The sequence below is a fragment of the Symphalangus syndactylus genome, chromosome 5, assembly GCF_028878055.3.
Source record: "Symphalangus syndactylus isolate Jambi chromosome 5, NHGRI_mSymSyn1-v2.1_pri, whole genome shotgun sequence".
In the NCBI taxonomy this organism is placed as follows: Eukaryota; Metazoa; Chordata; class Mammalia; order Primates; family Hylobatidae; genus Symphalangus; species Symphalangus syndactylus.
Window position 1 is genome coordinate 13,989,979 of NC_072427.2, and position 144,179 is coordinate 14,134,157.

General features: G+C 46.0%; 1 protein-coding gene, 1 long non-coding RNA gene, 1 other non-coding gene and 1 pseudogene across 4 annotated transcripts; 1 reads left to right on the forward strand and 3 right to left on the reverse strand.

Moving 5' to 3' along the window:
• Positions 1 to 15,984: 15,984 nt before the first annotated feature.
• On the reverse strand, positions 15,985 to 18,158 carry LOC129481738 (uncharacterized protein C15orf32-like; annotated as a pseudogene).
• A 596-nt stretch (positions 18,159 to 18,754) lies between these two features.
• Positions 18,755 to 20,072, forward strand: LOC129481951 (uncharacterized). Its single transcript, XR_008657556.2, has 2 exons — positions 18,755 to 19,060; positions 19,899 to 20,072. It is a non-coding gene; the product is annotated as an uncharacterized lncRNA (long non-coding RNA).
• Positions 20,073 to 21,579: 1,507 nt separating this feature from the next.
• ST8SIA2 (ST8 alpha-N-acetyl-neuraminide alpha-2,8-sialyltransferase 2) lies at positions 21,580 to 97,487 on the reverse strand. Of its 2 annotated transcripts, XM_055277133.2 has the most exons (6): positions 97,206 to 97,487; positions 60,861 to 60,923; positions 56,289 to 56,417; positions 51,773 to 52,030; positions 45,449 to 45,742; positions 21,580 to 26,231 (listed from the first exon to the last, which is right to left on the reverse strand). In XM_055277133.2, the coding sequence occupies exons 1-6, from the start codon at positions 97,301 to 97,303 to the stop codon at positions 25,946 to 25,948; spliced, it is 1,128 nt and encodes a 375-aa protein (XP_055133108.1). In that variant the 5' UTR covers positions 97,304 to 97,487; the 3' UTR covers positions 21,580 to 25,945. The 2 variants fall into 2 exon arrangements, with proteins under 2 accessions (XP_055133108.1, XP_055133109.1); XM_055277134.2 differs by lacking the exon at positions 60,861 to 60,923.
• On the reverse strand, positions 73,335 to 73,469 carry LOC129483816 (small nucleolar RNA U109). The gene has a single exon (XR_008658304.1). It is a non-coding gene; the product is annotated as a small nucleolar RNA U109 (small nucleolar RNA).
• Positions 97,488 to 144,179: the final 46,692 nt, after the last annotated feature.

A 144,179-nucleotide genomic window follows, 5' to 3' on the forward strand; every position in this document is an offset into this window, starting at 1 on the left:
TCCTGTGTCCGTGTGTTCTCATTGTTCAATTCCCACCTATGAGTGAGAACATGCAGTGTTTGGTTTTTTGTCCTTGTGATAGTTTGCTGAGAATGATGGTTTCCAGCTTCATCCATGTCCCTACAAAGGACATGAACTCATCATTTTTTATGGCTGCATAGTATTCCATGGTATATATGTGCCACATTTTCTTAATCCAGTCTATCATTGTTGGACATTTGGCTTGGTTCCAAGTCTTTGCTGTTGTGAATAGTGCCCCAGTAAACATACGTGTTCATGTGTCTTTATAGCAACATAATTTATAATCCTTTGGGTATATACCCAATAATGGGATGGCTGGGTCAAATGGTATTTCTAGTTCTAGATCCCTGAGGAATTGCCACACTGACTTCCACAATGGTTGAACTAGTTTACAGTCCCACCAACAGTGTAAAAGTGTTCCTATTTCTCCACATCCTCTCTAGCACCTGTTGTTTCCTGACTTTTTAATGATTGCCATTCTAACTGGTGTGAGATGGTATCTCATTGTGGTTTTGATTTGCATTTCTCTGGTGGCCAGTGATGATGAGCATTTTTTCATGTGTCTTTTGGCTGCATAAATGTCTTCTTTTGAGAAATGTCTGTTCATATCCTTCGCCCACTTTTTCATGGGGCTGTTTGTTTTTTTCTGGTAGATTTGTTTGAGTTCATTGTAGATTCTGGATATTAGCCCTTTGTAAGATGAGTAGATTGCAAAAATTTTCTCCCATTCTGTAGGTTGCCTGTTCACTCTGATGGTAGTTTCTTTTGCTGTGCAGAAGCTCTTTAGTTTAATTAAATCCCATTTGTCAATTTTGGCTTTTGTTGCCATTGCTTCTGGTGTTTTAGACATGAAGTCCTCGCCCATGCCTATGTTCTGAATGGTATTGCCTAGGTTTTCTTCTAGGGTTTTTATGGTTTTAGGTCTAACGTGTAAGTCTTTAATCCATCTTGAATTAATTTTTGTATAAGGTATAAGGAAGTGATCCAGTTTCAGCTTTCAACATATGGCTAGCCAGTTTTCCCAGCACCATTTATTAAATAGGGAATCCTTTCCCCATTTCTTGTTTTTGTCAGGTTTGTCAAAGATCAGATGGTTGTAGATATGTGGCATTATTTCTGAGGGCTCTGTTCTGTTCCATTGGTCTATATCTCTGTTTTGGTACCAGTACCATGCTGTTTTGGTTATTGTAGCCTTGTAGTATAGTTTGAAGTCAGGTAGTGTGATGCCTCTGGCTTTGTTCTTTTGGCTTAGGTTTGACTTGGCAATGTGGGCTCTTTTTTGATTCCATATGAACTTTAGTTTTTTCCAATTCTGTGAAGAAAGTCATTGGTAGCTTGATGGGGATGGCATTGAATCTATAAATTACCTTGGGCAGTATGGCCATTTTCACGATATTGATTCTTCCTACCCATGAGCATGGAATGTTCTTCCATTTGTTTGTATCCTCATTTATTTCATTGAGCAGTGGTTTGTGATTTTCCTTGAAGAGGTCCTTCACATCCCTTGTAAGTTGGATTCCTAGGTATTTTATTCTCTTTGAAGCAATTGTGAATGGGAGTTCACTCATGATTTGGCTCTCTGTTTGTCTGTTATTGGTGTATAAGAATGCTTGTGATTTTTGCACATTGATTTTGTATCCTGAGACTTTGCTGAACTTGCCTATCAGCTTAAGGAGATTTTGGGCTGAGACGATGGGGTTTTCTAGATATACAATCATGTCATCTGTAAACAGGGACAATTTGACTTCCTGTTTTCCTAATTGAATACCCGTTATTTCCTTCTCCTGCCTGATTGCCCTGGCCAGAACTTCCAACACTAGGTTGAATAGGAGTGGTGAGAGAGGGCATCCCTGTCTTGTGCCAGTTTTCAAAGGGAATGCTTCCAGTTTTTACCCATTCAGTATGATATTGGCTGTGGGTTTGTCATAGATAGCTCTTATTACTTTGAGATACATCCCATCAATACCAAATTTATTGAGAGTTTTTAATTTTAGACCAATATCTCTGATGAACATCGATGCAAAAATCCTCAATAAAATACTGGCCAACTGAATCCAGCAGCACATCAAGAAGCTTATCCACCATGATCGAGTGGGCTTCATCCCTGGGATGCAAGGCTGGTTCAACATACACAAATCAATAAACGTAATCCAGCATATAAATAGAACCAATGACAAAAACCATATGATTATCTCAATAGATGCAGAAAAGGCCTTTGACAAAATTCAACAACCCTTCATGCTGTGGCCTCTATTTTTTATATTAGAGACTTTTCTCAGAACTCTGGTGATCCTTGATACTAATTTAACATTATGCACCAAAATGGTGATTAAAAATTCTGTGTGTGTGTGTGTGTGTGTGTGTGTGTGGTTTTGTGTTAGCTAGGAGAGACTAGACTTATGTTTTGAAATAAACAACAACCAGTTCTCAGTGGTTTAGCAAAATAAAGTTTAGTTTCTCACACAGCATATCTAGTGATGTTTTCTATAGAACTCTACTTCACACTCAGGGGACCAGGTTCATAGAGATTCCATCATTTTATAGTTGCTTCATCCGGACCATGCAGTCTCTTTGGGCACCTCAGCAGGGACAGCCAGACAATTGTATACTGGTTCTTATATGTCTCAGTCCATGCCACTTCTGCCTATAGTCAATCGGTCATATCAAGTTACAGTTAGGCTCCACCTAACTCCACCTAACTGCAAGTGGGTTGGAAAATGTGGAGTTGCAAATGGAATGCTTATTAACCACTGCTGCCTTTGGCACAAGCTTTTTTTTTTTTTTTTTTTTTTTTTTTCTTTCTTTCTTTCTTTCTTTCTTTCTTTCTTTCTTTCTTTCTTTCTTTCTTTCTTTCTTTTCTATGAGCTTCAGTATGCAGTGATCTGGCTAGCTTCTGGTATCAGTATCTTAATGGTTTTTCCTCTTGAGCTGCTCAGAAGCCTTAAAAAAATATTTTCTAATTGCCTACCAAGAAGGTGAGTCCTGGGAACCAATGTTCTGGAAGCTGAGATGGGAAAGAAGGATAGAATCTGGGTTGGCGGTGGGGGCTCTATCAGTATTCAGTATGGACATAGTCATTTCAGCCCCGGTTTTTAGTTGGTGCCCTTGTTCTATACCTGTCCCTGGTGTTCACAGTTTTTTGGCTTTAGCCTTTCCAGTGTTGGGTGTTTGAGAAGCCATCTTCCAGTTTCCCAGAGGGGAGAGGCAACCTGAAGGCCTAATTGCTCCTTTAAAGTCTTTTAATCAGTTTTTCTGTTTTTAGTCTCATCTTCATCCTCACATTCATGGGCACCTGGTGCCACCTTTCCTGAAGCCAGCTTACAACATAGCCAAGTCAGTTCCCACTCATCCATCTGCTTTTTTTTCTTCCAAATGTCTCTTCTTGTTTTCTCTCCAATTCTTTATGTGCCAGTGGATTTGTATTCCTTTTTATCATTTTAATGGGGGTTCTGGAGGAAGTAGAGGTAAATGGATGCTTTCCATCCCCATCTTTATACAGTCCTGTTCCCACAAGTCTTAGGAAATGGGCTTTTTTGTTGGATGACTGTGACTGGAATCCCACATATATCTTATCATTTTAAATTGTTTTTACTTGGAACTGGGAACAGTTCTGTACCACTGCTATTCATGAAGCAAAAATAAAAAGCATTTTTTATTCACTCTATATTCCTCCTCATTAGTGAGGGTGATAAGCATATTTCTTAGCTTTGAAGCATTTTTGTAGATGACAGATCATGGTCAGTTGGAGGAAGCTTCATCGAAGAGGAGTGTTGAAAGTAGAAAGGTAGTTTTCTTTCTCACCATCCAGAACAAAAATTTATCCATCAAATATCCCCTCAACACCTAAAACTGTTGTACTGTTACTCTGGTACCATAAGCCTTAGAATGTGAAAGAATAGTCTACCATGGCCTTATCATGGACTTTTTCAACTCAGAAGCGGCATCATGTTGCTTAATGTTTAAGAGTTACTTTAATTTTTTTAAAAATTATTTTTTTAGATGTTTAATATCTGTATAGTTACTATGATTTAGCCAATCCAAGAACAGTGGTAGAACCTGCCTTGTTTCATATGTGTGTGTGTGTGTGTGCGTGTGTGTATGTGTATTTTTTTGAATCAAGACATAATTGTACATATTTATAGGGTATATATGATATTTTGCTACATACATGTAATGCATAATGATCAAATCAAGTAATTAGGATATCTATCACTTCAAACATTTATTATTTCTTTGTTTTGGGGGCATTCCAAATCTTCTCTCCTAGCTGTTTTGAAATAGAAATTATTATTAACTGTAGTCACCCTACTGTGCTATTGAACACTAGAACTGGTTTCTTCTACCTAACTGCATTTTCATACCCTTTAATCAACCTCTCTTCATTCCTCCCTCCTCTCCACCCTTCCCAGCCTCAGGTAACCGTCATTTTACTCTCTACCTCCACTTTTTTAGTTCCCACATACGCGTAAGAACATGTGATATTTATCTTTCTGTGCCTGGCTTATTTTGCTTTAACACATGACCTTCAGTTCCATCCATGTTGCTGCAAATGACAAGATTTCATTCTTTTTTATAGCTGAACGACATTTCATTGTGTATACATACCACATTTTCTTTATCCATTCATATGTTGATGGACACTTAGGTTGATGCCATATCTTAGCTATTGTGAATAGTGCTACAATAAAAATGGGTGTGCAAGCTATCTCTTTGATATACTAATTTCCTTTCTTTTTGATATGTACCCAGCAGTGGAATTGCTGGATCATATGGTAGGTCTATTTTTGGTTTTTTGAGGAACCTCCATACCGTTTTCCATAATGGATGTACTAATTTACATTCCTACCAACAGTGTGCTAGCATTCCCCTTTCTCTGTGTCCTCACCAGCTTTTGTTATTTTTTGTCTTTTTGATAATAGCTGTGTTAATTGGGGTGAGACAATATCTCATTATGGTTTTGATTTGCATTTCCCTTATTTAGTGATATTGAGCATTTTTCTTTCTTCTTTTTCTTTCTGAGAGAGGGTCTCACTCTGTTGCCCAGGCTGGAGTGTAGTGGTGCAGTTACAGCTCACTTGTAACCTTGAACTCCTGGGCTCAAGTGATCTTCCTGCCTCAGCCTCCCAAGTGGCTAGGACTATAGGTGTGCACCACCATGCCTGGCTAAACATTTTGTCATATGCTCGTCAGCCACATGGATGTCTTATTCTGAAAAATCTGTATTCAGCTAACATTCCACTGTGTACATATACCACATGTTTTAATAGAATTATTATTATTTTTTTACTGTTGAGTTGTGTGCATTCCTTATGTATTCTGGTATATATAAATTCTTTATATATTCTTGTTGGATGGATAGTTTGCAAATATTTTCTCCCATTCTGTAGGCTATCTCTTCACCCTGTTTATTGTTTCCTTTGCTGTGCAGAAGCTTTTTAAAAATTTATTTACTTTTTAATTTTATTTTTATTTTTTGAAACAGAGCTTTGCTCTGTTGCCCAGGCTGGAGTGCAGTGGCACGATCATGGCTCACTGCAGCAGCCTCGACTTCCCCGGCTCAAGCTCTCCTCTCACCTCAGCCTCCCAAGTAACTAGGACTACAGGCACATGCCACCACACCCAGCTAATTTTTTTCTATTTTTTTTATGAGATGGGAGTCCCACTATGTTGCCTGGGCTGGTCTTGAACTCCTGGGCTCAGGTGATCCTCTCGTCTCAGCCTTCCAAAGTGCTGAAATTTCAGATGTGAGCCACCACACCAGGCCAGAAACGTCTTAGCTTGATATAATCCCATTTGTTTTGGTTTCCTGTGCTTTCAAGGTCTTATCCACGCAAAAATATTTTGTCCTGGCCAATGTCCTGAAGTGTTTCCCCAATCTTTTCTTCTAGTAGTTTCACACTTTCAGGTCTTATATTTAAGTTTTTAATCCATTTTGATTTGATTTTTGTATATGGTGAGAAATAGGGATCTAGTTTCATTCTTTTGCATATGGATATCCAGTTTTCTCAGCACCATTTATTGAAGAGACTGTCTTTTCCCTAGTGTATAGTCTTGGCACCTTTTTAAAAAATGGATTGGCTGTAAATGTGTGGATTTATTTCTGAATTCTCTATTTTACTCCATTGGTCTATATGCTTGTTTTTATGTTAGTACCATGCTGTTTTGGTTACTGTAGTTTGTAGTAAATTTTAAAGTCAAGCAGTGTTTCCAGCTTTGTTCTTTTTGCTCAGGATGCTTTGGCTATTCAGGTCTTTTGTGGTTCCATATGAATATTAGGATTGTTTTTTCTATTTCTGTGAAGAATGTCATTGGTATCTTAGCAGAGACTGTACTGAATCTGTAGATCACTTTAGAAGTATGAACTCTTTAACAATATTAATTCTTGCAACCCATGAGCATAGAATATCTTTCAATTCTTGTGAGTGCCCTCTTCCACCTTTTTTTTTTTTTATCATGTTTTATACTTTTCATTATAGAGATCTTTTACTTCTTTGGTTAAATTTATTCCTAGGTATTTTGTTATACTATTTTTGTAGCTATTGTAAATGGGATTGCTTTCTTATTTTTCAGATTGTTCACTGTTGGGGTATGGCAATGCTACTTATTTTTGTATGCTGATTTTGTAACTTGAAAAATCACTTTACTGAACTTGTTTATCCATTCTAACAGTTTTTTGGTGGGGTCTTTAGATTTTTCTAAATATGATGCTATGTCATCTATGAACAAGGATAATTTGACTTCTTCCTTTCCAATTTAGATGCTCTGATTTATTTAAAGCTTGATGAAAGCCAAGTTTGTCCTCTTTATAAAGAGTCATAAGAGACCCCATTCCAGAAACACATTGCAGTGTAGCTAATATTTCACATGGAGAATATGGCAGAATAAATGGAGAGGTCAGGGGAGTGTATTGGGACACAGGGACAGTATGTGGAGATTGTAGCCTGGGATAGGCTCTCACAGGCTTCATTGTGTCCCCAGTAGAAGTGTGTTATTGTTTTGCTTTCCAAAGGGAGGACAAGCACAACGCTTTGCGCTTGGGATTTGGCTTCTGAACCCTGGTATAATGTTGAGAAGATTATTGGGACTCAGTTAACCCACGCTGATGTTAAGTCTACTCTGGGTGTATGTTAGGCATCTTGGACCTGCCCCCTATATACACATATGTGAGAACATTTGATATTATTTAATCCTATGGTATAGAGCCAAGGCCTTTTGAGTTAAGCTCTGGTGGCAATGCCTAGTGTCATGCATAGGAATCAAGGGCCAGAATTATAAATCCAGTACAGTTCTCCTTGCTATCTAAATCAGTTTCCTGCCTTTAGAACATCCATTTTTGAGTCTAGCCTATGACTGAGTGTTTCCCTGGGGAACCTCCTAGCAATTCCAGAATAGAAATCATGTTGTTCTCAAAATTCTCTCTCAGGACTGGTAAGGGCAATGCCTGAGTCAAAAGCAGGCAGGGCACCTCTTTGTGCCCCAGCTTCTAGACCCTTACATTGTGCATGCTATTTTAAAATAGTCTGAGTTCAAAGTCAAGAACTCAGATTGTTCACTGTTGGGGTATGGCAACAGTGCAGCCAGAAGCATGGCTAGTGTGTCCCACGGATGAGTGAACCCAGAGATGAGCTCTGTTGGCATCTATGCTCTTGGGTGTGAGGTTATAAGCACTGATAAAACACTACCATGTCGTTATGTGTCATTATGTGTAGATTTCACCTGGCTTCATCTTTCACACTTGATCTTAGCCAAAAGGCCGAGAAGCGATCACCTGGCTTCATCTTTCATGAGTCTTAATGATTGTCATGCCAACTTACTAAACACTTTTGAAAAGTCATCACTTTGTAGAATGGCCTTCTCTGCTGTCCTCTTCCATGACCTCCAAATAGTGGTGGCAGACCGTGGGTGGATAATCCTGTTCGTACCCCCCTCCAAACCCGCACATTTCTTTTTAACAGAGAGGCAAATTGTGGAGCACCTTACTGTTTAGAGTGCTGCATTTCTTCCTGTCATTCATCTCTTCCTGTAGTTGGGAGTGAGCTCTGAGTTAGGACTTCATCACACATCCTTAATTCCCATGGACAGGATGAGTAAGAATTATTCCTTTGTTTGGGATGGAAAACCAAGTCTCCTGGAGATTGTAAGTACTTTGGTGGGCTTCTGGCTGGAGACATCATGAGGTGCTTAGACTCTGCTCTTCGTGTCAAAGAAAAGTCCTTCTCTCTCCAGGCCAGAATAAAAAAATCCTGGGTCCTGTTTACCTGGCTTGGTTATCTATGAAGCTACTACTGCTTTTCTTCTCAGCCTCTCTTCTCTGTCTAGTTTTACTCCATGAGACAATGGCAAGAGACTTCTATTGTCCCTGAGAAAGACGAGGAGAAAGCTGATCTGTACCTCAGTGGCCTATGCAGTTGATCATAATCCTGGGAAACCCCATAGTATTTCCTGAAAGACTGGACTGGCGACTAGCCGACTTTCAAGGGCCATGTGCACAACTTCTGAAGAGGCACCTGGGAAGTTAGAGCAGAGGCTTGCCAGGACTCCTTCTCTGTGCTCTAGCTTGAAGATTAACAATGTCAAATTGAAAGTAGGCAAAAAATGTCATGCTCACAGACAGCACCGGACAACTAGGGCTCAGTTGAAGTTGGTGGGGGAGACATGCAGTGCCAGCATCAGGACCGTCTGGGAAAGAACATTTAGAGAGCGGGAGACATAGCTGCATGGAAATGCTGAGAAATAAGGACACCTAAACTGAGGCCCCTGGATTGGGAGAAACTTGTCCTTGGCAGTGCATTGCAGATGCACTGCAGGAAGGACATGATAGGTTGTAGAAGTTTCCTAGATTATTGTATGAAGCAGGGCAGTGTTGTAGAAAGGGCATGGGCTCAGAAATCTGACTTGTGATCCCTGGTTGGTTGTGTGTCCCTGGACAAATTACCTAAGAAGTCTGAGCTCTATTGCCTCATGTGAAAAATGTGGGTTATATATATAAAGCTGCTCACTGTTCACAATAGGAAAGACTTGGAACCAACCCAAATGCCCATCAATGATAGACTGGATAAAGAAAATGTGGCACATATACACCATGGAATACTATGCAGCCATAAAAAAGGATGAGTCTACATCCTTTTCAGGGACATGGATGAAGCTGGAAACCAACATTCTCAGCAAACTGACACAGGAACACAAAACCAAGCACGCATGTTTTCACTCATAAGTGGGAGTTGAACAATGAGAACACATGGACACAGGGAGGGGAACATCACATACAGGGGCCTGTCAGGGGGTGGGGGGCTAGGGGAGAGATAGCATTAGGAGAAATACCTAATGTAGGTGATGGGTTGATGGGTGCAGCAAACTACCGTGGCACGTGTCTACCTATGCAACAAACCTGCATGTTCTGAACATGTATCCCAGAACTTAAAGTATAATTAAAAAAAAAGCAAATTATGTATATATATATAATTTATAGAATTGTGGACCTCCGATGTACTGGATTTAGGAAACTAACATTCATTGCCACTCCCTTCAAAGCTCTTTGCCATATTTGTGTGGTTGGAATTCTGGGAACTGTTGCATTTCCTGGCATCCCATACCAGGAAGACTGATTTGGACTCCACCAATGGGAGGAGGTGGGAGGCACCCATGCATGATTTGAAAAGTAGAAGAACAACAGAGGTCATTCTTATTCCTGCACCAAGACAGAATCACCTGGGCGTCAGGAAACAGTAGACCTGCCGGAGGTTTCGTCAGTGGCTTACGGGACCTCCTGCTACAGTTTACCCTCTTTGGGGTGGTGAGAGACACAGGTTCTGGTGGCAGCTTCCTGAGATTCCTGTATGTTCTAATTTCCTGAAATTAGTGGTAGTTTTTTCTGACTTTCATTCTCTTAGTTCATCCAACAGTGTGGTAAGCCTCAAATTATCCGCATTAAATCCTTCTTTATTTGAAATACTTGGAGAAGTTTCTGTTTTCCTGACTGAATCTTACTAACATATCTGCAGAATAAAATGCAAAAAAATGCAAAAAGAAGGTGAGAATGAGTAGTCTTATATTTTCTTAGTAAGAAAGAGAAACATTTAAATACCTGAAAGATAGATTCCGGGGACTCTAATTGGAACAACTGAGGTTGCTCTAAGAATTGGGAAGACTTGGCTCAGGTTTAGCCAGTAGAGCTCGAGGAAGAGGGGATGGGAAATCATAGGCATCTCAGTAAGAAGTGAGGTTTCAAAGTATCTGTAGATATTATCTATATTATCTTTATTTATCTTATTTATAATCTTATTTATAAATAAGATAATTAAAGAAATATTTATCTTTCCCTGCTGCTGGACAAGGGATTCTTAACAGTGGAATGATCTCAAGAAGAATAAATTTAACAAAGAAAAATGTAACCCAAATGGAAAAATCATCTTCCTAGTGCTGTTGCACATGAGACTGTAGCTGGAGAAGAGATGATTGAAATAAAGAGATTTACTCCATAATAGATGTGCACCAATATGACCTGTGGGGAGAGGAAGAAATCTATAATCACAACAAAATGATAGCTTTTTAACGTTTTGCTGGACAAACATCCTGACCCCTTTTAAATGAATGTTATCCAAATCCCATTCAACTAGCCTTTTTGGAGTTTGCTAAATTATACAATTTGTCTTCCCCTTATCTGCAGAGAAGCATGAAGCCCCTCCTCCTGTCCAGGCCACAAGGCACTTCTCAGAGAGGGTCTTAGGTTGTACCCTGGCATAATAGAAAGCCCATAATTTTGATACATTCAGCAATGTGATTGTCAATCAGCTCCTGCTTGCAAATGTTCCCTTCGCCTCCTCCTTCCATGCAGGTTTTAGGTAAAGGACAAAGCCTTATTTTAAACCCTGAGTCTTTATCTTATTTTCTACACAAAATCAATCAAGATAAGGGAGCAAATATGAAGAGAGACTTCATCAAGTAACAGGGATGTGTCTCTTCCATTATCAGTTGATGGCTACTCAGATTGGGGTTGAGAGAAGCAATTTCAGTGTTACATACTATCAAGATGGTTCCTCATATCTGAGCTTTTATTTTCCTTGGAGTCTTGAATGCACTTCCTTCTGCACTAACACCAGCTGGAATGGAGTGCCTAGGTGTTGGGGCCCAGGAAATTCCTGTCTTTACCCGTCTGGACTGTCCCAGGAATGATTTCTTTGGAGGCTCCCCAAGAAAAGCCAGGGGTCAGCCACTCTGTGGTCCACTCGGTGTGCGGGGTCAGAGAGAAGAATCACAAGCAGACATGAGCTAGGGGAGGTTATGGCAGGGTGAGCCCAAGAAGGGCAGGCAAATGAAGCCGCTGTATCTGAAGCCTGGGCACAGTGAAGCCCATGGCTGAGGAAATGAGAGGGAGCAGACTCCACGCCCGGGAAGATGAGAGGGCCATCTTTGACGTAGTCGGAGGAGCTTGTGGTTGCTGGGTTGGGCTCTGACTTTTGTGTGTCTTTTATTAGTGACCTTGGATTCCCATGCCAGGCTGCCAGTCATGACTTAAGGGCATCCAGCTCCCTCTAATGCCTACTTTTTCTGTAGGCAAATTTAGTTTTACCCAAATCTACTGTTGGGTAGATTTGATGAGAAAAGCTATGATTTTGGAGGAAGCGTGTATATTAGGACAAGTAATGAACATGTATTTGTTTAGAAATGATTTAAGTGGGTTGTAAAGGAATAATGTTATTTTTATATGTGTGTGGGCATAGTTCTGTTATGTTGGTAGAATTAAAAGTGTTAAGTAAATCAAGAGAGTGGGTCTCGTTCTATAAAGACTAGGAGAAAGTGATGTGATGAAGAGGGGACAGCCATTCAGCAAGGCCACGTGTGAGGAGACCCAAAGCACAGGTGGACATTGAAAGTGGAACAGAAGGTGCAGCTGAGAACATGCCAGGCAGCCCCCACTCCATGCTGGTGGCTGTGGTTAGAGACAGTGCCAGGCCCCACTTGCCCACCTCAGTGATCTGTGGAGCAGACACTACTTTCATCCTCAGCTCACCATTTCTGTCCAGTTTGACTCACACAGGAGGGTGGCTGGAAACATCCATCCTCCCCCAGAAACACCAGGAGAAAACTGATCTGCATCTCAATTGCTTATGCAATTGACAGTAAGCTTAGGATACTATAGCATTCCCTCAGTGGCTGGCCTGGTGACTGGTATTACAATCAGGAGATCCATAAACAAACCATGAAAACTATGATTAGAAGTGGACCATTGACGTCTCATTATATCTTGGGGGAAGATGTAGAGGCAAGAGAATGAAGGCGTGAAGGGGTGGACTTGGGTTGGACAAAAACAAGGTGAGACTGCAGGTCTCAACGTTGACTGTGTGGGCACCTGCCTCTCCCTCCTCTGGCATCACTGAGACCATTATCCACAAATCAAGGGCCTCGTGAATCGACGTGGCCTCACCTGGGGCATCATCACGACCTAGTAGGGAGGCTGGGCAATGGTGGCAGGGCTTATTCCCCTGGTGGCTTTTGTAAATTGGCCAGGGTTGGCAGCAGTGTGATAGCTAGCATCTTGAATGCTTCTTCTGTTCCTTGCTGCCACTGAAGACAGTGGAGCTTTCCCAGAAGGGTAGACCAGAGAGTCAGCATCCCACTATCAAAATCCCACTCATTCTTCAAGGCCCAGCTTATCTATCACCTTCTTTGTAAATCCTCTGAACCCCCCCAGTTGGTTGGATTGGCATTTCCTCTTTATTTCATTCTGTCATTGGCTGTGCATAATTGTTCCCCCCTTAGACTTGAGCTTCCTGAGGCAGGGACTGTGTGTCCTACAACTTCCACAGCAAGGCATAGTTCATTGCTGGCTCTCAGTGGTGTCTGTGAAGCTGGATGAATGAATGGAAGCACACAATCTTTGGCACACACATGGAGACCTCTTCTTGACCTATTCTTGTTGAGATCTATTGGGTGGCGCGTTGGTGTAGGTTGTGTACTATGCGTGTGTACTAAACCTCACAGCCCTGGAGTTAGAAGGGTGCCAAGCTTTGGATGTGGGGGTATGAGGGTCAGAGTGTCCCAGCCTTCACTCTTCCCCTGCAGTCCATGTGTCTGTAGAAGAAAGGAGAGCTCCCTTCATGGGCACATGAACTATGTTCCTAAGGCTTATTTCAAGGTTCTGCTTCCATTAGGCAGTAAAGATGGTCCTAGAGACAATGGATAAGTTAAGGAGGAAGGCATGGAAATGGGTGAGTTGGAGAGCCAGCAGCAAGTATTCAAAGGCTACCCTCTCCTCTGTGAAGCTTCCCCTGAAGTGTTCTCCCTGGTGTAACCTCCTGCAAGTAGAGTTCCGGGCTCCTTTCTCTCTGTGCTCCCTCTCTCTACACAGCAGTATGCTCACTGTTCTACAACAGCTCTTACAGCGCTCTCCTATGTGTCTGCTCTCTCTCCCCCTCCTACCACTGTACTGCGAGCCCCCACAGGAGCAAACACAGGGTGTTCATACGCCAGGACATCTAGTGGACACTCCCTGATGTTTCTTAAATGAATGGGTGAAGAAATCCCCTCGAAATTCATAGGTTGAAATCCTAGCCCCCAGGTGATAGTATTAGGAGGTATTAGGAGGTGGGGAGATAATTATGTCATGAGGATGGGGCTTTCTTGAATGAGATTGGTGACCTTATAAGAAGAGACACGAGACACCAGAGCTTGCCTCTGTCTCTCTGCTTTCTGCCATGGGAGATTATGGCAAGAAGATGGCCATCTGCAAGCCAAGAAACAAGCTCTCACCAAGAACTGAACCTGCTGGTACTTTGACGTTGGACCTTCCAGCCTCCAGAACAGTGATAAATAAATGTTTGTTGTTTAAGCCACCAAGTCAATGTTATATTTGTTATAGTAGCCTAAACTGACTAAGATAGAGATGAATGAATGAACGAATAGTCTTCAATTGCTGTACAGATTAGGGAGGCAGAGATTCCTAGAAGCAAGTTTCAACCTGAGTTTGATCCCTGTTCTGCCACTTACTAGCTATGTGACAAGCCATGGGCCTTGTCCATAAAATAGAGATAAATAACACCAGCCTCACAGGGGGTGGTGGAGGAGTGAGCGGCCTAATCAAAGTGCTCGATGCCATGGCTGGCACACAGCAGACACTCAACAAGTGGAAGGTATGATGGCTGGCTACTTGACTCATTTAGGGTGCTGCAGGAACACAAAGCCATTCCAACATTAAATGAGGTGCTGACATTAGATTGAGGGTGCTGTCTGTTCTATCACTGTGCTCCTAACTGCAGCTCTCAGGTAGAGGGAGACAGAGAAATGTACCTATTTTGTTCAGGCCTAGAAACTGAGGCCTGGGGAGCCCACTTGTTGAGTAGCCAAAGATGAAAGATTTCAGTAAACTGGAAAGCATTCATCCATTCATTCAACAGGGATTCATTCATTATTGGGCACCTACTGCATGCCAGGCCATGCCTGCTTGCTTCAACAGTGAAGAAGGTAGGCTGAGCTAGGTACAAACTGAGCAGAACTTACCACCGACTAGTCCTTGCCCCCTTGGCCTGAGAAAGCAGCCCCAGAGGAGAAGCAGTGAGTTGCCAAGCATCTAATGCTCTGAGTGGGTGAAGAACTTAAGGCTCTATATCTGGTTTAATCACAAGAGCAACCCAGCCCAGCAAGCTTTTAATTTCCACTTTACTGATCATTGAGTGGCTGGATCCACTCTGCTCAGTCAGGAAGCTGAGGAGGCAGGGGTAGGGCCTGGGCCATCTGAGGTCCCCTATTTTCCCTGATGCTGCAAAGGAGGTCCTGATACCCCTTCCCTGCAGTAACCCAGCCTGACGCAAACACTTAATTTCAAGGCAAGCCGTTGGAGCAAGGGAACTGATTAGGTGAGCTGGTAGCATCTCGTAGCATTCAAGGACAATGCCCTGCACTTTTGCGGCCCATTTCGCACTCCTGCTCTTCATTCGTTTGCTCTGTCCTCTGCTTTGTTGATTTCACTTCTCGCTTCCAGGCTGGCCTCCGCCGGAGAGCGATTCCACATTTTCCCAGCAGCCTGGCTGCCTCCCATCTCATCCTCAGACACTGAGCCAAGTGGCCTCGTGTGTGCAAAGAAGGATGCTCAGCTTCCCTGGCAAATTCAAAAGGCAGCCACAGCAGCCATGGGCCCAGGGCTATGCAGCCAGAGCCTGTTGCTGGTTCTGCACTAGGAGCATTTCCACTGGGTGGACCCGGGTGACAGCTGGGGTTGGAGAGGCGCTGGCGGCTGAGCCAGGTGTGGGGACAGCAACTGTGGGGACTGGCTGGATCACTCACCTACGAAGTCTAATGCCGTGGGTTTGGCTTGATCTCAGGCCTCAGTTTCTAGGCCTGAGCAAAATAGGTACATTTCTCTCTCTCCCTGTACCCTGCGGTTAGGAGCATAGTGATAGAACAGGCCACACCCCTAAACTAATGTCAGCACCTCATTTAATGTTGGCATGGCTTTGTGTTTCTTCAGCACCCTGAGTCGAGTAGCTAGCTACCTTCCATTAGTTGAATGTCTGCCGTGTGTCAGCCACTGCACTGAGCACTTTGACTACACTGCTCCTTCCTCCGTCACTTCCTCTGAAGCTAGTGTTATTTATTCCCATTTTATGACCTTCATCAGCTTCAGTGGCAGCAGATCAAGGTCAAGCTTAGAGGCTTCCTGCACCACTCTGGAACCCGAGGGCTTGAGTTTAAATCCCTGCTCAACCATTTCCTGGTTTTTTTGGCCTTGGGGAAGTTTATCAACCTCTTGCTTCAGTTTCCTCCTCTGCAGAGTGAGAATAATAATAACATCAACCTCAAATGGGTAGCTATGAGAATTAAATGACCGAGCCCATATAAAGCATCTAGTTAGTGTTCAGTGAACATTTCCTGCTCTTTTCTGGTCCTCTGACCCTCTTTCTGTTTCTGTCATCCTCTGGCCCTTTACTGTGTACCTCTCAGAGGCTATTCAAGGTGATGGTTTGCTCATTACCAGTCCTGACTGACTCTCATAAGATGCCTCTTCGGATGCCTCTCTATGCTTCCGCAATTGAATTTGCAATCTGTACGCACATCAGCTACACAGAATATCTGCTTTGGGTCAAGGATGTGTCCATGGAAAACAAGAGAGGAAAGCCAGTCACCCAAAATAGCTGCCACAGAAACACCAGTGCAGTGAGGCTCTGGTGTCCTGCCCAGTGGTCCAAACGCCCAAATCGGCCACCTGGCCCCTAGTTTCTTGCCTGGAGAACCTGGGAGCAGGGGTGATACGCAAAGTATTTACCAACACAGAGGGACCCTGACCAATCAGAACGGACCTGGGCCACAGTGCTGGAGCACAGGGCACATGGAAGGCTCAGAGCTGTGGCTCTTGACCACCTGGCAAGGAAGCGTTTGAACAATCGGCATCGCTACACAGGTGTGCTCTGGGTCTGCATCTGCTTTGCCAGTGGGAAGAGCCAGGGTGGAGCAGTAGCCTGTGAGGAGTCTGGGCTATAGGAAGGTGAATTCCGTCTTCCTGTCACTCCTGAGTGCGGGCTCACCTTATGACAAGATGGTTGAAGGTTGGCAGAATTAAGTGGCCTTCAGGGCTTTTGAGCTGAGACGGTGTTAAAAATGTTGCTATTTCTCCACATCCTCTCCAGCACCTGTTGTTTCCTGATTTTTTAATGATGGCCATTCTAACTGGTGTGAGATGGTATCTCACTGTGGTTTTGATTTGCATTTCTCTGATGGCCAGTGATGAGGAGCATTTCTTCATGTGTTTTTGGGCTGCATAAATGTCTTCTTTTGAGAAGTGTCTGTTCATGTCCTCTGCCCACTTTTTGATGGGGTTGTTTGTTTTTTTCTTGTAAATTTGTTTGAGTTCATTGTAGATTCTGGATATTAGCCCTTTGTCAGATGAGTAGGTTGCAAAAATTTTCTCCCATTGTGTAGGTTGCCTGTTCACTCTGATGATAGTTTCTTTTGCTGTGCAGAAGCTCTTTAGTTTAATGAGATCCCATTTGTCGATTTTGGCTTTTGTTGCCATTGCTTTTGGTGTTTTAGACATGAAGTCCTTGCCCACGCCTATGTCCTGAATGGTATTGCCTAGGTTTTCTTGTAGGATTTTAATGGTTTTAGGTCTAACATATAAGTCTTTAATCCATCTTGAATTAATTTTTGTATAAGGTGTAAGGAAGGGATCCAGTTGCAGCTTTCTACATATGGCTAGCCAGTTTTGAACACTTTTACACTGTTGGTGGGACTGTAAACTAGTTCAACCATTGTGGAAGTCAGTGTGGCGATTCCTCAGGGATCTAGAACTAGAAATACCATTTGACCCAGCCATCCCATTACTGGGTATATACCCAAAGGACTATAAATCATGCTGCTATAAAGACACATGCACACGTATGTTTATTGCGGCACTATTCACAATAGCAAAGAGTTGGAACCAACCCAAATGTCCAACAACGATAGACTGGATTAAGAAAATGTGGCACATATACACCATGGAATACTATGCAGCCATAAAAAATGATGAGTTCGTGTCCTTTGTAGGGACATGGATGAAACTGGAAAACATCATTCTCAGTAAACTATCTCAAGGACAAAAAACCAAACACCGCATGTTCTCACTCATAGGTGGGAATTGAACAATGAGAACTCATGGACACAGGAAGGGGAACATCATGCTCTGGGGACTGTTGTGGGGTGGGGGGAGGGGGGAGGGACAGCATTAGGAGATACACCTAATGCTAAATGACGAGTTAATGGGTGCAGGAAATCAACATGGCACATGGATACATATGTAACAAACCTGCACATTGTGCACATGTACCCTGAAACCCTGAAGTATAATAAAAAAAAAAAAAAAAAAATGTTGGCTTCAGCATCAAGCCATCCACTCGTGAGCTTTGGCATCTTAAATGAGTCTTTAATTTCTGAGAACCTTGGGTTGTTTGATCTGTAAAATGGGTGCAACACCCCAACAAGGGCTAGTATAGAAAGCATCTCACACAGGGTCCAGACACCTGGCCTCGCTGAGAAAGGGGGAGCCGTTCCTTCTCCTCTTGGGGAAGTCTTGGTGTTCTTCCTATTAGGTGGGACCCCTTCCCCACTCTGGAGGTCAGCTGGTGCAAGTCTTCCTTTGAAGCATCCACACTTGTTCTTTTGTTCATGTAGCAGGAGTTTATTAAGTGCCTACTCTGTGCCAAGCACAGTTCTAGTGGTCAGGAATGCCTCAGTGAACACGCCAGACAAGGCCCCTGTCCTCACAGAGCATGAAGGGGAGGCGGAGAACATGGTAGACAGGGCTTTCCTCCCACTGCAAGCATGCAGCAACCCAGAGACCTGGATGCCACTAACACAACGGCAGTGGCAACAAAATCCACCAGACAAAACAGAGCCCAGCCTGGAATCAGGCAAGGAAACTCTCAGAAGCCAGAAGCAAAGGACCTCACACCAGGGGCCCAAGAGGGGCTGCCATGGAAGCGGTCACAGAAATTCAGGAACTGAGTCTGGGTCAGTGGTTCCCAGTTGGGGCTGCACCTCTGCGTGACCTGGGGAGCTTCAGGAGATGCCGGGCCATACCCCAGACCAAGGAATCAGATTCCCTGAAGGCCAGGCCTAGGTTTCAGGAGGTTTTAAAGCTCCTCCAGTGGTTCCAATGTTCAGCTGAGCTCGTAAAGGTCTCTGGGGTGGGGCTGGGGGTGGAGTTCTAAAGCCTGCACAAGCCAGGAAAGAACGTCCTGGGTAAGGCAAGGCTCATGAAATTCTCTGAGCGGGTCAAACGGGGACTGGAAAAATTCCACCCACTAGCTCAGCTAATGGGTAAAAATGCTGGACATTTATCTGGAGCTGCAGGGGGTCAAGTGTCACCCTTGGGAAATTCAAAGCTGGCCTGTACCTGTTGAGAGCACCAGGGATATGGTCACATTGCTAGCCTGTTGCCAGCACCCCAGGCAGAGTCATCAACAATTACTTTGGAGGAGGGCCACTTCCACCTTCCAGGGCATAGGTGACCCCTGTGGAAAACAAGTCCCCCTGGAACATCCTAGAAGGGGAGGCAGACCATCAACTAGTGAGCAGATATGTCATTGTGTCTCAGTTCTGACCGTGAGCCTGGAAGATGTCCATGCTCAGCTTCCAGAGATGTTGATTAAACTTGTGTGGAGTGTAGCCTGAGCATTGGGATCTTTTAGGAGGGTCCTTGGGTTTGAGAACTACAAAATAAATGAGATAATTTAGTTTATGAAGACCACCTAGCAAGATAATGTGTCGTATAATAGAAAGTAATTAGCTGAGGGAGACAAGGAGCAGGCTCCCCAGGAGGTGACATTCAATTTGAAGCATGAAAGATGAGACAGAGAGGGAAGGCAAGGAGCTGGGAAGCAGATTTCCAGGCAGAGGGTGCAACAAGTGCAAAGGCTCTGACACTAGAATAACGGGGAGCCAGAGGGAGGAGGGCTCAAGGTCTTGTAAGCCATGGTAAGATGCTTGGAATTTTCTTGCAAGGATGAAGGAAAGCCACTGAGGGTTTAAGCAGGGCAATGATGTGATCTGATGTTGGACAAGCAGAATCCTGAAAACTCACAGCTGCATACATTTCACTTGCTTTATAACACTGAGCATCCCCACTCCCACTACCCAATTTCTCTGTATACCTTGTCCTGTATTTGCATTTTTGCAATAACTCCATAAAGGAGGTGGGTAGGTGTCTTCTCCATTTTACAGATGAAAAAATACCAGAGCCAAGTCTCATTTGTGACCTCTAGGTTCTTGACGGCAGGCTTTCAGATCATCTGGTACTCCTTCCAGAGCTCCTGACCAGGGCACTTCAAGCTTTGTGAACACAAGATGCAGCCAAGCAACCTGTCCCGCTGTTGTTATTACAGTGAGTTATATTTTTACCCACCTAGGCTACTGGAGTGAGAATGCAGTAAAACAGCTTGCCTCAGAGTGGTCTTCCCTGAAACACACAACTTCTCTTAAGCATTCAGGATTCTGACGGGCCAGTCATCCCTTCATTGACTTTGTCCAGCAGCTCCACCATTACAGTCTCATTTTAGAAAATAAAGACACTTGGAAACAAATTGAAAGGGCGTTTTCCTGCACCAACCCCATTTGACTTGCCTCAGTGTGCTGAATGGAGGGCTGCACTCCCCCCATGACTGCCTGGACCCATCACTCTAGGGTCCCTGTGGGTTGCACGGCAGTCCTCCCACTTCTTGGCCATTGGGTCCTTATTTTCTATTAATTCCTTAAGGGATGGCTGCTCATAGTTGGTGCTGGGTCAGTTTTGGAGAACGCTCTTAAATATTTAAAAATGTTGTCCTGGCTGGAGAAATTGAGGTCTTTGTTGACATGGTTCTTGGAAGCCCATAGTAGCCCCATTTCCCATACCCCAGGTTCTAGGGAAAGGTGGCTGAGGAAACGGTGAGCAAGACTGAGAAAGGCCACAAGGGACCTTTAATGCTCTTTGTTGGGTGGTTCTATTGGGCTTTGGCTGCAGACAACTAGTATGATTCTAGAGAAACTATGATCTGGGGCTGGATGGCTCAGTGGACTATCTATGGAAATTGCCCTGTCACCTGGATTGCTAAGAACAGAAATTACATTACCCCCATCATAAAGCCCCAAACAACTAAGAGATTGCTTCTAGATGGTAACCATGGAAACATCTCATTGTTGTGGATGACCTGCCACCGGAACAAAAGCCTGTTTGTTTTCTGCTTCTATGAGGAGTGGCATACAGTGCTCCCCACTCCACACTCCCCTCCTTTCCTGCTATCTCACAGCATTGCTCCAGGTCAGGGCTCAGAGACCCAAGAAGAAGGGATGCCACTCAGCTCTCTGGGCTCACTCTGCTCCTGGCGAATGCCAAGGGAAGAGCCCTGAAGACAGGAAGCAAAGAACAGAGATAAAGATGAGAAGAGATGACATTCGGCAGTGTTGGTGAGAGACAGAGGCTGGGGCAGACTGTCAGTGTCATTGGGGATACCATTAAGGACATTCATGAGGCAGTACACATGTCTGGAGTCCCATCTGACTGGCATCAGTAAACATCTTCTTCCATTCATTCTGGAGAGGGAGCCTTAATTAGGCATGAAGAGATTTATCAAAAAGCAGCCCTCTGGAGTTGTTTGTCTCCCTGCCATCTGGAAGGATGGTTTCCTACCCTCAACAACAACAGTGGGAATGATTGAGGGGGGTTCTACAGCTCCACCTCCCAGGCCTCGTAAAACCCAAATGGCTTTTGTCCTTCCCAGAAAGGAGTGAGATTTTGCCTGTGTTGATGGGGTTCATGCTGAGGTTTGCCAGGTCTCTGTGTCTAGGCCTCTGCATAGGGCTAGTTTTCAGTTTACAGTGACCCAACCACAAAGATGAACAGAAAAAGCCCTGAAGTGATGATGAGAAGACCTGGATGAACATTCTACCAGGAAGCCATGAGGCTTCATGCAGGTTTTTGGCCTCAGTCTTATGACCTATACAATGGGAATAATGATTTCTGCTTTGGTCCAACCCACATGATTTTTCAGAGGTTCTTATGATATTATAGATGCAAAATGACTTCCTTAAGTATAAAGCCCTCTACAGGCATTAAGGATTTAATCCAACAAACATTTATTGAGCAACTGCTGTGTGCTATGCACCACGCCTAGTGCTGTGATGGATACAGATGAATAAAACACAGTCCCTGCCCTTGGCGAGCTTACAGTCTAGGAACAGTCAAAGGACAAGTGCACAAATAACTATAATACAAGGCAGAATATGGTAAGTGCCATGAGAAAGGTACAAATAAAGTGCTACGGTGGTTCAGCAGAGGGAGAGATCCCAGTGGCTGGTACATCAGGGAGGGCTTCATGAAGGGTGTGGTTTCCGCATGGGCTTTGAGGGAAGAAAAGGGAGCATTCCAGGGGATGGGAACAGCAAGACCAAAGGCACGGAGACAGTAAAACACAGGCGCCCTTTCCAGGAAAAACAACTCTCCTAGGCTGACCAGGGGAGGGTGTAAAGGAAGAATGGGGCCTTATCCGGTGGTCTGTAATGTCAGAATAGAGAATTGTAAATTTGTTCATGGGCCGGGGAACTTTTAAAGGTTTGTGTGCAACGGGAGAGGAAAATCACTGTGCATGTTCAGGATGGACTGGACAATGCGTCAGTGCGCACAGAGGTAATCTGGGAGATGAGACTGTTGCTGAAATAGTCCAAGTGACAAGTAAAGAGGCAAGGTTAGTGCTAGCGGGAAGAATTAGCAAGGCAGGACATGGGAGACTAGTCGAAGATAACGTCAGCATCTCAGACTAGGTGGCTGATGCGATCACGGGTCTTTCAGTAGAAAAAGGAGGGATTGTGGGGGAAGGGGACACAGATGATCCACTTGGCTTCTGATGTGTTGAGTTGATGGTGCTGCCGTGAGAGCAGATGGGGCGAGTGTCCCTCCAGTGGGTGTAATCCCAGCCTAGAGCTCAGGAGAGGGCTGGGTTGCAGAGAGGAGATGGGGCAGGGGCAGCTTAGGAAGGTGCAGCTGGGTCTGAAGGCAGGTGTGAGGTTGCTGATGGAGAGTGCAGAGGGACCCAGGAGAGGACGCCAGTGTAAGGCATGTCCACGTGGTGGGGCAAGGACAAGAGAGGGGAATACTGGTCAGATCTACCTTGATTCCTTTGTCAATCAAAGTACGGGTTTCAATAAATAAATAATAAATAAATACATACATATATAAATAAATACATGGCTGAGAGGGATTGGGAAATGAGGAGGGAAAAAAACACAAGAACGTGGCATTCTGGGTGCTGAGGGGCCAGGAAGCGTCCAGGAGGGGTCGCTGCAGAGCCAAGTGGCGTAGAGAGCTGGGAGGTGAGAGGGGCAACGTGGAGGCGCTGGGACGCTGCTGCCAGGAGCTGGGGGGAAGCCGAGGGGCATCAAGAGGAAGGGCAGTCGTGGGTGCTGGAGGCCCTTCCTGGGGCTGGTGGAGGAGGGAAGGGAAGAGGCTGCAGGAGCCAGCCCAGGAGGAGTCAGTGCGTGCTGATGCGCAGAGGCGACAGAGGTGGAGGAGAGAGGGTGAGGGTGTACAGGAAACGTAACTGGTGGGGATGATGTTTCTCAGAAAGGGGAAGGAGAAGAGAACAGATTTTAAGGGCAGATCTCATTTCAGAAGGCCCCGTCTCTTCCGTGAAGTAGAATGACGGGGGCCTGTTGGGGCTTGAGGCGAATGGAGGTCGGAACCACTCGGGTGGCTGATGGTGGGCGGACTGGGTATCTGACAGGTGGCAGGAGGTGACAGAGGGGTGCCTGTCAGCAGTGAGGGCCGGCTGAGGCTGGAGGCGCATTCTCCCGGGATGGCTGTGACCCTGCAGTTAAAGCAGAGGATCTAGGGGCCGGGTACAGGCTGTGTGACTCCCTGGGGCCACCCAACACCAGCTGGCCCACACCAGGAACTGCAGTGGAGGCTCAAATTGAACTCTGAATGGGCAGGGAAGGATAATTGGCCCCCGACTGTGCATGCCCAGATGGAGAAGGACAATGAGCCAGGGAAAGCCAAGGCCCCTGGAGCTCCGCCATCACATGGCCAGGCCATTTTGGCAGTACAGGACTCAAGTCGAGTAGGGAAATAGTGCACATGTTGATTGTCCTGGGGTCTCTAACCTTTCTCTAGAGAGAACCTGAAGTCAAGGTGGAAGGACTCCTTGCACTCCAGCTCACATCAGCTTCAATTTTAGGAGCCATGACTAAGATAGGCAGAAAGAAAACCATGTTCTGGTCCCTCAAAGAGTTCTGGCCCTTTGACTCCCCTGCAAAGGGATGGTGGGGTGCTGGCTTGGTGGATAGAGCTCAGGGCCAACTCCCGAACCTGACATGTGGGTTCTCCGCAGCGCTTACCATGAAACATTCTGGAATCCAAGGCCTTTGTTAATCCACCAACGCCCTGCTGGAAATTCTACCTGCTCCCCGGGGCACTTCAAGCTTTAGAAATTAAATGTCTTCTAGGGTCTTTGAGATCCTCAAGATGAAAGGCTCTGGAGTGTATAAAATATGGTACTAATTATTTCCACCGCCTGTGAGGAGTCCGAAACCACTCAGTTCCCACAGAGGCTATTAGGGCTGTTTCTTTTTAAAATATTCATTTTATAACGCAAATCCCCAATCACAGACTTCAAGCAACAAGGGAAAATGCAGAGATATATCACCTTCCTCACGGTTTTGGGCTGGAGTGTTCTTGCGTAGGGTTAATGGTTCTGCCTCCTCCACTCCCTTCCAGTCAACCATTAATTTAGAGCCAAGGTCCTGTTCTGCATTGCCGTTGATTAATTACATCCGGTCTCATATGCTTGGGAGCAGGTCTTGATTACTTTTCTTGACTCCCTTCACCTTCAAGATAGTAGTTTTTTACTTATCTTTCAAATATGTTTTAAAACACTGTTACTCATCAGGTGAAGGAATACAACTAACAAATCAAGCTGGATATTTCTCTATGTGAGACCTGTGATTCCAGCCCCTAAGTTGTAGGCATCGAGCCCAGATTTGCCTGGAAGATTATGTCCACTATTTGGAACTGCATTTGGCTTTGGGTATTTTTTTTTTAAAAAATCTTAAATCTTAATCTCAATAAGGGGAAAAGAATTTTGCAAAATTCTAAAATTGCTTCTGTGGGAAGAGGCGGGTGCCTGGGGGTGGGGTGGACATTGGAACCTCTCCCTGCAGAGTTGAAAACCTCAATGTTGGAGCTTGGTGTGGGCTAGTGTCACCATCAGGGTAGGAAAGTGACAAGAAAGTGACATTGATACAGCAGTCTGGCTGCAAAGGCCCCGCAGAGTGCAGAATGCAGAAGGCAAACGAGAGTGGTTGCAGGGACATGGAGCTAGAGATACTGAACATTCTTTCAGGTCTCACACTCTAGGGCTCTGTGAGGCACCCAAAAAGGCAATCATATGTATTTTAAGAAGGATGACATTTATCTTGACAGCACCCTTTCAAGCTCTCATTGTGGCTTCCCTGGTGACAGAGGGGACAGTACAGTCCCTCATGACATTCTAACAGGGTGAGACAGAGACTAACCCAGAGGGTGAAATCCCAGGGTCTCTTCCTCCTCAGTGGACTCACATTGCTTTAAAAAACACCCAAAGTAACTAGATTTTAGACATTCTCCTGCCTTATTCTAGGGTCAAGTGGGCCCTTAACAGGAGGTCTTGATTTTTCAAAAACATGATTCGGAACATTACTCCTCTTCATTGTCATCTGCTTGCTTCACCCAAAGTTCTTGGTGGCTCTTGCTAAGCCAGAACATGAACCATCCATTGTGTCTCCTCCAGCCTTCTCTCCATAGCCGTGGAGGCCTGTCTGAAACGTGTGAGTCAATCGTGTTGTCCCTTGGGCAGTCAAACTCTAAGTTCGTGGAAAGAGGCCCCCTGTGCCGATGGGGCCTCTGCTGCTTGGCTTCCTTGTGCTCCTTTGCCCGGTTGAACTCTCCAACCTCCCTCTCCTCCATGAATGGCACCCACTTTAGACTGGGTCAAGTGTCCCCTCTGGGCCTCGGCTCTCCCCGAATCCACATATCCCAGAGGCTCGGGGCAGCTGACAACGGGTGGCTCTCCGTTCATCCATGAGCCCAAAGATCCCTCCAAGCCAGGAGGCAGTTTGTCATCCAAAGTCATGGGACTGGCTTCTTTTCATGTCAAGTCCTTCCACCCCCGAAGATGGATTGAGTCTCAATCTGGTTCAGGTGGGTTCTCCACACCTTCTTCCTGTGGCCTATCTGCCTAATGCTAGATGAACACCACACAGTTATAAATACTCAGGTCAATATATATATGCAGGTATAGATATATATATTCTGGTCACTGTTTTACACTTTAACAAAGAAAACCACTAGCCTGCTTGTTCTATTGTTTGTGCCACCCCGACTCCCATCTGCCTGTGGTGTAGCTGGCAGGAAATGTGAGCCACTGAGTCCCATGGGGCGCCCACCCTACGTGGCCCCATCGCACTGGCCGACAGTCAGTTTCAAAGCCCCCTGCTCATGTAGGCTCTTGAGGGCCTTAAACTCCAAGGGCATGGTGTGCGGGCTGGCCTGGGAGGTGTAGCCATACTTGAGGCTGTCATAATAGTGGTACTTGACTGGGTTCTGGTTCTGATCCAGCGGAAAGGGCCAGAAGCCATAGAGGTAGATTTGGTTGCAGAAACGTGTGGCCAGGGTATACATCAAGAGGCCGGTGGTGGGTCTTTTGATGTGGACTTTGTTGGTCAGCCAGTATCTGGAAAAAAGAACAAGTAGAAAAAAAAAAAAAACGAAACATGGGTTAGTGAGTCATCCTTTCCAGGAAGACAAAAATTTTATCCTGCTCAGCAGCCTGCCTTCTGCCACTCCAGGGACCGATCAAGCCACACATCCCTGGTTCCCTCCACAGAGGACTGACAAGCACAGGAAGCAACTGAACTGCTCCTTAGCCTGGATGTGGTCACAGACACGAGTTTATGAAATCCTCAAAACAAACCTTTTGTGAGTACAGATGCAGAAATGGGGCTCTGAAGTGAAAAGTAGCTTGTCCAAGGTTACCTGGCTAGAAAGGGGCAGCACTTGACTTGAACTCAGGTCCGTGGACAGCTCAAGCAAGAGTTGGCAACCTTTTTCTGTAAGGGGCTAGATGATCAATATTTTTTGCTTTTAGGCCACAATGATCCCAATACTACTTGACCATTGTGTAGCTGTAGCATGAAAGGGCCACAGACAACACACATGGGTGTGGCCAGACTTGGCCATTGAGCAGCAGTTTGCTGACCTCTGAGAAAACACTGGCTCTTGTGTGGTGCCTGCTGCCTTTCGGAGAGTCCTATGGGACGTCCCCTTGCGGATCTGCATTCCTGATTCGGTCCTTGCCTTCTGAGTGTCTTCAGATTTCCTTGCTGTCCCTGCTGCAGGACCCCATCTCTGATACCCATCTCTGATCACGGGTGACTACCCTGGGGGCCCTGGACACTGGTTTGCCATGCAAGGCTGGGTTCTGCCCACTCTCTTTCTTCTAAAGACCGCTCACTACATCTTGATGTATCCACCTATCCACCTCTGAAAAAGAGTCCCCGCTTCCTGCCTCAAGTCCTCTGTTAAAGGGTTATGAGAGGAAACAAAGATAAGTGAAGAGAGAAGGGTGCAGGGTGCACCTTAGCCAAGAATGCAGTGAGGAAGAGACTACGTGCATTCCACAGACTAAGAAACAGGCTCAGAGGGGGAAAGTAACTCAAGACCTGAGTTTTAGTGACAGTTTGGTCACCAACTATCTGTGTGCCTTTGAGCAAGCCACATCTCTCTGCTGAACCTAATGTTTCACATTTATGCAATGATGATGCACAGTCTAGGTGATCTCCAAGATATCCTCCAGGTCCCAACATTCCAAGAAAATCTAGAAGTTTCTCCCAAAGTGGGAAAACATCCATTCTGTTTGTCATCATCTTACCTTCCATCACAGTTATTCTCCCTCTGGGACTCAAAACGCATGCTGATGCGTGGTCTAACGTCTTTATTTCTAGTAAAATCTTCCACTTACCGTAGGCTGAATCCCTTAAAAGGCAATGCTTATGCCTTGGTAGGAAGACATTTTCCTTACCACAGATTTCTTACCATTGTGTCTCTAGACCGGACACAATTCGCATCTTTCTGTCCTCGAGCAAACTCCATGGTTTCCCCTCCCTAACTAAAGCGAAGGCCAGCATGGTTTCTGTTGACATCTCTGCAGAGATGCATGTGACTGTATAATCAAACACACCCATTAAATTCAGGCCAGAAGTAAAGATATGTCAGAGAAAACATTTACATGTTGCTGAAAGATGAAACTGTTTAATATGATTTAGTGCTTTTAGCTGAAACGTTGGGGTGGGAGGGACAGGTTTTCTAGAAGCCCAAATACTTCTTTATTTTTGCAAAATTGTTCCTTTTGCAGCTCCTTTTGTTTGTGTGTTTGTAGGAGGTGTTAGCCTGTGAATCAGATGAGGTTATAGATTATCAATAACCTATGTAAGTTCGGTGAGTCACCTAATTATGTAACAATTGATGAAATAAAATGCATCTCGAGAATCGTCATTCTCACACCCCCCATCCTGACTATGGGGATGGGGTGACTTGAATCTCCCCTTCGACATTGCTGATGAAGGCTGTGGTCCTAGGTGGCCAGAATCGGAGTGAACACGATTCTCCCAGGCACTACAGGAGCCTCCCGCGCATGACAGGAGCCCCTAGACAAACCGCGGTTGTTTCATAAGCCTGTCCTTCGAAGACCCCTTTCCTCGCACTTTCTCTAATTTCATCCTGTCTGGGCCAAGAAACTTCCTTGCAGCTGAATTTTTCAACTGAAAACCCGAGGGAGGGACAAAGGCAGACACAGAATAGGGCAATGGCTCTGGCTGGTAACCGCAAACAGCGCAATTGAAAAATAACAGGAGCAAGTGTTTGTGGACACTGAGATCTTCGTCATTTCTTCCCCGCGCTATCTCTCAGAAGTCTCTGCAGTGGCAGCGCCTCACCGTGATCTGTCCTCCACCTAGTAGCCTCCCAGGCATTTCTCCGAAATCTCTCCCTGCTCCACCTATAATCCAAGTTCCATAGTTCAGAAACTCTGCAAGACCTGGTCCCTGCCACCTGCCAGCTTCAGCTCCCACCAACACTTGCACCCTCTCCAGAAGGTCTGGCTCACAGCTACCATGGCACTGCACTACTTCCTCATGCCTCCTGCTACCAAGGCTCAGATCGAGATTCCTTTGAGCTTTTGCCCATCTCTGAGCTGTGCTAAGTATGTCCCTCTGGGCACCCATGGAGACCTGTGTGCCAGGGGTTGCAGTGTCCATGCCTGCCTTACACACTGAGCTGTGGGGTCCTGGAAGGTTATCTCTCCTGCTGTCTCGGTGCTAAGGCTCATGACGGCTGAAGAAGCGGATGGTTATTTCAGAATGGGAAAGGATACTTCCCAGAAGAGATATGTATTTTTGGGGCTTCTTCCTCTTATATTTGTGATTCCAGGGGAGCACAGCCAATTTTCTATGGGGTGGGTAGAGGGCTGGGGCAGGGTGGTACCAGTCTCCAAGAAGTTCTGGGAATGTGAGGGGCAGACTATGGGTGGGGTGTCCCACTAGCCACGTACAGAACTGGTGCCACTCTCAAGAACTCCCAAGATGCCTTGGAATTTTTAAGAGGCTGTGTTGTGATCAGGGTTATTAGATAACTGGCCCATGTCTCCACTTTGCTCTGAGCTCTGGGCTAAATATCTCATTTGAAAGGCCTATTTCATGCCCCTTTCTCTCTCTCCAAACCTTCCTAACCACACTGCACAGCTCCCTCCTTCCCTCTGTATCACCCAGCTGAGATCTGGCCCTCTCTCAGCATCTTACCCTCACCTACCACTTTACAGTGTGTCCTCGACTCAGGCCCACACTTCAGACCCAGGCTCCACACAGGGCAGGAGGATTGAGCAACATGCTCAGATGGCAAGGGGTAGAACCAGGTCCTCCCTTCAGGCCTTCTGACCCCAAGTCCTTGTTCTTTCACCTTCATGAAACAGACACAACAGATAGGTGGGTGGCTGGGAATGTGGCTGGTCTAATGTGATTGTCCTGGGACTACCCCACATGACCATCTGCTTAGTCATCAGCTAATATGTAGGAGGCAGGAGGGACGTGCTGGCTCGGGGATGTTTGATGCTGAGCTTGGGGTTCGTTGGATAAGGAGCCCTTGCCTCGACCACCTCAGCAGCATCTACACTCCGCGGAGCTAAGCTTGGGAGGCTTTGAGGGGCAAAGGCAGGGGGACTGTAAAGAGGAGAAGAATCCCAGAGGGGCAAAGGCAGGGGGACTATAAAGAGAAGAAGAATCCCAGAAGAGCAGCAGCTGATGCTGGGGTCCTCTCACACATCCCTGCAAAGTATTCATGCACCTTAGCTTAACTACGTCCCGTAACGGGGAGCTCACCCCCTCCGAAACTAGCCCATTGCATTTTCAGCTCTAATGCAGAAGTTCTCAACCTACGCCACACACTGAAACCACCTGCAGCTTTAAAAGCTGCCTGGATGTCACTACCATGTGTGGCCTAGACGCTGGGACTCTCACAGCCTCCCCCAGTGATTCAGATGTGCAGCTACACCCAAGAACTCCTGTGATGACTGGTAGGTGGTTCTGCCAAAAGGACCCAAGAATGAGATACATTTAGAGAAAAAGAAGAAGTGTCAGGAATATAGTCATAGAGTTTTAAAGGTGATTGGGACTGGGGAGTTCAGTTAGCTCAGCAGCCTTGCAGGGGATGTGACTGAGCGAGCTGGGATTTGGGACACGTGTAGGAGAAGCGAACACCCAGCCTCAGTGTTGTGAAGGCAATAGGGAATGGTGAGGACTGGGGCATCGTGACGGGTAGCCAGTCTTACTGTTGTTGAGTATGGTGGTCCCAGATCTTCAGATTTTTTTTGTATTAGAAATCGGGATTTTTATGCAAATTCTCCAAATTTTTAAATGTTGGCAACTAATTAAAATTTTACTTTGAGAGGCTGAGGCGGGCGGATCACCTGAGGTCAGGAGTTGGCCTGGCCAACATGGTGAAACCTCGTCTCTACTAAAAATACAAAAATTAGTTGGGCGTGGTGGCATGCACCTGTAATCCCAGCTACTCGGGAGGCTGAGGCAGGAGAATCGCTCGAACCTGGGAGGTGGAGGTTGCAGTGAGACAAGACCGCGCCATTGCCCTCCAGCCTGGGTGACAAGAGCGAGACTCCATCTCAAAAACAAAACAAAACAACACCATGTGAAGCCTTACCGGGTGATCCCACAGGCCATGTCGGTGTGGTGAATGCATGGGCCTCCTAGACTGAACTTGTCCTCTTTTGTCATTTTAGAGGAGAAAACGCGGGAGTCCAGTGTGACTTGCTTGAGAAGAGACAAGCTTCTCAAACAGCTGGTTAGGCGGAGTTTGATAAAACACAGGTGTCTGAGGCTCCTGGTTCTTGAGCAGTTTTCACCCCATGGCGACTCACCAGGCTGGGAATGAGCTGGCTGCAGCTGTGGGCTGATATTACCCAGGGATCGTCGAGCTACCATGGTGTCCCCGCATGAAACATCCCGCCGATGTTTACTTCCTAAGTGAACTCAAGCCCTGACACAGGCCGGATAAACCATGGTTTGTTTATTTTCTGATAGCAAGGTCTTAGTAGGGGAAGGCTTTCAGAAATGAATTTCTTTTCAGGCCATCAATGCCATGCCCGGAAAGGGGGAGAGAGGAATCGAATCAGCGATGAAACGTCCAAGTGGCCCATAGGTGCTTCTGAGGTTACTCAGGCAATTGCTGGGCCTCCACATGTGCTGGGTGCTCCCCCTAGATGCCTTTCCCCACTGATCCCTGTGGTGAACTCTCTTTCCCACCTCCAGAAACTAAGCACGTGCATCCTGTCTTCCTGGAAATATTGCCTTTGTTCTACCGTCATCTCCCCAGTCAGACTGAGTTAACCACCTCCAGCTGATTACCATCAGCTTTGTTTCTACTTACTGTGCTTAGCAACCCAGGCTGAAAATTCATTACTGTGCTATTTCATGGCACCTCCTCCTATCAAGGCTCAGATCAACACTCCTTTGCACTTTTGCCCTGTCTCTGGGCAGCTGTGGTCACCTGTGCACCAGTATCTTTCCCTGGCTATAGTCTTATGCATTGTGCACACCTGCCTTTCCTGCTGAGCTGTGGGCTCCTGGGAAGGTCGTTGGTCCTGCTGCCTCTGTGCTAAGGGCCTCGAGAACTATGACTGCAGAAGAAATGAATGGTCATTTTAGAGTTGGAAGGGATGCTTTCCAGAAGAGGAACATGAAACTGTACTGTGGTCTCCCCAAGCACAGGGACCACATCTTACACCCCTTTGTAGTAGGATTCAAAGGCGTCTTGCTCAGTGCGTGCTGGGTCCAAAGCACTGCTGCAGAGACAGCAGCACTCAACAAACATCTCCCGGCATCTCCGGTAACTGGGCTGGGGTCAAGTGACTAGTTCTGGCCCGACAGCCCGCGACAAAAACAATGTGTCCTTTCTTGGTTGGTGTTCAAGAGCAGGCTCTCCCACTTTCTCTTCCCCTGCCTTGGAGAACTTCAAAGTCTCCTGGTCAGAAGATGTCAGCCTAAGATGGAAGAATCCTAGATCCCCGAATCACTGATTGGAAGAGAGCCCTTGCCAGCTCACATCACAGTTTGTGAGAGTGAGAAACTTCTGTTGTGCTAAAGTGCTGGAGTCTCAGGGTGTGTTATTGTAGCATAGCCTAGGATTGATTATCGTGACTTCTGTTGCACTCAGCAAACATTTGACTCAAATGGAATTGAAAAATGGGAAGATGTAGGTAAGAAGAAAGGAGGAAGCCAGCAGTGCATGCAGCTTTGTAACTGCGGCCAGCTGGGACAGGAATAGAAACGCCCAACCTCTCAGATCTGGGGCCAGGCTTTTCACCCAGAATTGCTAACTGGAAAAGGTGTTAACAGCAAATGAGGCTCCGGAATGAATCCAGAACTCAGTGGCACAGAGGGACCCACTTATTTCCGATTCTGCCTCCACGGGTAAACAAGAACTCCTGAGCGATGTCTGACAGGGACACGGGAGCGCCACTTAACGAGCAGCTTGTAATAGAAGCTGACTGAGTTATACAGGAACAAATCACTCTCGATTTCCTTTATCTCTCCTCCGTTGCTCTGGCCAATTTAGAGACTGTGTGCGTGGCCGACTTGTAGACTATTCCTTTCCTTAGGATAACAGCTGGGTGTTAAAACACAAACTAATTAATTTTGCCTTCCCAAATGAGGTTAGCTGGGTGCATCCGGGACGTTGTATTGACAATGCACCTTTAATATCCCAGTCTTGAGATTTTAATTAGAAGCCAAAGTAATCTCCAAGAAGGCAGTAATTATTTTTCAAATTGGCTACCCCAATTGCCATGACAATGAAGCACCATATTTTATGAGCACGGACAGCAATCAACGAGGATTGCCAAAATCATCTCCAAAGCACATTCGTCTTTTTCCCTGGGTTCCTGGGCTGGGTATGTGGAAAGAATAGTGGCTGTCACTGTTGGAAAAGGGGACCAAAAGGGCTTTCTCCAAGAAGCTAAAAACACTGTGGGGTAAAGCTGATGACGTCCCTAAGGAGCAGGAATGCCTCACAGGTGGTCACCAAGGGAGACTCAGGGATGCTTTGTGAAAGATCAGCAGCAAAGCTGGGAACAGAACTTCAGGGCTCCTGGTCTCCTGTCCTCTGCATTGGCAGCCTCAGCCCTGATCCAGGGGCCCTAACAGCCCACGGCTGTCCTTTCCTTGGGAACACTGTTGAGGGCTGTGGTGTGTTGCAGGATATCTCAGAATGAGACGCCATCTCTGCAGTATTGGAGAGCTGAGGATTTTGTCTCAGAATTCGGGGCTGTTGGGAAAGGCTGATCAAGCCATGGGGATGCTGAGTGTAATTCCAGATCCCCAGGCCTCCGTGCCTGCCTAAGCCAACACTCTCGCTCAAGTAAGCCAGGCTAGCGTCAAATATGGACATGCCACTGAAAACCCTCCAATGACTCCTGGAGTCCACAGGATAAAACCTGATGGCCTCCACTGGGCTTGTGAGGCCCTTGGGATCTGAGCCTGCACATCTCTCCCAGTACCCAGTGTGCACAGCCACATTGCCACGAGGAACATCTTGGTTTCTTCCACGACACGTCCTATGTGATCCTGGCTAGCAGTCCCTTCTTATGGTCTTGGCTTTGAAGCCACTTCCTGCAGGAAGCCTCCTGGACCTCCCTGGATGGTTTCATGTCCAGTATGTTGTTCTTCCCCTATCGAAGCACCTATCACGCTACAATGAAATTACTTGTTTACTTGTCTTTTCCTTCCCTACAGTTTTAAATTGTATACGTAAGTGTACTGACTTCCTGCTTCTGTATAACTCCAGATCCTAGCATGGCACATGTATAAAGTGGGCACCTCACAAATCTTTAATAAAGCAGTGAATGAAAACAGCAAGCAGAGGCTAGAGGCTCATTCTGGGGACATTATCAGGGCAGATAAATGACCCCAGCTTCACTGCAAGCCCTTTTAGGCAGCTGCCAGGACTGCACATGGGAAAGGCAGGCTCACACCATCCTAGACAGCAAGTTACCAAAAGGAAGGAGAAAAAAGTATGGCACTGGGGATTTTTCCTGCTACATGGCGGGCCCCGCCGGGAGTAGTGAGACTGCTGCTCATGCCCAGGTATCACCTCTGTCCCCTGTGGCCCAGCAGGAGGTCCAGCAAGACCATTTCTTGGGGGCTTAAGCCTTCCGGCTGGATTCTGGAGTTTTAATCAATGCCACTCCAAAGAAACAAAATTATATTCAATCTCATTCATAATCAAAGGAATCCAATTTCAAACAACAATCAGATACCACTTTTCATTGGATTGGTAAATATAACTAATATTGATAATACACCCATTGGTGAGGTTAAGAGAAAACAGGTATTTTCAATAATTGTAGGTGAGGATGTGAATCGATACCTACCTCTAGGGAGGGTAATTGGCAGTAACTATAAAAATTAACAATGAAAATTGGCAAAGACTTCCGAAAAGCAAACCTATGGATGTGCATATGTTTGCAGATATCAGCACAAGGGTGATCGATATAGCATTGATTATACTGGCAAAAAATTGGAAACACCCTCAATGCCCACCAATGGCTTCTGCTTACATAAATTATAGTCCAGACACACAGTGGACTGCCAGGCAGCTGTGAAGGAGAATGAGGTGGTGTGTGTCAATATGGAATACTTTCCAGAATTTAACAAGGTGCAGTACTTAAAACATGTTCCGTATGTGTAGAAAGGGGGTATTTTTGGAAGGATACACACACAAAAAGCCAGTTTAACAGGTTGCTTCTGTGGAGGAGGACAGGGGGTGTGGAGTGGAGTTTGATTTTTGCTTTAAATCCTTTAATCCAATTTGGATTTCTTTTCACTATATGCATTGCTATTTAAAAAAAAAATTGGAGAGAGAGAGAATCCATTACACACAAATGCCGGGAGCCACCTATGCCTTAATACCACAGACCTCCCTCCTTTTCTCTTTCATGGAGCACACTTCCAAAAAGGCGAATCTAGTTCACCTCACCCTCTGTCAACCAGAGGAGACTGGGACCAGCACAGGGAAGGGACCAGCCCTAGGGACACAGTCTCTGGATTGCCATGGTCCTGTCTGGGAGGAGCCACCAGCAACCTGTCTGGTCTCTCCCTATCTTTTTGTACCTTGCTTACTCTTCTCTCACCTTGGGCCCTCCAGTCTCTGCAGCAGGGCTTGCTTTGCTGACCTGGCCCCTCTGGCCCTGGCCAGAGGCAAGCTGAATCAGTGCCATCCTAAAGCCTTAATTGGGCTCCTGGTGCCTAATTAAGCACCAGTTCACAGGCCTTGTCTGCACCAGCTCAGTGGGCTGCTTTCCTGCCTGAGGGGCCACCCTCTCTGTGGGTCGCAGCCTCCTTCGATGTTGTAATTAAATTAGAGCCATTCACCACCAGCTGCCTGAGGCCATACTCAATTGCCTCCGTGTCCTTCCACTCCATTGCTCACCTTCCTAGCCAACAGCCAGCCAGGGCTCCGTGCCACCCCACAGGCCAGCAGAGCCAGGGGCCCCTGGGTGAGCTGCTCAGGTTGGGGCCGCCGAAGCCCACCTTGTTGGCACCAGAGGCTGGGCCCTGCCAGCTGCTGGTGAGAGCAGAAGGATAGGCCTTCTGCTTGGGTTTCAGAAACATGCTCCCCTCTCCCTACTCACTGCCTCAGATGGGCAGAAATTTTGTAAGTCCACTGTGGGGGCAGAGACTCAGATGTGTTGAATGAGAGAATCTCAGAGTAGGAAGGGAGGCCACGTAACCCTGCTGTTATGGGTTGAATTTCTCCTTTCCCCCAAACTCATATGTCGATGTTTTAACCCCCAGTACCTTGGAATGTGACTGTGTTTGGAGGGAGGATATTCACAGAAGTAATCAAGTTAAAATTAGGTCACTAGGGTGGGCCTTAATCCAATATGACTGATGTCCTTGCAATGAGGGGGGATTTGGAAACAGGCATACAGGTAGAAGGCCATGGGAACAAGAAGATGGCGATCTACAAGCCAAAGTGAGAGGTCTGGTGCAGATCCTTCCCTCATAGCCCTCAGATGGGACCAACCACGCTGATCCCTGAGTTTTGAACTTCCAGCTTCCAGAACTGCGAGATAATACATTCTGTTGGTTAAGCCACCCAGTCTGTGAGACGTTGTTATGGTAGCCCTGATTAGCGAGCTAGTCTGCCAACTCTGTATGACAGGGATCTCCTCTCCACCATCCCAGTAATGAGGGGTTCGCTGCTGCCTGAACATCTCCAAAGATGTTGAATTCACCACCTCCTAAGAGGCAGCCAAGCCTATTTCAGATGATCTTATTTGTTGGAATATTCTTCCCAATGTCTGGATGGAATCTGGCTTCCTCCCCCAACCCTAGTTCTACACCTGGAGCCTCACAGACCAAATCTATGAGCCACTGGAGGGCAGGAGCCTTGTTCTATTGACTTTTTTATTCCCCCAGCACAGGCCTGGAGCCTATTGATGCCTAATGAGTATTTGCTGAGTAAATAAAACTCTCTTGTTCCTTGGAACCTTCTCTCTCAAAACCTCTCAGCTTCCAAATTTCTCTGCCACTGTGGCCCCTCTCTGGCCTGGCACCTAAAGAAAAATGTGATTCTCTAAGTGGGATCTGGCCAGGCAGAGAAAAGCAAGGCCATCACCAACCTCCGCACCTCTCAGAGATGCTATCCATTCATTGCTGTGACCCAAGACCATGTTATCCTTTTGAGCAACCACACACCCACTGATGGTTGCTGCTGTTCATCTCTCTGTACTTGTACACATGTTTTGAACCTAGGTACAGAATCTTGCATTTGTCCATGTCAAATTTTTTCCTCTTTGGTTGATTTGGCTCTAATTCTGAGACCCCAAATATGGAGAATCCCCCAAAAGTCACATCACCAGTGAATGTGCTAAGCAGACCACTGATGCTGTCGTTTAAGTTATTGGTAAAAATGGGGACAGAGACCAAGCCCCGTGGCTGGTTCAGAGGGGTCTCTCTGTGGTCCACATTAATCTAATTAGCATCCTTTGGGTGTCAATGGTCAGCAGATAGTGGTTAAACTATCTGTCAAGGATACAAGGAGGTCACAGTGGAGATAGTAGAGATCACTGACACCTATATATGTGGATTTGAATCCTAGCTTCCTTCCTCTCCTCATCTGCAATTTACAGAAGGGCAGGCCTTCTGCTTGGGTTTCAGAAACAGGCTCCCCTTTCTCTGCTCACTGCCTCAGATAGGCAGAAACTTCATAAGTACACTGTGGGGGCACAGACTCAGATGTGTTGAATGAGAAAGTCTCAGCGTGGGAAGGGAGGCCATCTAACCCAGCTGTTATGGGTTGAATTTCCCCTTTCCCCCAAACTCATATGTTGATGTTCTGTAAATTCCATTTGGGCAATTTACTTTGCCCTTGTGAGCCTTAGTTTCCTTATGAGTAGAAAGGAGAGGAAAATAATATCTATCTTATCAGGTTGTTCCGAGAAGTTAACATTTGTCCCCTTCGATTCCCTAAACTGTCCGTCAAGTTCAAGTTGCCCATGAAATGCTTCGTCAAGGTAGCTGACTTATGTCCAGATGTGAAATGACTATACCAATCCCTGGTCTATACTATACTCATCCCCTCTGCTGCCTGCCTCACAAAGGAACATCAGAACAGTATGCCCAGATATCTTCCAGTTTTACTTCTCCATCTTTAAGCATTCATCAGCCATGGGATTGGTAACCTATTTGAAACTCTGGCTTGGTGTTGACATTAAGCTCACCGTTGTTCATCCTTTCCTCATGTTTAGAAAATTGGGACAGAGATTTCCTGTCCCTGATTCCCTTCTCTAATTCTGCATGATTTGGAGAAAATCATGGCCAGGTGCTCAGTGGTCTGACTGCAAGTTTGCCCCTGGGAGGTTCATTGGTTTTGACTCTGTGGATAGCAGTGGTTCTCAAACTTATGCTGTGCATCCAAATTACTTGGAGCACTGTTGAAACACAGAGTGTCGGGCTCCACTCCTAGAGTTTCTGATTCACCAGGTCTGGGGTGGGCCTGAGAATTTGCATCTCTAACAAGTTCCCAGTGATGCTGATACAGCTGGTCTGGGGACCATGAATGTTAAGAACCACTGCTTTAGAGCAGTAAAGTGGGACTGTCAGTAAAGAGCCCAAAGGCCCCATTCCCCTATCCGAGTAAAAGACTCATCTTTGCTGAAAAGACAGATATAGGAGTTGAGGAGTTCATTATACGTTTGCCCTTTGTAGCCCCTATGCCATCTGATCCTAACCTTTGGTTCTTACTTGAAACATAAAAAGACTTTTCTGCTTTTCTTAATATTTTCATAAACTGAAACCCATCCTGGCTTTGGCCTTCCTGACATGATTCTCTAGGGTGCCATCACTATTTCCTAGTTATGTGTAATAGGGGCAAATGGATGGTGATCAGGAGCAGGGAGGAGACCTGGATCTGTCCCTAACCAGCCGTGGGATCTTGTGCAAGTTACTCCTTGAGGCTCAGTTTTCCTATCTTTTAATGGCGGTAGTCCTGTCATGACATGAGATAATGCTTAGCATGGCGTGCGGCATGTAAGTGAACGCGTTCACTATGGTAGTATGTGCCCCTCAGCTGTTTTCCTACATGTCCTGTGGCAAGCCATCGAGAGCGGCATGCAGAATGTGTGACTGCATTTCTGAGCCTTTCTGAGTCACCACCCAAGGATGTCTGCTTTCTTCTGAAAAATGCCTTTGTTGTGAAGGGGCAGCCAAACAAATTGAGAAGAGTGAAACCAAAGGCACATTCAAGGGCAAGTGGCATGGAGAGCCTCAACTGCGGTTTCAGCACAACTGTGTCATGCCTGGGTGCTGGCTGGTGTTTGATGGGATGCTGAGGAACTCTGACCTTTCAGCTTGTTCTCCCTGATAAGGTGCTGCCCCAGGCTCTGAACAACTGCAGTGTGCCTGTGTAGCCTTGACGCGTTGCTACCTGCTGTGGCCTTCTAACACCCCTTCTCCAGTGTGGCAGCTCCTGGCCCACTCAGCTCATTGTCATCCCTGTCCCTAGCCCAGTACTAAATGAGTGCAAATTTCTGCTGCACCTGGTGCACCACATTAGAGCGAGAGAATGCAGTTCAGTTCCTGGTTGTGCCATTTAGATGCTGGGTGGCTTCAGACAAATGACCTAACTTGTATGAGCATTAAGTTCCTCTTTTGCAAAATGAAGGTAACAAAATGAAGGTAACAAGTTAACGTTTGTCCCCTTCAATTCCCTAAACTGTCCATCAAGTCCAAGTTGCCCATGAAATGCTTTGTCAAGGTAGCTGACTTACGTCCAGATGTGAAATGACTCTACTGACCACTGGTCACTGCCCTAAAAGTGAATTCTCATTTGAAATTCCCACCAGCAAAGCAGAAGGGTTCCTATTTCTCCACATCCTCACCAACACTTGTTATTTTCTGTGTGTGTGTATGTGTGTTTACTAATAGCCATGCTAGAGGGTATGAAGTGATATCTCATTGATATGGTTTGGATCTGTGTCCCCACCAAATCTCATGTCCAATTTTGTAACCCCTAATGTTGGAGGTGGGACCTGGTGGGAGGTAATCAGATCATCACAAGTTCTTGTGAATGGGTTAGCACCATCCAGTGGATGCTGTCCTCATGATAATGAGTGAGTTCTCATAAGATCTGGTTGTTTAAAAGTGTGCAGCACCTCCCTCTCTCTCTTGCTCCTGCCATGTGAGATGCCTCACTCTCCCTTTGCCTTCTGTCAGAACTAGAAGCTTCCTAAGGTCTCCCCAGAAGCCGAAGCCACTGTGATTCCTGGAGAGCCTGCAGAGCTGTGAGCCAATTAAAACTCTTTTCTTTATAAATTACCTAGTCTCAGGTATTTCTTTATAGCAGTGTGAAAACGGACTAATACATTCATGTATTTAATTTGTATTTCCCTCATGATCAGTGGAGCATCTTGCCATGTACTTATTGGCCATTTGTATATTTTCTTTGGAGAAATGTCCATTCCAAGTCTTTTGCCCATTTTCGAATTGAGTTATTTGGGTTTTTTGTTGTTGAGTTGTAAGAGTTCTTCACATATCCTGGATGTTAATCCCTTATCAGGTATAATATTTGTAAGTCTTTTCTCTAATTATATGAGTTGTCTTGATAGATTGTCCTTTGATGCACAAATGTTTTACATTTCTAGGTAGTCCAATTTATCTACCTTTTTCTTTCATTGCCTATACTTTTGGTGTCATACTTAAAAGACCATTGCCAAACACAAGGTGATGAAAAACTTCTCCTAAGTTTTCTTCTAAGAGTGAATTTCTTCTAAGTGAAATATATAATTAACAATGCTTAAAATGCAGACAACCTACAGAATGGGAGAAAATATTCACAAACTATACATCCGACAAAGGTCTAATGTACAGAATCTATAGGGAACTTAAACAACTCAACAAGAAAAAGAACCCCATTAAAAAATCGGCAAAAGATAGGAACAGCCACTTCTCAAAAGAAGACAGATAAGTGGCCAAGAAATACATGAAAAAATGCTGTTCATCATGAATCATCAGAGAAATGCAAATCAAAACCACAATGAGATACCATCTTATACCAGTCAGAATGGCTATTATTAAAAAGTCAAAAAACAACAGATGTTGGTGAGGATGTGGAGAAAAGAGCATGCTTATATATTGTTGGTGGGGTTGTAAATTAGTTCAGCCACTGTGAAAAGCTGTTTGGAGATTTTGCAAAGAGAGTAGAACTACCATTCCGCCCAGCAATCCCATTACTGGATAAGTATCCAAAAGAAAACAAATCATTCTACCAAAAGACACATGCGTTGGCATGTTCATAGCAGCACTATTCACAATAGCTAGGACATGGAATCAACCTAGGTGCCCAGCAGTGGTGGATTGGCTAAAGAAAATGTGGTACATATACACCATGGAATACATAATGGACGCATGGTGTATTAACAGTACCCATTCACAAGTAAGTGTCCCCAATGATCTAATAACTAGAGGCTGTAATCCTAAATGAATTAACACAGGAATAGAAAACCAAATGCCACATGCTCTCACTTATAAGTGGGAGCTAAACATTGGGTATTCATGGACATAAAGATGGCAACAATAGACACTGGAGAAGAAGGGAATGGGGAAAGGGTTGAAAAACTGTTGGGTACTAAGCTTAGTACCTGGGTGGTGGGATCATTTGTATCACAAACCTCAGCATCATGCAATATACCCAGGTAACAAACTTGCAGAAGTACCCCCTGAATCTAAAATAAAAGTTGAAAAAGAAAAAAAATCATTAAAATGGTAAATTTTATGTTATGTATATTTTATCACAATAAAAGTTTATTCACACCTCCCCACATACCCTGTAAACAGGGGGTTTACTGGGCAACACATCTTAACATAAGGAAATAAGATTATTTTGCAAACTGCAGTCCATTATTGGGACTTCAAGGTGAAGAACTCATGAGTGACTGGTTTAACTTAGTCCACTGCTCTGACTACTACAGAGTCCTGTCTTAAATTTAGCCTATTGCACTTTCCTCCTTGTGGCTCCAGCCCCTGGAACTCTTGAGTCCATAGGACAAGTCTTATGTCTTTCCCACATTGTAGCTCTCCAAGTGGCAGGTGGCAGCTGCCACAATCACAGTAGGCACGATTGACTGATTACATGTGTCCTCTGTGGGGATCTGGGGGAAGGCAGGTGAGCTGGGGAAGGCAGTCACGGAGCTGGGGTCTGGACCCTTTGGAGGTGTCGCTACTGCCAAAGCCGACGGTTTTGATGCTAGGCCACAGTGCCTCTTGGCCGGATTCCTCCTCAGCCTTCCTCTCTACAATCCCTTGGTCTTTTCTTGTGTGACTTTGTACTGCATCCCTCCCCAGCCCATTCCTCCACTTGCAGTGAACACCTGGTAAAGTCCCACCAAGGCAAGGGCTAATGACACATGCTCCCTACCTTTTCATTGGTGTCCTATTAGACCCAGCACCCTACAAAGTCCAATGGCCCCATGGAGGGAGAGGATCATTGGCAGATATCCACTCCAAGCCTCTTTTTCCCCTTATTCTCCCCCTGCTAAAAGCAGAGGCTAACCTCCTGCAGTATTTCCTCCTGGGAGGTCCTGCAACTGAAGATGTTGCAGTCTCAGGATGAACAGCCTGTTTGTTTAAAGGGCTTATTACTGGTGCTTAATGCTATTTTGACAGATGAAAGTGAGTCAGTTATAGCTGGAAATAGCTCTGGCTGCATCAGTTTCTTCCAGGTGGTTGCCCATTCCCCATTCAAGGGACTTTTTCTCTCCTTAACAAAGGGCAGTGTTTCTCCTCTTATCCCCAAGGACTCCAGAACCATCTCAAGAGTTTCCTCCTTCTAGGAAGGAACAATATTTAATATTTAAACAGTCCACAAGTTGAGGGTTGCCAGTGCAGACCTACTCTGACAGGGATGAAGTGAAAACATGGTCCTGACAGGCCAACCTCCAGGATAAAGTATGTAGCCTCACTGAGTCCCGTGTCCATATGGGGATCATTCTGGCTCCATCAGACACACATGTGGCTGCTCCTTATCGAATGTCTCTCTAGGGCTTTCTTGGGGGCATTGGGTTTTCCCTGTTGATACCCATCTTAATGAGACCAGTGTTGGTCACAGCCTTGGGTGACCACAGTCACCTTCATGAGGACAAGAACCCTTTGTGGATGGCTCAGAGGACTTCCCAGGGTCACACTGAGTTATGCTAAGTCCCCAGTGAAGAGCATCCTGATGCCCCTCAGTCAGTGGGGAGTCTGTACACTGGGCTCTCTCACGTGCCTGGCGATCTGCCATGTGGTTGGATGGGCAACTGGGTATAGGGCCTGACCCCAAGCTGGGAGGTCAGGAGTGTGGTAGGATATATATTTATAACAGGCATCTCACACTTCATATGCTCAAGAAAGAACTCCCTTCCACAATGTCCCCAAACATGCATGGGCTTCTCTAAGCTCTTCTATCACAGACTATGGCACCGCCATATTGAGCTTGTTTGCTTGGGCTTGTTTGCTCAAACTCTAATTCTAAGAGTCATCCTGGATTTTTCTCTTTCTCTCCCCCATTATGGTCCTTAAATAGGATCCACCAGCAAATCCTTCTGCCTTTACCTCAAAATTTTATAGCAAGTCTGACCAACTCTTAGATATCCCATGCCATAATCCTAGTCTAAGCCATCATTATTTCCTGCCAGAGCTATTGCAGCGGCTTCCCAACAAATATTCCAGCTTTCATTCTTGCTGGAGGGATCTTTTAAAGACACAACTCAGATCTTCTCCCTCACCTCCTTCACTGCCCCTCAAACTTAGAATCAAACCCAAACTCTTTACCATGGCCCACAAACATATGTGCATTCTAGCTCCTGCCTCTCTCACCAACATCATCTCCTTCCCCTTTCTCCTTGCTTACTCTGTTTCAACCACATTTGTCTCTTGGTTGAACCTTGAACACACCCTCCCACCTCAAGGCCTTTGCACTTAAGGTTCCCTCCACCTGGAAGGTTCCTACCCCAGATCTGCACATAGCTGGTGCCGTTTTGTCCCTTGAGACTTAGCTCAAACCAGCTTCTTTCTAGAGAAGAGTTTCCTGATAGCACCATTTAAAAGTATCTTATTTATTTGTTTACCTGTAATTTATCTTTCTCTATAAGAAAACTTAATTGTTAATGAGATCTGAGATCTTTATTTTATTCACTACTGTATCTTAGTGTCTAGAACAGAGCCTGGTGCATAGTAAGCACTCAATAAATATATGTGGAATGAATGTGTGTAAGTTTTAAAATATATCCACAAATCGGCACTTTCCCATTGAGAGGCAGGGTCTATGTCTACTCCCCTTGATTCTAAGCTAATTTAATGACTAGATGGCTAGTAGATGATAATAGAGGTGACACTATGTGGTCTTAAAATGTGATGCAGCTTCTGCCTTCGTCTCTGGGCCACTTGTGCTAGAGCCTGGGCCACCATGTACACATCTGACCACTCTAAGGCTACCATGCTGTGAGGAAGCCCAATCTAGCCCATGCAGAGAGATCATTTGGAGAAACCCTAATATAACATAGAGAGAGACCCGTGGTCAACCCCAGCTGCTTCAGCCCCCCACTGTTTTACTTCTAGCCAGTCTGACTGCACCTGACCTAAGAACCATCCAGGTGAGCCCTTCTCAGATTCTTAGCCAACAGAAATTGTAAACAATATAAAATGGATATTGTTGTTTTTTTAAGCCACTAAGTTATGAGATGATTTTTACTGCAATAGATAACTGGAAGAGAGTGAATGAATGATTAATATTAAACTATTTTTCTTGTGACTGCTATAATGGGCACTAGTAAATTCCTAGCCAATTTACTGATCCAAGTGCCAGGGAGATCTATGCCAGGTCACATGAATGGGAGGAAACAAGAAGGAGATTGGGAACTACTACTTGTTTGGCTGGGGCTGTTTAAGAATGCTATCCAGGTTGACATGGACTTCTTGATAGGAATAGTTCAGACCCTCCTCAACATTTCCTATTTGTTTTCCTTAATTCTTGGAATCTCTTTCCTGGAATTAGAGATCCAGGCCTAAACAGGAAAATCCTTACCTAATTAGTTACATCAAAACTCTTCTTAAAGAGAGTGGATTCCATTGCTTTAACTCTCCCTATCTCTTTCATATTGCCTAGGTAAAGTTCCCCTCCATTTTAGAGAGAAGACCTTGTGGACAAAAACATATCCTAAGAGATGCTCCTTTGAAGATCTCAGCCCAATCAATAAGATGTGCTCTGCAGAGTTAGAGAATATTGCGCTGAGACATAAAGATGGCGATGATTGATGATAACATCAAGTGTTTCTACCGAAATTTTACTAGGCATTTCACATACATTATCTCATTTAGTCTTCACGTCCTCCAATGTTACCATTCCCACTCATATTTAACTGAAGAGGCAACTAAAGTTTAAAGAGATTAAGGTGAATTACTTGAAGTCAGGTGCATCTGACTCTGATTTTCTTGAAAATCACACACCTGGGATGGTATGTGACTTGCCAGCCGCCATCTCTCCTCCCATGTTCATGGCAGCTGTTCCCACTGAGCATCGAGACAGCCCCACCCCCAGGATCATTCTCAACTCAGCTCTCTAGGCAGGCACTACCGATCGGTCGAAATTGGCATGCCAGATGAAACCCACTTGCCAAACTCCCTCATCTCTCAAGGAATGGAGGCTCAGAAAGGCCAGGTGACTTGCTGAGGCCATCCAGCAAGTGAGTGGTGGAGGTGGGATGGAAATGCACCTGGGAAAGGGATACTGCCTACCAAGAATCTCCCACACTTAGTGACGGTCCTACTGGCCTGTAGGGAGGCCGCTCACCCGCGAACGGCGTGCAGCAGGCGCAGTGAGGGGTATGCAGTGCGCACGTTGACGTGGTGCTTCAGGATAAGCTCGTTGACCCACTCAACACGCTCCTTGCCGCCCCGGGCCATGAAGGCAGGAATCCACAGGATGCTGCCATTGAGGCTGTGCAGCCGTTGCAGCAGCTTCTCCCGCCACGTGGCGTTGACCAAGTCCTCAAAGGCCCGCTGGATGACCGAGGGGTTCATGGTTACCAGGTCTGTCTTGAGCCCCACATCCCGGGCGTACTCCTGTACTGGGGCCAGGTTGCACCTGCCGGAGAAAAAGTCAACATGATCTTTTTGGGAAAGCTGAGACCCCTTCTTCTATTTAACTCGATCCCATCCTTTGCCTCTCCTTGCTTCTTTCTCATTCCCAAACAAAGACCCAGGGCATCTCTCCACACTCACAGGTCCCTCCCATCATCCTTTCTCCTCCTTTTTCTGCCACAAACATTTACTGAGCTCATACTGTATGCCTAGAACTTTACTAGACCCTGTGGATGTAAATGCCTGTCTTCTGGAGTTCTGGATCTAGGAGAGAAGGAAAGAAGCAAGTAAGCCCGTCCTCAGCCCACAAGATGATGATGCTGTTGCCAAGAGTGACCTGGCCCATTGGCTGACAGAGTGAGGGATCTGAAGGCAGACTCCCAGGCTCTAAACTCGCTTTGACACTTTCTACCTGTGTGATTCCGGGAAACTTACTCAACCTCTCTGTGCTTCCTGAGACCTTCCATTACTTTAGCTATGATAGAGATCACAACAGCATCCCTCCCAAGGATTTAAAGAATTGCTACATGCCCAGTACTTAGAACACTACTGGATATAATAAGAGCTTGATAAATGCTAACTGTTGTCATCATTCTTATGGGAAGGAGGAGTGTCAGGTGGACTTCCCTGAGGTGGTGACCACTAAGCAGAAGTCTATTAATGGACAAGGTACATGAAAAGAGTGCTTCTCCAGCTTGCCAAGTCAGAAGAATCACCCCAGGCACTCGTTAAAAATATAGATACCCCGGTTCCTCGCCTGGACATTCTGATTCAGCAGGTGAGCCTAAGCATTGATACCTATTTTTCACAAGCGCTTCCTCTTCAGGTAGTGTTATAGCCAAGCAGTTTAGGAATACCATGCTATAGCACTGTAGGCACAAGAAAGGTATCCAAGGGCAGAGAGGTGGGAAACAGCATGGGTGTTTAGGGAAAGGCAAGTGAATTGGTCTGACTGGAGCATATTGTGTGGAGGGGATGGGCTTGGGGAGGCAAGCAGAGTGAGATATCAAAGGACCTGTGTACCAGGGACTTGGTACTGAGGGCAATAGGGAGCCACTGAGGGTTCTGGAGCAGGAGAGTGACAGGGATGGTTTAGAATTTTTGGCCACAATTAGAAAGCAATGAGATGAAGTTGCAGTATGGATTGGAGGGGATGGAGTTGGGTACTGGAGGCCAAACTAAGAGGCCGCTGCAAACTCATGCTGACAAGTCAGGCTGCCTGGGTGAGCAGCCTCTGCTATATAACCTGACGACTTCCTTGTGGGAGACCCAGCCTGGGTGTGCACACCTGGGTTTCCTGCCTGTGCCTGGGACTGGGATGGCAGCAGAGGGCACTGCAGGGGAGGTCTGGCTGCTGTCTGGCACAGAGGATTTAATGGTGGAAAAGCCCTTTGACCAGTGAAAATAAGTCTGAGAAATCCAGTTAAGAGTGTCAAAATAGAGGCTGGAGACATGAAGACAAGGCATCGCAGGTCATCATCAAATGAAGAAATCCAGGAACGCACCCTTTATTCTCCCTTTAAGCAAGGACTTTCCTTTTTCAACAACTGGGGAGAAAAAGTGGGTTAATCAGAAAGAAAACTAATATTTTTTGAGCCCCTGGTGTGTGCCAGGCACTGACTGGTCCTTTAACATAGGTCAGCTCATTTCATTGTGACCCAGTTTTAATCACCCTCCTGTTACAAAGGAGGAAATGGAGGCCCAGTGTGTGAGAATCAACTTGCTCAAAGGCCCAGAGCTAGACAGGGAACCACCAGGAGTCAAGATCAGGTATATTCGACTCAAAGAGCCTGTTTGTGATTTCAGACTGAACCCCCTAAAATATCCCCTCTTCCCATCCCTGCCCCTAGGCCTTGGTATCTTTGACTGTGGCTAAACACTGCAAGGGGATAGGACTACCCTGGGTCAATTCACCTTCAGGAGCCCTCGCCACAGGCCTCAGAGACTGAGGTGTCACTGCAGCACATCAGCCAGTGCGGGGCTGCCCGGGTCTCAGTTACTCCTATTGCCTTGAAACCCGGCTGAGCCAGGCTTCCAAGGCCTTCCTGAGGGTCTGAGGCCAATTCTAGGCCAAGCTCCGGGTCCTGAGAGCAGGGCCAAATGGACTCCATGCAGTTCAGAAGGACTGGGACCAACCATGGGGCAGGAGGGGCTGTGAGAGAGGCAAGGAGCGTGAAGGGGATGTGGCACCTGACCCTGGAGGCTCCTGAGGTGGCCCAGAAGGGTGAAGCAGGAAATATACTCCCAGCTACAATGTTGACCAGTCCGGGATGCCACCTCCTGGAAGATGCTGTGGGTAATGGGAATAGGGGCTGTGAGCTCCTTGCAGGCAGGCCCCAGCCCTCACTCAGTATAGGACTCGGCTCATAGTAAGGGCTCCATGCCTTACCTGCAGAGGCACAAGAAGAGGGAGGCAGGGATAGGCTGTGAAGTCCAAGCTTTCCCAATGACTGTGCCTCAGTGAGGATGCTGGGTTGGGGGAGCTCAGCCCTAAGTGGACTGTCTAGATGTCTTCCTGCCCCACCAGATGTGAATTGCTTCATTTAGGTGAGAAGGAGGCATTAGGAAGGGGTTCAATCTGATCTAGGCTCTCTTTTGTCCAACAGTAGGCCAGGCCTCCCAAAGTGACTTCTGGATGGGCTTGGCTCCAGGCAGGAGAGGAGTCATTCCCTTCCAGAAACCACCACACCCACAGGTACACATTGAAGGTACTCTGCAGGGTGAGAGAGGCAGCTTGGGCAGGCTCTGGAGGCCAACTACCCGGTCCACTGCCTGGCTCCAGCCCTCACTAGCTGTGTGGCATTTGTCTCTCTCTGCCTCAATTTCCTCACTGCAAAGCCAGGATAAAAACAGAGTACTCCATACAGAATAGTTGTGAGAATTAAGTAAGTTAATAAACATGAAGTACATGGAATGGCACCTGGTACATTCTAAGTGGCCAAAAAATGGTAAGAGATAACAGTGATGATGATGTGGTTTATCCATGGAAGGGCATTTGTTCATCAGATTCTCCCTATGGAAGAAGTGCGCGTGTGTGTTTGTGTGTGTGCATGCACAATGAAGTTCTGATCCCCAAACATCTGGGAACTTGTACCCTGCACACACGATCCCAGATAGACACAGTGTCCTCAGCCTGGCATTGCAGGATCATGGGGCTCTCCTGGGACCAGCCCCTCATCCATTCCCAGCAGCACTTTGTGCAGCTGAGGCTTGCTCGAGCAGTGCCCTGCTGGATCCATCCATGCATCTGCCTTCTTGCTTCCACACCTCTCTTCATGCTGTTTCCTCCTCCTCACCACTTTCACTGGTCAAAGGCAAGCCACACTCCAATGCCACTTCTGCCGGAAGCCTGCCTTGAACTCCCTAGGAGGCATTAGGTTTTGCAGGATTGTTGCATTTTGCATGCCACGTGTCCCACCAGGACCTACAAGCCTGTGTTCCCCACACAGAGTTTTCTGAGAGGGGGTGAGGTCTTGCGTGTCTTTGTGTTTCTCCCACAGAGGAGGCAGGGTGAATGGATTGAAGACTTGGATTGGCAGAGACAGAAACCTCTATCAGGAGCTTCACAGCGTCTGCCATTCTAGCAAAGCCACGTGGAGGCCCTCCTCTGGCCTGGCACAGCCTTGTACTGGAGGCCCAGAGATGGACACAGCCACTCTGCTCTGGAGGAGCCCCACCACCTGGGGGTGAGGTGGGTGGAGTGGAGACAGAGTCCATGGGGAATTAACACTTAGTGTCCCTGTTGTGTGGGAGACACCATCCCAGGCATATTCACATATGCCGTCTCATTTAATGCCTGCAACATCATGCTCTGTTTGCTGTTAGTGTGGGGCTTTGGCCTGTAGCATATTTCCAAGTGCAGGGCATGGAATAAACTCCTAGATGGGAAGAACCCAAAGGAATAGTCCCAGCGGGGTGGAGGAGCTAGTGCCACTGCTGGGTACCGTATCCCTGATGTCAAACGTTAAGTCTGTACACAGTGGGGCTGCATAATCTTGTCCTAAAACACCCTTCAGGTTCACCCCAGAGACATGTGGGAGTTTCAGAGCCATGGACGTAGGCCTAAGGGACAAAGAACAACTGCACTTTTTGGAGTAGCTTGCTCCTTGGCATTTTTGGTCCATATTTTCCAAGTATGTGTGGATGGGTGTGGACATGACTCCCAGGAGTGAGGGAGAGCACGCTCTGGCTGCGCCTCTCCGCGTGCAGTCACACACCAGCAGTGGCGTCCCCTGGGGTGCTTGTTAGAAATGCTGAGTTGCCGGCCCCACCCTAGACCCCAAAACGCTGCGGGTCAATAGGCCCAGGTGACTCCTGTGCACGGTAAAGTCTGAGAAGCCCTGGACTAGAGAACAGACTGTATTCATAATGAAAGAAGCTCAAGGCCAGCCAGTCCACCCAGCCCGTTTTATAGATGATAAGACTGAGGCCCAGAAAGGCAGAGAGATACACTCCAAGTCCTGTGACAAATGGGTAGCAGAGCCAAGGCACAGCTTTGGACTGCGCACTGCTGACTATGTGAAAGGGTCCCAAAAGGAAACTGTGGCCAAAATCTGCCTCTAAAAATTCCTGGGTGAGGACTTCATGGGGTGTGTAAAACTCACTGTGGGGACTCGATGACTTGTGACAATGGAAGAGGCATGGCTTACATGTGTGGCATTAGGTCAGAAAGCCACCCCACCCCCACCCCCCGATACTGCTGGGCACTCCTGGAGAGGATCCGACCCCCTGGGAGGAGGCCTTGGCCCCCACACACTCACCTTTAACACCCACCCGTCACTCCTTCTCCAGCTTCCAATCAGACAGACCTGCCACACTTCCTTCTTCCTTTCCCCTCCCCTCACCCTCCCTCCACCAGTCTTTAGACTAAAGGGCTTTGAAAAACAGGGACCGAGCCGTTGGATGTGCCAGGCCCAGAAAGACCTGGCAGAGGATGACAAAACTCTGGCTGCCAGGCTGCGGTAGCATTTCAATCCCAGAGGATGCAAGAGTAAAGACACGGTTTCTTCCCATGTCCCAAGGTTTAGGGAACTCTACAGTAGGGCGGCTTCCCAAAGCCCCAGGACAAGGCTGTCTTTGCCTCGAGTTGGTCCCCACAGAAATATGAGAACGTTTGCAGTTCTGCCAGGGCTGGGGAGCCGGCTGGAATGAAACTCGAGGCTCTGCATGCCCTAATTTTGACCAGGAGACAGCAAAGCCTTGTTTCCATGACTGTAGTGGGTTGGGGGTCAGGTGTCAGGGCCATGGGCAACCTTGTGTGCAAATGTCCCAGGCAACTGGAAAATGAGAGCTGATATTTTAGAGAAAATTATAGTCAGGTACAAAATTCAAGTTTCTCTGTTACTCCCGCACTTCCCAGATTTTGAGAACAGGGTAATAAAGTCACTAGTAGGGCACCCCCTTCCAAGATACTTACAAGAGTTTTGCAAACTTGAACCAACAACTGGCCAGCCCAGGAGATTTTCTTACCAACCTTTTGTACCAGGCTGTACCTCAGGGGATCAGCAAACTTTTTCTATAAAGGGCCAGATAATGACATTTTTGGCTTTGCAGGTGACATGATCTCTCTGTTGTGACTCTTCAATTTCACCCAATGACTTAACCGTGCCCAGTGACTCCACTCTCCTTGTAGTGAGACAGCAGCCATCAATGATATGAAAATGGGTGGCATGGCTGTGTTCCAACCAAACTTTATTTACAAAAGTAGGCTGCAGGCCAGCATCTGCCCACCTCTGCTGTGGATCAGTGATTCTCAACCTTGGCTGTAAATCAGAATGACCTGCACTCCCTGGGTTGCCCGCACCCCTGCCACGCCTCTCTTCCCCTCTCCTCCATTGATTTAATTGGTTTGAGGTGCATTTGGGACATTGGAGGCAAAGCTCCCCAAGTGATTCTGATGAGCAGTCATGGTTGAGAGCAGGGGCTAACTCCGCCAAGGCCTCTTGTTTCAATCTCTTGGGACAGCTGGCAATGCTCCACTGAAACACAGCCTGCCCGCCGCTCTGGCCCCAGAGTGCCTGCTGGGGCGTATTACCTGATGACAAAGCTGTGGGCGTCAATCTCCTGCCCACAGCCGCTGTTCAGCAAGACCCCCGAGTTGCCCACGATGGCACAAGTCCCAAAGTGCTTGTTCTTCAGTGGCGAAGTCCTGGGGAGGAGCTCGTAGAGGTTCTGAGACACATTCATGGTGCTGTCTCGATCGAAGATGTAATGAATAATATCTCCAGGCTTCAGGGTTCCCTTTAGGACAGAAATGTCCTTTTCAGCATCCAAGAACTTTAAAATTTGCTTCCTGTGAAAACCAAACATGCGTGAGGAAAGTCTCCAGGGTGCCAGCTGCCTTTTGCCAGCCCAGCTTTTCCTATCCAGTGTCGCCCTGCAGGGTGGCTGCGGCCCAGCAAACACGCAGAGTATGCTGAGAGTTCAGATGCCCTCGAGAACAGGTTCCAGGCAGGGATGGCCAGAAGTGGCCCAGAAGCAACTATGGTGGTGGCCAATATGGGGGTTGCCAGGGTTACACCCTCTTCCTTTGCTAGGTGAAAACTGCCCTGGGAAATCACTCCATTAGGGCTGGAGGTGAGCTCCTCACAGCGGGCCCCAGAAGGAAGGGTGGCCCACCACCCCAGTTTCCCCCAGGACTGCCTGGCTCAGGCACTGAAAGTCCCAAGTCCCTGAAAGCCCCACAGTCTGGGGCACGCCCAGACATTTAGTGAGCTTGCATTACCCTCACTCTCTTAAGGGGATTTAGGGCCATTCTCTAGGTATAAAATCTCAGTTTCTCTGTTACTCCCATGCTTCCTAGATTTTGAAAAAAGGATAAGAAAGTTGTCTAGGAGCAGAAAGCCAGATGACAGGCACCTCTCACTCCTTCCTGGCCCATTTTCTTCCACAGAAGGTTTCTCTGGGCACATTGCAAAGGGGCTTTCTGGGGGGATGGATACCGTGACGTGTATGCACACTTTCCGCCTTTGAGACACTGAGAGGATGGTCTGCCATCCTGCAAGCTGGAGCACGTCCCGTTGCTGCCCCCCTCTAGTTGCTCTCTAGTGTTTATGTGGGGATTGTAAACACGGACCCCTCCCAGGTCCCACAGAGAAGGGCTCCTTTGTGCTGTTTCAGAACGAAGGACAGCTCTCTAGGCTCTAGGGTAGCTTTGATTTAGAGAAAGTTCTCGAATTGAGTCATCTAGCAAAGCACAAAGAAAGGATGGAGTGGGGTCAGGAAAGGGATGGGTGCCCTATTGGCCTTGCCAGAAAAGCTTTACCTGAAACACACAGCCTTCTGCCAAGGAGCCTGAAAATCCTAGCTGGGAGTTTTACTTAAAGAACCGTTGGCCGGGCGCGGTGGCTCACGCTTGTAATCCCAGCACTTTGGGAGGCCGAGGCGGGCGGATCACGAGGTCAGGAGATCGAGACCACGGTGAAACCCCGTCTCTACTAAAAATACAAAAAAATTAGCCGGGGGTGGTGGTGGGCACCTGTAGTCCCAGCTACTCGGAGAGGCTGAGGCAGGAGAATGGCGTGAACCCAGGAGGTGGAGCTTGCAGTGAGCCGAGATTGCGCCACTGCACTCCAGCCTGGGCGACAGAGCAAGACTCCGTCTCAAAAAAAAAAAACAAAACAAAAAAAAACAAAAAACTGTTTAAATTACCCGAGATTTTAAGAAATGATTCCAGTCATAAAGAGAAAGAAATTGGGCACCTAGATAAGCTGAAATTAATTTCATATTCTGCTGCAAATTCCTATCTAGAACAGATACAAAGATGCTGTTCTTTGTTTTCAGAGTCCTGGAGGTGCAGAATTTTCATGCACTTTGCAAATGTTAGATGCTGCAGGATGGCTGTCCCATTTCGCAGATAGTAACACTGAGGCCTGAAAGCCTACTGGATCTGAGATGTTCACAACCTATGGTACGTTCCAGTAGGCTGCACATTCAGTCACTTGGGGAACCTTTAAGGTATTTCAAATTTCCAGGCTGACATGTGAGAAATCTTGATTCTGAGAGGGGCCCAGGTCTCAGCATTGCTCTCAAAAGCTCCCCAGGTGACTTTAATGTGTGTCCAGGTTCAAGAGCCTCCAGGGCAGCCAGGGGGCAGCTCGAACACTTGGTAAGCTCGATGCTTCTCATCCATTGTATTTCCTTATTAATGACCTGCCTCTCTTGCTATCATGTAGGGGAAACCACCCTTGTAGAATAATTCGTATCTGTTGATGGAAAACAGAGGCATTGTCTTTATTTACTGTGCTTTACCAAGGATTAGATGACTTGACAAACTAATATAGTTGGGAAATTGCTGAAACCTTTGCAATTACTTACCCCAAAGTATTTAAAAACAAAGAGAGCCCCTAGAAAGCCCATAAATAAACACCTCTGTGAGTGAATTAATTTCTAACTCATTATGAGAAATTACCATCAATTATTAAACATCATTCCAAATCACTTGCAGAATCTTTTATTATGAATAATCTTGGTGATTAATTGAAGCTGGAGGAAATTCTTTTTCCCTTTGGGTGAAGGTACATTGCTGCTGCTGAGGGGACTGTGTTTGCAGGGTCTTTATGAAGGACACACTCTCGTCTTCACAAGGGGTGGGGGAGCTATTTCTCTACCCAATGGTTGGAGAAAGGGACATTGGGGACCATGGGTAGCTCATACTGGCAGGAGGATTTCATTCATGGTGGTGTAGTGGGGAGAATGGCAAGCCCCTCTAAAATATATGTCCACCTCCTAACCCCTGGAACCTGTGACTGTGACCACATTTCAAAAGAGCATCTTTGCGGAAGTAATTAACTTAAGGATCTGGAGATTAGATCCTGGATTACCTGGGTGGGCCCTAAATACAATGACAGGTGTCCTTATGGGAGACAGAAGAGAAGACAGAAGCACAGAGAGGGCCACGTGAAGATGGAGGCGGGGGTTGGAGTTCTGCGGCCACCAGAGGCTTGAAGGGGCGAGAGGATGGGTTCTCCCTTGGAGCCTGGAATGGGGTGCTCAGAATTGTGGCATCCAGAGCGGTGCAAGAATAAATTTCTGTTGTTTTAGGCCGCCGCGTTGGTGGTAGTTTGTTAGAGCAGCCCTAGGGAACTAATGCAGTTGGGGTTGCTGACTCCATGGTGCCCCTGATCAAAGGGGGCAGCTGTTAGGGCTTCTTGAGGGGGATGGAGGGCCACCAGGAGGCCTCTGAAGAGGCGCTAAGGAGTGCAGGGTGGCAGAGAGTCAGCTACTTCAGATGGTTTCTCAGCTGCTGGGTCCCCAGAGCTCATGCCTTTCAATTCCCCAGCCCTGCACAGGCCCCAAAACTAAGCTTCCAGAACTAGGGTGCAGAGGCATTGCCATTTTGACAGTGAGCCTTGTGGAGGGGGCAACTCCCTGCTCTGTGTGGTGACATTGCTGACGGCTGCTCTCCTCTCTCCCCATGGTATCGCCTGGGATGGTCATCAAGGCATTCTCCATCTGGTCCTGGTGATCGTCCCAACCTTACCCCCCTATTCCTTGCCTCCTGCTTCCTGCTCCTGCAGCACTGTCCACAAGCACCAGATCACAGACTCTGTGCATGTGGGAAGCAGCTCGGTGAACTCCTAATTATCCTTCAAAACCCACTGCTCCTGGCCAGCCTTCCCTGGCCAGTCTTCCTCGTCCTCTTACAAAATGAATGACTCTCCGCTCAGTATGGCCTCTTTATTTCCGTCTATGTGTAAGATGCAGCACCACCTAATGTGTATTTCACACCACACTGTCTTGTCTTTGCTTATATTCGTGTCCCCACCTAGCATGTCTGATTCATGCTAGCACCCCCGGGACCCCAGCAAGATGCCTGGAACTGAATAGTTGGATTATACTTACAAATATTTGGTGGGTCAATCGTGGCTATATCTAAGCTAAGTGTCCAAAATGCTGAAGTTGTAATTCCTTCTCTACGGTTCCCCATTGCCACTACCCGATGATGCCTGCAGTGCTCTGAAAACATCACTCTGCACAGATCAGGACGAGGGCTGCTCTCTGGCTAAACAGACCTCTGCTTTCTGGTCGGGTGTCATGTCAGTTCCTGGGTTCTCTGGATGCCCCTATAGCTCTAGGTTTTCATTTTCATGTTATTGGGAGGAGCAGCCTACAGAAGCTGCAAGGGCTGAGCGGGGGGAGCAGCTCTCCAAGCACAAACTGGAGGACTGTCACTGAAAGGGGATGTGAATCCCAGGCAGGCACTGACAAGTAAGGACCCTTTATGCCTGGGAAAAAGCAGCCACCTGTGGCCTCCACTGCCCAGGCTCCCTCTGCTGCCGACCCGAGACTCAAGGTTTGCTGCTTCTGAGCCCAGAACCTCAGCGGGTGTTCCTGCCACCGCCTGGCCCCAGTTGCCACATACACAGGCTGGGCCGCTAGGCTTGTCTCGGGTTTTTATTTCCGATTGATCACTTACAGATGAAACCTGCCTCAGCGGGAGGTAAACATTTTATTTCTGTCCTAACTTCTTTAGATGATGAAGAGCGGCAATTTGCCCGTGTATGCTGAAGACCAAGTCTACCTCTTGTCCTGTAGGTAATTACCAGTACCTGATCCTCAGAGAGAGCGTCTGGTTATGTCTCCATTTGGACGAGGCTGGCTGGATGTTGTGCTTGATGCTTTCATTACTTCTGTCAACAACAGCTGGTGATGAGGAGCCGTTTATTACAACTTCAGCTCTGGAAGGAAAAAAAAAAAGAGGGTAGACATGATGTGTTAGCAAGCCGATGACAAGTCTAATAGTTTTGTTTTTGTACGGGCTTGAATGTAAACTTCTTCAGAAGAGCAAAATTGCAGTTATTACCTGAGAAGAGAAGGAAGTCTATTTATCTTCCAGTAATGCACAAACTCTGTCCCTTAGGTATAACCTACGTACATTCTTGGAGACAGGAAGGAGGGTGAGAAACCTATTTTTCTTCCCCTGCCCCCGGTGATTTTTTTTTTTTTCCTGCTAAAACCTGGCAGTCACTGTCAGAAGAGTAATAATTCTTTTTTTTTTTTTTTTTTTTTTTTTTTTGAGACGGAGTCTCTCTCTGTCGCCCAGGCTGGAGTGCAGTGGCGCAATCTCGGCTCACTGCAAGCTCCGCCTCCCGGGTTCACGCCATTCTCCTGCCTCAGCCTCTCCGAGTAGCTGGGACTACAGACGCCTGCCACCACGCCCGGCTAATTTTTTTTGTATTTTTAGTAGAGACGGGGTTTCACCATGGTCTCGATCTCCTGACCGCGTGATCCGCCCGCCTCGGCGTCCCAAAGTGCTGGGATTACAAGCGTGAGCCACTGTGCCCGGCCCAGAAGAGTAACCGTTCTTATTCAAGCTATTGATAAGAAACTCTGCAAGGAGCAGGTATATGAGCAACAAAGTATCAAATGATGGGCTTACAAACTTAAAAGAGAAAACAAGAACTCATACCAGGACAATGTAATTGTAGCCTGTGGCTTCACCCTCCTCCCTGGCAGCCCCATCACTCTCTTGAGGGTAACTCTGAGACGCTCCTTGAAACATGGACCTTGTTACACAGTCATCTGTGCTGTGTCTGTCCCTCATAGGAGACTGCACACAAGGGATCTCCCGCATTCATTTTATATTCCCTAATGGTCTAACATAGCAGGTGCTCAGTAAATAAGTATTGTTGAATTTAGGTTGAAATTGATCCTGGGGGAGCCTCGAGTGGATGAAAGAACTGGCTGGCTTTATAATCCCTGGGTGGATCAAGATTCTGGGTAAACACCCCCTTTCCATCTGACTCAGGAACACCAGGTATTATAGGACTGGCTTGAATTCAGAGGCTTGAAATCTATGCTAGTAGGTTTCTATAAACTAGGTTACCATTCTATCTTTAAAGGCAGTGTAAGAGTTAGCCGCCTTGCTGCCGGATGCACACAGATATATGTGGGTCACATCCAAAGTTCTTTTTGTCTGTGCTGACAGCAGATTCTCCCAGTTAGAATAAGTGGATTTGTGATGACACATTCTGAAGCTTTAAAGAGTTCAAACCAAACATCTATGTCTTCTCCATTTATCTTGAAACAGCCAAGTTAAAAAAGATGAAATCCCGTTAGTGAGTTCTAAACCTGACGTTCCACTTTGACTTTTTTTTTTTTTTGAGACAGAGTCTCGCTCTGTCACCCAGGCTGGGGTGCAGTGGCGTGATCTCGGCTCACTGCAACCTCCACCACCCAGGCTCAAGCAATTCTCCTGCCTCAGCCTCCTGAGTAGCTGGGATTACAGGCGAACACCACCACACCCGGCTAATTTTTGTATTTTAGTAGAGATGGTGTTTCGCCCGTTGTCCAGGCTGGTCTTGAACTCCTGACCTCAGGAGATTTGCCTGCCTCGGCCTCCCAAAGTGCTGAGATTACAGGCTTGAGCCACTATGCCTGGTCCTACTTCGACTTTTGCAGGTAGAGAAGGAATTCGTTTAGGGGCGCATGTTGTCTCACACATTCCCTTCACGCACCCACCTCCATTCCTCAATATTTCTGACTCCTTCTGGCTGATATCACTTGTCTTGAATTCAAATATCTGTAACTTTGCAGAGGATACAGAATTGACAAGTTTTGAGTAAGGCAGAGGAACTCTTCCTAGCATGCAGGCTTAAGGGAGCTTCTGAGAGGGTACACAAGACCTAAGCCTTTGGAATTTTTACTGTTCTCATGCAAGACGCAGAGGGTACAGTGGAAAGATTTCATGAGCTGTGTGACTGTGGGTTGATCACTTTACCTCTCTGAGCCACAGATTGCCCATTTATAGAAACAAGGTGTAGAAGAGACAGATATCCATCTCATGAGGTTCTGGAATTTTCAAAGGAGCACCGATGTTTCTGGCATGCCCCACTGGCTGCCACCTCATGAGGCTCTAGCAGGAGGTTACATTGCTGCATCCTTTTGGTACCAACAACTTCTGTGCAGAACACAGGCAGGGGCACTGACCTCAGGGACACAGAATTAGCAGCTTCACCCAAGCTTCGTTGAAGCCTACCTCAGTTGGCACGCACGACAGAAATGCTTTAATGTTGGTGATGAGGAGTTATCGCACTAAGAGGCTAGCTGATGTGCTCATCAGAAATCAGTGACTGGGCTCTGGTGTCTCATGGCTCAAGGTGGGTTCAGTCTAGGGTGATGCTTCTCAGAGACTGGGGCACACTGGATGGCACCAGGCTCAGGAAAGAAGGAGCTGCAGAGGAATTCTACCGTGGTTGCTTGGAGAGGGGACCTGCTTGGAAACCTCCAGGAAAGGTTTCCAGACTTCTCCTGGACACAAGATGGCAAAGGTTGGAAAGGGAGAGAGATAAATGCTGGTGTGGAGGATGGTAAAATTCCATTTCTCTCTCCACTTTCCAGGGTGAATTTGGATGGCATCCTGCATAGCCCATCATGGTCTTAAGGGATTTTAACCCTGGCTCAGTTGCAGTCTACCTGGGGGACTTGGAAAAGTCACTTCAGATTTCCAGACTCTGCCTTCTTATCTGTAAAATAAAGGGGATGGATTAGATAACTCTAGGGTCTACCTCGGTTCACAGGTTTTACATGCTCTGTGCTGCACAAACATGTTGGATTGGTGAGTTGAGATATTCCTCTTCAATGAATGTGTCCTCCTGTTTCCAGTCCCCTCCCCCATTTCCAAAACGACACTAGAGGTACATTTCAGGCTTAAGTTGCTTCACCTCCCGACTCCTGAACTTCACTCCCAGTGACCTTCTTTTGATGTCACAGATATATCCACAGTGGTAGTAACAAGCATCAAATAAGTACCTTGAACATATCAGGTGCTGGGCTAGATAGATCCTTACATTTGGTGGCTCTAATCCTTAAACACTCCTCAAAGAAGACACCGCAGTATTATTCTAATTAAATGGGGAAGCCAAGGCTCAGAGGGGTAAAATCACTTGCCTAAGGCCCTGGCTAACAAACACTGGGGCGAAGCCAGGGCTGCCTGGCTCCCAGGACTGTTTTTTTTCCACTTCTCATACTTGATTCCTATGAGGCTGTGGCCCCTCAAGCTACCACGAGGACTTGGGCTTCAGGGGCAGGATCTTCTTTCTCCGAAACGGGGCATCATTTCATAATAGAACAGAGAGGGACTTAGGAGCACATGGCCTTCTTTCTTTCTGCCATATTCACATTTCACCTGGCATAACACAGGCTTCATTCACAGCTCCAAGGTGGCTAAGAAGTCATTAGAGAGCTAGAAGCAATGATGTGAGGGACAGAGGGAAGAGTTTCTTGAGTCAGTCATGTAGGGTCAGGGACAGATGTACTTCACAGGTCTCATACAGAAAAGAGATCTAAAAAAATATGGAAGGGCAAATAATAGACTATCCTCTGCATCATGTGGACCTCTTATTCCCACAATGACCAAAATAGGATATTTAGAAAGCAAAACAAGGCCCTGATTTTGAGTAGTAGCCTCTGTTTACATCATATAACTTGGCACTTCCTTCCACTGCTCCTTAAGCTCAGGCTTATAAGACTACAGGCTATAGCTATGGGGCACTTGTCATTGATGGAGAATGGGGACTCAGAAGCATGGTGCAGCCACAGCCAGGGGCAAGCCTGGGTTTGTGCGCTCTCCTGCATTAAGCTGTCCCCTGGCAATGACTGTTCTGCACCATTACATGAAGTAGAAACACTCTTTCAGAATTTGGAGCGTACATTCAATAATCAGGGTTAACATCACTGTGTTGACTCCCTAAATATTTTAAGAGGTCTCAGCAAAGTTCCCGAATGCTTTATTTTCCATCTTAACCTCCTGGCCAAGTCATTTATCACAATGAAATTGAGTGAAAATCCTGGTTCCCTTCAGGGTCTCCATTGCTCAGCAAACATGCAAGTTTGAGTAAGCTCATTGGTGTCCCAGGCATTACAAAGTGGGTGGGCTCTTTTCCAGAAAGTGACTCTTACCCATCTGCATTTTCCATCTCTGCGGCCTCTAGACCTTGGGCCATTTCATGTGATCTTCCATTGACAGCTCCCCCAAAAAGTGATTAGGGAAATGCAAAGCCAAAGTGAAACGAAACAGATCTATTTGCTAAGTAAGAAGGGCACCATCCAGCAAAGAAGAGAAGCAGATTAATAGCTGCCTTACAGCAAAAACAAATGAACACAAAATCTAATTTACAAACCTATTAGATTTGCTATGTAAGCTGTTCACAGCTGATCTGATTGTACCTCTGCCTCCCGAATTCCTGCAAGACAAAGGAAATGCATTATTTATAAACTCAGCTCATCTTTGCAAAGCCCTCTTCAATTGCCAGGAGATCCCACAGCCCACCTGGAAAACTAGAGGGTAGAAGAGACCTCATTCTGGACTCTGCAGAATGGGCAAAGTCCTGGCCCCAGACACAGCCCAAACATTTCATAGGGTGTGGACCTCCTGGATCCTCCCCTGACCCCCTCCCTACTTGAATATTGTTCCAATTAGTAAGTACCCAGGTTCTCACTTGAGACCCTCATTTAAGACAGCAAATAAACTCCCTGGGGATTAGTCTCCCCTGGTGAATCCCACAGGATAGCATAATTCAACATGACTCAGCATCTGCTCTAGCATGACTCAGCACCTGCTGGCTGTCTTCTCTTGCTTTCACTCACATGTAGTGCGCTGTTGTCCATTGCATTCTCTCCAACTTTGAGACACCCGAAATTCAACAGAGGCAGCAAGGTTAACTCAACAGTGCCTCCATTCAAATGTGATTGCAATTTGCTCTTTGGTGGCAAAAGAAATAGTATTAAGTGGTGTCACTCTGCTGGGAAGTGGGAAGGGTGTATGTGAGTCATGAGATCCCTTGTTTCTTCTTCTGTGGGATAGGCTTTTGAAGTAAAAGCACTCTAAGGCCCTTTCCAGTCCCTACTCTCTATTCGGTTCTGCCAAATCCCATTCTGTCTGGCCACATGGTTTCATCCCGCTTCACTGACACATTAGGTTGGGGGATGGATAAATACATGTGCCTCAAGTACCCCCGATTTTTTGCCCTGCATGTTTTAGAAAAGTTGTATATGAGATTCATTATTTTTATTAATTAAAAAATGATGGGTTATGCAGTTTGTGGAGGTAATGGGTGCTTTTCTCATTTTTTAAAGTTCCATTTAGCCTTTCAGTCAAGGTGTTGGCAGACTCCAAAGAAATAATTAAAATCACTGGGGAAGCTGTGTATTGAAAGGAATCTTGTCATTAAATGAGAACACTGCAGGGGGAGTTAGTGCCTATCCACACACTGGTTTTAAGTCTGGATTTTTGTATCCGATTTCCTTAGGATTCGCATACTTGTATATATCACATTGTGTGTGCACACACACGTGTGTGCATACTTATATGTACACGTCTTTTCCAGATAAATTGTCTTTTCAACATTATTTGGCAACAGGCTATATTTACCCATTTCATAGGCAGATAACTAGACAAAGAAAGGGTATTATCACCTACCCAGTGTCTCACTTTAGTTCTCCCTTAAGGTTCCAAATTTCATCATTACAAATCTAGTTCTCAATTACAAAGAGTAACATTGGGTCTTCTCATTTTAATTCTATGCCTAATATTTATTTTTGTCCCTCCCCGTTTCCCCTTGGAAATATCTCCTTAGGATAACAGCGTTCTTGTACTTCCACGTTGGGGTCTGGGAATGTCGGGTCAGCTCTGGTCTTGTAACCCACATTCACCTGGGTTGGGTCCCAAGGGCACTGCTGGATGTGCTATGGCCCGTGGGTCACTGTCTGCTCACATGCCCCTAGCTGGACCCTAGCCCTCAAAATCAGCCCTCCTTGGGGAGAGGGGAGACCTGCTAGGCCAGACATTAAGTCAAGCACAGTAATTCAATAAATGGTTTGGAATAGTTGGTTAACGATCTGGTGGTGAGTTGGGAGAAAAACAGTTGAGTGTTACCTTACTCTAGACAGAAAAAAAAATCACGGATTTAACAAATGTTTCCCAAACTTCAGTAATTTTCAGATCCCTATCAGTTTTTCATATTTATCAACTGCACACACTATTATCCACTTAAATTTTAAAACAGACCCATCTTTAAAAACTTATCCTTACCCTAAGCAATATCCTCTGTGAAATACAGGTTTGATGTCTTGATTACAAAGGTATTAAAAAAAAACCCTACACAACCATTAACACAAGAATATTTATCAATAGAACTCCTAAAATAATCTTACATTATCACGAGGAGTACCAGGACTACCTGCAACACCCTCTGAGAAAGACAGAATCAAATAGTTAATTTTTTTTTTTTTTTTTTTTTGAGACTGAGTCTCCCTTTGTTGCCCAGGCTGGAGTGCAGTGGCGTGATCTTGCATCACTGCAACCTCCGCCTCCCGGGTTCAAGTGATTCTCGTGCCTCAGCCTCCAAATAGCTGGGATTACAGGCACCCGCCACTACGCCCAGGTAATTTTTGTATTTTTAGTAGAGACAGGGTTTTGCCATGTTGGCCAGGCTGATCTCAAACTCTTGGCTTCAGGTGATCTGCCCAAGTTGGCCTCCCAAAGTTCTGGGATTACAGGTGGGAGCTACTGCACCCGGCCAGCCCGGTCAAAACAGTTGAATATTTAAAGAAGGAAACCCACAAGAAACTGGTAAGAACAGGGAAGAGGATATTCATCAAATCTTTGATGAGGGCTGAGGAGTGTATGGGAGGGACTTTTTAAATTTAGAAGAAAAAGAAGAAATTACCAAAAAAAAAAAAAGTCGACAGATTTAACTTTATAAAAATTCAAAATTTGGCTTGTACTAAAAGCAAACCTCAACAAACCCAAACCCAGTTTCTTTCACGAAATCTAAGATGGCTCTGGATGAGGATAGCAATATATCTAAGTTATTTTTTTCTTATTCATTCAACAAAAATATTTTGAGTAATATTATATTTCAGGCTTTGGCCAAGCTAGATATATATAGTCCCCATGCTTGCGGAGTATAGCTTAGGAGACAGTGGGGATGCATTCATCTTTTCTTTTTTTTTTTTTTTTTTTGCCAAGTGCCCAACCTCCCACCAGCTTTATTAAGACATAATAGACAAACAAATCGTGTATATATTACTATGTGTAACATGATGTTTTGATATCTGTATACATTGTGAAATAATTAAATGAAGCTAACTAACATACCCATACACTAACTAACATATCCTCATATACTTACTTTTTTTCTTTTTGAGATGGAGTCTCGCTCTGTCACCCAGGCTGGAGTGCAGTGGCCTGATCTCGGCTCACTACAACCTCCACCTCCTGGGTTCAAGCAATTCTCCTGCCTCAGCATCCCGAGTAGTTGGAGTTACAGGTGCCTGCCATCACACCCGGCTAATTTTTGTATTTTTAGTAGAGATGGGGTTTCACCATGTTGGCCAGGTTGGTCAACTCCTGACCTCCTGACCTCAGATGATCTGCCTGCCTTGGTTTCCCAAAGTGCTGGGATTATAAGTGTGAGCCATCGCGCCCGGCCCACACTTACCATTTTTTGTGTTAAGAACATATAAGATCTACTTTCTTAGCAATTTCAAGTACACAATACAGTATTATTAACTGTAGTTATGCTGTACAGACCTCTAGAACTTATTTCTTCTGTCTGAAACCTTGTACACTTTGCCCAATACCTCCCCTCCTCACAGCCCCACCCCCATTCCCCGAGAGCCAGGCTTAGAGGAGACTAAATGCCTTGAGATAGCTGGCTCCAGCCTTTCTCTTTTCCTGCTTCCAGCCAGGTCCTAGAGAACATTGAGTCTTGCTGATTTGGGATACTACAAATCCATGCACTTTTCCATGCCAGTTCTTACTCAAACTCAGGGGTTCTCACCCTCAGCACTCGATATTTTGGTGGAGATATTTCTTTGTTGGTGAACTCTTGTTTTCTGCCTGGTGCCTTTCAGAAGAGGAATCCCCCATACCTCACCCCCGGCCCCACCAGCCCGCCCATCCACATCACGTTTCCATGCAAACCCCCTAACCCAGCATCGGTGCCTCCCTTCCAAACCATCCCAATTTTCAATTCTCAGCTGCCATTTCCTTTTTTCCCAAAGCACTCAATTCTATTATAGCATTTGCCACCTTCTTCTCATATTTAATTACTTCATGGAATCACAGATGGGAGGCTTTACAGAAATCTTGTCATTTACACAATCCGAACTTCTCCTCATACAATCAAAGGGACCAAGGCCTGGGGATTTGTGTGCCAGGTTCAGCTTTCTCCTGCGGGCCACAATAAAGTGTAAGTCCTCGAGGGGGTGTGTTAACCATGTCTTTTATTTTCTGTATTCCAGTGCTTTGACATTTGGGGCTTTTCTGACCTTGGAGAAACTGCCCCTCCCAGGGTTAGCCGATTTCTAAAGACAGCAAACGACCCTCCTGGGAATGCTCCTGTCAAATTGCAATCTTGAATCCACACCCCTACTGTCTCATTTATTGGGGGCCAGTATTCCCCTGCCCTGTTGTAGGGCCAGGTATTCCCCTACCCTAATTACCCTAGGCTAGGTACCATGGAACTAGCGACAGCTCCTACCCTGCAGAGCCTGCTGAAATTAGTCAAACTAGCCAATCCTAAACGTGCTCTGGCCCCACCTTGCCCATTCTTTCCTGTGCAAACCATAAGAAAGGCTCTCACCAGTTTCCCCCTCCTCCTGCCTCCAGACCAACCCCAGTATCTTCTTGTGTAGAGCCCTGTGATGGGAGTATAACAAACTATCTTCTTCTTGGCAGTCATTGCTTCATCTGTTGGCCTTGACATACCTAAATAATAACAGAACCTATAGAAAAACAGAATAGAAGCCTGTCTTGTTCACTTTCTTAGCCTTGCACAGTGCTTTGCCCCATTGGGACTCAGTGAAGCAAATCAGGCTTCAAGAATTAAGTGGGGGCTTTTCTTCTAAAGTTGTCCCTGCAGTTTATGCGCCGTGTTCCTGCACATTATTTACACCGCTTCACCTCTCAGTTGTTCATAGGACAGGGGAGACCATCATTCAAAGAAACTGGGCTGTAGATGTTTGGCTCTAGAATAAATCACAGGAATTGATGAGGGATTTGTTTTTTCTAATTAGGTTTTGTGTCAAATGTTATTAAAATAAGCTTATATTCTTTGCGATGGGGAACTGCTGATACCTGCCTGGTTGATTGATAGAAGATGATCGGGTAAGAAACATTTGCTAAAGATAATTCACAGAGTGCTGAAATTGTAGAAACAGAGATGCTTAGATCATCCAAATCAGAAAATATATGGGGATACTCTTGGCACACTATAAAGAACTCTATAAAATAAGGTATAATACTAGTAATAACAACTGTCCATTTGACCCTGCTACAATATTCTCAACCATTGTAAGGGTAGAGGTTGACGACTTTAAAGGTCTACATTTTAGAATGTCAATTTTTACTTTGGGAGGCTGAGGTGGGTTGATCATGAGGTCAGGAGATTGAGACCATCCTGGCCAACATGGTGAAACCCCATCTGTACTAAAAATACAAAAATTAGCCAGGTGTGTTGGCGTGCACCTGTAGTCCCAGCTACTCAAGAGGCTGAGGCAGGAGAATCACTTGAACCCAGGAGGCAGAGGTTGCAGTGAGCCGAGATCGCCACTGCACTCCAGCCTGGGTGACAGAGCAAGACTCCATCTCAAAAAAAAAAAAAAAAAAAAAGAATGTCAAAATTGTTTTTACACTATGGACATTATATTCTCTCCTAGTAGAATGTACACAGTAAACTATGATAGTAAATAAAAATGGCATGTTAAAAAAATGTAAAACAAAATCACACCACACACAGCTGGATCTATTCTAGTGAAAAGCAAGTAGCAAAACCTGAAAACTGTATTTTTGCTTAGCCTCTTCATCCAAGCCCAATTGTTTATTTTTAATAATTTTTTAATTGAAAATTCATAACTGTGTATATTTATGGGGTACATCATGATGTTTTGATATATACACCAAGCCCAGTTATTTATAGGTAAGGTAAGGTTCAGTGTGCAGGAATCTCCTAGCTGTGTTAGAATTTCCCACGTTTACAGTTTCTCATGGGAGAGTCAGGCTCAGAATGAACTTTCAGGAGCTGACAATTTTAATTAAGAGTCTAGACCCAACTTAAACATTTTCTATGCATTCTTGAGAATAGAAAATGAAACTAAAGCACAATTCATGAATTTGCAGATGGTTCTTCCTTCACATTTTTGGTAGACTAATGAATGCTTTTTTTCAATTTGCACATTAAAACCACTGGGGTTTATGCCTGTTGACAGCCCAGGAACAAACTCCAAGGACACATGGACAGGAGAAAAGTGAGGAACAGGATGACTTGGGGTCGGTCACATGACTAGAGCCAGGGCTGTCAACAGTCGTCGAAGGCTTTTGTTTTAAGAATTCTTCCCCCGAATCCCAATTTTTAAAATTGTGGTAAAATAAGTATAACATGAAATTTACCATCTGCTATGCTCGAATGTTTTGTTCCCTTCAAAATTTATGGTCGAATGGAAACTTAACCTCCAATGCAACAGTGTTAGGAGGTGGGGCCTAATGGCAGGTGTTTAGGTCTAAGAGCTCTGCCCATATGAATGGGTTAATGCCACTATAAAGAGGACTTTTGGGAGTGGATTGACTTTTTTCTGCCATTCTGTCATGTGAGGACACAGTGGTCCTCCCCTTTGGAGGAGGCAGTGCTCAATGTGCCATCTTGCAAGCAAAGAGACTGGGCCCTGCCCTGCTGGTGCCTTGCTCTTGGACTTCTCAGCCTCCAGAACTATGAGAAATAAATTTGTTCTTTCTAAGTTACCTGGCCTGTGGTACTCTGTTATAGCAACACAGAATGGACTAAAACAACATCTTAACCATTTTTTTTTTAAGATGTAGTCTTGCTCCATAGCCCAGGGTGAAGTATAGGGGCGTGATCTCAGCTCACTGCACTTCCCAGGTTCAAGTGATTCTCCTGTCTCAGCCTCCTGAGTACCTGGGATTACATGAGCCACTGAGCCTGGCCCGTCTTAACCATTTTTAAGTGTACAGTTCGGTGGTGTTAAATACATTCATAATGTGCAACCACCATCTGTCTCCAGAACTTTTGCATCATCTAAAGAGAAACTCTGCACTCATTGAGCAAAAACTCTCCCTCTTTACATCTTTTCCCCATAACTACTATCTACTCCCTATCTTTATGAATTTGCCTATTTTAGCTATTTTATGTAAGTAGAATCACACACTATTTGTTCTTTTGTGTCTGGCTTCTGTCACTTAGCATATGTTTTCAAGGTCTCATCTGACACATAGCATGTATCAGAAGATGTGGCATTTGATGCAGAAGTTGATACGGCAGTTCTAAGGAGGCAGAACATCACAGAGATGAGCAAGGAAAGACTCCTCCAAAGTGGTACTGTCTAGAGTCTTGAGCACAGATGATTAGAATAGCAGTAGAGGTCCCACCAGCTGACAAGTGCTTGACTGGCTCAGGCACTCACCTGCCCCAGAACTTACTTGGCTAGGAGCTTTTTGAATTTGTTGTCTGCAGAACAACCAAAGGTGCTACCCATCTTCTTTTCCACCTGAGGAGCTGGCTGTACTTGGCCGAGTGCTCAGATGCGCAAGGGGCCCCAGCCTTGGTCGACCTAGTACAGATCCTTACCATGAGTTTGGCAATGCAAGAATCTTCAGTCACCCCAACACAGTGGGAAACAGCACCCTATCCTTTGGCCTGGGCCACTTTGCACTCCTGAAGAGATTCCATCATGGGGTCTTTCTGATTCACCTTGAGTAGCAGGCAGTTGCCTGAGTCCTTGTCTGTAGTCTTGGTAGTTCCTTTCCAGCTGGGCACAGGGAGATGATTCCCTGTCACGTGGATATAACCTGCACTAGCAGAGAGCTTCTGCCAAGTTTCTCAGTCATCCTGGCCCAAGGCATCTTCAGTAGACACCACTGAGTAGTTCTTGATGAAGGACTTGTACCTGCCTACCAGCTGGTCAGAAGCGATGTAACTGCTAAGGACATCTGGAGGCTTGAACTTCAAGGTCATATTTCCCAAACTGTAAGAACTAGAGGCTACTGTCCATGCCATTCACTACTTATAATACAGCCAGCCTTTCTAATCACATTCCATAGCAGCTCCAGGGTTCTGTATTCTCTAGGATATGAGTCAGCAAACTTTTTCCAAAAAGGCCAAATGTAAATATTTTAGGCTGTATGGGACAAGAGGAAAAATAGATGGTACTATGCGGGTACTTAAGTAACAAGAGAGAAAATAAGTTTCCACCAATTATTTATTGACAAAATTTAAGCTATAATAATAATTGAGACCGTGTTTTTGTCACAAAAAACTTCATTAGGCCTGCTAATGAGAATAATGTAATTTTGTGGGGGAGGGCATATGATTTTGCTTAATTAGGATTCAAAGTTAGTATTCCAGCCATCACGATGGAAAGGTAGCCTCGTTCTTCTACAAAGCCTTTCCTTGGTTCTCTGAGACACTGTTATCTTCCCTCCTGTGAACATACCAGAGTGTGATACCTGAATCTCTCTTTAGGAACTTACCTTCTACTTTTACAGCATTGGGGAACTTTTCATACAAGGAAGCACGTTAAGAGAGTAAGCTCGGAGCTAACGCTCTCTGGGTCTGTAATTATAGCTGAACAAATCATTATCTGTATGATCTTTGAGTATTACTTAACCTATCTAGAAGCTTCCATCTGTTTTCTCATCTATAGAGTAATAGTATCTGCTTCATGGGTTCGTCGTAAAGATCACATGAGCTAATGAATGCAAAGAGTTAGAACAGTGCTTGATGTATTGTAAATCATTTGATACTAATGTTATTCTTCTTTTGAATTTTTCTGTTTTTGGCTGGAGGACAAGCCATATAATAACAAGGAGCTGGCTGGATTTCACCTGTGAGCCAATGTTTGCTGATTCCTGCTCTAGGATGTGAAAAGCAAAACACCCCTTGTCCTCACTAGGAGGAATCTTTGCCATATTTCTGCCTGATGACATCCTTCTGGTGAGCACAGCTTTCCTGAGGTTACGGTTCCAGCAGGGAGAACCATGAACTCCTGCACTGCCGGCTCATTACCAGTGTGAAAACTACCATGGACCTTGCTGAAAGCTGGCATTGGCTAGATACTTTTGGATTGCCAGCCAGGACCCATTGTGACAGTACAGGTGGCTCCTTGCAGCAGCTTCAACATTACAGACAGCAAGCAGCATTTCTAGTAAGGTCTTTGCACCCAATTTAGATGTGTTCCCAATTAGATTTAAATTCATGCCTTCTTCCAGTTTGTTACTCTCCCCCAATTTCACACACACAGCTTCTTGCCCACCAAGACGGTCGGAATAGCTTTATTGAGGTGCTCAACAGCCTTTGAGATACTTTTCCTATACAGCAAGTCTTAGCCTTGTACTGAAGCTCTTGAACCTCATAGATATTGAGACACTGCTGGGCACAGCAGCTCTGGAGACCTATGTTGGTTTCGACCTTGATAGTGTTGTTTTCATGACAGTTGCCATCTCTAGTATTGAACTTCTGAGGGTGTTGCAGGGTCCAATGGGGAGAATTTTGGGTGTCTCTCTTTTTATGATGACTTCTGAGCTGTCCTTATTGGCTGCTCAGTTCTTTTCTTGCCATCCCTTCTGCCTTCAATTTAAATATTAGCCTGATTGGATTTATCCTTTTGCTTTGATTCCAGCAAACTTTTGCTTGTTAATCAGCTTTTATTGGTGTACCAAAAGGTACCAGCTCACTCTTGGCTCTCTCCTTTGCTCAACTTCAGAAAACATCCCTGAGAACTTTGGGCTTTGATTACCTTCCAGCCAATTTCCCTAGTCGTTACATAAAAGTACTTAGAGGCATCTGCACATCAAAATGCAAGTAAACAGGTCACTCGGATGCCAAGCAGTTCTTACTGCAATCGTTCCTGATCCTTCCTCTTTCTCGTAATGAAACTGTGGGTCACCTATAACCGGGGGGGACAATATAACTTATCATCCAAACCAGAACACTTTTGGAGTGAACAGAAACGCCAACCAGAGAGGATTCATAAACAGGGACTACCACCTGAAGCAGGACTCATCCTCTGATCTGCACCCATCTTATAAAGGAGACAGACTTTAAAATACAGACTTCTGGCCGGGTGCAGTGGCTCACGACTGTAATCCCAGCACTTTGGGAGGCTGAGGCGGGCGGATCTTGAGGTCAATAGATCGAGACATCCTGGCCTACATGGTGAAACCCCGTCTCTAATAAAGATACAAAAAATTAGCTGGGCGTGGTGGTGCACGCCTGTAATCCTAGCTACTCCGGAGGCTGAGGCAGGAAAATCGCTTGAACTCAGGAGGCGGAGGTTGCAGTGAGCCGAGATTGCGCCACTGCACTCCAGCCTGGCGACAGAGCAAGACTGTATCTCAAACAAACAAACAAAACAACAACAAAAAACAGACTTCTAAGATAACGCTGCATTCTGAAATCCTTAACACTCAAAACCCCAGAAACCAAAGCAATTAAAACCCAGGGCAATACATACATATATGCTGTTGGTTGAACTGGACCTAGTGAAAAGCTGTGGGCAGAGAGGACCACTTCTCTATGGTGCTCACAGCTATAGAGCCTTTGCTGAGTTCCCCCATCCCGATTTTGGAGCTCCCTACGATGCAACGAGCCTGGGCCTCTCACCCTGCCTCGGCGTCCTGGACATACCTGCAGAAGGGCGCCCCCTATATTCAGCCACCATTATCTCTATGCATTCGGCTTCAGCACCCCCTCCCCAGACCATGGCCAGGCACAGGACCGGGGTCCTGCTCATCTCTGCGTTGCTGTGGGAGGGCGTATTTCCCGCACATCCAGTGTGTTCTAGAGAGGACCACTCGATGAAGAGATGAGCCCAAATCACTGAAGATGACCCTCTTCTGTAGAAAAGAGGATTCAGAGAAGTCCATATTCCCCTCAGCGATTTCTCTCTCGCCAGCTCTTTGCAAACTTTCTCAGGTTCGTCTACACTAGTTGTCTCTGTTTCCTCACTCCACCCCCTGCTTCTTCCAAGCCTGGCTGGTTTGTGTTCCTGTCCCTGTCCCTGTACCAAGAGAGCTCTGATATGGCCACCTTGCAATGACATTCTTCAGCCCCCAGATGGCTGGAACCTCATCGGTGTTGGATGAGGGTGGCCACTCCCTCCTTCCTGGAGAGGTGAACTGGGGCTCCCTGGGTCTGGTTCCCACCTTCTGCCTGCCTCACACGTGGCCCTGGAGAGACCCTCTCTCTGGGAGTGGGGAGGCAAATGTCCCCTTGGGCACCCCCTGGAGGAAACATGCTGCGGCTAAGAGACATGACAAAGGATCCCAAATGAAGGGATGGGTTAAAGTCCCCCGGGCATCTTTAAGAGCCTTCTGGCCCAGAAAATCCATTATTTTACGTCATCCCCTCGCAACACTTTAAGACTTCATTTAAAATGGCATAAAATTCCTCCTTGATCCTACTGTTCCCCTGGCAGGGGTGCCACAATTAAAAATTGTGATTTTTCTCTATATTTACACCCAACAAGATTTTGTTCAGCATTACTTTCTACAGTTTTTCTTACCTAATGAAAGTTTTGTAAAATTTCCAAATACTAAACACCGTTTGAGTATATACATATATATTTTCAAACTAAACAGCTTCTCTCCCCCTCAACCAAAGTTCACTCTGTAAGAGTGATGCCTCCACCATCCCAAGTGACCATTCTTGTTCCAGACAGGACAAAAATTCTCTTGCCTGTCTCTTCCTTAGACAGGGATGCAGATTCCAAGACATCAATTAAAAATATTAAGAACTTCATTCTCTTGAGCCCCTCCATGTGCCAGGCACTCTACCAAAGGCTTTTTTTTTTTTTTTTGAGGTAGGGTCTCACTCCCATTGCCCAGACTAGAGTGCAGTGGCGTGATCATGGCTCACTGCAGCCTCAACTTCCCAGGCTCAGCTGATTCTCCCACCTCAGCCTCCCAAGTAGCTGAGACTACAGGCATGTGCCACCATGCCCCATATTTTTTTGTTGTTGTTATTTTTAGTAGAGTTTGGGTTTTGCCATGTTGTTCAGGTTGGTGTTGATCTCCTGGGCTCAAGTGATCCGCTGGGCTCAGCCTCCCAAAGTGCTGGGATTATAGGCGTGAGCCACCATGCCTGGCCCATAGTAACTTTTTTATTTCTGACTTGGTTTTGGAAATAGGACACCCAGGCTCAAAAAGGTTAAGTGATTTGCCAAGGGTCACCCAGCAAGCAAAGCAGCAGAGCAAGGATTTGATCGTGGTCTGCATGAAGCCCAACCTCCCATGCCTGCAGAAAGTGGCTCCCCGCATCCTGCCCTTCACCTCCTGCCCAGGAGGATTTAATATACGTCCAGGAGGCCCCAGAGAATTAAGAGGAAGCAAGGGTTACTCAGCAAACAGTTGTGAGGTGACAAGTTAGCTAAGTGGGAAAATATTCAAGCTAGACTCTCCACTCACATTACACTATAAGGATAAGACGTGACCCAGCCACTCAAAGCGATGCATAGGAGCAGTTTTATATGAAAATTCATGCAATCTGCCATTGCTCAGTTTATTCAGCGACCATTACTGACAGTCACTGGGCCTCGCACCGCAGATACATTGTTAACCTCAGATGTCATTTTTCCTTTTTTATTGTAGGAGAAATATACTACACAGAACCTTAACCAAGAGGTTGGCAGCCCTGAAAACTCATTTCATTCATGTCACATGGTATGGATAAATCCATGCTCTTTAAAGAGAAGCAGAATGCCCATCCAGCATGCCATGCTTTGCTCTTGAGCCTGCCTCGAGGGGACTTGAAAGACCCCTGCTTTCAAGCAGGCTTTCTTCCCTCTCTTTTATTCCCTTCCTGATGTACCCGCATTCGGACACAGCATCCCTGTGAATGTCAGCTGCAGCCTCTTCGTGAGAGAATTTCTGGAGGGCACTCAGTTTGGGGAGGACTTTGAAGTCACTTTTCTTCTGGGTATTTGATGTGTCCCCTTCCCCACCTGCCTGGTTCTAAGCAGTGGCCAGTTCCTCTGCTCCAGTGGCCATGGTGGTGACCACTCAGGAAGCCCTGGTGTCAGATGGAAGGAGGATGGATGGGACCACCGGCAGAGGGGACTGGAGTTCTGGTCCCTGATGGGTTCTAGTTTTGCAGCCCTAGACCTCTCTCAGTCTTGATGTCCTCCTCTGTCAACTGGGGTCCTGCTGTAGGATTAAAATAAGAAGGACTGCACAGATGTGGATGTTAGTTGCAGTATTGTTGAAGGTGATGGCTACTGCCCTTTGGAAAGGAACAAACCAGTTGCTGCCTGTGGAGTTTGACAAGTCCCCTTGGAAGAGCTGTCCTCGGGTAAGTTGGTCTTGAACAGGGCAGTCCATTAGGGAGAAATAAGAATCAGTGGAGAACAGAAAGTGGAGTGTGCTAGTGTGGTAGAACCACACTGCCTGCTGTTGCCCCTGCTGCTTTCATGGATGGAGTGCTGGGGGCCCGTTCAGAGGGGGGCCCGCTGGGGAGTGGACATGTGCATTTTCTTTTCTTCAGCACAAGAGGCACATCCGAAGATCACATGGCCAGGAGGTGGGTGAGGGCTGCCCACCATCCACGGGGCTGTGCAGGACTGAACCCCAGTGGGACCCTGGCATGGAGACCCTTGCAGCATGTCCCCATCTCTCCTGGAGCAGGTCCAACGGCACGTTCTCTCTGCTCTGCCAGTGACCTGAGCACGACCCTGAAGTACCCCTTAGGCCATAGACTCCCGCCTCCTTCATCCTCTGGCAACACTTTCTCTGGGTTTTCTTTGAACTTCTCTTTCCCAGCCTCTCAGGATGCTGGGGTTGGTGTGAGTGTGCCCGTTGCACGCGCTGCTTTTCCAAACCCTGCTTCCGTTGTCCCTCCGTGTCTGATTTGCCTCTGGACACCTCAGTCCTGGCTCCAGTCACAGCACATCCTGGCCGTCTCCACGCACCTCCCACCCACCTCCACCCCTTCCACCTGTCTCTCCCGGTGTCCTCTCAGGGAATGGCAGCCACCCCTAGTTCATTCAGAATCAGGGTGATGTCCACACTCCCCACTCTCCCTCACTAAACCCCCACCCCACCTTCAAGTGTCCCCCAGCCTCCAGATTTGAGCTCGCCCACCTGAGGGTGAGTGCCAGTGCCCTCATCCCTCTGCCATGAATCTCTCCTGTGCCTCTGTCTTATCTGCCCATGTGCAGAGACTGCTTATCTGCCAGCGCCCCCCTACACAGACACAGCTTTCCGAAATGCAGTGTGCCACGTGCCTCTCTCTCCTTTAAACTCTTCAGGGTCTCTGACCGACCCCTGCAGCTTTCAGAATCAGGTTCAGATTCCTTAGCATGGCACAGAGACCCTTTCTGAACTGCGCCTTCAGCCTCATCTTCTTTTCCACACATCCACCTCCTACCAAGGGACAGTTTCTGGAATGTGTGACTCAGTTCACAAGCCTGTGTCTTTAAATATCGTGCCCTCTCTCTGGAATCCCTTGTTCTATTTTTCATTTGCTGACCTCAGAGTTTATAAACTGCCAGCCCTGGGTCGTATCTGGCCTAAACATGTGTTCAGGAGCTTGCATGTTCAACCTTTTCAAAATCAGAGGCTACTGTTTAAAACTCAAGAGACTAGTCGTTATAAAATAGCCTCATTTCTGGCTCCTTTTAAACAGAAGATCTGGTAACACTGAACCATAGTCATTGCTGGAGTTGGGAAGTATCTGTGTCCTCTCGTTGTGGGGGTGGGGGGGTGCATATGCTACATTTTTCTACAGCCCACACTACTCCCTACTGTCTTACACTGAGCGTCATCACTTACGTCTGTGACTTGCCTGGATCCTAAAGGCATTTGGGTTTAAGATCCCTAGACTCATCCTATCAATTAGCAAAATTCAGCTCATGTCACTTTCTCCACAAACTTCCCTGACTCAGAAGCCCCTCCCGTGCCAGGTACATTAGGACTGCAGGCCCTAAGGAAGTGGCAGAGATGCTAGTTTCTTGCCCCTTCTCAGTCCCAGCTGACCAGATGCTTATTGATAAAATCAAGCAGAAGCAGAAGGAGGAACACCCAGGGGCATGGTCCTTTTCCCCTGTAATGTTCAGAAACAAAAGCTTAGGAGTTCCATGCTTCCTAAGACGCTTGATGAGGCTGCTTCCTGGGCTTGCTGAGGACCAACAGATAGACTAGGAAGAGGAAGCCAGCCCTGGCCTCTGGAAGGGTAACAGCCCCAGGTGTCTTCAGGCATCAGCCATGACCTCTGTCCGCACTTTTCCCAGCCATGCTCTTTTAGGAGTCCAGGGCTCTGGGGAGGAAAGGGGGCAGAGGAGAGGTTCTGCCTCTTGGGTCCTCCCTGTGAACCACTTCCTGATTGGCTAGGGGAAAGCCCAAATATGTGTTCAGGGTGGAAGAAATTAACTCTAGCCATGTTGACTTAGGGCATGGGAAATGGCTGCATCCAACTAATGCCACGATAGCTTGTGGTGGGTGCGGGTGGGGTGGTGATGGGTCATAGAGAGGATGGTGGCCCCAGGGATGTGACCAGCTTGATGCTAGAATCAGGTGTCTGGATGCAAGCATAAGAAGAACCTTGCTCAGACGGATGGATGTTGAGAGGAGTAATTATTACCAGAGTTAATGCTGCCTGGGCCCTTGCCACATGGCAGTCCCTGCTGTGGATTTACTCCTTTCATCCCTGTCCCAACCCTATGAGTTTGGCATTTTTCTTCCTCCAATTGACTTAGAGATGTTAAGCATCGTAAGCCAAGGTTGACAGTGAGGAGGGAGCTCTAGGGGGGATTTGAATACACCTCCGTCTGACAGATTGTCTCCAAATTGGGAAGTAGGTGCAAAGGTGAGGTTGGGGTGGGGGCTTGTCAGAACCTGAGCTGAGTCAAAACCGGAATGTAGTGTCACAGGAACAGACTGACAAGGGAAGCCAGAGGACAGGGCCAGGCAGCCAATGTACCTGGGTCACTACACCTGACTCCAGACAGACGCCAGAGCTTCACCCAGCCAGATTCGAGAGGCAGAGGTACGAAGCCAGGTCAGGACAAGGGAGTGTGTGCAGGGACCTGGGGTTGTCCCCTGTGATTTTATTCCTCTGCCTTCCTTCTTGGCAGTTCTGGCCCTGTGCTTTGAATATTTCCAGCAGATTCCATCAGGATGTTCAGGCTGTGCAGAAGGCGGAGAGGCTGGCTTCTGTTCTGAACACCCACAGAAGAGAGGTACAAAGAAGAATCAATGGGTCCTTCCCTCCTTTGCTTTTCCTGTTGCCCTGAGTATCAGCACAGACTCCCACTTTCGGCTGGGCCTGGAGGGGGCATGAAAGTCACAGCCTATTAGCCCCCAAGGTCTGGGCTGGTGGCTGTAGACGGTGCCCTGAGGGCAATGGCTGAAGGTGTCATTGAGGGCATCACATCCGGGGCTGCCTCAGAGCCTCACCCTCTCCCCACACTCCTGCCATCAATTTCTTATAGAAAACTTCAAGAAAGAGGGCCAGAGTGAAAAGGGATTATCTGCCGCTCTCTAGGGATTAGAAGAATCCAAAGGCAGAGAGAATTCTTCCCTGCCGACTTCTCCACATGACCACAGGGGCCTGACAAGTGGACAGGAGATTTAACCCTTTTGTCCTGGGCAGATCACATGCACGTGTCAAGCACCCTGGCACACAAAGGGCTTCCCGGGGGCACATCTGGAACAGGGCTGTACTTCAGTAAGTGTGTGGTGAGGATGTGCAGAAGCTGCCCACCCCCTGGCCAGGAGGAGGGTGGAAATGGGATATGGCCTCCCTGCTTTCTTGACAAACATGCCTCTTTGATACAATACTATAAAATGAGGTGGTAAACGAGAACACAGTCTTCAGTATGGTCCCTAGCTCCACCTTAACTCGCAGAATATTCAAGACTGAGTTTCCTCACTCCTTCAAAAGGGTGAACTGTGAAGAGTGAAAGAGGTCATGAAAACATATCAACAGCTGGCAGATGCTATTTTCATTTTAATGTAATTACTGTCCTGATTAAAAGCTTTTTGAGAGGAGGATAGGTGATGGCTGAGTTCTACCTTCCCTTCTTTTTGTTTCAATTAACATGCCTTTCTTTTTCGAGCATTATGGAGCACCTACTCTGCAACAGGCACTGAGGAGGGCTCTGGGGTCGCAGTGGGAATGGAGACAAATAGTCTCCAGTCTGAAGGTGCTTAAAATAGAAATCTGGGGACATGAAACAAACACACACTCACCCACCCCCACCCCCCACTCCACACCAGCCGGCAAAGGAACAGAGCTATAAACACCTACCCATTACTGGGCAATGCTGAGAAGAAAACAGGGGCAAGGGCCAGGTGCAGTGGCTCACGCCTGTAATCCCAGCATTTTGGGAGGCCGAGGTGGGCGAATCACTTGAGGCCAAGAGTTTGATACCAGCCTGGCAAACATGGTGAAAGCCCATTCCTACTAAAAATACAAAAAATTAGCTGGGTGCGGTGGCGTGCGCCTGTAATCCCAGCTGCTTGGGAGGCTGAGGCATGAGACTTGCTTGAACCTGGGAGGCAGTGAGCCAAGATCACACCACTGCACTCCAGCCTGGGTGACAGAGCAAGACCCTGTTTCAAAACAAACAAACAAACAAACAGAACAAAAAAACACAGAGGCAAGTGGTGGTGGATACCAGACTGCATGCATACTGGGGAGCGGACAGGAAGGGCTGTTTCAAGAGATGGCATCTGTCAGAACCCTGAAGGAAGATGGGGAACCAGCTTTGCAAAGGGCTGTGGGAAGAATATCAGGCAGAGAGGTCTGCGTGGGCCACAACTTGAAAGGCAAGAAGAGCCTAATGGGTTAGAGGATCCCAATCGTCCCTCCTTTAAAATTCACCACGTTTCCAGGCCCTGCTCACCAAGGCAGATGGTCTGAACCTTCATCCCTCCTCTTCCCCTCCCCACCTCTGCCATTTGGTCTCATTTTCACCTGACTGTGACCGTATCATTGAACCTCTCCCCCTTTCCTTCCCTCCTCTCATTTCTTTAGTTATTGTTACAGATGCACTCTTTTATTGTAAAATATTGTTCTCCTGCCTGCCTCCACCCCTCACCCACTTCTCCTTCCTTTTCACACCTCTGGCAAGGCCAGTCTGCCCTCACTGGCCCCTTTATCAGGGACCTCTCTTTGGAATCTCGCTTCACCCCACAATTCCAAGGAAGGAGGTCTCTCAAATGCCACTGGGGATCTGCTGACAACCTGGCCTGAGGCCTCCTCTGTAAGGACCCTCCGCCGGGAGCACCTGCCTGTCTTGCCTTGCTTCTTCCTCTTGGTTGTCGCGTACTTCCCTCACTGCCCTTCTGCATGGCCTCTGCTACCTTGGTTTCTGTTTCCGATTCTCTAAATCAGAGCAAAGACCCAAGCTTAATCCTGGGGTCTTTTCTACTTTAGAGATTTTATCTACACTAAGAGCTTCAACTGCCATCTCCCCCAGAGGGTTTCGGATCTAGCCTAACCTCCAGCCTAACTTCTCTCCTGTTATTCTCTTATGAATTGGTCCCCAGCTGCCCACCATTGAGGTGATTGTGGACAAGTCACTTTCTATCTCAGGGCTTCAGTGGCTGTACCTATAAAATGAAAGAGGGGTGGTTCTGCTGCCCTCTTATCCCCTAGTTGCTCCAGTAAGTGGTGGCTTAATAATTTTTAAATGTCTTCATTTCCACATAGATAAACTCAGCCTCTTAAAATAATCATGTTTAAAACCAAACTCACTATAGGACCATAACACACAGCTTCCCCTCTGATGTCCTGCACCCACAGTGGGCTCAGTTGTTCACGCAGGCGTTACTGGCTGTCCCGAGAGTGGTGGAGAGCTGTCATTTCTTCTTCGTAATCATGGCTTCCTAACTCCCTCCTCCTTTTCAACACCCCATAACACACAGCTTCCCCTCTGATGTCCTGCACCCACAGTGGGCTCAGTTGTTCATGCAGGCGTTACTGGCTGTCCCCAGAGTGTTGGAGAGCTGTCATTTCTTCTTCGTAATCATGGCTTCCTAACTCCCTCCTCCTTTTCAACACCCCGGCCCAGCCCTCAGTGCCACTCCCATGGTGGTCTTCTCGGCACCTGCCCCCTCCAAGCAACTGATGCATCGTCTGCACATACCTTTGGTCAAAGCACTTCAAGGTTCCCAACTGTCCACAGTGGCTCCTCTTATGTTTTTGTGGGTCCCTTTGGGAATCCTTTGAAACGTTTGAACCATCTGCTCAGAAAAATGCCTACAATTTCAAGGGGTTTGTGGATCTCCTGAACCCCATCACAGATTCTTTAGAGGTCTCTGGACTCCATGTTAAACCAGGAACCCTCAAAGAATCAAGTCTGAGTTCTTCGGCCCTTGACAGCCTGGCTCCAAGCCCTCTGTCCTCCCCTACTTTCCTCCACCTCTAGGCACTGCCAGAGTCTGTGGCAGCCACGTCTCAAATGTGAGAACAGTCTTCCTTGTACATGGGAAACTTCCTTTCTGGCCATTCTCTCCATCTAGGTCACCAATGTCATTCTTTTTCCAGTTCAAGTCCTTGGGCCCTTCCTTCAAGCCCCCAAATCCTGCCTTCTCTCATCCCCAGTCCTTGGTAGGGAACCCCCTCTTTGGAGCTCCTATGGCAGGAATCATCAGTACTATGAGCACGCTATTGTTATTTTTGTTTTTATTACCTGTCAGCTCACCATGGGAGGTCAGGGATGGCAATTAGGCTGATACACTACTCTCATAAGATGTTTGTTGGTGATAATGAATTTTCCTGATAGCTAAGTGAAGAAGGCTTCCAAAATCACTACATTTAACTATGCTTGAAAATACCTTTTCTGCATCCCGTTACGTGCACTCATGTGCTTTTCTAAAACTTGGTATACAGGATGTCATTTAACGGGAACACCAATTCCGCTGTGATGCACTGGTCCTCTAAGTGGACTGAAGGGTGCAGCAATGAGGATGCTATTGCTCCCCGTCCTGCAAGTTTATCAGGATGTTCTACTGAGACGTGAAAATGTCAAATGCAGTGCCTGGCAAAGAGCAGATACCCAGTATATTAGCTTGTCTTCCTCTTGCCATATAGCAGCTTTCTTTTCTTTTTAATGTAGAGCAGGTGGTAGGTGAAAATAGACCAACACCTATTTATTGCCCTGCTCTAAAATTTCAGGGCAAGGAATTTAGAGGCATAGCAGCAAATGGACTTGCTATTTCCAGTGAGGCTGAACTCCACCCCACAGGAAAACGCCTTGAGAGAGCTGCCCAGTTTTGTTGTTCTAGAGTAAGTGAAGACCTGTGGGTCCATTAAGACCACTTTTTATAAATGGGAAAACTGAGGCCCGAAGATGTCAGAGCCTGCCCTTAGGGCAATGGCCTGGTGGCAAATCCACAACCAAAGCCCAGACCCCCAAACTCTCACCTCCAGACACATTCCTCATCATTACACAACATGCTTCCCCACCAGATCACAAACTCCATGAGCACCTTCCCTAAGCTGTACTCATCTTTTCAGTTGCCAGCACTCAGCACAGGGCTTGTAAGCACCTGTAAAATGGATCAGATGCATTTTGCTCACACACAGCTTTGCAATGACTGCACAAGGCTCATGGTAACCGTCACAGAAAACAGGTACCAGGAAACCGTCCTGACGCCTTTCTCCAGGGGCACTGTGAGTGCCTTATAAGGCTGCTGTTTCTGCACCGAATCAGGAGCAGATTGGCTTTTCCAGCAGGGCAGCTCATGGCACACAGTCTGTGCTGGTGATGCTGCAATACTGCATTTGAGAAATAGTTACTGAGCATTTGCCAGGTGTCATGCACTGGCTATACAGAAATGAACAGGAAAGAAATGGGCCCTTCCCTCGTGAAGAATCATTGAGCGGAAAATGAAAAAAGGCAGAACAAAAGTAAATAGACCACCTAGTCCAGACAGAACAACCCTCTCCAGCAGCTAATCTCTGCCTATTTCCAAGACAGAAAATAAAAACAACACTACACAATGGGACTCTGATGAAGACTAAAAATCCCAAAGTCAACACATTTTACTTTATTTTATCTCAATTGATCTCAACTCCCAAATGCGTGAGCTTCAAAAGGTAAGATTAGGTATCATTAAGCCAGCCAGACCAGCATTGATTGGAAAACCCTCCTCCCTAATACAAGACTGGGGAGGTTGCAGGCTCTTATTAATCTCCTTGTTATCAGCTTGATCTCAGCCTGCCTGGAGCGAGCTCGCCTGATTCCCAATTCTGGACACATCCCTCCAGTCCTTTGGCTTCTGTGCACGAGACCTCAGAGCCCATATAGAACTGTGGATTAGCCTGTTAGGAATACTTACTTAAACTGTGGGCTGGTCTTTCTACATGAAATGAGGGGCAAAAATGAAAGTTGGTGTCTTCTCTAAATAAGACGGAACTCAGCTGGGCGTGGTAGCTCATGCCTGTAATCCCAGCACTTTGGGAGGCCAAGGCGGGCAGATCATGAGGTCAGGAACTCAAGACCAGCCTGACCAACATGGTGAAACCCCTGTCTACCAAAAATACAAAAATTAGCCGGGCGTGGTGGTGCACACCTGTAATCCCAGCTACTCAGGAGGCTGAGGCAGGAGAATTGCTTGAACCCAGGAGGTGGAGGTTGCAGTGAGCTGAGATCACGCCATTGCACTCCAGCCTGGGCGACAGAGTGAGACTCCATCTCAATAAACAAATAAGTAAATAAATAAAATGGAACTCAGTGGATTTCAAATCGGACAATTGCACAGGGAGCTAATATGGCCCCTACCACATTTTTTGCTCCTTTGGCCATAGAGAGAAATATGTAAGTGATCCTAGAATATCAGTAACTGGGGCCTATCTCAGCCTCCCTCAAGGAACTTACTCCCTCCCCTTCATCCCTTCCCTCCTTCCTTCCCTTCTTTCTCCAAAAGAGCACCTACTTTCTACCAGGCACTGTAGCAGGAGCTGGAAGTACAATGGGGCACACATCTGAAACGGTCCTAGCCTTCAAGGAGCTACAAGCTAAAAAACAGGAAAGAAACCATGCAACAAACATGGTGTGGGGAGATGCGCCAGAGAGAGGCAGGGAGCTTCAGAGGATGGTGAGATGAGGGTCTAATCTAGTGGTGTTGCAGGGGTGAAATGTCTTCTTGGGCCTAAGGCATCCTCTCCTCTTGGTGGGACCACCCTCTCTTGGAGGAGGGTTGGTGGACACTGTTTCAATCATTCATAAGGTTGTTTTATTCAAGGATTCTTTTGTTGTGTGCTGGGTCGTTTCCAGACACAGTTATAAATGGTTTCTGTAAGTAGGTACTTTCTGAAGGATTAACTCACTCTGGAGAGAAGTTTTGCAAGGAGTCGTCATGAGTTTGCTGCCATCCAGGGCAGATAATGATTATGGGGGAGAAGAAAGGCTGGGATGTCATTGCATAAACTTCAAACATTTTCCGGGTCTACCTTCATGCGTTTCGCCAACTAGACTTTATTCACTTAATACTTTCCTTTAAATTGACTCACTTAAAAACTTAAATGAATTTATCACAAAAGGAATCTTTATACCACTACCATAAATAGAATACCAACATCCCTTGCCCTAAATATAAGGTAATAGCAAAAATAAATACAATTAAATTCTTGGCTTCCAGCCTGCTTGGAGGCTTTCTTTATCTGGAGGAGCAGATTGGTTTTAAAAGGCTCCCCTAGACTTGCCTTCCATCACCCCTAGAGGCCTCCCCTCTCCATTCCCCTGCTTTTTATAACTGAGAGTGGAGTTTGGAATTGGACTGCAGGCTGGGCAGGCCACCAGATCCACTCAGGAACCCCCAGAACTCTAGGGAACTGTGACTGCACACGCCAACTGTGAAGTGGGGCCCTGTGCTGTGTGAATGATCACATCCTAGCCAAGCTCATTAGAGGGCTTAATGACACAGCTGATGAGCGCTTTCGTGTCCAGCTTCTCTAGAAATTTCCTTCAAGTGCTCCAGCGCTGGGTCAAGCCTGTTTCTGGACACACTGTATCCTCCTTGGACTTATGTAATAAATCACTTCAACCCTTGGTTAAGATTTCTGCTCTCCTCATCTTACGCCTCGGGCCTCATTTGGGAGGACAAAGGAAGAGAAGTAGGCTAATGGCTAAAGGCTAAACCCCTGGCACCTTGGAAAACAGCCAGCTAGATCGCCATACAGTTTAAGTTCTTTTTCTGTTTCCTAAGCAGTCACTCTATCGGAGTCTCAGTTTACTTGTCCATAAAATGGGTTTTGCAGGGGTTTTATAATAAATGTGTGAAACAATGTATAAAAAGCTCCTGGCATATACTCAGGAATTCAACAAGTGGCTGTAATAAGAATCATTATTCATTTTTCTTTGTAGTATTTTTTTTCTTTTCTTTTCTTTTTCTTTTTTTTGAGATAGGGTTTCGTTCTTGATGCCCAGGCTGGAGTGTAATGGTGACATCTCGACTTACTGCAACCACCGCCTCCCAGGTTCAAGTGATCCTCCTGCTTCAGCCTCCTGAGTAGCTGAGATTACAGGCACACACCACCACGCCCAGATAATTTTTGTATTTTTATAGAGATGGGTTTCGCCATGTTGCCCAGACTGGTCTTGAACTCCTGGGCTCAAGTGATCTACTCACCTCTGCCTCCCAAAGTGCTGGGATTACAGGCAAGAGCCACTGTGCCTGGCCAAGAATCATTATTCATTTTTCTGATATCCATTTGGAGGTCACTCTAGGCTGACTCTGTGATGGGCAGTGGAGCTACACTGACAGGCTACCCCTGGTGTGATGGGCCAAGGTCACTGCTTAGGGCAGGGGCTCTGTAGAAGGCAGGGAAACCAATTTCTCCCAGCAAAGTGTGCACACACTTCACCTGGGGGCTTGTTACTGAGCAGATTCAGATTCGGCAGGTCTAGGGTTTGGAGGAGGGCCTGAGACACTACATTTCTACCAAACATCCAGATGATGTCCATGTTGCTGGTCTGAGGACCACACCGAGTGACAAGGCTCTAGCCCAGTGGTTCTCAAAGTGTGGTCCTGAAATGGGCCAGCAGTGTCAGCATCACCTGGAACCTGTTAGAGATGCAAATTCTCAGGCCCTGCCCCAGGCCTGTGGAAACAGAAACTCCAGGAGGTGTCCAGTGTTCTGTTTTTAACAAATCCTCGAGGTAATTGTGATGCTCTCTCAAGTCTGAGAACCGGCTTTAGCATCTCAAGCCTCCTGGAATCCATCTCACTTGCTCCTTCCTGCGGTATTATAGAGAGTGTGTGGCTTGAGCCTAAAAGGAAGAGACAGCTGTGCCCTACCTCTTCCCAGCTCAGCAGGAGCCAATCTTGGGATCAGTATCTTGGACTCTTTTCTTTTCAGGTTCACCTTTGAGCCAAAAACACTGTTCAGAGGCCACTCCTAGGCAGGTGATAAAGAAAGGGACTTCCGGAAGCTGGGTCTGGGAGGGAGGGGGCTCTGGACTGTCTTGGCCTCTCTCCGCCATCACTCTGGGCCCTCCTTGCAACTTAGACTTTGGCAAAACCTTACGGGCCCCTCCACTAAACTTAGATGGGCAGGGCAGCCAACAAGAATTCAGAGTGGCCACACAAAAGGATGCTTGCGCTTTCCACAATCCTAAATCCCAGATGTTGGGTATTTGGGCCACCTCCAGCTTGTGTATCCAAACATACAACAAATTGATGATTTGTATTTTTCTAATTCTATGTCTATAGCCACACCTCCCCCCTTTTCTCCCTCCATTTCCTCTATATCTGCTTTTTGGCACTGTATTATTTTTAAAATTAAATAATACCCAAATTGATGTTGCTTTGTTGAAAATCACAACTGTGCTCTTAAAATAAGTCAGTGTGTCCTGAGCACCTGCCGGGCACTCTTCTGGCTGCTTGTGCGTGTGTGTGTGTTTCAATTGTGGTAAAATACACATAACATACAATTTACCATCTTAACTATTTTTAAGTGTTTGGTTCGGTGGCATTAAGACATTCATATTATTCTGTAGCTATCATAACCATCTGTCTGCTGAACTCTTTTCATCTTGCAAAACTGAAACTTTATACCCATTACACAAATTCCCCTCCCCCTTCCCCAGACCCTGGCAACGGCCATTCTACTTTCTGTCTCGATCAATTTGACCACTCCAGATGCCTCATATAAGTAGAACCATACAGTATTTGTCCTTTGGCCGCTGGCTTATTCCACTTAGCGTAATGTTCTCAAAGTTCACCCATCTTATAGCTTGTGTCAGAATTTCCTTCCTTTTTAAGATTGAATAATATTCCATTGTATGGATATACCTCTTTAAAAAAAATTTTAAGAACAGGGTCTTGCTATATTGCCCAGGCAGGTCCAAACTCCTGGGCTCAAGCTATCCTCCTGCCCCTGCCTCCCTAAGAGCTGGGATTACAGGGGTGAGCCACCACGCCCAGCATCTGCCATATTTTGTTTATCCATTCACTCACTGATGGACACCTGGGTTGCTTCCACCTTTTAGCTACCGTGAATAAGGTTACTATGAACATGGGTGTATAAATTATCTGTTCGAGTCCCTGTTTTCAATTTTTTTTTTTGAGACGGAGTCTTGCTCTGTCACCCAGGCTGGAGTGCAGTGGCGTGATCTAGGCTCGCTGCAACCTCCGCCTCCTGGGTTCAAGCGATTCTCCTGTCTCAGCCGCCGAGTAGCTGGGACTACAGGCATGCAGCACCACACCCGGTTTTTTTTTTTTTTGTATTTTTAGTAAAGACAGGGTTTCACCACGTTGGCCAGGCTGGTCTCAAACTCCTGACCTCAGGTGATCCACCCACCTCGGCCTCCCAAAGTGTTGAGATTACAGGCGTGAGCCACCACACCTGGCCCCAGCTTTCAATTCTTTTGAATACATACCCAGAAGTGGAATTGCTGGATCATATGGTAATTCTATGTTACATTTTTTGAGGAACCGTCATACTGTTTTCCATAGCAGCTGTACCATTTTACATTCCCACCATTTGTGTTTTATTTAATCCTCAGAACACTGTAAGTTGGGTATCATTAACCCCATTATACAGATTAGGAAACTGAGACTCAGAAAGGTGAGATCCCTTGCCTGAAGTCACACAGGTAATAAATGTTCCACTGAAGACTGGAGCCTTAATCTTCCAAGAGTAGCTCTCAGTTGCTCCAAAGGTATGGCCCAATGTCTTGAATCATATGCCATGAATCCAGCTTTGTCAGTCCTTACAGATAAAAGTAAGGCCCCAGGTTGGCAGCAGGGAGAGATGTATGATGAATACCTAAGTGAGTCAGTCTGGCATTCTGCTGGAGGTTAGAGCTATGGTGGGCAGTTCTGGCAGGTTGGGGAAGGGCCTGTGGAGCCTTAACTGGCTTTACTACCAAGGCTGGCCATCACGGGTCTTTCTTTGGGATGCCGTCTGTCAGCATGTTGCTGCCTTTGTGTCCAGCTGGCCTAAGAGGCTCCCTGCCCGGGCCAAGACAGAACACCGTGGGGAGTTTCTCTCTTGCCCTCCTCTTTGCTTCTCCTGGGAACTAAATGTTTTGATTAGCGTACAATTTGGGCATCATCCTGAGTCCACCTAAAGTCAAATCCCAAATTGTGGGACCCTCAAGAGATGCAGTAAGAGGGCCTTTACTGCTTACAGGAAAATAGCAAACTAAAGTCACCTGCCCTATCAATTTACGAATTCACTTTCTCCAGACATCTTATGCCTCCCGCCTTCATTATTTAAGCTACTCTGGCATTTACCAAGAAGGCGTGAATTAACCCTGGGTATCACTCCTCCGCGTGCAGCCGATTTTCAAAATTAGAACTGGGGAAGCTCAATAACAAGTGCTCACACCTCCCCGGGTAGAGTCCAGGCATGTCTGCCTCTTCCACAGCCTCCGCTGAAGTGTTGTGCCCAATGGTGACAGATTCCATTGTGTTCACGAAGCTATCTGACATTGATGAGTCTATTCTATAGTCTCAAAAGTTTCCAGCATCTTTGTGCAAACTCTCTGCTTGGTACAGAAAATGGGATAAAGTGTAGGAGGCCCAGGGCAGGAGGCATGAGGAATGGGGGCCAGCAGCCAGGTAACCTCAGTATAAAAAAGTGGCTAAGACCAGACGGACCATGGAGTGAGGCAAACCTGGGTGGAATCCCAGCTCCGTGTTTACTAGCTGTGTGACCTTAGCATGTCCCGAGACCTCCATGAGTCTCCATTTCCTCATCTGCAAATGGACTAACAGGGTGCTTGGGAAGGTTGAGTGAGGTGATACATGTGAGCTCTCAGCAGAATGTGGTTACTGTACAAAAGGGGGCTCCCTGGGATGTGCTATCTCCTTGCATGAAGCCTGGCCCCTCCCCGAAGGGCTCCCTCCCTCCCTCCCTCCCTCCCTCCTTCCCTTCCTTGTCAGGCTCCACTGATCTGGGGAAGCTGACAGCACCAACCCTTCTGTCTTCCCATAGAAGAAAATTCCGCCAGGCCTTAATCATTTGTGTTGTTTTTCTCTTCTCTCTCAGTGTGTGTGTGTCTCTCTCTCTGGTAATGAGATGGTCAAACAAATGCCGTGCTCCGGAGCCATTCTGATGAGACTCCGTGGGGGGAAGCTGGTGTGAGAGGAGAGGAAAAGTGGGGAGGCAGAGGCGGAGTGGTGTGCCCCTGGCCCTCATTCCGCATTAAGCTGTTTTGGAGCTGGCAACCCTAAATTGTATTGATCTTTTGGCTGCCATGTCCCATTATGGCCTGGGCTCCAACATGCTGCCCCCTAAGGTTCCTTCAGCATCGCTACATCCCAGGGTTCTCCCTCCCACAGACCTTTGTGTTTCCAAGGCTTATTCCTTGAAAATACAAGCACGCATCTTTTCCCCACTGGATGTCATTTAAGACATCGTTTTTTGGAGAATTATCCTTGTTCCCGGGGGCCTGGGTTTGAATCCCAGCCCTGCACCTTACTAGCTGTGTTATTTAACTGCTCCTGGCCTCAATTCACTAATCTGTAAAAGGGGTATAATAATAACATAGACCTCCTCAGACTGTTGGGAGGATTACAGGTGTGAATATAGCTAAAGTGTTTAGAAAATCATTTGGACCACAGCAGACACAGACAAAAAATGACTTTGTTGTTATTCTCTCCTGGCCATCAGCCACCATGGGGAAGGAAATATGTGAGGAGTGAGGCTATTTCCTGAAGTGAGCCTTTCAGAGTACCTTGTGGATCCAGACCCCAGACTATCAGATTTCAAGGATCCATAGTATTTCCAAAACACTGGGGTTGGGGACTCATGAGGTTACCACCCTCTTTGGCCAAGGGAGAATTTCATAGCTACCATCCCTCCCTTTCATAAAAGAAAGGACATCTTAGTATCCCAAAGGAAAAAGGAACATTATCTCAGAATATAGAAGAGTTCTTTTCAGGCAATGGCAGCTGGCAACTTGAAACTATTAATAATCACGGCTACATTGAACTTTTTTTTTTTTTTTCTGGCTCTTTTCAGATCACCACTCATCTGTGGCTCACCATTTGGGAACCACTGACCTAGGGGTCCTTTCATCCTTTGGCCATCAACTAAGAAGCTGGAAGAGGAGGAGGAGGAATTGTTTCCCTGAACCTTAAAAAAGGTCCAGGAAGCGGAGCTGAGTCCCTCTGCATTCCAATAATAACAAAAAGGCGCTGGGAAACCCTTGGACAGAGCTGAGAGCTTCATGCTTGCAGAGCAGTTTGGGAAGTCAAAGGCACACCCACACAGCAAGGCGGGACGCTGGATTTCCCAGGGGAGTGAATCGGGATTCCCAAGTGCTTGAAAGTGTCAGGAGGAACCTCGACTGCCAACGTGTAATACAGACACATGTCGTGTCGGGGCCACTGCTCTCTCCAGTTGGAGCCGTTCCCTCCTTGCCATCGTCGCGAAGTCAGTGACAGCCAAAGCTGAGAAAACACGGGACACACAGGTCCCGTCAGGACACCGGGCAGCTTCCTAGCCGGGTGATAAATTGCAGGAGACAGAGGAGAATTTAAAACCAGCCCAGATGCCACCCAGAAGAGTGAGTGATCTCAACGCTTAAGGACCAGCCTCAGCTCTGGAGAGATGGTAAGCAAGCCCAGGGGCAGTCAGCCAGCCGGTCACAGGGGACGGTGTCTCACCCCACAAGTGCCTCTCTGGAAGATGAGCCTGTCCCCACGCCCTGGCAGGAGACAGCCACCTGACTCACCCAGCTGGTGGCTTTCATGTTCCTGTCCCTCCCCAGGCCGTTTTCACTGTGTCCTCCCATCTGTCTCTAACTCATTTCTGCTTGAGACAGCTGAGAGAGATGAGGCTCCCGACCTTATCTAGGGTCCACACAGCTGCCCCAAGTCTTGACCCATCATCAGGATTCACTGGTTTGACCAATGTTTTCAAATAAAAACACCACTAGAAGGTGCTTCCTGAGGAAAATCTTTGAGATGACACATCCCGACCTGACCTCACATTTCTTACTCTGTCAACATCTGTAACACTCAGTTTCCAGCATCCTACCTGGGGACCAGCCCTCACAAGGAAACAGCTGGCCCTGCGTTCCTGGTCCGCTCTCAATGCCACTACGGAAGCCCTGAAGGGGATTGAGGTAGACGGGGCCGGCTGTCCTTCCAGGCAGGAGGGGGCGGCCTCAGCAGCACCGTGGGCAGTGGGGGGCTGGAAAGAGCGCTCTGGAGAACCGACAGCCGGCAGAGGCTTCTCTGGCATCTGGGCTCTAGATCTTTGGTTTTTTTTTTTTTTTTCTTTTTTTTTGAGACGGAGTCTTGCTCTGTCCCCCAGGCTGGAGTGCAGTGGCGCGATCTCGGCTCACTGCAGGCTCCGCTTCCTGGGTTCACACCATTCTCCTGCCTCAGCCTCCCGAGTAGCTGGGACTACAGGCGCCCACCAACACGCCTGGCTAATTTTTTGTATTTTTAGTAGAGACGGGGTTTCACCATGTTAGCCAGGATGGTCTCGATCTCCTGACCTCGTGATCCGCCCACCTCGGCCTCCTGAAGTGCTGGGATTATAGGCTTGAGCCACCGCGGATCTTTGGTTTTTATCTAAACTGGCAGGGGGCAAACACCACTGGGTCCTCTGCTTTTACAAATTAGAAAGCGGCTTTTATTTCCATTGGCCCCAAACATTCTACAATGGTGAATAACGTCATAGCCAGACCGTGCTCTTCACTGGGATGCACCCTCCATGCTGGGTACATAGGAAAAGCAGGGAGCTTCCAGATCAAGCAGAGGGTGTTTAATTGTTGTTAGAATAGTATGTACTTTTGGGAGCAGAGAGGCTGAATGCTTATTTTTGCCGTATCCTCGGTCAGAGTTTGTTCATTCAAAAAGTATTTTATGGGCTTCATTTACTAAACCATATACGTATCACCAGGGGCTGGGGATAAAGGATAAATATAATTGTGAAATGCATCTCCATGGGGTGCTGCATGATGGGGTGCTAGGGTGCGCACAGGAGGGGCAACCAATGCAGATGTCTCGGAAGGGGACGGGGTCTAGGAGATAGCAGATCTTAGCCTGGAAGGAGAAGACAGAGCAATGAGAGAAAGGAAGGGCCTGGGAGGAGCGGGGCAACAGCAGGAAGGACGGTGTGTGTGCAAGGAGGGCATTCCACAGAGCAGGAGCGGGATGTGCAAAGGCACGGAGGTATGAAATCCTAGGACATTTTGGGGAACCTGTAAGCAATACAAAATGGCTGGAGCCCAGGCCGGCTACAGACAGAGGCAAAGGCCAGATGATGCATTGCTTTGTATGCCCTGCTAAAAGCAACGGGAGTGTTTCTAGAATCCCCTCTCTCGAAGAAGTATTTATAATTTGCAATCTACAACATTTCCAATTTGTAAAACCTAAAACATGTTTAAGACCTAGCAACCCTGCCTTACAGGGGGCAAGAGGCCCTGAGTGGTGAATTGGTTTCTAAGATGGTATCTATTTCCAATTTAAATGTGATGTTTGGAACAGTTGGCAACGAGGACTTGGAGCAAGTGAGTTAAAACCAGACCTTCTTTCTCTCCTATTTGATCTTCCAATCATGCTTATACTTCAGTGAAGTACACCAGGACTAGGGAGAAGAACGGGCTTTTAAAACAAATTGCATCGTCTTGAGCAAACTTGTGTACTTCTTACAGAGTGCCTGGACTGCAACTGCTCAAGGTCATTTTCTTTCCCATCCACGTGCACTCGTCCACTAAACGATGCACCTCACCTCACTCTCGGCTGTTGGCAGTAGTTGCTGCCTGCTCCCAGATCTCGTCATGGCTGATGATCAGAGCTAGCCTCTCCTTGTCTAGTGTTTTCCCAGACAGGGCCTGGTGTTTGGCTGGGGTGCACTAGGACCCCTGGCTGTGGTGTACCGGACAGCATCAGTTCTGATGGGTCAGATGTCCATTCTAACAGGTTGGTGCTGGAGAGGGAACAGTTGTCAAATATCTTTACTATCTCCCCTGCTCCAGACACCTAGATGCCCAAATATACAGCATGTAGTATCAAGGCAGGCCCTTTCGATTGACATCAGAATCAGGTTTGCAATGCAATAAGAGCTTTCCCTCCTCCTGTCACTTTAGTCCCAGACTCCACCTGAGAGTCTGGAAGGCTCATACCCATGGCAGGTGACCTTGTGTAACAGGCTGGGGTTAATGCCATTCTGTCCTCCAGCATGGCACGGAACTTAGCTGGACTAGAGGGACATTTTGGGGAGATGTGCTCAGAGTCCTCCTGTGGTCCTCCTCATTCACCTTCTCTCTTTCTAAATGACTGACGAAGAAACTACTAAGGCCAGAGCAGGCTCTCAGGAAAATTCTGGGCCTTTAGAAGAACCACCAGGGATGAGTTAGTCTTCAGATATATTCCCTAACATTAGCTCAGGGTAAAAAAAATAACTCAGAGGACAGGGCAGTCTAGCATGATGGTCAAGAGCGTGCATGGGTTTCAGCCTTCCATAGAGCTGCTTTATGACAAGTTTATCAGCAGGGTATACAACCTCTCCAGGCCTCGGTTTCTTCATCAATAAATGGGGATAGAAATGGTACCTACCTTAGAGGGTACTGGTGAGGATCCAGCAAATGTGTTTCAAAGCAGTTAGCCTAGCACCTGGCTCACAGAGCTCTACAAACAGTGCCACTGGCAGGTGATCGCTGGATTGCCATGAGGCTGGAATGTGTTAACGTCTATAAAGCACTTGGGATAGCTCTCGGCTCTTAGGAAGCACTCAGTAAATGCTAACCATGATCGCCATCTTCACCGTCGTCATAATTGCTATTGTTATCATTACTAGTCACTCAACTTCTCTTTAACAAGATTTCTGTAATTCCTTTATGGGTAGAGGAACTAATATGAGGAGTAGGGCACTGGGTTTCAAAAGAGGAGACCTGTGCAAGCCTGCCCTGCCCTTAACCAGCCAGGCTGTGATCTCAGATTAGTGATGTTACTTCTCAGTGTCAAATTTACCCTAATTGATAAAAAGGAAAGGTTTCTACAGGGAGAGCCCTATGCTCTCTTCCTGTCCCAAGGCTCAGTGAGTTCCTTCCTTCCTTCCTTTCTTTTTTTTTTTTTTTTTTTTTTTGAGATGGAGTCTTGCTCTGTTGCCCAGGCTGGAGTGCAGTGGCGTGATCTTGGCTCACTGCAACTCCTTCCTCCCAGGTTTCCAGCCATTCTCCTGCCTCAGCCTCCCGAGTAGCTGGGATTACAGGCACCCACCACCACACCTGGCTAATTTTTTTATTTTTAGTAGAGATGGAGTTTTACCATGTTGGCCAGTGTGGTCTTGAACTCCTGACCTCACGTGATCTACCTGCCTGAGCCTCCCAAAGTGTTGGGATTACAGGCGTGAGCCACCTTTCCCAGCCAGCTCTTAGTTTCAACTTTGCCCAAGGATGCTGTGTGTGCCCATCATTGTGCCAGACTCAGGAAAATATTTATCCAACAGATATTTATTGAATGCCTTGTGTGCCCAGTTCCATGGACACCATGATGGGCTAGATAGCTACGCCTCACAATCCTCTAGTAGAAGTTATACTCAAGATTAAAGGCCAAGAAACAATCAGAAGATTTTAGCTTACAACTTGGTCAAATTGGATCTAAAACGTGGGAGCCTGCATGAATTGATCAGGGGCTGTTTTACCAAAGCCCCACCCAATTTCTGACTTAGAATTTGAATTCACTCCTTGGCTACCAGGCAGCACTCTCTAGGTGCTTTGCAGAGAACTTATCTTTCTACGTTTTGTTTTCTTATTCAGCTCCAGCTGAATGAGAGCAAGAGAGTCAGAAATGGAACTTTTGAAAATAATCACGAAGGAAAAGAGATGTGTGTCTCAGAAAACTCCCCTCAAAGAAAGCCCTGCCCCTCAGTTCATGGTGTATAATTTTTTTCAGGCAGGACAGGACCTCTGAGACCACCACATTAAAAGCCTCATTTTATAAAAATGAGAATCAAGAGCTTCAGAAAAGTAAATCTCAATTTTATTCCTCCAGATAATACACATGTAATTCACTTTCTTCTTTCACTTTTTAAAATTCCTTAATCCTTGAAAAAGTTACCCCCAAAAGAGGTTCCTTCTATCTTTACTTCCTTCCTAACAGATCACAGGGTCCCACTGTTCATTACTTTCCAGAAACAGCCATCCTTTTACAGAGCCATCGCTTTCTCCCAGGGGCCGACACGGGCAAATCATCTGTAATCCTCCCTAGCACAGGTCCGGAGCAAGTTGGGGATGGAGGGGCAGGGCTGGTGCAGCAGCCTCGTGTGCCTGAGTATGATTCGAGGTCTCCAGGAAGGCATATGGTGAGGAAGGCGGAGCCCTCTTGACACCCCTCACTGGCCACTGTGCCAAGGCTCTTATTGGGCGCTGAGCCCAGCTGCTCAAAGTTGGGGTAATTCCAAGAATGAATTTAGTGTTAAAACCTCACTTGTTCTGGGAGGGGTGGCTCACGCCTGTAATCCCAGCACTTTGGGAGGCTGAGGTGGGCAGATCCCCTGAGGTGATGGAGACCAGCCTGGCCAACATGGTGAAACCCCGTCTGTAATAAAAATACAAAAATTAGCCTGGTGTGGTGGCACATGCCTGTAATCCCAGCTACTTGGGAGGCTGAAACGGGAGAATTGCTTGAACCTGGGAGATGGAGGTTGCAGGGGGCAGAGATTGTGCCACTGCACTCCAGCCTGGGCGACAGAGTGAGACTCTGTCCCAAAAAAAAGAAAAAGAAAAAAAAGAAAAGACCAAAAAAAAAAAAAAAAAACACCCTCACTTGTAAGCAGACAGAAGGTGCTGTTGGGATTCCCATGCTTTGCCCGTGTGTCTCCTCCTCCAGCCATGGTGAATCCCAAAATATGCCTCCATTCCTCTGGATTAAACATGTGTGGGGCTGACCGTGGGTGGGGCTAGAGTGCCCGTCCCAGTCGAAAGGCATATGCAGTGTTGATCTAAGGCAGCTACATCAGCCTGGGAGACAGGGTGTCTCAGGCCTGGTCAGGACTGGTCAAGCCAGCGGTCAACCTGGGACGAGAGGCAAGAGAGGGAAGGAAGATGCCACAGGAGGTGACACATCAGACTTGTTTGACTGTTTTTTCCTAGGATTGGCCCAGCAGAGACAGGATAAAAAGAAGCAGGGAGCACTCAAGTGAAACAAGTCCCAGGGGTGTGTACGTCTATGGGAACAACCTGATGTGGGGAGCGTGGGCTCCACTGTGCATTTGGCAAGAAAGTGCAACATTCTGTGCAAAGTGATCTCCTGATTGCATTTTAAAAATTAAAAGTTCCCAGCATGTGGAAGGTATTTGGTAAGAATTCAGTGAATGGCTGACCTAGGGGTGCCTGGATGAGCACAGCATTTATGTTTTTATAGCAGAACAATGGGCAGCGCCGGGCCTTCCCTCTCACATGGGAAAAGGTCAGCAAGTGAAGTGAGCCAGGCAGTGCCCACATCCGGAACAAGAAGCCGAAGACCCCAGAGGAAGGCCCTTCTCACCGCATCTTCCATTAATTACCCCAAGACATGACTTGCCCGATTTCCTTTCCGATCCACGTGTCTGAGACGAACAGCGATGAAAAGTAGCATGTTTATCTCTGCGTGGGAGTTGGTGGCACGTTGTGTATTAACTGCACAGCATTTGTGAAAGTTTTCGGGCTCTTGGGGAAACCGAGAATGACAGGAGAAAGAGGCAGGGAGAGGGTTCTGGAAGCCCAGTGGAGTTCACGGAAGGAATTCCGGGGAGATGGGCAGGGGCGGGGAGAAAATGAGAGCAGGAAGCGGCACTTGTCCCAAGTTTTTGTCCTTGGGGCCCCGGCATCCTGCCTGGGCCCAGGACTGGCATCTCCCATTTGAGGGACTGACAGCGTGGCGGACCCTCAACTAGCACAGATAACAAATGAAGTAACAAATGGGACAAAGGAGGGGCGCACGCGGCGCGGGACTCGAGAAGAGCGCCTGGCAGGGCACAAATCCCACAGAGGAAAGACCTTCTGCCCTCTCTGAGACCTCACTTCCCCTTGCCCAGGGCCAGGAAGCTCTCCTCGGGCCTCCTCAGAACCCCGGCTGCCTCCCCACCTGTCGTCTACCGCCCTTTGGAGGTTCTGGAGAGAGGCCCGGCCCGGCGAGCCGAAGGCTGCGGGGCGGGGCGCGAGTCTCAGCCTCTGGGACACACCGCGGGTGCGTCCCGCGCCTCAAGTGCGCGCTCCAGGAAGTCCGGAGCCGGGAGGATCCGGGCTCGCGGTCCCGCCCTACCTCTGGCGAGGTCGGGAGAAAAAAGGGCCAGATCGCCCGCCTGAGGGCCCAGAAGCCCACCGGGCGGCGGTACACACTTTAACGAAATGTCTCCGTCTCCGCGCTGCGAGCGCTCAGGAACCCAGGGTCGCCGGGGTCGCCGTGACTTGGCGGAACGTCCAAAGCCAGGCGAGGGCGGGGGTCTCAGTCCAGCTATGCGAGCCCTTCTCTAGTGGTGCCAGCTCCTACGCCGGGCTCCCGGGCCGGCGGGAGGCGCGTGTGCCTGTCTGTGTGCAGGGGACATTCCGCTTCCCAGTAGCCCATGCAGAACCCCGCCCTCCGCTCCGGCCCGGGGAACCCCTCCCCCAGCTCAGAGATCCCTGCGCGCCCCCTGCCCACTTTGCCAAGGCGAGAAAGCGGCCGTGTCGGAGACAAAGAAACTCCTGCCTCCCTCCACTCTCGGCCCCTCCGCCCGCCCGAGACACTCCCCGGCGCCCTCCCTCGACCCCGGCGACACTGCGCTTGGACACGCCAGGCAGGGGGGCAGGGTGGGCGAGTCCGCTTCCCGACGCGGGCCAGCTGGGGGCTTCCCGTGAACCCCGCCCGAGGACACCCCACGGCAGCCGCGCCCCCACCCTCCTCTCCCCAAACCGTCCCGGGCCCCTGTCACCGCCACCTTCTGCCAAACCGTTCCCATCTCTCCAGCGGAGCTACAGAGGGGCGCGGCGCACACAAAGGGGGTCGGAGGGTGGAGAGTACAGAAGGAGGGAGAGATCCCGCCAGGGCTCGTGGCACGGGCCTGGGCGCAGCTATTTACCCGATTTCTTCTTCGATCTCTGAGATGTCTGCGAAGATGAGGAAGACCACGAGCAGCGTGAGCGCGGCCAGCATCCAGCTCCGGAACTGCAGCTGCATGGTGGGTTCGCGCCCGCCGGGACCCACGCGGGCCGGCGCGAGGAGCAGGGGCTGGAGGGCGCAGCGGAGGACGCCGGAGCCTCCGCGCGCCGCGCGCAGCTGGGCAGACACCCTGCGCTCAGGGCGAGTCCGGGCCGGCGGCGGCGGCGGCAGCGGCAGCGGCAGCGACAGGCAGGGGTTGCTCAGGCGCGGCGAGCCCGCTCGCTCCCTCTCGGCTCCCGCCTGCCCCTCCCTCCCTCCTCTCCCTTCCCCCGCCCCGCGCCCAGCTCCGCGCGCAGTTTGACAGCTTTGCTCCGCGCCTCTGCTCGCCTCCTCCCACCAACTCCAGCGTCCAGGCGCTAGCCTTTGCTTCTCCCGCCTGGCTTTATTCAGCTCCCGAGGGCGCGGGGATGCAGCCGGAGACTGCCACTCCTGGCCTAGAGAGGCTGGGCTCTGGCCACCGCGAGCGACCGGGTACCGAGCTGAGCCCAGGGAAGTGCGCCCACCGCCCGGCGCACCCCTCAGGCTGACAGATGCCCTCCCTCGCCTGCTCTTTGTCCAGCACCCTCGCCTCCCCGCAAAGTTTTCTCGACACAAAGACCAACACCTGGGGACAGCCCCCAGCGCGCGGCGAGAAGGCAAGGTTTCAGCCAGGCAGATGTTTCAGCAGTTGATGAATTAGGAGGGGAGGTGGGGGAAGGGGAGGAGAGAAGAAATATCCAAGACAGGCCAACTTCGGTGAAGATGCTGACTACAGTTTGTGGGCGAGGCTCTCAGCCCTCGAGAAACCACTCCCTCCAGGTGCTTATCTTGGTCTCCATTTATAGACCCGATGCTAGGTCCGGAGAGCTCTCCGAGCTGCCCCCAGGTCACGCAATCCTGGCTGGAACCCTGGGCTAGAACCCCAGTGGGAGACTCAGCGCCCGCCTTCCCTCCGCCCTCGCGGTGCTGACGCCCGGTGGCCTTCATCTCCCCAGTTCTTGGACTCTCAATGACCCCAAAATCAACCGCGGGAGTCCTGCCTTGATCAAAATGCCTTCTAGAAAAATATGGCTCCCACAAGGGGTAATGTCTCCCACCCTTCCTGAATATTTTACACTTTCACAGCCTTAGACAGTTTAAGTCAAATTACATTTCACACCAACCATTAGCCAGGGGTGGGAAGGGCCCCAGTGAGTTTTACTGGAATTAGATAATTACCTTTTATTTTCTTTGCACTAATTGGAACAATTCCTGAAATTAAGAAATGTAACTTTCCAGAAATGATCATCTGGTTTATGAAAGCGTCCTTGGGGTTTGAGTGTGGGGAGGAGGAGTCCTGTTGGAGAAGCTACATGGAATGTCCTAAATGCTGGAAACCACACCCCAGTGAATGGGAGGGGCGGGTTGGCCTTGTCCCCTGGACCACTCAGAGGAGTTTGGCGAGGGGCTGGCAGCAGCCAAGTCCCTTCATGGCGCCCCCGGGGATGTAAGAGGGCCTTCTGATTTCCTACCAAAGCACCGCTTGTGCCCAGAGCCCTTCTGCCTCTTCGTGTGTAAGGAGGGGCAGGAGGGAGGCTTCCAAGCCGGGGGCTGCTGCGCTTGTTGACCCTGGGAGCCAGGGCAGGCTCTCCCCTGCAGGAGGGGCTTCCATCCCCCAGCCTGGAGAGCAGATTAGGGAAGCAGCACAGCGTCAAGGGAGAGCTCTGCATCACCTCCTTTGAGGAGTGCCAGGAGCATATGTCTTTTCCCCAGAGGAAGGGTGTACTAATTCCCACCTCAGCGCTTCATTTCCTTCCCATCCCTTGGCAAAGTCAGTGCACCCCTGCTCCTTTTACAGTAAGCACTTCGAAAATACCGTGTATTTTTCTTGGGGTGAGGTTTTTCTGATGTTGAGAACAATGTTGGACGTCACTCTCCCTGTCTGTTAGAGGCAGGGATGAGACGTCAAAGGAGGGTTTCCCATCAGTGTGACTGGCACGGGGTCTAACCATCCTTATTTCAAGTTTTCAAAATGCCAAGATCTTTCCCTTTGTCTTGCGTGAAGGGTGGTTTAGGAGGTGTGGAGTGGTTTTTGTCATCATTTTGCCTTGTTTTTCTGAAGGGAATGGTTGGGATACCTGAATAGGGAGAGGAAAGTACAGGACGCGCCTGGTATGCTGCTCTATATTTGAATCGCTCCTCCATTCACTCCAACGTGCAGCAGTATTTAACCTACCTTGTACCAGGCTCTGTGCTAGGGGCTAGAGACACCAAGTGGAGAGAGCCACCTAGGGTTTCCTGCCCTCTAGTGGCTCACTGTTGAAAAGGAAGACAGACATTCAAGTGTCTAATGATAGAGGATTTGAGCTGCAGTAGAGCTAAGGTCTCCTGGCTCACTTATAATTGATTAATAAGATCCCCCAAAAGAGCAAGAAGAAACTGAGCTTTCTCTCCTCTGGTCTCTGCTTCTCTACTTCTCTACCTACTACACTCTTACCATGCAGAACATCTTGGAAGTGTTGCCGCGATACTAAATTCACCAGGTCAGGTCAACCTCATTGCTGCAAGCACGATTGCAACAGAGTCTATTTCCATTTCCTGTTAGGTGACCCACGATTACAGCAGAATCTATTTCCGTTTCCTGTTAGATGACCCATGTTCTCATCCCAGGCTCAGTCTTCCTCCTTTGCACCCGCCAGAGAAGAGTCATATGAGTGGACAGGAAACTGTGGAAACTTTTGTTGAATGGTTCGATTCCATATAGAGAAATCCCTGTAATCAGACCCACAGAGCAATATCTCTCAAGTATACTTGCTCGGAAGTAGAGCTAGCTGCCTCACGTAGACGCTGTTCTTGCAGTGAGAGTCACTGAAGTGGGATTTTTCTTGGAGGGCGATGGGGGACCCTTGTGATCGTTGACTATAGAATACCTGCTATCTATGATCACTTAGGTTTGGGTCTTGTTGGGCCAGCTCCTTTAACAAGTGATCGTGTACATCCACCACCCGTTGCTGCCTCTGCAAATGAGTTTGTTCCTGGAATCTGGAAAGAGGAAGACTGATGAGATTGGTGGAGAATGTCAGACTGGTGATGTGAACTGCCACATGGGCACAGGCTTGCCTTGGTCACCCTGACCCCTCCCCTCCTGCTTACCTCTCTGTTTAAGCAAGTCTCTTTTCCTGCCTTGGATTTTCCAAGAAGCCAGAAGGTCCCACAGGCATCACTTCTGTAGACTAAGTCATTGAATGTTTGGGTTAAAATGAGGGAGTGGTGGCAAATTAAAAGCCATTACCACGCATTAACATTTTAACTCAAATTAATTGAGTATATAAGCTATTCAGGCAACTGGTAAGGCCCTGGGCAGTTTGTAGTAACGAGGGACAGAGGGCCAAGAGGCTTTTCAGGAGCTCAAAGGAGCCCAACAGGGTCACACATGGACACCCCTTCCTTGTGTCTGACACTGGCTGAGGGCATGTTTGTCCTTCTAGCTGCATTCCTCGAGAATGGGGAACCACCCAAAGCCTGAATTCGTGGAAACTCTAAAACTGTATCTACCATTTACACATAGGGCTAAACTCCCCCTCTCCACCCCAGCTATGCAGTGTCTTTACCTGAGCGACTTCTTGGGAGTAGTAAGGTCTGTATTGATAATACTTGTCCAAGTGACTGGCTGGAAATGGGGGCAAGTCAGATGGGGGAGGGAGCAAGGGGGAGTGGAGCTAACATTTGGCAGCGCACACAAGTTCAAGGCGCTGACCTGGGCTAGTTCTCTGATTTAATCCTGGCGATCCTTTCATATAGATATCATCGTCTCCCTTTTACATTTGAGGAAACTGAGGCTCAAAGAAGCTGATTTCCTACCCTGACCCCAGCAACATAGGGGACTGTGGGATGGCCAATATCTTCTTCTGCACTTGGGGTAATTCTAAATAGATTTGTAAACAGGCATCTTCTTTAATTCTGACTGTGTGCCCTTAGTTCTGGCATGTCAGGATTCTGGGAACAAATCTATCTTCACTCACTGCACACCCTTCATCATTTGTGAGACTATAATAATAAATCTCTGTTTTCATCTTTCCACATGGAAAAAACTAGTTCTTTCAATCAATTCAGACTTAAAAAAAAACCTTAAGAATAAATAATAACAATCTCATTCAAAATTCTGACCTAACACCTTTGAACTCGCTCCAAGAGCAATTTAGAATGTGAAATAACTACAAAGTGGTAATGGTCTTGCTTTTTCATCATCTCTGAAGGGGGAACTGTATGTGTGTTGGGACTGGGTAGGTGGAAGGGTGATGTCGACAGGTAGATTATCATAGTCGGGTTAGATTCATTGGCTAGTGTGTTTCTGCACTGCTAATAAATGAGAGAACTTGCCTTATCTTGAGAAATTTACATTAAATTTGAGTATTCTCACAAATGCAACATTTTCCCCTTTAAAATCAGACTCAGAGTGGTAAGAATATGGAAAAGTTAATGGGCACGTTTGCATTCCATTTGTAACTTTTTTTAAATGCAAAATTGTAGTTTAGCCAAGGAAAGAAAAGAAATGTACTCAGGCGATTGCTGTAAATATTTCCGAGACTATCAGCAAGAGATCTTGGGAGGGGTGTGAGAATGAGCTCCACAGTGAGCTGGAAGTGGTAGTGGGCAGGGGGGTGGTTCAATGGTTTTTTTTGTTTTGTTTTGTTTTGTTTTTTGCTGGGATTTTAACAAACTCTTCAGTTGGGATTCAAGGCAGTATTGAACCAAAGCGTGAAGTCAGGTACCAGACAACAGAGAAGAACCAAAAGGAATGTCCACTCACGATTCTCACCAGGGCTTCGAGGAATGATCACTGTGATCTCAGTCAGACTTCCTGGCTTGCCCAACTTCTTGGCTTGCCCACCTTTGCCCAGAGTCCAGCATGGCCCCTTCCTTGTAGGCATCTGAGGAAACTGGCCCGTGTTGACAATCTGTGGCTCTCAGTCTTGTGCCACTTCTCTTAACCTTAGTTTGGATCATGGACCTCCGCATTCTCAGAGCTGGAAGGGTTGGTGGAGATGGTGCTTTCCCATTCATTCATTCACTTGACAAGCATTGCTTCATTGCCTCTTACATGTCTGGAATTATGCTGGAGGGCTGGGATGTAGCAGCAAATGGAGTAAACGCAGCTCCTCCCCTGGTGGAACTTGGAGTCCAGTGGGATTTTCCAGATGAAAAATGCTGCGATGAGAGACCAAGAGACTTGCCCACAGTCTCACCACTGGTTTCAGAGCTGAGAACAGATTCTGGCTCTCCTGCCTCCTAGCTGAGTTCAGTTCTAGTTCTCCTTCATACATACTATTTTATTTCATGTTTGTGATACTTCAGTAAGATTGGAAACTCCAAAGGGATAGGGACTTTTATTCCTCTCTGGCCCCACATTATCTAGGAGGAAAGAACCCCAGTCAAAAAAAAAAGAAACATCAAATACAAAAAAACAAACAAAAAAAAGAACCCCAGTCAATACCTGTTCCCATCATGGTCAATTTCAAATCATCATCATTACGTCGCTGAAAGCAGAGTTAGGAAAAGATGTGAACTGCCCAGCATGACACAGTATTCCCACCATATTCATACAAGAAACAAGATAACTTCAAGAACATAGATCATGCTCGGGGTGGAAAATGAAATTAGGAAGTGATGAGTTCTGAGTATTTATTGCCTTTGTTTTTGATATAATTTATTGAACTCAAGTTGATATATTTCCATTTTTAATAATGACTGTATTGAAGAGCCAGCATGAGCCACCTCCAGCACAAAACTAGGGACCAGTGGCAACAGGAAGTCGCCACAGTCACAATACCTTTGTGAACATGCCAGGTGACATACTGTTTCTAAAGTAAACTCGAAGCCGCATAGTCCCCAAAGGCATGGCAGCATTTGCCAGGATGTCGACCTGCTGGGATGTTGGCACCAAACACTGGACAGAGGAAGGAGACTCTTGGTGCCAAGTTAGTTTCTTGTAAAATGTCCCTTTGGGAATCCTCTTCCACTTCTTCCCTGCCTCCAATGCCATCTGTGTGGTTATACATCCTCTCTTCCCAGTCCTCAGATCAGATTTGACAGAGCAGACTGGGGAAAACTGGGAGCGGGAGGGTGATCAAGATTCCTATTTGGCTGCATGAGTATACTAGTTTCGATTGGATTTGGCTACAAGGGACAATAAACCCCAAATGCTAGTGACTTATTTGAAACAGAAGTTTATTTCTTCTTCATGTGCCAGTCGTCCAGCAGGCAGCCAGCACTGGTTTTGCTGTGGTTATTCTGCAAAGTCTTTAGGGATTGTGATCCTTCCAGCTTCTTTCCACCATCTCCAAGGTGAGACTCTTTCCTCCTGGCCCATCAAATCCAGGTTGCAAGCAATAGAATAGAAGCAGAGATAATAAGGAAGAAAGAGGAAAGTTCCTGACACCTCCAGGAGATGCTCCCATTTACACCCCTCTGTCTGGACCCTGTCCTGTGTCCCTCGCTAGCTGCAAGGGATGTGGGGAACAAATCCTTATTCTGGGCTTCTGTGTGCTCAGCTGAGACTCAGTTTTGGAAGAAGGGAGGGAAAGATGGAGGGGGGTGGGGACAGCCGGTAGCATCTGCCACAGTAAGAATGGAAAAGCCCGTCATAGGATTTTTCTCTCCCATCTTCAGCGCTGCAGGCAAGTCCTCACCGACCCTGTCTTATGCTTGGGTGGAGCAAAAGGCACTCACCGTTAATGGCAGACGTTGCGGGCAACAAAGCTCTTTCTGAAGCTGAGCTTCATAACGCTGCATCTTCCTATTTCTTAGCATCTTACTCGGCTACATTGATTTCTTTGTTTTCACTCCAGGGAGGCAATATAATGGTTTAGAGCAATGCTTTGGAAACTATTTGTGGCAAAGGACCGAATTTTTTTCTCCTTAAATCTCCAATTGATTTCAGAGCGAGTGTCCTACTGCCTGACTGGTATTCAGTTCACACTAGGTGCCCCTCGCCAGCCATGCAAGTTGTGTGCCCCCAGACCCTTCATCAATAAGAGTCAGTGATTATGAGCGTCACAATGTGAAGTTGCCACAAAGGCGTCTAAATGCTTGTCCTGGATTCCTATACTTATCTCAGCATTGACCAGTAATATACAGTTCATAGATCAGCACTGGTCCCTGGACCACACTTGAGTGGTTCTGGTTTACAGTTGATTCTGAGATCACACCTATCAGGGCTCAGAACTCATCTTTATCTTTTGCTATTTGTGTGATCTTGGTCTGTTTTAGTTCCTTGATGGTAAATGGGAACAATAATAATACTTAATTCACAGGTTTTAGTAAGAATAAACTAAGATAATGTGTCTAAAGCACTTAGCAGAATGTTAGCATAAAGTAAGTGCTCATTTCATAGAGAACTTTATTATTTATGATAATGCAAAAATAGAAAGGATAAATAAATATATATATTTATAAAACAGCAGTTATCTCAAGGTAGTAAAATTGACATTGATCTTGATTTTTCTTCATACTTTTCTTTGTTTTATAAATTTCCTACAATGATCATAAATTACTCTGTAATCAGGAAAAAAGTTATTAAAATTTGTTATGCCTATTTTCTCTGCACTGAGGTTCTTTTTTTGCCAGAGCTTAATATTCTTTCTCCATAAACCAGTATAAGCACACATATTTAGTAAAATTGGTTTTGCAGACAATTTTCAACCTTTCTTTGATGTTTTGTAAGCATCTACCTAATATTCATATCGCAATTTTCAGGGGAGGAAAACAGGCTGTAACACATTCCCCCGCTGGGCCGAAAACCTTGGAGATGCTTCAGGGCTCCTTTCTTACATCCTCTTCACCTGGTGACGACCTCACCATCACCCAACCTGGACATCTCTGTTCATGGCTGAGAATCACAGCAACCCCCCAGCTTTTGGAGTGAGGGGGTGATTCAAAGAAAATACGCGGTGGCTTCACATCCACATGGGGCCCCAGTCTCAACAGCAACCACAGGCAGAGGGGGCTATGTCCCCGGCTACCTCACCATTGTTCAGGCATCACTGCTGGTGATTTCCTGCAGGAAGCAACACAGAGGATACATTAACATGGGGGAGGGGCAGACAAGGATGAGGATCACAATGAAGAGACTTTCCTTTCCAAATCTCCACAAATAAAGTCCTTGGTGAGGTCTTCTGGTCATCCCGCACTGCTCAGCTCTCTGTGAGAATAATTATCTTCACCTTGAATGCAGCAGCGTGGAGACTACTACATATTTTGGAATAACTGTTTTTCTTTGCTAGGAGAGAGTTTATTGAGATAAAAAAGATGACAGTAATTTAAGTTTCCTTGGACAGTTTCTTAGAGATTTGTAAAATCCAAATGGTCTCAAACTCTTCCAAACTCTAAGAGGGCATTATAACATAAATTTATTAGTGTTAACATTTGTTTGGAAAGACTATCTTTATGAACTAGTAGTGTTGCATGCTTTTGTGTTACAAATATTCCTTAGGGTACATTGAAATCCCAGATATAACTGAGGCTTAGAGTAAATGTTTACTAACAGGGAGATAATTTTGGCAATTCTATGTAGGGATCTATAATTGTGTATCTGCCTCTATGTCAACATGTTATGATATGGTAATAGCTATGATTTATTCACTTCCAAATCCTTGGGCAGTAACAGAACCCTCCGTTATATCCTTGATCCAGTGGAGAAAATGCAGTCCATTTTGGAGGTTTCTGGAAAGTCACTGAGATGACAAGAGGGCACTGCATTGCTCTTAAGGTCTGAAAGCAGTTCAGTAAATTTCCCTAAGTGGCCCTGGGAAAAGCCATGGCCTCAAGCTATGTGACATCACTGGGAGGTAGATTGGGCTCATCACAGCAACCCCTGTGAGCATCTAAGTTACTCACACACTGAGTCAGAGAAATGCATGTGACTTTCCCAATATAGCAGAGCATGGGCCGGAGAGAGATCAGGAAGGCCGGCTTGAGCTTCTGGTTTTCTTCCCAAGGGAAAAGACTGGGGGTCTTAGAGGAGGAAAGGCTCTAGAGGTGGTTATCATACCCCTCTAAATCCCCATAAGATCTTTAGCCAAACTCTCTCAGTTTTACTGGAGGGACCCACGGGCTCAAGTCCATCAGTTTTTGGCTGTATGGGGAGAGTTCAGGAATGCAGAATCGGTGACAGTTAGATACCCTGGAGGACTTTCTTAACTGATGTCCTTCTTTTTCCCTTTTTTTGGTCTGTGTGAATAATCCACATTTAGGCCAGCGAGGATACGTTTGAGAATACTGCATTTACTTTGCAGTTTTTAAGGTATAAGGGACTTCATCCGGCATGAGAACCTCCCACATTTTCTAACGTTGTCATTCTACCTTTCCAACTGGATTGCTAGCTTCCCGGTTCTCGTGTATTTTATAAAGCTCTTATTTTCTGTAGTGCAGCTCATTTCAAAAGATAATACTCACTTGTGGCTCAAGGCCTAGCAAAAGGAAACCCATCCTCTCCTCCCCTTCTTTCCCTCTGGCTTCCAGCCTCCGGGAGGAACAGACTCCTCCCTGCAGGATGAGTGCCCGCAGCTCAGACCACAGCTGGCCTCTGGCAGAGGTGTGCCAACAAAGGAAGAAAACAAAAGCCAAGCTGCATTCATTTCAAGCTCCATTAGGGGCATGCATTGGGTGAGGAAATCAATGGGGAAGATGAAGCTGGCAGGAAAAGAACTTCTTTTTCTTAGTCTCTGCAGTGGAATTGACCACAAATAATGGTAGGGCAGAAATCACTAAGCAACACCCATTTTAAAAACAGATAAATTTAAAAATCACATCCAATAAACATTTTTGGGGTCACTTCCAAAGCATAGCTAAAAAAAAAAAAAAAAGATAACTGCCACTTTGTTCTTTTCTTCTTTACAGGGCAAAATACCAGCCAGGACCCAGGTTACGGTACCCAGCCAGCCTTTGTGAACATCAGATGCTTTGTATGAGGTACGAATTGTTGTTCCGAGTTTTGCTGCCGCCGTTTGAAAGGATAAACTCTTAATTCTCAATAATACTGATGATTCATCATAATTTGCTAGAGAATAGAAAAACATTTTATAGTTTTGCTTTCAGAAGCCAGTAAAGAGAGAGCTTTCTTAGGGAATGGTTAACCACCCAAAAGTCCTTCTCATCCCCTGACCAGTACAATATAAAAGGTATTTTGAGAAAAGATGTGAACAGAAGTATAGTTTTGATGTTTGTAAATAGTCTCAACAGAATCAATTCTTACTCTGTTTTCATGCAACTTTTGAATCTATGGGAAGTTCCATAGAAGGAAGTTTTTTTTTCTCTTTTTCTCTGTTTCTCTATATCGGTCATTTGCTTTCTTTTATATGGTTAATCTTGGCTGTCTTCATTTTCACGGATTGGGTAGGTTTTCTCCTGCTGTAATAGCGGAGGGGGGTCACCAGGTGGCACTGTGCTAGACGAGGGGCCCCTGAAAGATAGCGGACTTGGTCTGAGCCAGTGGCAGGTAAATCCTGGGGCAGGGAGGGGTCAAAGGAGAAAGTGAGAGAATGAGAATAGGAATTGGGAGAGGTTACAACCAACTGGAGGGCAAGAATCTTGCCTTTTGCTTATCGACTAACCTGAGCTGCTGGAAGCCAGTTTCAATCACCATATGATTGGAACTGAGATGAAAAGTGGACATATTGTCTGTGGAAATCAGTATTCAAGACAAACAAATAGAGGGGAGATGCACCTGTATCATCAAAAATTGGTTGGAAAATCCAGGTAATCTCTGCAGATGGGTCTTTTCATTAATGCTGCTAGCCTTGGTGAAGAAATTAAATTTGAGCAGTTCTTCCAATAATCAATAATGAAAATCAGTGACAGATTGACACCTTGCATGATCAATGAAAATTAATAATACATTGACACTTTGCACTATCCCTGATTTGGGCACAACCAGAGTAGGTGTGCATTTCTAGCTGTTTACATTTAAAAGTTAAAAAATATAAATTGTCTCCACTTTGCCCAGTTATCCTTACAGTATAAAATTAGACCAAGAGTCTTTCTCTTAATGCCCCCACCCCCTACTCTCCAAAGGAAGGTGTGTCAAACAGCAAATTCACTTTCTTGGCGGCAGAGGAGGAGGGTTACACTAACACAGCATTTGTATTCATGAAGTCTGCACCAAACATCAGGTAGTTACTAAATATCTTCCCCTTATACCCTGCACTGTGCCCAGCACTCTGGTAGTTAAGAAATAGAAGCCATAACTTTCTCTCAGAGTTTTTGCAAAAAGATCCCTTATTCAATTATGGGGTGATGCTTGTCACATGTTGCACAGATATAGCTGCACCTAACCCCTCATTAACTTAATGGATTCCTATAGTCAGTTCTCCAGGGATGTGGAGTTGAAGCTGCTGAGATTCACAGAAAGTGTGGGTGTATTTATAAATGCATCTCCCATTACTCCCAGGTTCTCAAAAGGAGAGAGCTCTGTTCCCATAGCAGGTAAGGAGAAAGTGAACACTGTAGCAAGAAGCTGTCATCATTTGTTCATTCAGTTATGCTTTTTATGACACCTAGTTTTGCATCCCAAGAAGAGAAAGTCTGGTCATTTTTGTGTTCTTTGTCCATCTTGGAGTTCCTGATGGCCCACTTTGTATGATTTTTTATGTAGTAAGGACTGACTACTTTACTACACAAGGTCACTTGTATGAGCCAATTGGCTTTGCTTAGGAAATGCTTTTGTTTCATGATCAGAGGCAACAATTCTACTTTTTAAAAATTACCAATTGTTTCTCAGGAATAAATTATGGATTGTAAATTCATAGCCCACATATAATCTGAGCCACAAAAATATTTTGTTGGCCCAGCAACGTGTTTAAAAATGTTTTTGAATATGAAGGCCTATAGTGGGCCATAGACGTTCCAGTTCTTTACAGGGTCCCCACTTTTTGGTGATTTACATCTAGTCTGACTCACATGAGAGGTTTTCAAAATGTTCGTGAAAAATACATATTATGAAAAAAACTATGCATGGATTTCAAAAATTTGTTGCACAAAAATAAACTCGTACTAACTTGTTATAACATGGCTGAACAGGATCTAGATTGAGGCACTAAGAAAGATAAGACCTCAGTTTGGAAAAAGCCCCTATCAGAGCAACATGAATTCTGCTAAAATTGAAGCAAGAGCAAGCATCAAATTTATACTGAAGCTTGGATTGAAGTATGGTAAAATAACTGATGTTTTACAAAGATTTTATGAAGCCAATGCCCCCAAAGAAATCAGCAGTTTACAAATGAATAACAAGTTTTGAAGATGAAGCCTGCAGCAGCAGATCATCCACATCAATTTTTAAGGAAAAAATTAATTTTGTTCATGTCCTAATTGAAGTGGACCAATGATTAACAGCCAACACCGAAGACATCTCAATTGGCACAGCTTACATGTTTTTGACTGAAAAATTAAAGTTGAGCTAACTTTCTACTCAATGGGTGCCAAGATCATTGCACCCAGATCAGCTGCAGACCAGAGCACAGCTTTCAATGGAAATTTTAAACAAGTGGGATCAAGATCTGGAAGCATTTCTTTGAAGAATTGTAGCAGGAGATGGAACATGGCTTTACTAGCATGATTCTGAAGACAAAGCACAACCAAAGCAATGGCTACCAAGAGAAGGAAGTGGTCCCATTAAAGCAAACATGGATCAGCCAAGAGCGAAGGTCATGGCAACAGTTTTTTGGGATGCTCAAGTCATTTTGCTTGTTGTCTTTTTGGAGAGCTAAAGAATGATAACATCTGCTTAGATGAGAGTGTTTTGAGAAAGCCACAGCTTTAGCCTGAAAACTGCTGGGAAAGTTTCACCAGAGAGTCCTTCTTCACCACAACAATGCTCCTGCTCACTCCTCATCAAACAAGGGCAATTTTATGATAATTTAAATGGGAAATCATTAGGAATTCACCTTATAGTCCTGACTTAGCTCCTTCTGACTTCTTTTTGCTTTCTAATCCTAAAAGAAATCTGTAAAGGGCACTCATTTTTCTTTAGTGAATAATGTAGAAAATATTGCATTAACAGGTTAAATTCCAAGGACCCTACGTTGTTTAGGGATGGATTAAGTGGCTATTAAATGGCTAGTATTATCACCTACAAAATTATCTTTTTTTTTTTTTTTTTTTTTTTTTGAGACGGAGTCTCACTCTGTCGCCCAGGCTGGAGTGCAGTAGCGCAGTCTCGGCTCACTGCAAGCTCTGCCTCCCGGGTTCACGCCATTCTCCTGCCTCAGCCTCTCTGAGTAGCTGGGACTACAGGCGCCCGCCACCACGCCCGGCTAATTTTTTGTATTTTTTTAGTAGAGACGGGGTTTCACTGTGGTCTCGATCTCCTGACCTCGTGATCCGCCCGCCTCGGCCTCCCAAAGTGCTGGGATTACAAGTGTGAGCCACCGCGCCCGGCTACAAAATTATCTTGACCTTCATGGAGATTGTGTTGAGAAATAAAGTTTATTTCTCCTTCTTCCTCTTTCTTCTCCTCCTTCTTCTTCTTCTTCCTTCTCCTCTTCCTCTTCTTCTTCTTCTTCTTCTTCCTCTTTCTTCCTCTTCTCCTTCCTCTTCTTCTTCTTCCCTCCTCCTCCTCATTCTCCTCCTTCTCCGTCTCCTCCTCCTCCTCCTCCTCCTCCTTCTTCTTACTTTTAGAGACAGGGTCTTGCTATGTTGCCCAGGCTGGTTTCAAACTCCTGGGCTCAAGCAATCTTCCTGCCTCAGGCTCCTGAGTAGCTGGGACTACAGATGCATGCCACTATGCCTGGCTTCTATTTTTATCTTTCAGTTCCATTTTTTCCATGAACGTTTTGAAGTCCCCTCACACTTGTGATCTCTGCCTGGCTCCAGAGGCATCTAGGAAATGGAACAGCATAAAACCCACATATGTACTTCATTAAGGATGGACCAGCACCTTCTCATATAACATATCTAAAACAAATGGGGATAAATCTCATACACTGTTCACAGGATGGTAAATTGGAACAACTTCTCTTGAGGGCAATTTGGTGATATAATAGAAGCCTCGTTATATGGGGTTCCCATTATGCAGGGTGAATTGATAGTAAGAATGGAATATACAGACCCACCAGAAGGAGGCTGGCTTCTCCTGCACATAGGCATGCCCTGGAAAGAGAAGTATTCTTTACCATTGGGAGGAATGGAGGGCTCTCGCCTATCTAACAAGTCCTTTATTTGGAGATCGATTAAAAACATTTCATAAAGTAACAAATCTTTAAAAAGAGCATTGTCTTCAACTCAATAATGCCACTCATCTCTAGGAATTCTTTCCCAAGAAAATATATAAATGAGTGTGGAAATGTTTAGATACAAGGATGTGCATAAGAGCATCACTTGTAGAAATAAAAACTGGAAAAAAATCTCATGTTCAGTAGTAGGGCTTGGTGAATAAATCATGACAGTGATTTGATGGAATACTATGCAGTCATTAACAACGATATACAGATGACTGTTATGGATATAGAAAGTCATTTCCATTTTAGAAATTTGAAGAAGATTATAAAACAGCACAATTCCACCTTTGCAAACATAAATATGCACATATTTAATGTGGTGGGCAGCCTCTAAGATGGTGCCCAATGACATCTCTCTCCTGGTATTCACAGCTTTATGTAATATTTTTCCCTTGAATAATTTGTTTCTAACCAATAGAATTTTGCAACATTGAGGAAATGTCAACTCCATGATGAGGTTACAGATTTGGTGACTTCTGTCTTGCTCTGAGACTCCCTCTATTGTCTTCTTGGCTTGCTCACTTTGATGAAGCAGCTTCCACGTGGAAAAGGCCCTCATGGCAAGGAAAGGAGGGTGGCTTGCAGCCAACAGCCATCGGAAAAATAAGGTTCCAGTTCAACAAACCACAGAGGGGAACTGAATCCTGCTCACAATCACTGAGTGAGTTTGGAGAGGGATCCTTCCCTAGCTGAGCATTCAGATGAGACTCCAGCCCAGGACAACACTTTGATTGCAGCCTCTTAAGAGGCTGTAAAGAAAATAACACAATTTATTCATGGCCAGTTGAAGACAATGCTCACTTACTACGCGATAATGTGCGTGTTGTCTGAAGCTGCTAAGTTGGTGATAATTTGCTACATGGTAAGAGAGAATTGACACCCAGGTCAAGAGGTCTGGATACTACAAAATATTGGATGTCGTTATGTCTGGAAGGCATAAATGTAGAATTCTTAAAATGTTTGGGGACTACAGATCACTTACATATGGTACTGGCAGGCTTTTGTATTTTATTCTGATGAAAAAGTTGAGATTTTGACATTGTCATTGAATAAACAGAAGGGTGACTGTAACAGTTTACAATTTATTTGGTTGATTTCATATTCTTATGACAGAGCTATCATGTCTTCAAGACACACTATGTTTATGGTGGTAGTGGGGGGTTGTGATTTGAGATGACTTTAATTCACATTCTTTTTTTCTTTTTCTTTGGCACACGTTGGGTTCTCTAGAGGTAGACATTGAGACAAATGAAATATGGGTTACAGATGTTTATTAGCTATCAACACTTGTGGAAAGGAGGGAGCAGAAGCAGCACTGAGTGGAAGGAGATCAGCCCTTCTTACCGGGGACAGCCACCTCTGAACATCTTAGTGATGCTGGTGCCCCTAACTCCTGGCCTTAGAAAATGGTATCTCCTTTGAGTCTTTCTTAGGACATCTGTTGAACATTGGAACATCTGTTGTATCTTCTGGCTGTACATTATATATTTACTCCAGAATGCCTATTTCACAGAGCCTTTTAATCCCTTCCTGCAGCATCTGCCATGCAGTTCTGGTATTTCAACTTCACTTCGCGTGAACTATCACTTGTTCCACGTTTCTAGGGTCCATCATAGTAGCAAGTTTGCATCATTTCCCAGACTTTTTGACAAGGTGTATCTTGAGAGAGAGCTCCCAAATCAATATACTCTGCCCGAGCCATGTTCTCACCCCATTGATTGAACACCCATGGTCACTGATTAAGCACCCCACCTCCTGCTAGCACATCCTGGCTAGAGCTTACAGCCTGTTTGGGATATAGCTCCTTTCCTCCTGTAACAGGCCCACAGACTGGTTATGTTGTGACTTAGCCCTATTACAGGCCTAATGGGCAGGAGAGGAGGCAGGGGCAAATCCTGAAGCGGGTATATGTTGTCTAATGGGGAAGCAGCTTCTGCATTAAATCTTAGACCTTCATAGGGAGGGTTAGAACTTTTTTTTCTTTTTTTTGCAGGCGTAGAGAATTCCGAGGAATCTGGGAATTCAAAATTCCAGAGGCATCTGCCTAGATAGTCTCATTCCAAAAATGTGGGCCTAATTTTTCCCATTCCAGGACCCTGACTTTGACATAGCAGAGCTGTCTTGGTGGAGGATTGAACTTCTCTGGAGTTTGTCTGCTCTTACTATGAAGTCCTGAGCCTGGGCCTGAGCTTTCTCTGTCCTCCCACGGTAGGAGATGAAAGCCTCTTTGTTAGGTACCAGGAAGGTCCTCTGGCTTTCATACTTGCCCTTCAATTGTAGCTTTTCAGGAACGTTTTCTAGAATATCAGTGGTGCTTAACAATAGCCTTTCAAGCCATTATCCTCATAGTTATAGTCCCATAGTCCCACCCCAGTACGTACTTGTGATCAATTGCTCCATCAAATGTATTGTCTTCCATTGTCGTGCCACCCCAGCTCATCAAAGCTGAGAGTTTTAATAACTGACTGCTACCTCACGCCAGAGGCTGTCCATGCTCCACCCACCACCAGTGATGGGGTCCTCATTGCCAGCTGGCAGCCAGTGCTCCTCAGAAACTCCAGCCTGCTTTCTTGAACCACCCCCAGCACCAATTATCCTAGGTTGCGTTCTCTGAAAGCAGATGGGATTTTTGTGGGTACTAACACCCATGAGAGGAAGGGAGAGGCAGCAGGTTTGGGCAAAGGAGGGAGTAAATCTTGAGTGCAGGCTTGATAAAGCCTTTGCCCAGCCCCGGGGAGCTCTGGAGCGTGCATGGCCCAAGTTGTCCCCTGTTGGACAGAAATAGCCAGGCATCTGTGATGAGTCACGGGATGTAGGCTTCCCTGGGAAGGGCATGCTCATGACTGAGCAGCTTTCAGGAGCTGAAAGATCTGACAGCTGGAGCCATCAGCCCACGGCACCCTTAGCAGCTGGGGCAACCAGTCTTTTCTTGAATGGGAATCTGGGTGGGGCATCGTTGTGTTCACCACACTGCTGAAATGTAATTCTTCATTTTGCCCTACAATGTCCATGTGTTACTTTTCTAACTAAATTAGTAAAGAAAGAAAATAAGACAAAATTTGTTTTTCTACTTCAGGGTGGAATTCAAATCAGATCACCCCCCACCTCCACCTCTTTTTTTTGAGTCAGAGTCTTGCTCTAACGCCCAGATTGGTGTGTAGTGGTGCAGTCTTTGCTCACTTCAGCCTCGACTTCCTGGGCTCAGGCAACCCTCCTACCTCAGCCTCCCAAGCAGCTGGGACTACATTTGTGCACCACTAGACGCGACAAATTTTTTTTTTTTTTTTTTTTTTTTTTTGTAGAGGCAAGGTTTTGCCACGTTTCCTAGGCTGGTCTCAAACTTTTGAGCTCAAGAGATCTGCCCACCTCGGCCTCCTTTCAAAGTGCTGGGATTGTAGGCATGAGCCACTGCACCCGGCCCAGATTACCCTTTCTTAGTTTTATTATTTGCTTTGTGAGAATACTGATTTGGTGGTAATTTCTAGTGTGTATGGGAGCACGTGTGACCAGGATTCCAAGCATCAGGTTACAAAGGGTAAATTCAGTCAAACCAGTTGATGAGTAGCTCATTCCAGCATCTCTGCAGAAGCCACTGCTGTCTTTCAGCCTCTCTTGGGTTGATTAAATCAAGTGCATCTCATGTCATGCAGGAAGGATTCAGATCTAATGGCCAATCTATGGTTTGGGCCCTGGTAGGTAGTGACATCTTATGTCCTTAGGGAAGACAATGAGTGACAGGCAGCCCTGGATCCCATCTCAGAGTAGTGCTCACTTGCCCATGTTGTGATTATTTTTGGAGTAATCTGTTTTGGCTGGCTTAGATTCATGTAGCCATTGGAGCCAATCCCTTTACACAAACACTGGTTTATTAACCTGTGTTCTGTCCAACCTGTGCAATCAAAGGGAAGGGGTGTCAATCTTCCTTCTCCTTGTTATCACGTTGAAACTTATTTTTCTGTGAAAGTTCTTATGGAAGGAAATTAGCAGAAGGAGTTTGCTTTTAAAGATACAAAGACCAGCCTGGGGCCTCACCCCTGCTTCTGCCTAATGACATCTCTTTTCCAATAAGAAAAAAGTCACCTCCTGAAAAGAGGCTTTGCAGAGTAACTAGGGAATTTAGTTTCTTTCTAATAAGTATCAGGAAACAAATCCAGAGAAAAAAACAACTTGAACAATTGTGGAATGTCTGTCTGGGGGAGGAAACAGAGCACAGGACTTGGTGACAGTCAGCCTCAGGGTAAACGGGTTTCAATGCCACCTACTAGACTGAGACCTTGGTCAATTCATAGAAACTCTCTGAGATTGAGTTTCTTCCTCTAAACAGCCAAGACCCTGGCAGTGGTGCAGTCCTCTGTCCCCTTTCATAGTAAATGTCCTTGAATGGGATGCCAATTCCCTGTCTTCTCCACTTCCTCGTCCTTTATGCTCATTCTCCCTCAATCACTTCCAGACAGTTTCGTCCCCGCCGTGCCTCTGCAAGTGGCTTCTTTTGTTTCACCAGTAGCTTTCATCTTGCCAGCCAAAGAGCCCATTGCCTATCTCCATCAAACAAGACCTCCTGCAGCCTCTGACTGCATCAGGCCCTCCTTGTCTTCAGACACTCCCACCTCGAGGCTTCCGGACAGTCCACTTTCTAGGGTGGTCCCTTCTTCTCTGGGTCCTTGACTATTTGTTCTTTCTCTGGTCAAAAAGGGCTCCATTCTGAGTATCCTAATACCTTCTGTAGCTGCATGCTGTCTCTGACGATGCTGTCTTAGGAATTCAAGGCTTTCAGTACCATCTGTATGATGAAGACTTTCACACTGAGACCTTCCTCTCCAACCTCACTCCTGAGTCTCGGTCTCAGGTGCCCAACTGCCTGTCTCACACTTCCACAAAAATGTGTCATCTTCACCTCAAACATAACTCTCTCTTTTTTTTTCCTGTCTTTGCTGGATGGTCTGCTGGCAACTCAACACCATTCTTCCCTTTGTGCTGTGCCCCCGATCACAGGGGCTGGGCATCTGTCAATTACATTCCCCAGAACCCCTGCCTATGGGTTTCCAGTTTAGATCCCATCAGTAAGAAGCATCTGCGTGAGACTTGGAGGGAGGAAAATAAGCAGAAGCCAAATAATTGTTCTTCCTCGACCTTAGGCAACGAGGGGGCGGCCTTCAGCCTTTTTCTATGAATCATCTACCTCTGAAGCTGAAATTATTGCAAGAAGTTTTCTGAATTTCCTGCAACTTCCTACCTTGTTGAAAGCTGGAGGTGAACCAAGCTAGCAGAGGCACCCTCCCATGACCTGTGTTTCCCCCCATCACTCCTTTTATGGGTTTTAAAGCACTTATTACCTTAAATGCTTTCCTGCCTAAAATACCTAAAATTGCTTCACTTCTGATACATCCTCTAAATCACCGCTCTTCCAACATTACCATGCATCGGAAATGGAAGAAATGGGAGGCAAGCTAAAGCAGGTTGCTGGGTCCCTCAAGTTTCTGACTCAGTAGTTCTGGGGTGGGGCTGGGTAATTCTCATCCTGCTCCCCTGGGGGCCACACTTGGGGAACCACTAGTCTAAACTTTTGTTATCTCAGTTAATGGTGCCACTATTTATGCAGTTTCTTAGGCCAAAACACCCAAGAGTCATCCTTGATTCTGTCTTTCATTCATGATCATGACCAGGATCTTGGATATCTAGATGAAGAAATGGGATTTTAGAGAGTTTCTATGACTTGCACAAGGTCTCATACTGGTAGATGGCATTTAAACCCATTTAGCTCTGAGGCTGACTGTCATAAAATCCTGTCCTCTCTTTCCTCTCCCCTGATGGATTCTTTACCATTTTTCAATTGAGATAATGAGTTGTGTGTGCGTGTCTTCCTCAATGAAGCCTGAAGAGGAGTCTCCAGTTGACAGAAGTTAAGAGTTTAAGAAATGAGGGGCTGGTATGATAAGGTCGTCCAGGAGAGGTGGGCATTTGACTTGAGAAGAATGATGCAATTGCTGAGCAGGGTGGGGTGCCTGCGTGAGATGTGAGCTTACAATGTCAAGTAATTCTAGTGTGCACAGGTGTGGGATTTTTCTTCAGTAACATTGACATGGGCTATGGTAGCTTTGGGATAAAGTCATAGGAGGGGAATTGCTAAATCAGGGATCATGTCCATTTTATGTGTGTCGGTGTGGCAATTGCCAAAGAGCTATGCTAGTATACTCTTCTGTCAAAATGTTTGTCCACACTTGGTAATACGGTGTAGTATCAAACTTGTGGATCTGCCATCTGCTAGGTAGAAATTATTTCATCATGCATGAGAGTGAACATCTTTTCCTGTGCTGCTTCTGTGAACTGCCTATTCAAGACGGGACTACTTAGGAATCTCAGAATAGTCAGATTAAAGGGAAATGCTTTTTGTCCAAACCACTGAGCAAAAATACAGATATTAAGAAGAAGGTCATATTACCCTGGGGCCAGAAGTCAATCACTGGAATCAGGTGTGACTTTTTGGAAAGTGAGGCTTCCTCTGTCCTCACTAGAAACATTTTGATTGAGGCCATCACTGTCCTTAGAAACATGCCTTTTCCACCCAGGTGGTAGGTGCTATCCACCCGGAGACCTATACCCAGATTCCCAATTCACATCACTGTAATCCCATAGCTAATCACAAATGAAATTGTGCCTATGGCATAGTCCTAGGGAGACACTGAAAGAGAAGGAAAAGCAATGAAAATAAAAATGAAATGATAAAATAAATCCTTTTGCTTGTAGGTTTAGTGGGAACTATGCATCAGAATCAGGCATTTGGCAGCATAGAAATGATACTAACGAATGCAAAAACTTTGAATCGTGTACTTTTAACCTACTGTACAACTCCTCAAGAGAAAATAAGACTGCTAAGTCTAGTAAATTTGTCTAAGCTGAGAACCATGGTGCGTGCAGGTACACACACTCACGCATGCACCACACACGCCCCCCGCCCAACACACACACTGTACTCTTCCAAATTTTTAACCTCAGGTGTGAAAGAAATATTTTGGATTTTTTTTAGGGTTGGGTTATATATAGGTTCTGTTGAAAGGGGACTTGGGAATTACTGTAAGTTCATAGTTGGAGAGGTGCACATGGTACTGATGAAGAGAGAACACAGGGCATTGGGATAAGTTGCCAGTGCAGGTGCAAAGGGAATTGTTCTGAGGGTGTGGATGTGGCCAGAGGAGCCCAGCCCTTCCTGAGATATATCAATGTCTTCATGTGTGACTGGATGTATGTTTTATATTTAGGACTCCTGGGAGTGAGAATGGGAGCACCACCCAGCAGAAGCAGTGGAGTCTTACGAGGTGGGTGGTTTTTAAATTAAGGTGCTCTCTGAAGTTCTGGCTCCTGGAGTGTGATTCCAGAGGTAAGTAAGATCCAAATGGAAGGGGTACCTTTGCAGAGCAGTTCTGCTCTTACTTCTTATTTAGATTGTGCTTCTGTCTAGGAAGAAAAATGTTCTACTGCCAAAAGCATATTTGGGACAGTTCTAAATCACCTCCTATGTGTACAACTACTGTATTAGTCTATTCTCACACTGCTATAACGAACTGCCGGAGACTGGGTAATTTATAGAGAAGAGAGGTTTAATTGACTTATAGTTCCGCATGGCTGGAGAGATCTCAGGAAACTTATAATCATGGGAAAAGGGGAAGTAGGCACGTCTTACACGGCAGAAGGTGAGAGAGAGCGTGTGAAGGAGGAACTGTCAAACACTTATGAAACCATCAGATCACAGGAGAACTCACTCGCTATCATGAGAACAGCATGGGGAAATCTGCCCCCACGATTCAATCACCTCCCACCAGGTCCCTCCCTTGACACGTGGGGATGATGGGGATTACAATTTGAGATGAGATTTAGGTGGGGACACAGAGCCAAACCATATCAACTATGTTATGGTTTTCATGTACTTTCACTTATTTAACTTTGACAGTTACCTAATAAGTCTCCCAGTTTTAGACACGATGGAGACTCAGAAAGCTTATGTGGCCTCCCCAAAGCCCCAAGCTAATCAGTGGCAAGGCTGGATATTTGTGTCCCCCACATATTCCTGTGTTGAAGCCCCAACCCTCAATGTGATCATGGAGATGGGCCCTTTGGGAGGTGATTGGGTTTAGATGAGGTCAATAAAGTAGAGCCCTCGTGCCTTTATAAGAAGAGACATCACAGAGCTTGCTTCTTTTCTGTCTACCTTGAAGAAGGTGGCAATCTGCAAGCCAGAAAGAGAGCCCTCACCAGGACCTGGATGTACTGGCACCCTGATCACTAACTTCCAGCCCCCAGAACTGTGGAAAATAGATTCCTGTTATTTAAGCTACCTGGTCTATGAATACCATATTACATTGTATGGCAGGCTGAGCTGATGAAGACAGTGGGTTTCAACCCATGTCAATCTGAATGCAGCACCAATGTTCATTCCAGTGAACCATGACATCTCTCCAGGATGGCCTATGATTCCATTACGTGGTTCTGTTAAAATATCACACGATAATGGTAAGGCAACTTAGAATGAAGCACATGTAAATTTCCCTGCAAAATCTGCAATGCCTTTTGGGATTGTTTTTGGTGTTTAAACTTGTCATAGGATGCTGCTCAAAAGGAAAGGTTTAATTCCTTCCTTTGGATTAAAAAGAGGATGGAGCTCCTCCTCAATAAATCCATCACCCCCAGAAGTCCACTATCACATCATGATCCTGGTTCCTATACAACTCTATTTCAAAGAAATGATTTAAAAGTCCTAAACAGTAGGAATTTCCTCTTACAGAGAAGTTGTTCTTTCACTATTCACCAATTTTTGCCTTTGAAAAATAGACTTGGTGAAAAGTGCACACAAGGCTTGTTCTGAGTTGATCATACACTTGTCAAAACATCTAAAGGCTAAGCCATATTAAGAGCTTCTCAGGGAGCAAACTAGATCCAAAACAGCTATAAAAAAGAAAATTGCTTCTTATTTTTTTCCTTGTAAGTGAAAGGGGACTGAGCACCAAGTTCATTCCCCAGTTTCCTCTGAGACTAATCTTGGTTTGAGGTTCTTGACTGCAGGGGGCGTGTCCCTGGGCACTAATTCAGGGTAGTCCAACCACAGGAGTCTTTGGCCCTTGACAGTGACCACCCCCGAATCTTAGTTTCGGTGCTGGCCAAGACACTATCCAACCCCACTCCATCAACATTTCCCTGCTCTCCGATTTTTTGTCTGAAAGACCGATTCCATTCTTTGCACCAACTCCTACCGCTGAAGAAGCCAGTGATGTTGAAGATCCGAGATCTTGGAAGCTTTCCATCTGCCTCATCACAGGCAAACCAGGTATTGCTAACTTGCCTTTGAACAAACATAATAATTTTTCTTAAATCTAGAAATGCCAGACGTTTGAAAATTATTTTTTAAGTTACTTAAAAATCGATCATTTAATGCAACTGCATGTCATTTTGGTTTAAATTAATGCTTTTTCTTATGTAAAATTTAAAAATGTAAATATTAGTAAAGTGTACATACATGTTTGTATCCTAATTTTTCATAAAACATGACAACATGTTGTTTTCCAAGTTATTATGGAAATGTCATACTATATTTTAAAATTACCTCCTAGCACAGCTAGTGAAATGAGGAGGCAATTTGGTATCGAGGGAAGACTAAGGGCTTCAGAGTCAGACTTATCTTCAAATATCTACAGTCACTTAGCAGTGAATGTGATTTACTTGCCCTTCCTGTGCCCCAGATTGTAAAGTGAAGTCATATCATCTGAGTTTCATAAATGTGAGAATTAAATGAGAAATTAACTTGGCGCTTCATGACTTCATTGCTGTTTCATGATTAAAAAGCAGATGTGGAATACTGAACTCTTCTCCAGTTCTTGGGCATACTGTACCTGTTCTCTTTAAATGTGTGTTTAGAGGGTCTCATGTTTCTCCATGAAACGTTGCTGCAGGTTTAAAGAGCAAATGCGGCCAGGCGTGGTGGCTCACGCCTGTAATCCCAGCACTTTGGGAGGCCGAGGTGGGCGGATCACGAGGTCAGGAGATCGAGACCATCCTAGCTAACATGGTGAAACCCCCATCTCTACTAAAAATACAAAAAATTAGTCGGGCGTGTTGGCACGTGCCTGTAACCCCAGCTACTCGGGAGGCTGAGGCAGGAGAATCGCTTGAACCTGGGAGGTGGAGGCTGCAGTGAGCCGAGATCTCGCCACTGCACTCCAGCCTGTGTGACAGGGCGAGACTCTGTCTCAAAAAATAAATAAATAAATAAACAAACAAATAAATAAATAAATAAATATAAAGAGCGAATGCAATTCTGTTTGAGGCCTTGGCCACTGCATCTCTTGGTAGCTTCTGCTATTGTTAAACAGGTAATGATAAGAGCAAAGGTCCAAGCTCTTGAAACCTGAGGACCAGTTGGCCTTCTAAAATGTTCCAGGAGAGGATGATGTTGAATCCGATGCCTCTGGACTCCACTCTGTGGCAACAGGGCAAAAGACACCAATTCAGTTTGCCTAGAATCAGTCTAACAGAAGATACTTACAGAATGCCTTCTATGGGCCAGTCTTTGCTCTAAATAGGGAAAAATATGAGATCCCTGATCTCGATATACAGAGAGGAGACAGACAATAAATACAGTTCATGCAAGCTCAGCATTCAGTAAGTGATGAAAAGTGGAAAGGAATTGGGGTGGGTATTTTATTTTATTTTCTGAGACAGATCTTGCTCTGTCGCCCAGGCTGGAGCGCAATGGCATGATCTCTGCTCACTGCAACCTCTGCCTCCCAGGTTCAAGCGATTCTCCTGCCTCAGCCTCCTGAGTAGCTGGGATTACAGGTGCCCACCACCACGGCTGGCTAATTTTTGTATTTTTAGTAGAGACGGGGTTTCGCCATGTTGGCCAGGCTGGTCTCAAACTCCTGACCTCAGGTGATCCGCCCACCTCGGCCTCCCAAAGTACTGGGATTACAGGTGTGAGCCACCATGACTGGCTCTGGGGTGGGTATTTTATAAAGGTGATCAGGGTATTCTTTTTCAGGAAGTACCATAGAGCAGAGCCTGAAGGAAATGAGAGCCAGCCATGTGAACATTTAACACTGAAGGGTGACCAACCCTCCTGTTTGCCCAGAGTGAGGGATTTCCTAGAAAGCAGGGCTTTCAATGTTAAAATCAAGACAGTTTCAGGCAAACTGGAATGCTTGGTCACCCCAGTAAGAGTGTTCCAGGCCCGAGGTAACAGCCAGCATGAAGGCCAGTAAGAGAGAGAGAATGTGGTGTGTTTTGGAGGTGTCCAGGAGGCCAATGTGATGGATAAAGCAGCAGAGAGAGGAGAGATGAGCACAGAAAGGGCGGCCAAGCTGGACCACCCAGGGCTGCTGGTCAGTGTAAGGGCAGATGGATGAATGATCCCCATGAACCACTCTCAAGTATTCAGGTGCAGGGAGATGATGAAGGTGGGGAGTGATGAGAGGCTGCTGCAAAAGCAGGGCTCTGCTGCCACCGAGAGTGAGGCCTGTGAGTTCTCCCGACGCTGCAGCAGATGGGAAACTGCATCCTAGACCATCCCGCAGAGCTGACAGTATTAATGCTCTTCTTTACCCACCACCATCATTGGGAGAATGCAATTAGTGGATTTTTCTAGTAGGGGCAACAAAACAATTTTTCTTGAGCTGCATAGGCCTGAGCATTTAATGCCAATGCTGTTGGCAAACACCCCTGGTAAGTGTCTAGGCTTCCCTTGGGTCCCTGACTGTAACAGTGTTTCTCTGAGGGCCACCCTCATGCCTGCACAGCCCCATGCTCACCAAGGTCAGAGCTGAAAGGATGTGGCCGGCAGCAGACTTCTTTCTTCCAGATGAAGAAATTAGGACCAAAACAGGAGAAAGTGACTTTGTCCAGGGACACTCTGGAAGTTAGAGGCAGATCTGGGAGGGCAGCAGGCTGAGAGACTGGCCTTGACATGGAGCCAGGGTGGCTGCACCTGAGCTAGATGGGCCAGATGGGCAGGTGCTGCCCCCTCCCAGCGGTTTCACTTGGGCTATGTGAACAGGAACTTGGTCTTGAGGACATGGGGAAAGCCTATCTGATTTTGTTCCTCCTGAGTTAAGGCCGCAGCATGAACATGGTAGGAATGTGCTGGAGGGACCCCTTATTGAAGGGGTGCACAACAAAACATATAGAGTGCATTCGGAGAACAGTGAGACCAGAGGGAGAGAAGAATTGAAAGCATCCTGCCTGGCCTATGATTGGAGGAACTGAAACTTTCTTTAAAGGTCAGAAAAGGAGCTGGGGGTCAGCAGTGCAGAACATGAGGGCTCAGTCAAAATATTTGAAGGGCTGACAAGCATAAATAATGTACTTTGCTTGATTTTTATTTTCTCTGTCATTTATTTAGTCATACTTTTGCCACAGTGCTACTTCTCATGTTTTATTCCAAACATACAGCACTGTAACTTCTTCAGATAGGATTAGCTGCTTATTTATGGGCCTGGTGCCTGAATCACCCTTTAGAAGGATGAGTTTCTATCCTAGCTGTACATTTTAGGGGGCTTTGTCATTGCTGATATCCTGTCCCAGGAATTTTGATTTAATTGGTCTAGGGTGGAGCCTGTGATAGTTTAGACCATTGAGTGGAGTATTTTTTTTTCCCCATCCTCTTGATACTGGGCTTGGCCACATAAACTTGCTTCAGCCAGTAGGATATTACTGGACATGACATGAGCAGAAGCTTTAAATGTGCTGTTTGTCTTGTCTCTTGCAGTCCAGTGATCTACTATGAGAAGAACATATCCTTGTTGGCCACTGGTCCAAGGAGAGTGAAACATATGTGAAGCTGACTTGAATCCAACCTACAATCTGGAGCAGTCACCCAGGTCAGCCAGGCTATAACAGTTGTGCTCTAGCCATCAACAAACCTATGAGTGAGAAATAGATGTTTGTTGTTTTAAGCCACTGAGTTTTGAGATATTTGTTACACAGCATTGTTATAGCAATGTCTAACTGAAACAAGGCCTCAGCCCTAAGAGATTCTAATTCAGTTGGTTTGGGTTAAGGTCCAGTACTATGGCCTGAATGTTTGTGTCTCCCCAAAATTCATATGTTGAAACCTAATCACTAATGTGATGGTGTCAGGAAGTGGGACAACTGGGAATCAATTAGGTCATGGGGGTGGAGCCCTCATGAATGGGGTCAATGTCCTTTAAAAAAAAAGTGCCTCAGAGAGCCACCTTCTACCAGGTGAAGAGACAGTGAGAAGTTGGCATCAATGAATCAGGAAATGGGCCCTCAGCAGACACTGAGCCAGCTGGTGCCTTGATCTTGGACTTCCCAGCCTCTAGAACTGTGAGAATTAAATATCTTTTGTTTGTAATCTCCCAGCCAATGGCACTTTGTTATAGCAGTGCAAACGGACTAAGACACTCACGCATCAGTATTTCTTAAAAATGCTCTCCAAATGATTCTAATGTGCAGCCAGGGTTGATAACTGCCAATCTGAAAATTGCTTTTCCATCCAGGAGTCAAGCCAAGGTTTACAAATGATGAGATCACTTAGAATCAGTATTTCTAAAAGCTTGGCTTTGGAACCACCCATGTAAGAATGCCTGGGCTTGTAGGGCATCTTACTTGTTAAAAATACAGATTCCTGGGGCCCACCCCAGTCCTACGGAATCAGATTCTTTGGAGTGGGCCAAGCAACATGCATTCTAACACACTCCCTCTTGGTCACTTTCCAAGCTCACTGAAGTTTGAGAATGGCTGATGTAGAGATTATGCCACATTCCCCACCACCCTGCAATGAGAGAGTTGATGATAATTGAAATGTTCCTATTAAAATTTCAAGCTACTTCTGCTTGCTTCTATGAATACCTGACTTGAGTCTTTTAGTCTTTATAGTGAAGATCTGGGGGAGGAGAAACACATCCTGATCTGATTTTGATGTAATGAAGGAGGTTGGACTAAATTATTTCTTTCAGCCCCAACACTGAATGGTTTTACATCATTGTATTTGTTGTGATTATCAGCGTAGTTCTGGTACGGTGTGATTCAACTCTTAGCTCCTGCTGGAAGAAGGGTGTAAAATAGCCTCCAGCAGGAAGTCACAGACCCCTGTGGTTCCTGCCTCAGGCACTATGCCATGCTGCCCCAACCCCTCTGGTCTTGAGACTGAGCTGTGGGCCCACCAGGATGCCCTTGCAGAGGGCACTCTGGACTTTTGTGGCTCTTGTTTGATTTGCATTTCTTTTACCCTATGCTCTATTTCTGCCCCAGTTTGGACTCTTGGCTTTAAGTCTGGACTTTAATCCCATTGCTCATCCTTTGAACTTGAGCTTGACACTTGCTCTCCCCTTAATGTGAATCTCAGTTTTTTCTTATGGACTCTGATTTGATGCCACACTTCTAGCCCAGTGGTTTCAGTGTCACCTGGGGAACTTGAAACAAGCCTGATTCTGGCTGCCTCCCAGATAATTCATCAGAGTCTCTGGGGTGGGACAGAGGTGTCTAAATGCTACCCAAGAGATTCCAAAGGGCAGCCAGAGTTGAAAAGCATTCCCTGGAAGAAACCAGACCTCCCTGCAGCCCTCATCATCCTCATCCCCAAAGCCTGGGTTAGACCTCTATTGCCAGGGTGCTGCTTCCCTCAAAAGGATTTCAACATAGTAACCACATTTCCATGCATTAGAAGAGCTCTTTTAATGTCAATCCCAAACTGGTAGTTACTTCCCCACCCTCAAGGAGTGGAGTTTGAAATATGCCACCGATCATCAAGATGCAGGCTGAGAACAGAGGCAGCTGGCCAAAGAAAACAGAACGCTTACATGACAGAGACACAGACAGAAAGCTGCAGGGCCATGCAAAGTAGGGAGAAGAAGCCATTCCCCATAATGAGTCACTGGCGGCAGGCACTTTGCAGAGCAATACAGTTGATAAATACTCTGTACTTAAAGTGAACTTTGAACAAATGCATAAGCAGAGATTGAGAGTTTTCTGCAAATAGAAGAAAGCAAGGGCTTGGTACAAAGAAGCTGTGTCCCAGCACAGACTGAAGTGGAACAAGAGTGTGGTTGGAGACAATGGAAGTAAGCTAGCAGAAGCTAGGCAGGAAAATAAATTTCCAAATCCAGATGGATGAGATGGCAGGCAAGCTTCCAGGTATAGTAACGAAGGCGGGATCACACTCGTTTTGTAATGATAAGAAATTGGAAATTCGTATCAGAATCTCCCTGTGCATTATTTATAGTTTGCTTAATGCACCACAGCCTAAACTGACTGTATAATAAGTAGTTTATCATTTTCATTCCAGAGGGTGAACTCATCATTTTCAATTAATTATTTTGTTGTCTCCTTGAAGGCTAGAGCTAAGGAATCCCATCAGTTTCTTTAATAGAAACATATCTGTACTGAGAGGTTGAGTGTTCAGTTTGGGGCAGAGCAGGTGAGTAGCTCCCCTTAGGGAACAGGGCTTCATCATTCTAGTATCTCTCTAGGACTGCAACAAATAATGTTAGTACCATCAGCCCCTAAAGTAGATGAACATTGACTGTGAGCAAGGAAGAATGGAAAAGCCCCGGGAACGATGTGGCTGGGACATCCTTCAATGAGACAGGAAGTCAGAAAGATCTGAAAAGAGCACCAGTCGTCAAACTGGAAGGTTGGGGGAGTCAAGCAGAACATTTCAAAGCAGCCATGCCTGCTTGTCATTAAGATGAGAAACCAGACACACCCTTTCCTCCTGCAGCACCAAGTGATCTTAACAAGGCAGCCCAAACTCACTGGCCCATCAGTTCCAATGACAACGTTTGGGTGAGAACAGGATCCGACTGTCTTCATCTCCCAGGACCAGATATTGATTTAGGTTTCTGACGGGAATAGAATTTTATTTTCTCAGTGATTTAAACAGACATTCTTTAGAAAGAAACATCAGGGCTGAAAGTGCAGGCCTGTGAAGGGACTTACTCTTTCAGCCTTCCCTTCTTTCCTGGTTGGCTAGGGAAGCACCTCTCAGCTCCTCCACCTTCGGGGATTCTCTTTGAAAGGGCTTGTAGAAACTCAGCAGAGGAGGGGGTTAAACTACATTGCCACTGAAAACAAATGAAAAGTGAATGATTGCTTGGGAGCTGAGCTGAAACTGAGCTCTGCCGTGGCAATACGCTCCTGATGGCAATGTGTAGTTACGTGAAAGGCCTCCTTGGATTTCCACAGAAAAGGGCAGATTAAAAGCAAACAAAGGGATAAAAAGCACAAACCTTAAATAGCTGGAGCGAAGCTGGGTAGTAGGAATAGCCCTTGCCAGGTTATGTCTCTTAGGGCCTCTGGGCCAAATCCCATTTCACACCAGATTTAATGGAGAATTCTTCTGCAAGTCAAAATCTGTCCTCTGCCTTTGAAAATCTTCCTTTAAAATGATGCGAATGAGCTTGACGTCCTCTTCAGGACCGCCAGGCCCCACTAATGCCCCTGTAAAGTTGGTGTCCATCCGGGATCTGCTACCTGAATTCCCTCATTTGGAGATCTAGTTTCATCACTAATTTTTAAAAATTCTTTATCTGAGAAGAAAGGAATATTTAGACATTTAATTGGCATATAACAAGATAACTATAACAAGTTAATTAGTTCTCAATTAAGTTGCATTTACCATACTTGCTGAATGTGTTCTCAGCAATTAGGGGCATCTAATGAACCTGCAGTAGCTGCTTGGCTTCCCACAGTATGCAGGAAGATGAGACCATCTCTTCTTGAGTCTGAGGCAGCATGGCATTGTCTTCTTGAAAGCCAACATCCAACCTGTCTCAGAAGCAATTGAATGTAACTGCTGGTCAATTCAAACAATAAGCTGAGCGAGGTCTGTGACACAGGAACGAAGTCATGGGATTAATGCAATGGAAAGAGCACTGACTTTGGAATCCAATGGATGTGAGTTCAAGCCCTGACTACTGCTTTCTAGTTATGTGACTGTCTTAGTCCATTTGTGTTGCTATAAAGGAAAACCTTATGCTGGGTAATTTATAATAAAAGGAGGTTTATTTGGCTGATGGTTCTGCAGGGCTGTTCAAGAAGCATGGCACTGGCTTCTGCATCTGGTGAGGCCTCAGGAAGCTTCCACTCATGGTGGCAGGTGAAGAGGAGCTGGTATGTGCAGGGATCACATGGTGAGAGAGGAAGCAAGAGACAAGGGAAGGAGGAGCCAGGCTCTTTTAAATAACCAGCTCTCTTGGGAACTAAAGGAGTGAGGACTCACCCTCCACTCACAAAAAGAGATTTAACCTCTTCATGAGGAATTTATCTCCATGACCCAAATACCACCCACTAGGCCCCACCTTCAACATTGGGAATCAAATTTCAACATAATATTTGGAGGGGGTCAAATTAACCAAACTATGGTGGTGACTTTGGGCAAGTATCTTAGAATCCCCAAACCTCAGTTTCCCCATTTTTATGCTAGGCATTACAATACAGACCTCACTATAAAGTTGCTGTGTAGATCGATGAGAGAATGCAAGGGAAAGTCCTACAGTTTCCGTCTATAGTAAACTTTTTTTTAGACTGAGTCTCACTCTATTGCCCAGGCTGGAATGCAGTAGCACAATCTCAGCTCACTGCGATCTCGGCCTCCCAGGTTCAAGCAAGTCTCATGCCTCAGCTTCCCGAGTAGCTGGGATTACAGGTGTGCGCCACCACAACGGGCTAATTTTTGTATTTTTGGTAGAGATGGGGTTTTACAGTGTTGGTCAGGCTGGTCTCGAACTCCTGAACTCGAATGATCCACCTGCCTTGGCCTCCCAAAGTGCTGGGATTACAGGCGTGAGCCACCACGCCCGGCCAACATTGTTACTAGTTTGTGAATGTTTCTCTGTGGCCTCTGTCATTTTGAAAGATTTGGCCAAGAGATTACCTGGCTAAACCCTTGGGGTGTTGTCATATTTAGTCATTGCAGGAGCCCACTAGTCAAATTTCACTGCCCTGTTAGTGGAGAAATCATCACGAAAGCATTATCAGAATACTACAGCATGGCCAGGGAATGTACGTGGAGAAGGTTAATTATTCATTTTATCCATTGTTCAGTGAGATTGAGATCTGAAAAAAATGATTGAGTGTTATCAGCCAAGCACCATGGAAGAATGAGACTGAAACCGTCCTCTCTAGGGAGGCAATGGAGTTACGGAGGGGAAAGGAAGGGGTTACGTTTCTCAGAGAAGCATGTGGCCTGCAGCTCCAGGGTTCTGGCTCCCCCTCTGTATTCCTTTCTATCCACAGGTTTTCACCTCTCCTTCAGCGCCAGCTATGATTAAAAAGCCACGTTGAGGAATCATCAGAAGGAGGGAAAAAAATTTACAAACTAATTTGCATTTTAATGAATTTTTAATTGAACCAAAATCTGTTGTTTCTGTTTAAAGATGCAGTGCTGACTTTGTGGTCTCTGCTGCTGAGGGCCAAGTGGGAACTTAATGTGATAAAAACAATGATAATGCTAAGCTTAATTAGGTTTGAAAACTTGTCTGGAAAGGCTGCAAGGAGCCTGGGAATGGCGGGCATTTGCTAGCAGCGGGCTAAGAAACTGGATTGGATTGGTAGAGGCTTTCTGCTTCATACCAAAACCGCAGCCAGGCCCTCATGATGGGCCAGGTGATTGGTGTCATGGCTAGAGTGCTTAGGAATTTCTAAGTACGGGTGTCAGACAAGTCCAGCCAGTAGTTGGTAGACAATACATTTCTACACTGGCTTTATTTATTTATTTATTTATTTTTAATCACCAGCATCTCCTCCTTTTCTATATGTCACTTAGCAGGGTCTTAGTTGAGGTCACTCATGGATAAGACACACATATGGTGGTTAAGGTGACTGACGTGCCCTTTTGGAGAAGGCATTGAGAGACCACCATTGAAAACAATTGTCAGTGGTCTGAGATTTTACCCTTCTACCCTATCTGGGACAGGGACAATGAACTTTATTACTTACACGGAAATCTGTAGCCAGAGTTTCATGTTCATGCCAGTTCTCCATGACCTGAAGTTCCATGAGGATGGCAGGAAATGACATAGGTGTGCCTTGATGGGTACCTGCACAGGCAGTGGGCTGGGTGACAGAGGATGAGCCCTGAGCTTGGAGGATTTATCATTTTTATAGGGAGGGAAAGAAAGCCTCCTCTTTGGGGAGAGAGATGTCCCTGAGAAGCAGCCCAAGTGAAGAACAGTCAGGGCCTTGCATCCTGGCACAGCCAGCAAGAATGTGCAGGGATGTTCAGGGGCCATGGCTGGTCCCTCTCCCAACAACTGTGGCCACATACTACTTTCAAAGTCAAGGACAATGTCTCAGCTGATTTGAATGCACTATGTGCAGGAGGAAGGTTGGGAAGAGATTTCTTTCTTTACTGGAAAGGAGTAAGATATTTGTTGAAATTACTGTGCTATTAGTCCCCCATTTTGGAATATTTGTGTGGTGGAGAATTCTGGAAAGTTAACTGATGTGTACCTCCTTCCCCTCTGAACGTTAACTGATGAGTACCTCCTTCCCCCATTTGCTCCTCCAGGCCTGTCTGCCATTTCTCCATCTCCCACTTCCAGTTTTCAGCCCTCTGCCCAGCAGCCCAAGGTGAGCTCACTTTCTCCCAAGGTGATGACTGTGGTAGGGCCAGAGGAAAAAAGACTTTGCATGCTTTGTTTTAAAGATTAAAAAGCCATTGCCCGGGAGTGTGGCCGAAAAATTTTGAAAGATTGTTTGCCAAGCAGATGTTTTTCTTTTGTAAACACAGACTAGATAGAAATCCCACGGGCTGATGCCAGGAGAGAACAGTCAGAGAGGAAGTACAAAGTTTAGGCCCTTGTGAACTGTCGCTTCAGGCTGAGTTGGGGGGTGCTTACCTGATGGAACCCTTAGATAAATTTGGCGATAAACCACAATGGGAGAAAAATGGTAGCCCAAAATGTGATAGAAAAAAAACGGAGAAACCCACAAATTTTCTTATGGTGTGCATGAACATAATTCATGGGGCATGAATTTTCCCCATGGCCCAAGGCCAGCTGCTGCAGGACATCAGGGTTGACAAAGGTTTCAGCCCATCCTGTGGGTTCCAGCTTGTCCTTGATCTCCCTCATGTTAGGTCCATCTTCTCTTCCCAAAATACTGCCCTGAAGATTTCAAATCCAACACCAGACACGAACACAACAGTGTCATAGGGACTGCTTACAGCTGTGTAAGATCAAATCCCTGAAACAAACTTTCCATCTATCTGCCAGCCTATCTGCCTATCTATCTATCTATCTATCTGCCTATCTATCTATCTGCCTATCTATCTATCTATCTATCTATGCATCCATCCATCCACCTACCCACCAATTCATCCATCCTAGTGGTTCAGCTTCAGCTTCTCTATGGCTTAGAAAGGTCACTACGGTTACATGGAGAAGGAAACATCTAGAAACAGGGGGTGCCTGTGAACACAGAAAGGTGAGAAAACATTTGAGAGAAATTTCTTCCCTGTGCTCCCTTCAGTCACTGAACTCTTTCCTCCCCCAAATCCTTTGGACTCCTAACTAAGTCCTCTCATCCTGTAGAAGCTCTAAGAGAGAAGCCAGAAACCAGGCCATTTTCAAGGTTATCCAAACCGGGGGCAGGGCCATGGCAGGGGTTGCTCCCTACCAGGGTCAGAGGCTTGTCTCGGGTGCAGGAGGCAGAGTGGCCCTTGTGGATTGACAGCTTTTCAAAGGCATCTCTTATGATCCTGAATCTAGTCAAAGAGCATGACTCACAAACAAACTTAATTATTTTTAGCATCTCTTTTCAAAAGGTAAAAGAACAAATTTTGTAATAGCCTTTTCCAGTGGCTTACTGGGAATTTTTAAAGATAAGTATAGAAAAGTCCCTACACATTTTATTTTGTTTTGCTTTAAAATTTATTTATTTATTTATTTTTAATCACCAGCATCTCCTCCTTTTCTATATGTCACTTAGCAGGGTCTTAGTTGAGGTCACTCATGGATAAGACACACATATGGTGGTTAAGGTGACTGACGTGCCCTTTTGGAGAAGGCATTGAATTAAGATTCAATGTAGGGAAGACAAAATCTAAAGATATGTTAGAGATGATTTAAACACTTGGTTAAGATAGGTGTCTGAAAAATAATGGTTTTTCAAAGTGACTATAAAACATTTAAAAATAACATAGACTTGAAAAGAAATTTAGCTATTTTATGAGTGATGAACCTTTGTTCTTTTTTGTTTTGTTTTGCTTTTTCAATAATCAAGAGTATAATAAAATTGACCTAAGATACAGAAAATTGTTAATTATTGATAATTGATAATTACTTCTAATAAGAAAATTATTCTGAATCTTTTATGTCTAGGATGATCACACAGAAGGTAAAGAATATTCTTTCATATTGTAGGTAAAGACATTGGTCAGTAAACAAGGAAACTCGTCCTTCAAAATGAAGCAAACTCTGCCAAAATGTTGACATGTCTCATGTTTTCTTTTTAGATTCAGGCATTATAAACTAAGGAAAATAAAATTCACTTCTCATCTTTTGTCTTTCATTTACCTTCATACTCTGGAACAGATTGGCTTGAAAAAACAAAAGCACATAGGCTCTTATATTTCTTTGTGTTCCTAGTAGACAGTTATGGTTTGGCTGTGTCCCCACCCAAATCTCACCTTGAATTGTATGCCCATAATTCCCACGTGTTGTGGGAGGCACCTGGTCGGAGACAATTGAATCATGGTGGCAGTTTCTCCCATACTGTTCTTGTGGTAGTGTTTTCATGGTAGTCTCATGAGATCTGATGGTTTTATAAGGGAAACCTGTTTCGCTTGGCTCTCATTCTCTCTTGCAGCCGTCATTTAAGAAGTGCCTTTCGCCTTCCGCCATGATTGTGAGTCCTCCCTATCCACGTGGAACTGTAAGTTCATTAAACCTCTTTCTTTTGTAAATTGCCCAGTCTCAGGTATGTCTTTTTTAAGTTTTATTTATTTATTTATTTTTAATTTTATATTTTTTGAGTTGGAGTCTTGCTCTGTCGCCCAGGCTGGAGTGCAGTGGTGCGATCTCGGTTTACTGCAAGCTCCGCCTCCCAGGTTCACATCATTCTCCTGCCTCAGCCTCCCAAGTAGCTGGGACTACAGGCGCCCGCAACGACCCCGGCTAATTTTTTGTATTTTTAGTAGAGAGGGTGTTTCACCGTGTTAGCCGGGATGGTCTTGATCTCCTGACCTCGTGATCCGCCTGCCTCGGCCTCCCAAAGTGCTGGGATTACAGGCGTGAGCTACCAAGCCTGGCCTCAGGTATGTCTTTATCAGCAGTGTGAAAATCGGCTAATACATATAGTCTTAATCATCCATATTAATTATGACTTTTAACTTAAGTAACTTCTATTTCACAGAGAAAATTTCGGGGTAGATAATTGAGAACTGTCTGTCATATACAAGCATTTTAGCAGACTAACGAAGCTTGTGATACACATAATACAATTTTCTTCATCTAGACATTTACACTTCAAAATGAACATGTTTGTTAATATGATCCAAAAATATAGCTGTATAGCATGTAAAGATAAGAGTCAGAAGTCCATAAACTTTATGCTTAGTAATCAATGTTGTCATATTTTATCTTATTTAATAGGAGATATCTGGGTTTCTAAAATCCATTAATTAATTCACTTTAATATTTGTCTAAGTTTTAATTTAACTAAAGATGTTGAAAATTATGTCTAAACTGGTTCACTCTAAAGAATAATTGCTGTTGATATGAAAAGTTTGTCAGAATAATTCAACTTAGTTGAACACAAATTTATAATTTTCATAATCTTAAACATCATGTAGGAGTTTGTTTAGTAAATTAGTAGTTATTAGCTTATTTGATTAGTAAACCTGTACATGTTTAGAAGATTCAGATAATTATTTTGTTCTTGAGAAAACAAACTCAAGTAAAATAATGCATACTGTTATATTATACTTAACACTCATAAGTCAGAGAAAAGACAGTTTTTCTTAACCTAGTGTGATTTCCAAAATTTACCTTAATTATGTAAACTTGGTTTCTTAAAATGTTTGAGTGAACAATTTGTGAAAGAAGGATTTTTTAAAAGTCTAGTCTGTGATGTTAAAGTATAAATTCAATGTTTTATTTTCTAAAAATTTTAGAAATATTCTATTTATACAAGTGTTTATCTTTATAAACTAACCAGAACAGAGCCTCCTATAATTTTAGAAACATTATAATCTAATTTATTAATACCATCCCATAATAAGAAAACATTTCATACATCTACAAGGAGAAGTCAAGGCCTTTCTCAATTATAGACAAATGATCATAGAGAGTTAGTAGCTTCAGTGCTACAACTTTAGCCACAAGTCAAAAATAAATACAGAAACACAAAAATCTTCTGGTCCAGATTTCAAAGAGTCAATCTACTTTCTGGTGGGTATGAAATTCTTAATTGATTTCAGCTCAAAATAGACAAATAGACCAATGAACAGGAAGGACTAGCAAACCAGGTATCTGCCGTCTCTCTCTCACTCAGTAGAGACTAGGTCTCTCTCATCCCTCTACAGAGATTACCAAAGAGTTAAACCATAAAACCAAATTCATCATCATTACTGCTATCTTGGGGGATTAATTTATTGGCTCTGTGTGAACCACAGACAAAACAAAGGCACCAAAACAGTCCAGAGGAAACAACCTCCCTTTTTGCCTTTCCTCTTCACTGACCTTCTTGTTTAGAGAAAGCTCCCTGCTGCTGTGGCCTGAGTCCCACAGGCAGCTCCGGGCTGAGCAGACGGTTTCAGCATGGCCTTCGCTGATGGAAGTCAACACCACTGCTCTTCGTGGGTTGCTCTTAGCATGACAGCAAACACCACACTGGGAGCTAATTAACATGTGCCTAAGACTTGAGGCAGTGGAGAGAGAGCTCTGTGGTTTTCCACAAATTTGAAGTTGGAAGGAAAGCTGAGCTATCTTCCCATCCAATGTCCTCACTTGGTGAAGGAGAAACTGAGTCCTTGTGAGCCCAGGGTCCCACATCAAGTTATACATGGAGCTGAGACCAAAAACTGCAGCCCTTCTGTCCTCTAGTTGTCACAATCAGTGGAGTTTAAGTTTCCATCTTGTAGCTGAGTTGATTTTTTGGCAAAAGGAGTGATACTGAACCCCCCTGAAGGCTTTTGTGTGTAGGTAACTTTCTGGTCAGGTATCTCACTGCTTTCATCATGATCAGGGCACTGATCCTCTCACTGTAGAAGTTTTAGAGGAAAGCCAGATACTGTGGACTCAGAAATTGCCTCTTTTTTTGGGTCAAGGCAAGGCAAGTTAGAGACTTGCTAAATAGACAGGTTTATAAAGTTGATTTAAAAGATACCTATTTATCAATGTATCACTTGGCCAGCCAGCTCAATATTCCTTAAGTCCCCAATATTGTGTGACTGGAGTAAGAGGAGATGTCAAGGAAGGGAAACAAAAGCGAACTAATGCTGGATAGGCGAACTCCTTAAATCCTCAGAGAAGTTCTATTAATATCAGATTCTTCATTCGAAGTTGGATAAGAGGAAATAGATGCTTATCCAATGTCATAGAGCCACAGCCTTTTTGGGGGGCATTAAAACCTGAGCTGGAGCCCATCACTTTGCACCAGGAAGTTTCCTCAGCCCATCCAGCTGGTGGCAAGAGCCACACTGTGGGGAGGATTAACTGCCCCAGGAGAGACAGAAACTAGGTGTGAACAGGGCAGATACTGGTTTCCACAGCAGCAAGGAAGGAAGAGGTGCTGGGAGAGCTGACCACGTGACCACCATTTGCCTGTGCATCAAATAATGGGAAGGGGTTTGGAGGCATGGAGGTGAGGAAGAAAGAGCACGCCATGTAGAAAGTGCTTAGAATTTGGACACATGGGGAAATTTTGGGAAAAGGCAAGCAGATTGGTTGGTGTGTGTCATAGTGGGTTTGCAAGGGAATTTTAAAAAGATCATCATCATCATCACAGAAATTCCATTCATTGAGTCTTTTTCTGTAGGCTAGTGTGTTAGTCCATTCTCACACTATCTGAGACTGGGTAATTTGTAAGCAAAGGAGGTTTAATTGACTCACAGTTCTGCATGGCTGGGAGGCCTCAGGAAACTTACAATCATGGCAAAAGGGGAAGCAGATACATCTTACAAGGTGGCAGGTGAGAGAGAGTGCATGAAGGAGGAACAGTTGAACACTTACAAAACCATCAGATCTCATGAAAACTCACTCACTATCACAAGAACAGCATGAGGGAAACTGCCCTTATCATCCAATCACCTCCCACCAGCTTCCTCCCTCAACATATGGGGATTATGGAGATTACAATTAGAGATGAGATTTGGATGGGGACGCAGAGCCAAACCATACAATTCCACCCCTGGCCCCTCCCCTATCTCATGTCCTTTTTATATTTCAAAACCAACTGTGCCTTCCCAAGAGTCCCCCAAAGTTTTAACTCATTCCAGTATTAAATCTCTCCCAAAGTCTCATCTGAGACAAGGCAAGTCTCTTCCACCTATGAGCCGATAAAATAAAAAAAAAGTTAGTTCCTTCCAAGATACAGTAGGGGTACAGCCATTGGGTAAATACACGCATTCCAAATGGGAGAAATTGGTCAAAACAAAGGGGCTACAGGCCCCATGCAAGTCCAAAATCCAGTGGAGGCAGTCATTAAATCTTAAAGCTCCAAAATGATCTTCTTTGACTCCATGTCTCACACCCAGGGCACACTGATGCAAGGGTGGGCTCCCATGGCCTTGGGCAGCTCCTTCACGGGCTGGCGATGAGTGCCTGTGACTTTTCCAGGCACAGGGTGCAAGTTGTTGGTAGATCTACCATTCTGGGGTCTGGAGTACGGTGGCCTTCTTCTCACAGTTCCACTAGGCACTGCCCAAGTAGGGATTCTGTGTGAGGGCTCTGCCCCTACATTTCCCTCCTACATTGCCCTGGCAGAGGTTCCCCATGAGGACTCTGTCCCTGCAGCAAACTTCTGCCTGGACATCAGTACATAGCCATACACCCTCTGAAATCTAGGCAGAGGTTCCCAAACCTCCATTCTTGACTTCTGTGCATCTGCAGGTCCAATACCATATGGAAGCCCCCAAGGCTTGGAGCTTGCACCTCCTGAAGCAATGGCCTGAGTGGTACCTTGGCCCCTTTTAGCCACACTGGAACTGAAGCAGCTGGAACACAGGGTGCCAAGTCACTAGGTTGCACAGAGCAGGCCCTGGGCCTGGCCCGCGAAACTATTTTTTACTCCTAGGCCTCCAGGTCTGTGATGGAAGAGGCTGCTGCCAAGATCTCTTACATGCCCTGGAGACATTTTCCCTATTGTCTTGGCAATTAACATTTGACTCCTAGTTACTTATGCAAATTTCTGCAGCCAGATTGAATTTCTCCCCAGAAAACAGGTGTTTTTTTTTTAGTTTATCATATCGTCAGGCTGCAAATTTTCCAAACTCTTATGCCCTCCTTCTCTTTTAAACATAAATTCTAATTTCAGATCATCTCTCTCGAGTTCAAAGTTCCACACATCTCTAGGGCAGGGGCAAAATGCTTCCAGGCTCTTTGCTAAAACAAAGCGAGAGTCACCTTTGTTCCAGTTCCCAAGAAGTTCCGCATCTCCATCTGAGATCTTCTCAGTCTGGACTTCAATGTCTATATCACTATCAGCATTTTGGTCAAAACCATTCAACAAGTCTCACAGAAGTTCCAAACTTTCCCACATCTTCCTGTCTTCTGATGAGCCCTCTAAACTGTTCCAGCCTCTGCCCATTACCCAGTTCCAAAGTCGCTTCCACATTTTCAAGTATCTTTATAGCAGGATCCCATTAACTTAGTACAAATTTACATATTAGTCCATTTTCACACTGCTATAAAGAACTTTCCTGAGACTGGATAATTTATAAAGGAAAGAGGTTTAATTGACTCACAGTTCTGCATGGCTGGGGAGGCCTCAGGAAACTTACAATCATGGCAGAAGGCAAAGGGGAAAGGAAGCACCTTCTTCACAAGGCAGCAGGAGAGAGAGAAAACAAAGGGGGAAGACACAGAACCAAACCATATCAGCTAGATATTCTACTGTGAGGTTTATATTCATTCTCTCATGCAAACTTTTAATAATAACCCTTGAAGGTAGGTACAGTTATTGTCACTTACAGATAAGGAACCTGTGGCACAGAATGGGAGAGTAAATAGGCTAACGTGACATACTATTAAATGCCAGTGCTGGGGTTTGAACCTGAATCTGTCTCATTCTTAGGCTTAAGCTCCTATATTGGAGAGGAATATTAGGTCAAGGTTTTGGAAGCTTTTGAAGGTGAAGTTAAGGAGTTTGGGCACCTTTTAGGCAGGCCTTTTCTGAAGTTTGTTCTACAAGCTCTAGTCTTTAGATTTTAGCAGATGTTTCAGAGGGCAAAAGGCATGCATTTCTGTAATCCAGTTCATTGAGAAGACCCAAGGAACACAGGAAAACAAGTCTATGTACTCCCTCTAATAGGCTAACATGCATTGTGAACTGGAAAGAGGGCATCTGGCTTGCAGCATTTCCCAAACTTATTTGTCCACATTTTCTTGCTCAGAAAATCATCCATGGACTAAGTGCAGTAGGCAGTAGAGACCCTAAAACAGTTTCTGAGCAGTGGGTTACAAACATGGTCAGGTTTGTGTTTATGAAGGCATCTCAGGCAGTGGATTTGTGGATGCACACAGTTGTGCCAAACCTCAAGACAGGGAGACCAGTTAGAAAGTGTCTGGCTTGGGGGCAGGGGGTTATGGAGAGAGAAAAAAGAGTGGGAAGACAGCAGACAAATGTAAATAATGTATTAGATTCTTTCTGGTTTGATTGGGGGAGGGGAGTGCAGTGGAAAAGCAGGCAATGTAAACAAGGAGACTGGATATAGTCTAGTGTTTTATAGGAATGTCACTGGGATCAAACAGACCTGGCTTCAAATCCCAGCTCCACTTAAGAGCTCTGTAACCTTACCAGGTTACTTTCTTTCTCTATGCCTCGATTTCCTGTTCTATAAAATAGAGATAATAATGCCTAACTCCTAGGATTTTTGATAAGATTAAATGAGATAATGTAAGTAAATTTAGCAGAATAGAGCCAGCTCTTCCCAGCCCATGAGAACTGGGTATCTATTTCCTAATTCCATGTTCAGTCGCCTCATGAAAGTAGCTTGAAATCAGCCATGATGTGAGTATTTACATCGTGAAATTGGGAAATGCTACAAATCAGATTTTTTTTCTAGAGAGCCTATAGTTAAACATTTATCAGCACATTGCTGCATAGAAACCCCAATTATGGAAAGGTATTTTATGTGAGTTTGAGAACAAGGGAGCCAGCATCTCTCTGAGATGAGGCAAGATTTTCCGGTATGAGAAATGGGAGCATGTCAAATTCTCACAATTTTTCCTGAACCTGACCCTCTAGCTCTCCCAAAGGTGTGGGCTAATGAGGGCCAAGTGCAGAAGAAGGTGTTGTGCTGTGAGATTACAAGCACAGCTGTCTGTTGGGAACCGTGGGGCTGACTCTGATCATACTCAATAAAGAATCCCACATTTACAGAGTCCCACATTTTCATGAAAATTTTGTCAAAATAATATGAGATGGCTACATACTGATGTTACACTGTCACAGAGGATTTATTATTCAAAGGTATGGATGTTTTCTTGCTGAAGTAAACAGCGTTAGAGCTGGGAGAACTGTCTGAACCTGGCAGAGGGTCATCCAGAACATGCCCCAGGCGTTCCCACTACGGTAGAGCCTCGGCTTGAGTTTCCATGACCACAATGGAAACGTGGAGAGCACAAGGCTGAGGATGCCAGAAACAATTTCCTTTTTCACTCCCATATCACAAATCTCTGGAACTGATCCAGTACAATGGAAAAACTACTGGTCTAGAAGGAAAAAGAAAAATAACTTTTATGGACAACTAGGCACTTTACATATATTAATTTATTTAATTTCTACACTCTGAATTAGATACTATTATCTCTATTTTACAGATGAAGCGATGGGGGCTTGGAAAGGTCAAATAACTTGCTGAAGGTGCCCCAGCTTGTGAGAGGCCAGGTTTGAATCGAGATGAACCAGATCCCAAAACTCCCTCTCTGGCTTTTATTCCACGCTGTTCCCCCAGTCAGAAGACCCGGGTACCCTGCCATGTCTGTCACTTTCTCTTCTCTCTGAGGCAGTTTCTTCATTGATTAAAAAAGCAGAAAAAAAAGATGTGGGTTGTGAGTGGGGTTATGGATACAAATCTTTTTTCATCACAGATTGGTTTGAAGCTCAGATAAGGCCATTGTGCCTACAGAAGAGCACTTTGAAAACCATGAAGAGATATCCAAGAATGAAGATTAGCAAAGGCTAGACCTTAGAGATACCGTGTGAAGATACAGACATACTCTAGCTGCAGTTCCTCCTCGGTCTGTACACCTGGCCCGTTGCCTCTGCGTTGTTGTCAGCTATAAGCATGCACAGTTCAGCTGTTGGTTCCCATTCCATGGATCCAGCCTCTGGGCACACTGCTGACATTCATTTGCCTCATGGTTCACAGTTCCCGTCCACACCAAGGCCAAGCCAGCTCATCCAGGGAGGCCATAGATTGGCAAAGTGCATCCTCTGCACCACCCAATGCTCCACTGCAATGGAAGCACTTGAGGCTGTGAGTGCCTTTGTTTCCCACTTGTCTCATCAACTGATACCTTCATTTCTTATTTCCCTTGCCAGGTGCAGCTCTCTGTGTTTTGTTCTATTCTTTGAATCTCATTACTTTCTCTTTCCATCATCACAGGCTTCTCTGGATTGTGAGTGGGTTCTGTTAAAATGTCTACTTTGGAACATGTGAGTATTTTGACTATGGCTTTTGTCATTTACTTGTAAAGGATCTGTTAAAGCAAACCAAAGCAGTGCATAAAGGGCACATCTGGGTAAACTGTCCCCCACTCCTACCCAAGTGCAAAAGTGTGTGCTGGAGGAGGCAGCATAACTGCCTTAGAACCAGATAGGATAGATGGGATTCCCAACCCCATGTGTTGCTGCCTGTGTGGCCTGGGACAAATTCCTAACCCTCCCTAAACTCCAGTTTTCAAACATAAAAAATGGGAATGCTGGCACTCTTTTTATGTTGGGTGAGAAGTCAAAGAGGCTAAAGTGCTCAGTAAATGCTAGTGCCCCACATCTGCCCACAGGGAGGACTTGGTGGTGAGCACAATTGGTTTCTGCCATCAGCCCGAATCTCTTTCTCATTTCACTTTGCTTTTGCTATCAGTTAGTGCCCACTCAGGTCCAGCATTCTGATGGCCAGGCAGTTGCCTCTGCTAACTTATCCAGATGCTTTGATTCTAGACATATCTGATTCATATCTCCACCTTGGGGATTTAAATGAAAATTGCTCTACTGTTGCTTTCTAAAAGAATGTCTGTCAGTTCTACCAACTCTTGGAATTGCTGGGCTCCAAGCTCCCCACCAAGGAAGACTTTTTGCAACATAGCTTAGATGATAGTACAACTAATATCTGGTGAACACCTGCTGTGTGCTAGACATTATGCTCTGTTGTCTCACTAATGCTAGAAAAAATGACTATTACTTTATGGTACCATTATAGCTCAAGGGAATGCTTATACGTATATGTCCAATCCAGTAGGGTGAAACTCCTCTTTCTCTCTTGTAGGGTGATATTCAAAATATTTTCCAGTGAGTAGGGCTTGGATACCAATCAATCAGGATGAGGCATTGAGGGATGGCACTTGGGAGTTTTGGGGACAGCAGCTATTTAACCACCAGAATGGAAGTATTTTAATAGTTCAATTTTCAATATTTTGACAATTGATATGGCTGAGCTAGGTGACCTGTGTTTATATCAACCCAAGCCTCTTCCTTAATGGTTCAGACACTGGAATGATGATGAAATATTTCTTTATGTACGTTAGTTGCTGTTAGGGAAAATGCTGCCTTTGGGCTGCCAGAGGTAGAGAATGAAAGTCAGATCCATGGCCTCTGGGATTTCAGATAGGCAGAAGCAGGTGGGCTAGTTGAGGGCATGTAGCCTGGGGGTTAAGAGCTCACATATTGGATCAGTTGGCCTCTCTCCATCTCTTACTGCCTTTGTTATCGGCTTATTGAATCTCCAAGTTTTTCCATTTCTAAAATGATGACAACAGTACTACCTCATAGGCTTTTAATGCAATTTTATGAAACAAGGTATGTAAGTCACTTAACACTGCTACTGGTTGTTTATATAATTGGAATAATATTTTAAAAACACCTTTCGCAGTTTCTTTTCTTTTCAGTAATCTTGTTTTTTTTCTTTGATTTTTCTGTCTTCATTGCCTGAGGGAAAGAAAGGACAAATGTATCAAGAAAGGAGAGAATATGTAAGAGTCACAGCTCCTATCAGACCATAGGAGGAATTAGAAAGTCCTTCTATAGTTGGGAAGGATGAGGAAGAGTGAGAGGATGAGGAAGAGTGAGAGGGGGAAGGGCAGAGAGTCAGACACAGTGTTCTTGCTTTATTCCTGCTCCAATTCTTCTGGGAAGCTGAGGAGGATTTTTTTTTAGAAATATCTAAGGAATTTAGGTGAATCCTAGAATAAGACAACTTGCTCCTTGTTTCCTAAAATGCAGCCCAGGAAAACTCAGCTTGGCACCAGGATAGAAGGGTGCAGCCCAAGAGGTAGAGGACAAGGGCTGAGGATTTCTGGTCCTGAGATAGTGCCCAGTTCCCCTATCGCCATCCCTGGCATCTGGGGCCTCGGAAATTCTTGCATGTCCCAGTTGGGGGGACACAAAGTACTGGGAGATTCTGGTGTCTAGAATGCAGTGGGAAAATAGCTCCAGCAAGCGAGGACCTCCTAAGTGGAGGCACATGGTGGGGACTCCACACTTCCCCTTGGACCTCAGCAAGATATCCAGGAAACAAGTAATAACAGTTACTCCCAGTGAATACCAGCACGGGAAAGCCAGCAATGAGGCAAGAAGAGGGACCACGTAGCAGTGGGGCCTGAGGACCCGGGAATAGAGTAAAGTAGACCAGTGGTTCTGCTCCCTTCTGCCCTTGAGTACCAGCTTGGGAAGAAGAAGGGAGGGAAGAGACCTCTTAAAGGGAGAAAAAAGAGCCAGATAGTTTAGAATTTGAATTGAGAAAGAACTGAGAAATTGCTACCTTCAATAGATAGTGACACATTTTTCTCCTTCTCAGCACCATTCTACTGTCCTCCAAAATGGGGCTCAGATGAAGCCAGTTTCAGACATTGACTTTGTAGTAGGTATGTTTGGATCAGTCGTATCAGCTATTATTAGTAGCAATGAGATGAAGCAAATGACTTCATTGGCTCCAACACCATGCCTGGCAGTGGTCACCTGTGAGGCAAGAATAGCACAGCACCAGGGAGCTCTTGATACTTCCCACCCAAGAGCAGCCCATCACACTCCTCCAAGGAGAGCCCAGCAGGCCAGGGAGCCACTCCCACACAAAATCTCGGGGCCACACCCCCAGCTCCTCTTTCAGCATCTTCTCTTCTCTTCATCCCTTTGCTGCACCTGTTTGTATTCATGGCCTGAATTCACACTCTTCTTCCTGGACCTGACCACACACTTCTCCAGTTGGTGTGTATTAGAACTCACCTATGAAATCATCTCATTCTCTGATCACAGCCCCGTCTCCTCGAATGTCGTCCTTAGTT

Excerpts from the sequence above, each read along its gene's own strand:
- ST8SIA2 (XM_055277133.2), bottom strand. The coding sequence starts at position 97,303 with ATGCAGCTGCAGTTCCGGAGCTGGATGCTGGCCGCGCTCACGCTGCTC. Across the intron at positions 56,418-60,860 it reads TTACATAGCAAATCTAATAG|AGCTGAAGTTGTAATAAACG; the intron begins GTTTGTAAATTA and ends TTTTCCTTCCAG. Across the intron at positions 52,031-56,288 it reads ACGCTCTCTCTGAGGATCAG|GAAGCAAATTTTAAAGTTCT; the intron begins GTACTGGTAATT and ends TGGTTTTCACAG.